The 144179-nt window shown below is 36.5% G+C and overlaps 2 protein-coding genes across 5 annotated transcripts; one reads left to right on the top strand and one right to left on the bottom strand.

Annotated features, from left to right (window-relative positions):
* Positions 1 to 26436: 26436 nt before the first annotated feature.
* On the top strand, positions 26437 to 69817 carry DECR1 (2,4-dienoyl-CoA reductase 1). Of its 3 annotated transcripts, XR_010021770.1 has the most exons (12): positions 26437 to 26947; positions 38600 to 38802; positions 39931 to 39988; positions 40116 to 40202; positions 41170 to 41317; positions 58386 to 58485; positions 62447 to 62519; positions 64599 to 64745; positions 65190 to 65252; positions 65350 to 65444; positions 65550 to 65577; positions 68638 to 69817. XR_010021770.1 is itself a non-coding variant. In XM_063079468.1 (11 exons), exons 1-10 carry the CDS (start codon positions 26879 to 26881, stop codon positions 65407 to 65409), a joined length of 1008 nt encoding a protein of 335 aa, XP_062935538.1. In that variant the 5' UTR covers positions 26437 to 26878; the 3' UTR covers positions 65410 to 65444; positions 68638 to 69817. The 3 variants fall into 3 exon arrangements, 2 of the variants coding, with proteins under 2 accessions (XP_062935538.1, XP_062935537.1); XM_063079468.1 differs by lacking the exon at positions 65550 to 65577; XM_063079467.1 differs by lacking the exons at positions 65550 to 65577; positions 68638 to 69817 and having other exon boundaries at positions 65350 to 65523.
* Positions 69818 to 72179: 2362 nt separating this feature from the next.
* Positions 72180 to 95818, bottom strand: CALB1 (calbindin 1). Of its 2 annotated transcripts, XM_063079969.1 has the most exons (11): positions 95740 to 95818; positions 95153 to 95229; positions 91232 to 91306; positions 81446 to 81529; positions 81288 to 81344; positions 78031 to 78108; positions 76031 to 76086; positions 75900 to 75939; positions 75738 to 75791; positions 72636 to 72707; positions 72180 to 72293 (listed from the first exon to the last, which is right to left on the bottom strand). In XM_063079969.1, exons 1-11 carry the CDS (start codon positions 95816 to 95818, stop codon positions 72180 to 72182), a joined length of 786 nt encoding a protein of 261 aa, XP_062936039.1. The 2 variants fall into 2 exon arrangements, with proteins under 2 accessions (XP_062936039.1, XP_062936040.1); XM_063079970.1 differs by lacking the exon at positions 91232 to 91306.
* Between the last annotated feature and the right edge of the window lie 48361 nt (positions 95819 to 144179).

Below are 144179 nucleotides of genomic sequence, written 5' to 3' on the forward strand. Positions count from 1 at the left end.
ACTAAAATACTCATTAGTTATGTAGTTCTGTGCATTTGCAATTTCTTAAATTGCAGTTGTTCCTTTGTATGGGTCCTAATGATGGTGATAATAGTGAAGAAAGATAAATATTTCACCCCAAAGTGAATTAATTATTTTTACTCTTTTTCAAGTTCAAATTAACTTTTCTACTTCATAATGTTACACTGTCATCTAATCACGTGCTAAATACTCGACAGTCTACCTTTCCTTTCCATTTCCACCAATCCCAAACAGATTCAAGCAAGTTCTTCTCTTCACACTCCAGTAGCCTCCTAATTCATCACCACCCACCTCCCACACGAATCCATTCTACATCCTGCACACTGCCAAGTAAACACCTGAGAGCACACTTCTGATCTTGTAATTTCTGGTTTTCAAAAGTATTCTGTAATAGGAAAAAAAATCACTTTACCAGTCTCTATCAACACAGATGCAAAAATCCTGAACACAAGATTAGCAAATTGAATCGAGTAGTTTTAGAAAAAGAATAATCATGAGTAAGCGTGGTTATTGCAGAAACAGAAGGTTGGGTTAACATGGGTGCGGGGGAATCAATGAATTTCACCAGAATATTAAAAAAAAAAAGAAAGAAAAATTGTATGATCATCTTGATACTTGAAGGAAAAGCATTCGATAAAATTCAACACCAATTTATAGTGAAAACTTGCTGCAAAGTAGGAATAGAGAGAACATCTTTGATCTGATAAAGGACATCTTTGAAAAAACTATAGCTTATGTTATACTTAAAGTAAATTATTGAATATTTCTCCCTGACAGCAGGAATGAAACAAGGACTTATTTACTCTTACCACTAATTTTTAACATGGTATTGTATGCTCTATCCAATGCAAAAAAGGAGAAAAAGAAGGAAAAGACATACAAATTGGAAAGGAAGAAATAACACTGTAATGGCACAATTCACAAATGACAAAATTATAGTCTGAAAGAATCTTTTGGAAAACTATTTGAACTAACAAGTGAATTTAATAAGGCCACAGGATAAAATGTCTAGATATAGAATTTAATTGTATACCTTTATACGAGAAAATAAATAGAAATTGATATATATATATAAAATAATTATAATAGCACCCAAAATGATCTAGTAATAAATCTATCAAAAGATATGATACACAACATTATTGACAGAAATTTTTTAAAGTCCTAAGTAAATGCATGTATAATATACTATGTTATGGATTGTTAAGATGTCATTTCAAAATTTATCTGTAGATTCAACACAACTTCAATAATGCCCTAGATTTTTTTAGTGGAAATCAATAAGATTTTTAAATCTGTATGGAAATGCAAACAGCTAGAATAGCCAAGGCAATTTTGAAGAACAAAGCTGGAGTACTTACACTACCAAATATCATGGTCTATTATAAAGTTACAGTTACTAAGTCAGTGTTCTATTGGCACAAGGATAAAAAATAGGCAAACGAGTCAGAATAGACAGACCTAAGGAAGATCCACACATATAAGGTAATTTTATTTTTTGAAGGTGATTGTTATAGATTGAATGTCCCCCAAAACTCATCGAAGCTTAATCCCCACTGTAACTGTTGAGGATGGGAAATCCTATTATGATAATTGAAAAGTGGGGCCTTGAAGAGGTGATTAGATTGTGAGGACCAAGTCATAGTGAATGGATTAACCCATTTGGTGGTTTAATGGTGGTCACATGCATGGTTCTGATGGCTTTAAAAGGAGAGCACATGAGAAGCTCTCTCTCTCTGCTCAAGCCATCCACCATGTAATACCCTGTGTTGCTGTGTAGACTCACTACCAACAAGGCCTTCACCAGATGTGTTCCCTGGGCTTTGGACTTCTTAGCCTCCAAAACTGTAAGCAATAAATATAATTTCATAAATTACCCAGTTTCAGGTATTTATGTTATAAGCAATAGAAATGGACTGATACAGTGATTCAACAAAACAGTGGAAGAAGGTGTTTCTCTCCCCTCTCTCCCAATAAACGATACTGGGGATATGGGTTAACACTACACAAGAAATAAAGACTGATCCCCTACATCACACAGATACAAAAAATCAATTCCAGATGAGTCATAGATCTAAATATGAATGTAAGATAATAAATATTTCAGAAGAAAACAAGATCAAGAAACAGACAAATCAATCTTAACCAGGACACGAAAAAATATTCCCTGGACCCTAGAATTCCTAAATGTCACTCATGTGGTAGACCCTCAACAATTTGTAGAAATTTTCTTCCACACTCTGGGGTATATATATATCTCACCAAGTCCTCCAACATGCTTGCCAATCCTTGCTCATCCAATCTGATTAGCACAATACCATCAATATAGTAGACCAGTGTGATGTTCTGAGGGATGTCCATATAGTTCAGGTCTTTCAGAACTATATTACAACGGAGGTTAAGAGAGACCCCATAAATATTTTCTATTATTTGTTCCAACTGAGTGTGAACACTTTCTGATTCTACTTTCTGGTACGGTTGGGAAAGAACACATTGTTCATATCAATCACCTCAAACCAGTTACCTGAAGTCATGTTGCTCCTCTTGTAAAGATTTCACACCTGGTACAGCAGCTCTAATTGGGGTTATTATTTGGTTAAACTGCAGTAGTCTGTTTATTCTCCAGGAACTGTTGGGCTTTTGTAAGGCAAATATGGTATATTAAATGGACATATAATGGAAACCAAAAGTGGCACTAACATCTACCATTCCCCTACATGCAATTTCAGAAGCTTCCTGTTGGTTTTTCCCACATTGATAGCTCTTCCCCCATATGCCAAGGAGGAAACATGGGCAAACAACCAAGTGTGTTCATTTGTATTTGTCCATTTCTGTTGCTTATGACAAAATACATGGAGCTAGGTAATTTGTAAGAAGATGAAATTTATCACTTATAGTTTCAGACGCTAGGAAGTCCGAAGTCCAGGGACCACTTATGGTGACGGCCTTCTTTGGTAGTGGCTTTACAGCAATTCAGGGGTCTCACATGGTAGAAAATGACAGAGCAGAGAGACTGACTCTTCATGCTCCCCTTTTAATGCCCTCAGAATCACGCTCTTGACCACCATTATTAATCCATTCACTATGCCATGGTCCTGCAATCTAATCACCTCTTCAAGGCCCCACCTTTCAATTACATAATAGGATTTCCCACCCTCTTAACACTGTCACAGTGAGGGTCAAGTTTTGAGGGGACACTCAGTCCAAGGCACCAATCCAATTATATATTTGGGAACCGGGGAAATGACCACCAGATAGATCTATGTGCTCAGTGAACCCACTGTATGCCAGACCTGGGCAAGGATCCCATTAATTATCTCACTCTATATCTCTACTCTAACTGCGGGCCATAGTAATATTTTAGGTTTCTTGAGTATCAATAATGATTGTATGCAACAATCCTCAAAATGTTAGGGCATTCCCTTTTCTCAGTGTATGATTTCCGAAGTGAATGGCCATAGGTCACTTAGGAGAAGGACTGGGAGTGGAGTGGAGGTGGGGGATATATATACCACATAGTCTATATATTCTTGTCATGATGTTGCAGCGTCCTTCGTCTTGGCAACCCTGCCTCTCCTTCAGTCAGTGGGTCTGGATTGGTAAAATGGCTCAAGTCAGGAAATTGGGTAAGGGGCTGTGACTTTTTATTGAGGCTGCTTCTCTAAGCCTTGTGCCATCTATCCCTGATATCTCCTCGTTGTATAGATTGAGCATACCCTGTTGGCTAGCTTCTATCTTTCTCCCAAGGGATGCTATGTTTTATTAACCATCCTTAAAGCTCTCTCTCGGTCAAGAGCTCTGGCTGCCACTCCAATCTTGTCATTCTTTAGGATAATTGTATCTTTCTGATGGTTAAGTGTCATCACCTGGCCTCTATTATTTCAGGATTCTATTATTGCTATTGCTATCTGTGAACTCAATTCTATGGCAGTATTTTTTTATCAGCTATGACCTGTGTAGGAGAGCTATGACTGAGCTTCTCAGTGATTCTGGTGCCACTCTCACCAGAGAATTTCTTGTGACTTTAATAAATGGAACATCTGAATAGAACTTTGAGATCTGGTGGGGTTTCCAGCCATGCCTGGTATAGCTACTCTAGTATGTCTACTTCACTGAGCATTTTGATCTGCGCTTCCACCATCTGCCACTTTAATTCTGGCATTGCTACTTCTCTTACTGTGGGCCACCACTTCTTCTCAAGCTTCTAAGAGCCATATAAAAACATGACAGCAATGTTCCTCACTATCTTTGCCAGGATTTAAAATCCTCTCTTCCTGGAGAATGCTCCCAAATTGATAAACTCTCTCTCATTTAAATTTATTTTCCATTCACCTCTTGTTGAACATCCTCAGAGTATAGTCCCATAAGTACTGCTGTTCTTGCTGTTACATGCTGTTTAGGTCCCACAGCTCCTTTGGGGTAAAGTTCACTTCCTTCTCTTATCAGGTCCAGTCCTTCCTAGGTGGGTTATGCTATAACTTTGCCCTATTTACTGTCTGGTTGCCAGGAGGAAACCTGGTTGGCAGTGGTAGACTGATAAGGGAAAACTGAAACCCTTGTGATTTCTATCTGTTGCTTGGCAACGACACAGTTCTATCTGATCATCAGAGCCCAAAAAAATTGAAAAGAGGAGGAACAATGCAAATTGGGTTAAGATTAGTCACAAATTGTTCTGCTTATTGCCCCATGGTCCCTGCCTCATGTAACTTTCTAGGATCTCTTCTCTCTTCTGGTCTGTGATAAACAAACCTTCCTAGATCTTTAGGGTCTTCATAAAACCTTTCTTCTACATCTTGCCTTAAGTGAAACATAGCTCTTACCTTAGACCACAGCTTCCCTTAACAGGTTCTAGGAAAGTTTGCTCTAATACCTCTCCCAGTGATATCCACCATATCTATGGGCCTTAAACCTTCACTTTCACTTTAACATATTACTCTTCCCTACCTTGCAAAACCTCTCCTGGGTCAGGGTCATTTCCTGTGACTACCCACCCTCTAGACCACCTATTTACTATTACCTATCACAGGTATGTCAGTTGCCCATTGTCATCTCTGTGAGAATTATTTGCTCTATCCCAACTCCTGCCATTATTCTCAAGTGACTGTAAGACACACTGGAAAACCCATTCTACACACTAGGCTCACATTTCTTTGACTTTCTCAGCTCCTATGACTGTCATCTCTACTCCACATACGCTACCCTCTTGGATGGCCCCACTTTAGGTCTTCACATCACCAGAAACTCCTCCACCATTATTAACTCACTATCTGACTGGAGCTGCCTGGTCTTGCAGCTCCCTTACATGCTTACTCTCATTATACCTGCCATATAGCCTCATCCAGGTCTCCGGTCACTTGATCCCTCCACTTTTCTGAGGTTGTCAGTCTCATTCTATCCTCCCTTGTATCCAGGCTGGACACCAAGATCTATAGTTTGATTACTTTCACTCCCAGCTCAGCTCTCAGTACGGAGCTGTAGCACTAAGAACTACATTTACTCTCAGATCTCTCAGCTTTGACCCTCAGCTCTGTAGCTTAGTTGTCTGTGAGTCCTAACAAACCCCCAACCACCAGTCCTACAACAACCTTCTCTACGGAGGCTCTTGGGTAAAATCTGTTTATCTTTGAAAATATGGAGCCAATGCAAATCCATAAACTCTAATATCAGTTCAACTGCAGAACACTGTTCATCAGTACCTTTTCCTGCTTTTTAAGAAAATCCATTATCTATACCTGTGAAGAGCTATTTTACACCATTGCCAAACCCCCCAAATTTGATAATTTCCTGCCTTCCTTCAAAGAATATGGCATCATATCCTACGAAGGAAATTCCTTACAATATCTTACCGTACTCTGCTTCTATTTCTATAACAAAACAAGTTTCTTTTCTTTTAAAATCTATACCCACACCTCATTCTTGCCTTCTTTTCTCTGGCTTCAAGATATAATTTGACCCTTCCATTCAGGACCATTTTCTTCATTTGTGCTTAAACCCATCTCCACTCATTTCCCTGAGGGTTTATTTATCAGTTCCCCCTTTCTCCTGCATGTCTTAAATTTCTCTTTTTGGTTCCTTCACCTTATCTTAAAAACATTTAGAAGACTATCTTGTCCTTCCCCCAAATTCCATTAACCCTGCCATTAATTTCTAACTAATGCTAAGCTAAAGTATAGGTTTCATAGAGCTAGGATTTAATAGTTCCAAGATTACACAATGGGTAACAATCGAAGGTCTCAATGGGTAACAATCCTTTCATCTATAACTGGACTTAAATAATAGCTACCTGGCAGTATTGCAATATTATGGTCAGGACTGAATGAGATACTACACTGTACATGGTAAGTGCTAAATAAATGTTAGTTTCCTTTCCTTCCTCTCTAGTTCCTTGAGGGTGGAGGTGGTGTCTAATTCATTTTTGTGTTCCTACTGTCTAAAATCACTTTTGTATCTCTAATATTTACCATAGTGATGGACACATAGCAGACATATAAGTGTTTGTTGAACCATTAAAACTTTTTGCCCCGCTTTCCAACCTTTACTTATGTTGGAACTATGAAGGTTGGTGGAGTATGGGAGAATAGGAGCATGTCAAGAACAAGTGTTGCCTCAAGGTGAATTTTTATGCTTCTGAAGATAGTAAAGAACAATGAGTTCTACTTTCATATTGTTTTAGTCCATTTTGTGTTGCTATAGCAGAATTACCTGAGATTGGGTAATTTATAAAGAACAGAGGTTTATTTGGCTTATGATTCTGGGACAGCTGCATCTGGCACGGGCCTCAGGCTGCTTCTACTCATGGTGGAAAAGTGGCAGTGGCCTGTGGGTACAAGCAGATCACATGGCGAGAGGAAGCAAGAGAGAGAGAGAAGGTGCCAGGGTCCTATAAACAACAAGCTCTCTTGGGATCTAATCCAGTGAGAACTCACTCATTAATCCCCCCTCCCCCAGGGAGAGCATTAATCCATTCATGAGGGATCCGCACCCATGACTCAATCAGTTTCCAACACTGCCACATTGGAGATCAAATTTCCACATGAGTTTTGGAGGAGACAACACATCCAAACTCCATCACATATCCTGACCCTAATTCTATTTTACTGCAATGATCTTGCTATAATAATTGTTTATTTTGCTAGGATAAGTAATTTAACTTCTATGTATTTTACTTGTTGCATCTTTATATGGTAATAAACAGTATTTATAAGGTTAATCTGTGCATAATTAGTAAAATTAATTGAATCATCAGTGGAGTATTTGAATCAAATTTTCTGTTTGACTGTAATTTACTTTTTTAATTGAAAGATAAAAGAATGTAAGACCCAGAATTGCAGAGTATAAAGCTTGGCTTTACAGCATGAGAACAAATAAATCTATGTAATGGGATCATGGGTAAGCCTCCCTTGCAGATGTCATTCAAGAAGTTAATTAACGATTGCAAAACACTTTGAGAATCTGAAGCTTAACAATCATTTAAAAAGTGTAAATTAGGTGCAGTATTCAAACACCAGAGATATATAAGAGCCAATATATTTTTAAAGAAGACATATTTATCAGTTATTTTATCTTAGCAGCATTTCACAATGACCTCCTTAGTATCGTACCAGGTGGCCTATAATAATTCTGCCAAATCTAGCTTGTTTGTAAAATCACAGATTTTAGAACTACAAGTGATATTAGAAATAATTTACACCAATGCTCTAATTTTATGGATTAGGAAAATAAAGCTGATAAAACTTTATCTACCCAGTAGCAGAAAGCCAATTTGTAGCAGAATGGTGACAGGAACAAAATAATCAGGCTGTCTGCTTTTCAGTGCAGCTCTCTTCAGATCCCTTCAGCCCCAGACTTAAGCAAGTCCTTGAATCACTTACTCTTGAGCGGTTCCTGTGGTGTGCAGCCTGAAGAGTGAATGCTGGGTCAAAAACCAGAGGGAGGAATGATACCACCTGTAGCTTCCTTTTCTCTGACTCAGACTTTCACCCTTAAGGCTGTCACTGCACCTCCCACCAGAAATAAGAATGACTCTCCTTTTCAAGTGGGCCTTACTGATATTCTTCACTAGTGTGACAAAAACCAGTAAAAAAAAAATTTCTCAGCTTCTTTATTCCCTCTCAAAGACAATGCTAAACAACCTTGGTTATTTCCGGAACAGGTGATGCTTCATTATTCTAGCAGTCCAGGAGGGTGTAACTATGGGGCTTTAGGCATGGGCGCCAAGGGGTTTGCCCACAGCTCATTGCTGGGGAAATAGTTAAAAACAAAATCTCTTGGTACCCTGAAAAACCTCTCCACAAAAATAGAAGAGAAGGGAAACAATTTTGTTACTGAATAAGTATTAAACTAGAACCATGGGCAACCTGCTAAAGAGATAGCAAAGACAGAAAGAAATCTCACCCTTTACATAAGCAAGCAGATATAACCATCTCATACGTGTTCTCAAGATAAACAATAACTAGTCCTCAAGTAAGAGGACTTGACAGCACCATTTGTTACGCGCAGGTCATCCTAAATTCACTTGGTAATTGGGATGACAATTTATGTTAGCTAATTGGCTGGATCCAAAGGAAAAATAAACTTTTCATATTTTTATGACAATGGTAGGTTAGCAACTTCATGCCAGGTGGACAGCTGAAGTTAGGCTCCTACCATCCCACAGAAACTAGGAGATAAAGCACTCTTCCACTGATGATTCCAATTCAAAGGGATGGCTCTTGGGTCCTTAGAAGGACATTTCTAGGCTGTGAGGCTGGAAAGAGGCTTCATTAGCCTTAAAAAAAAAAAAACTATATATATATATATATATATATATGTATATATATATATGTATATGTATATATACATCTCAAAGAGACAAAGGGAGCATTTACAATGACATGTTTTAGAAAGTAAATGCTCTAAGAGAAGAATAAAGACTCTTATTCTTAATTTGTATTTGCCCTTTAACTGCCAAGTTGGATGGCTCTAACCTCTTCAGTCTCTTCCCCTGGGGCACAAGCTGTGAGCCTTAATTTCATTCAAACACAACTTTGTAAACTTATTTGGGTCACTGCATGTCAGGTTTTTGTAAAACTCTCTTGCAAAACTACTAAACAGCACTGTAGTGGATTGAATTATGTCCCCCCAAAATTTGCTGAAGCTTGAATTGTCTCCCAAGTTTTATGTATTAGAAACTTAGCCCCCACTGTGACTGTTAAGAGGGTGAGAAATCCTATTATGGTAATTGAAAGGTGGAGCCCTGAAGGGGTGGTTGGATTGTAGGACCTGCAGTAGTGAATGGATTAAAAATGGCGGTCAGGGGTGTGGTTCTGAGGGCTTTAAAAGAAGAAGAGAGTCTGTGTGTGTGTCTCTCTCTCTCTCTTTGCTCTCTCTGCTTCCATCATCTTGCAGTGTGAGAGCCCCGAGTCACTGTCACCACCACCAGATGGACTTTGGACTTCCCAGCCTCAGAAACTGTAAGCAATAAATTTCGTTTTTCTTTGTAATTACCCAGTTCCGTGTATTTTGTTATAAGCAACACAAAACGGACTAATATAAGCACTAAGTGTAATTTCTAGACAACAATGCTTTCAGTAAGGCATCTTGTAGGTTCCCCCCCCCCCCCCCGCGGGGGTAGTTTATTTTCTGAGTAATAATCTTGTTGAACTTGCTGAATAGTTAAAGTCTGTGATTCCATCCGAAAAGAAACGTTATTACATAGTGATGCCAAGGGTTCCCCTCTAATTCCCGGTTAACAACTGCCCAATCTTTATGTGCATGATAATAGTGGGTGTTTACTGGCTGTTTTGCATGTGTCAGGCCCTATTCTAACTGTTTTAAACATATATATATTTTCTCATTTAAACCCGAGTAGGACCTTATGAGGTCAGCACCCTTGATACCTGCATTTCACTGGTAGGGAAATCAAATAGAGAAAGTCCATAACTTGCTAAACATTGCACATCTAGCAAGATGTGTAGCTGGGCTTGAACCCTAGCAGTCTGACTCCTAAGTCTCCACACCATTAGCAAAGGGCAAAATACAGTGGCTGAGAGCCTGGGCCCTAGAGCCAGACAGGGCTGAGCTCGGATTCATCTCCATTAAATATTAGCTGGACAGTTTGCCGAACTGTTTTGTGCCTCAGTTTCTCAAATGCTAGTAATAATAGTATAAACCTCATAAGTGCTTGTGAGGATTAGTGAAATGTGTGCTGAGCACAGTCTGGCACACAGTAAAAATTTCAGAAATGTTAGCTTTCATGAGTAGTAAATATATCCCCGAGCACTGAAGTCAGCCCCCATGGTTCCTGCCTAATCAAAATAACTCATTACATTTGGAATGGCCTTTTTCTTTCCTGTGCCTAGTCTGTTCCTTAGTAGTTCCTATCAATGCTACAGATTCTCTTCTAAATTATTTTTGTGGTACCACTTTTAAAAAATGGCAAGTCTCAGTACTTATTCATTCAACAAATGTTTGTTGAGGGCTCACTATGTGATAGGCATTGTGCTGAATATGGGAAATAGAAGGATGGTAAATAAAACAGACATGCACCGTCCCTCCCCCAGCCTCTATGCAATATATAAGAGAGAGATGCAATTGCGATTGTAATAGGAGCTACAAAAGGGAAATTCAGTGCTCTATGAAAATGTACAGCAAAGGCAGAGGTGGATTTACCTGAAACTAGAAAACTCGCACAATTATTCCAAGGCCTCAGGGCCATTTGCTTTTCAGCAAAATTTGCAAAAGTAAGATTTCTTAACAGCAGTGGTTAAAATAATTGTCTATTTTTACTTGTACTTCTGTTCATCAAATTTCTCTCATGTTGGATGATGTTGGAGTGTTAACTAGTAGTTTTGGGATCTGCTAAGTTGAATTGGGAATAGGTTTGACCTAGATTAACTGGGAAATATTTGTGTGGTTTGTTGTCATTTTAGTAAAGAGTTAAGTCAAAGTTAGTTGTCTTTTTGTAGGACTGTCTTCCAGAAATATAATTTCTGCCCACCCTGCAACGTGTATATGCTTGGCCAGAAGTGATATTGAAATATAGATGTGTCTTGTGGTTCCTTGCCCTTGGAAGAATATGGGAATTAGCGGAGAAGCAGAATTTGAATTGTTGAAAGTGTGTGGAGCCAGAAGCTAGTATTAAATTACATAAAATTGTTAGCAGAGGATGTGGTTTCATGGATGCATAGTCAAAATGAAAGTTTGCTCCTATCATGAATATTTAACAATGCAGTATTTACTATTATGAATGCACCACAATATTTTGTGTGTAATGAGAATCACACACAATAGAATTTATCAGAATTTCTGTCTTTGCAGGATACAAATATGTAGCAGTCCTACAAACAGGAAGCCTGTGTGTGTGTGAGGCCATATGGTTTGGCACCCAAACTCCTTATTCTCTCTATAAAAAATGTGTTTTCAAAATCTTTGATATAGAAAGAGGTAATCAAAGAGCATGCAGCCAAAAAATGTAGGAAAAAATTATAGATAGAGGTGTGTTAGGCATTTAAGTAATTTAAAGTATTACCTTATTTTTCTAAATGGTGTGGAATTTATGGTGAAGTTTTTGAAATTTGTAATTTGTTACGATTTTTAAAAATTCTAAATTAATATTCACTTTTTACAGCTATGTTTGTATTCTTTTTCTTAAATAGGGCTCCCCAAAATGTATAATCTTTGGATATCACCAAACTTGGTTGCACCCATAGTAGGAACACCTGAACTAGTAGATGCTATGGGTCAGATGTGTCCCTCAAAAGTTTATGTACTGGTGTCGGAGTGCTCTCTCGGTCAGCCAGGCCCAGGCTCCGGATTTCCCTGGCCGTGGCCACCGAGTGATCCCCAGCAGACTCCCTATCCCCCCCAGGCAGGACCAGATAAGTTGCCCTCTGCGGGGCGTAAGCTGAAGAAGGATCCCGGAAGGTGGGTGAGTGCATCGCCCACCTATGCAGCCCGCAAAGGAACACACAGACACAGAGGGGGTTCCGTGTATTGTCTTTTAAGCACTTGTATTTATATCTAAGCAAGGGGGGATTTCCACACAGAGAGGCAATCACTGGAAAGGTCACATGTGCATGTGCCTTACTTTCTTATGCTTAGCCTACTGATCATGCACTGATCACAAGCGTGGAAAAGCGCAACTACCAATAAAAATTTTTGCAGAACTAAAAATGATACTCCCCCTTTGCTTCCTCTAGGTGCCTTCTTGTGTGGACCATGCGGGTGGGGAACTTAAACAGCTGCCATTTGGTGTGGCCTCCTTTCACCCTAGCAATTGCTATAGCAAGTGGAGTGGTTGCAGCCCAAAATACTGGAAACTTAATCCCCACAGCAACAGTGATAAGAAGGTAGGAAATCCTATTCCGGTATTTGAAAGGTGATGCCTTTGAGAGGTGATTGGGTCATGTGGATTGCGCACTCATGAATGGATTGATTCATTCATGAAGTAATGGGTATGATTACTCCATGTAATGGGATGGCATTATAAGGAGGAAGAGTTAGCTTTCTCTTGCTCATGCCATTTTCTCTCATGATGTGATACTCTGAGTCACTGGAGAGAGTCACCACCCAGGAGAAGGCCCACACTAGATGTGTTCCTTGGACTTTGGACTTCTCAGCCTCCAAAACTGTGAGAAATAAATTTCATTGCTTTATAAATTACCAAGTTTCAGGTATTCTGTTATAAGTAACAGAAGCAGACTAGTATAGTGGAGAAGTCAAGGTAACTTTCCCTGAGAAAATAACATCAAAGCTGACTGCCGATTATGAGGGCTGGAGGCAGCCATACTATGATGACGGTGTGGAGGAGGGAGGGCGGGGCTGTGTGTGTGAGTAGCAGCCATGCAGGAGTGTAGGAGTCTGCCAGACACTAAGGCTCAATCATTAGACAGGGCAGCAAAAGTAATGGAATGTTTTTAGGCTCTTTGATTTCATGACAAATTAAAAATATTTAATTTAAGTAGTTTTTTCTGTCTACATTCAAGACAGCTATAGTGGGTATGAATTTTCAACCACATATTCAGGGGTAAAGTTTGTATCACCTTATTTTATTTAAATCCCATTCCCAGCCCCCAGCTATCCCTCTATGATTGTGAGAATTGTGGGAATGTCAACCTTAGACATCTTTAGTGTCCTGTTTCCCTCCTTTCCTCTGAGGATCAGGAGAAGGGCCCTATGTCTTACATGGGCCTTTGGGGAGGCCTCCCTGGTTTTCTGTCCACAGTAGTTACATTTTTTTCAGCTGGCTGGTTCCCTTGAAGTCCTAATACTCTGCTTCAATATCAAGCTTGAGAAACCAACAGTAATGCTGTGTGCCCAGTGTCCAGCCTGACTAAATGTATTATTCAGCGATTCCATCATGACAGGTGGTAGAGTGTGGGTCTACCTAAAACTTTTGCAACATCCTTTTCTTCCCATGTATAGTGTAGTGGTTGTGGTAGGCAGAATCCTAAGATGGCCAATGTGGCAAAGATAAATCATATGAATTTTTTTTGGCAGCTGGCCAGTACGGGGATTAGAACCCTTGACCTTGGTGTTATCAGCACCACATTAACCAAGTGAGCCAACCAGCCAGCCCTGAATGAATTTTGCAGATATAAGTAAGGTCCCAAGTCAGTTGACTTTTAATTAATCAAAAGGAGATTAAGATTATTCTGGGCAGGCCTCACTTAATCAGATGATTGTCCTTAAAAGAGGAAATGGGCCCTCCCTGAGGTGAGAGATTCTCCTTGCTGGCTTGATGTAGTAAGTAGTCATGTTGAGGAAGCCCACATGGAAAATACCACAATTGACCTCTAGAAGCTGAAGGAGGTCTACAGCCAACAACCAGCGAAAACCTGGGGCTCTCAGTCATATGGTCACAAGGAAATGAATTCTGCCAACAACCTGAATGAGCTTGGGAGCAGATTCTTCTCCAGTTGAGCCTCCAGATGAAAACACAACCCAGCCCACACCTTGATTTCAGTCTCGTGAGACCCTGAGCAGAGGATCCAGCTAAGCTATGCTCGGACTCCTGAGTCATAGAAACTGTGAGATAATAAATATGTAGTCTTTAAGACACAAATGCTATAACTTCTTTGTAAAAACAAGATGGACCCCACTCAAAATTTGGTTTGGATATCAAGAATGATGATTCACACATATACCAAAAGAATATGAAAAGATCTATTATTTACATATTGAGGCTCTTTGGGAAGATGAGCAGGCCTTCTAAGCTGGTCCAAAAAATGATTTGAGAGAGCAAGTGCTATGGGCTGACTTATGTCCCCCGCGTCCCCCAATTCATATGTTGAAGTAACCCTTAGTACCTTAAAATGTGACTCTATTTGGAGATAGGGTCTTTAAGGAGGAAATTTCAGTTAAACGAGGTCACCGAGAGTGAACTCTAATCCAACCTGACTGGTGTCTTCATAAGAAGAGGCAATCTGGACACAGAAAGGTACAGCAGAAGACTGTGTGAAGACACAGGGAGAAGATGGTCATCATCAAGTCAAGGCAAGAAGCCTCAGAACAAACCAACCTCTAGCCTCCAGAATTGTGAGAAAATAAATTTCTGTTATTTAAGCCACCCAATCTGTGGGACTTTATTATGGTATCCTAGGAAATTAACACAGCAAGGGAAAAAGAGTGGCTTGTGGTTTTTATTGTGGTTAGGGAATGGGGCCGAACTAAGGGTTCCCATTACGTGAGAAAGGGCTTGGCTGCCAGTGCCAAAGAAGGGAGTGTCTGGGCTTTCTTACCAGCCTGCCCAGATGTGGGACACAGGGGAAGAGAAAGGGGAAAGGCTTAAAAAAAGGCTTAAAAGCTATCAGCAGTTGAACGTCTAAAAAGCGAGTCAGTGCTGACCCAGTTAGTTCAGTTGGTTAGAGTGTGGTGCTGATAACACCTTTGGGTCCAGGGTTCCATCCCTGAACTGGCCAGCTGCCAAAAAAATAAAAGTATATAAATAATGGATTCAGACTTTTATTACAGCTAAGTTTGTGGTAAACACTTACCACTTCAGAGCCCCATTGCTGTGGTCTGAATTGTGTCCCCCAAAGTCCATTTATTAGGAGCTTAACCCCAACTATGACAGTGTCAAGAGGGTGGGAAATCCTATTAGGGTAATTGAAAGGTGGGGCCTTGAAGAGGTGATTAGATTGTGAGGAACATGTCCTAGTAAATGGATTAATAAGGTGGTGGTTTAATGATGGTCATGGGAGTGGTTCTGAGGGCTTTAAAAGGAGAGTGCATGAGAAGCTCTCTCTCTCTGCTTCTGTCATTTATGCCATGTGATACCCTGCATTCCTGTAGAGTTACTGCCAAGAAATGGCCCTCACCAGATATGTTCCCTGGACTTTGGACTTCCCAGCCTCCCAAACTGTAAGAAATAAATTCTATTTCTTTATATGTTACTCAGTTTCAGGTATTTTGTTACAGGCAACAGAAACAGACTAACATAGCCATCTACTTCCACCTGTTAGTGCCTGCATCTCTTTTCCTGAAGTCTTTCTCTGAAGCAAGCCCTGATGCCATTCTTACAAGCCAGAAGTACTGGGAGCCAACACTCTCCCCACAGCAGCCCTCAACCTTGGCAAGTGAGTTGCTATGCAAATACCCCAGTGTGTTAGTCAGTTTTCTGTCACTTATAACAGAATACCAGAAACTGGGTAATTTATAAAGAAACAAATTTATTTCTCACAATTTCAGAGACTGGAAAGTCCATAGTCCAGGGATCACATCTGGTGAGGGCCTTCTTCTGGGTGGGAACTCTCCATAGAGTCCTGTGGCGACTGGGGTGTCACATGTTGAGTAGGGCATCAGCTCTTTCATGGGCTCTCCTTATAAAGTCACTAGTGTACACCCATCATAACCCATTAAAACATTAACCCATTCCTCCATGAATTAATCCATTCATGAGGGCATAGTGATCATGATCCAATTACCTCTTAAAGGCCTTACCTTTCAAATACATCTTAACACAGTTACAATGGGGATCAAGTTTTAAACACATGGACTTTTGGGGAACACGTTTAACTGATAGCTGCCAGCTTCCTCATCCCTCAAATGGGATTTCTCTGAGGCAGATTTTTTTCCATCTTCTCCCAGAGTTTCCCCTGTGGCATGAAGCTCTAGTTGCCTTTAGTGTTAGCCAGCTGGATGACCTAATCTGTATTGCCCATCTTCCCTTCCCTACTGGTGTTTACTAAAGTTCACAAATGAGTCACTTGCATGTGGTCTGCTTCAGGGGAAATCAAACTGAGACAATGAGTTAATACTGTGAGGGCACTCTCAAGGCCTGGAGGCCACCAGGGATATGCCTACAGTTGAACCAGTTGGGTTTATTAGTTTTTGCAGTGAGGGAGGACACACACCATGGATAATTATGGGATGTCTCAGTAAGAGGGTTTTAGCATCCCTATAGGATTTGGGTTTGGGTTGGATTATTTGGGGGAGGATCTAACGAAGTGGGGGTTCACCCTATATTGGATGCTGTCAGAAAGTGCAAGCAAGTCTATGAATGAGAGTCTCAATACATCTTATGTATAGCGAGGGTGGGGGAGACTAGAATGAGGTTAAAGTTGTAATCGATAAAGAATCACTCATTTTGCCTGATAGATGGTATGTTTGGTATTTTGTGGGTGACACTGTGAAGTTGTTTTTGCTTAGACAAAATTGTGAAGTTGACTTGCTTTGCCTTACCATATTATGCTTGCAGAGTAACCTTGTCCAAGGTTGGTATTCTGTGAGATGGTTTATGCCTAGTAGGTTAATACAGCCTACCTATGAGTCCAGGCCAGATTCTGAATGTCAGGGGCTGCTTTTTATTTTTCTTTCTCAGCATTTGAAAGTGCCAGGTACATAGCAAACTCTCAATGTCAGCTACTAAATGCCAAAGCATGGGGCTTCATGAGCATCCTCTTTGATCTTCACAATAATCCTGAGTTAGGTATGAATATTTGCATTTTATGTGTGGGGAGGGAAATGTGATCGGAGCCAATATTACACTAAGCTGGAGAATGACGGACTACTCTAAAGTTCTGTTTGCTTTTTCTTTTTTGAATTTCTATTATTTATTTATTAATTACAAATATTCATGAGATACAAAGCTAATTGTCGCCCCTCCTGCCCATGATCTGAGGGTCAGATTCATTCTGGGGGCATACCTATTACCAGAAATTACTTTTGTACCCTTTGTCCCCTTCCAATTATCCCCCCATCTCCATCCTGCTCCTCCTCTCCCCTCCATATGCCTCAAAGAACTTGAAAAACAACAACAATCCAAACCGAAAGGCAGTAGATGGAAAGAAATAAAGATCAGAGCAGAGCTAAATGAAATAGAGACCCCCCAAAATAGAAAAGATCAACAAAACTAAAAGTTGGTTTTTCGAGAATATAAACAAACTAGACACACCATTAGCTAGATTAACAAAAAAAAAAAAAAAAAGGAGAGAGAAGACCCAAATAACAAAAATTAAAAATGAAAAGGGAGACATTACAAATGATACCACAGAAATACAAAGAATCATTAGAGGCTATTATAAACAACTGTATGACAACAAATTTGAAAATCCAGAAGATATGAATAAGTTTCTAGACACATAAATTACCAAGGCTGAACCAAGAAGAGATAGAAAACCTGAACAGACCAATAACAAGCAAGGAGATTGAAGTGGTAATTAGAAATCTTCCAACAACAAAAAGTCCAGGTCCAGATGGCTTTACAGCTGAATTCTGTCAAACTTTTAAAGAGGAGTTAATACCAATTCTCATGAAACTGTTCCAAACAATTGAAACAGACACTACTCTCCCAAACTCATTCTGTGAGGCCAACATAACTCTTATACCAAAACCAGATAAAGACACAACAAAAACAAAAGATTATAGGCCAATATCCTTGATGAACCTAGATGCTAAAATCCTCAACAAAATATTAGCAATTAGAATATGGCAACATATTAAAAAATTATACACTATGATCAAGTGGGATTCATCCCAGGGATGCAAGGATGGTTCAACATATGAAAGTCAATAAATGTGACACATCGCATCAGCAAGCTTAAGGACAAAGACCATATGATTATCTCAATAGATGCTGAAAAAGCATTTGACAAAATTCAACTTTCCTTCATGATAAAGACTCTCAACAAATTAGGTATAGAAGGAAAATATCTTAACAATAAAAGCCATTTATGACAAGCCCACCACCAGCATCATTCTGAATGGGGAAAAACTGAAGGCCTTCCCCTTAAGGACAGGAACAAGACAAGGATGTCCACTCTCACCATTTCTATTCAATATAGTACTGGAGGTACTAGCTAGAGCAATCAGGCAACAGAAAGAAATAAAGGGAACCCAGATTAGAAAAGATGAAGTCAAACTTTCCCTATTTGCAGGTGACATGATACTCTATATAGAAAAACCTAAAGACTCTATCAGTAAACTCCTAGAGCTGGTTAATAACTTCAGCAACGTTGCAGGATACAAAATAAATGCCCCCAAATCAGTAGCATTTATATACTCAAATAATGAATTAACAGAAAGAGAAATAAAGTAAGCCCATTTACAATTGTCACTAAAAAATTACAATACCTAGGGATCAATTTAACCAAGGAGGTAAACACCTCTACAATGAGAATTACAAACCACTTCTGAAAGAAATTAAAGAAGACACAAAAAGATGGAAAGATATTCCATGCTCTTGGATTGGAAGAATTAACATTGTGAAAATATCTATACTACCGAAAGCAATCTACAGATTGAATGTAATCCCCATCAAAATACCAATGACATTCTTCACAGAAATGGAAAAAACAATCTTACCTTTCATATGGAAAAACAAGAGACCCTGAATAGCCAAAGCAATCCTCAGCAAACAAACAAACAAACAAACAAACAAACAAACAAACAAACAAACATAAAAAAAGCCAGAGGCATAACTCTGCCTGACTTCAAATTATACTGCAAAGCCCTTGTAACCAAAGCAAGTATAGCACTGGTATAAAAATAGACATCCTGACCAGTGGAGTAGAGTAGAGAACCCAGAAATCACTCTTCAGGCTTATAGCCATCTGATATTGGACAAAGGCAACAAAAATCCACATTGGGAAAAGTTTGCCTCTTCAACAAGTGGTGCTGGGAAAACTGGATATCCATATGCAGAAGAATGAAACTAGACATGCATCTCTCACCACATACTAAAATCAACTCGAAGTGTTTTAAAGACCTAGGTATAAGACCCGAAACTGTAAAATTACTAAGGGAAAATATAGGAGAAACACATCAGCAGTTAGGTCAGGGCACAGGCTTTAAGAACACGTGCCCGAAAGCATAAGCAGCAAAAGAAAAAATAAACAAATAGGACTATATCAAACTAAAAACCTTCTTGAAAGAAGAGTCAAGGAGGACCCTGCATTTCTTGGTCTGAGACCTTTGTAATTACACTGGGCCCACCCGGCTAATCAGAATCATCTCCCTTTCTGGAGAACCTGACGTGATCACATCTGCAAAGTCGCTTTTGTCAAGCAAGGGAACACGGCGCCAGGGCTGCTGTGGATGCAGACAGGATCCTGGAGGCCGGGGCCGTGCTGAAGGTGGCCAGCTCCCGTATTCATGATTCGAGGCTTCAGGCCGGCATAAAAGAAGATTCCTGGGAGCGCCCGAGCCGCGCCATGGGACCGAGCAAGCAGCCCGAGGCGGCGGGAACCGAGAACGGGGAAGGGGACAAACCAGAGGCAGAGAGTGAGCGCCCGACCTGGCACAGCCCTGTGAGTGACCCCTGGCCCGGCCCTGCTAGGGGGGCTGACGCCCACCCGGCTTCCGCCTGCATCACCAGGCTACTCACCATCCTGGGGTTGCCTCCATTTTCTCAGGTGGTGGCAACTCCGGCCCGGCTCGGCTCCTCACTGAGCCTTCCCACTTGCTTGCCCCGGCGCGGGGCTTCCCGGGGCCTGCGGGCAGGCCTCCCCTCCCACTCCCTCCCCGGTTCTCTGTCGGGGCTGGTGGCGTGGGGCGTCCCCGGCCAGTGTCAGGAGGGCAAGGAAGTACGGGCGGGCCAACTGTCACTCCACCACACCCTGGACTCCGCCCCCGGTAAACTTCCTGTTACTGGGAGGCAGATACCTTCTCTGCTGCCACCAGTTCGGAAAAATGCCTAACCAATTTCTGGTTGGGAATAGTGTGGTAGGAGAGTTCCCAAGTCCGCTTAAACCTGCCGGAGAGCTGTCTTCAGGCAGGCACCGGACTCGGTCGGTGCCGGGGGGATACAAAGGTGAACCGTGTGCTGCAGGCTCCTCCCCTGAGGAGCTCACGCTCTGGTGTGGGAGATAAGACAAGTACACAAATAACCGCGATACCAGGAGGAAGGTGATAAGTCCCGAGAAATATCTACACAGTGCTACAAAGGCACCCAGAGCGACCGGTCATCTGTGCCTAGCAGAAACCTGGTAGACTTCCTGGGCGAGGCGGTGCCGAGCAGGGTCTTGAAGGCCCAGCTGATAGACGAGGGGTGCAGAAGACACGTCCCAGCCCAGCCCAGTGCACACAGAGCGGGCAGACGTGTGGCCAGGGAGGCGGAGACTCGAAAGAAACCACACACCCTGTGGGTTCGCCACTGCACGATCCAACAGCCCGGGCCAGAGCACACAGAACAGGAAGAAGTCCTGCACAGGAAGTGAAAGCTCAACAGAGATCACACACCCTGTGGTACGTGATCCACCAGCCCAGCAGAGTCCAAGCTGACCAGAAAGGTGGCTCCCCGGAGAGGCCCAAGACCCGAGGCAACCATACACACAAGGCACTAAAGGCCAACTGAGCAGTCACGGAGGTAGCCATACCTAATTGGCAACCACAGCAGCATCTTAGTTAGTCAATACTCTCAAACCGGTGGACGGTGAAACCCCCTGCCACAATGAATAAACATCAAAAAAAAGATACCAGAAATACAAAAAATCAAGAAAGTACACCACCAAAAGTTAATAAATCTCAAACTCTAGATCCTATAGAACAAGAAGCCCTTGAAATGACTGAGAAGGAATTTTGAGTGATAATTCTAAGGAAACTGAGTGAGATACAAGAAAATTCAGCTAGACATCATGATGAAATGAGGAAAAGTATACAGGACCTGAAAGAGGAAATGTACAAGGAAATCAATGTCCTGAAAAAAAATGTAGCAGAACTTGCGGAACTGAAGAAGTTATTCAGCGAAATAAAAAACACAGTGGAGACTTTAACCAGCAGGCTTGTCGAAGTTGAAGAGAGAACCTCTGAACTTGAAGATGGGCTGTTTGAAATAACACAAGCAGACAAAGAGAAAGAAAAAAGAATCAAGGACATTGAAGAAAATCTGAGAGAGATATCAGACAACCTCAAGCGCTCAAATATCCGAGTCATGGGTATTCCAGAAGGGGAGGAAAATGGAGATTTCATTGAAAACATATTCAACAAAATAGTGGCAGAAAACTTCCCAGGTAAAGGAAAAATCACAGATCTTCAGATCCGGGAAGCTCAACAATCTCCAAACGTATTCAACCCAAAAAGGCCTTCTCCAAGACATGTTATATAGTCAAATTGGCAAAACTCAGAGACAAAGAGAGAATCTTAAAAGCTGCAAGAGAGAAGCGTCCAATCACCTATAAAGGAGCCCCAATCAGGCTAACATCAGACTTCTCATCACAAACCCTAAAAGCTAGAAAGGAATGGGATGATATATTCAAAATACTAAAAGACAAAGATTGCCAGCCAAGAATACTGTACCCTGCAAGGCTATCCTTCTGAAATGAAGGGCAAATAGTATATTTCTCAGACAAACAAAAACTGCGGGAGTTCACTACCACACGACCACCCTTACAAGAAATCCTCAAGGGAGTACTGGGTTTGGTTCCTGAAAAATAACTACCATTGCCATAAAAACCCAAGAAAAATCAAAACCCACTAGTATAATAAAAATGGCATTCATGAAGAGAAAACAATCAAACAAAAACGCTATCTACAACCTAAGGAACCAACAAACACAGAAACCAAACAGTAAATCAGAAAGCAAGGAACAAAAGACACCTAAGACAACCAAACAACCAATAAAATGCTAGGAATAAATCAACACCTTTCAATAACAACTCTTAATGTAAAAGGCTTAAATTCCCCAATCAAAAGACACAGTCTGGCTGACTGGATCAGAAAGGAGGACCCAACTATATGCTGCCTACAAGAGACCCACCTCACCCATAAAGATTCACATAGACTAAGAGTGAAAGGATGGAAAAAGATTTACCATGCAAACAGAAAAGAAAAACGAGCTGGAGTAGCTATTCTTATATCTGACAAAATAGACTTTAAACTAAAAACCATAAAAAGAGACAATGAGGGACACTACTTAATGATAAAAGGACTGATCCATCAAGAAGACATAACAATCATAAATATGTACGCACCCAATGTTGGAGCAGCCAGATTTATAAAACAAACTCTATTAGACCTAAAGAAGGAAATAGACACTAATACCATAATAGCAGGGGACGTGAACACCCCACTGTCAATATTAGACAGATCATCTAGGCAAAGAATCAGCAGAGAAACACAAGATCTAAACAAGACTCTAGACCAATTGGAATTGGCAGATATCTACAGAACATTCCAGCCAACAACCTCAGAATATTCATTCTTCTCATCAGCACATGGATCATTCTCCAGGATAGATCACATATCAGGTCACAAATCAAGTCTCAATAAATTCAAAAAAATTGGAATTATCCCATGTATTTTCTCAGACCACAGTGGATTAAAACTAGAAATTAATGACAAATGAAACTCTGGAAACTATATAAACACATGGAAATTAAACAGCATTCTACTTAATGACATATGGGTCCAAGAAGAAATCAAGCAGGAAATCAAAAAATTTATTGAAACTAATGAAAATAATGATACATCATACCAAAACCTGTGGGATACTGCAAAAGCAGTATTAAGGGGGAAATTTATTGCATTAAATGCTCACCTCAGAACAATGGAAAGATGGCAAATGAACAACCTAACACTTCACCTTAAAGAACTAGAAAAACAGGAACAATCCAAACCTAAAGTTAGTAGACGGAAAGAAATCATTAAGATCACAGCAGAACTGAATGAAATTGAAACCCAGAAAACAATTCAAAAGATCAATGAGTCAAAAAGTTAGTTTTTTGAAAAGATAAATAAAATTGACAAACCATTAGCATGGCTAACAAAAAAAAGAAGAGAGAAGACTCAAATAACAAAAATTAGAAATGAAAAAGGCGATATTACAACTGATTCATCTGAAATACAAGGAATCATTCGAGACTACTATGAACAACTATATGCCAACAAATTTGAAAATCTGGAGGAAATGGATAAATTTCTGGACACACACAAGCTCCCACAACTGAACCATGAAGACGTAGAAAATTTGAACAGACCAATAACAATAAAGGAGATTGAAGCTGTTATCAGAAGGCTGCCAACAAAGAAAAGCCCAGGACCAGATGGATTCACAGCAGAATTTTACCAAACATTCAAAGAGGAATTGACACCGATTCTTTACAAACTATTCCAGAAGATTGAAACAGACGCAAATCTCCCAAACTCATTCTATGAAGCAAACACCATCCTGATACCAAAACCAGGTAAAGATATAACCAAAAAAGAAAACTACAGCCTGATATCCTTGATGAATATAGATGCAAAAATCCTCACTAAAATACTAGCAAACAGAATACAGCAACACATAAGTAAAATTATTCACCACGATCAAGTGGGATTCATCCCAGGGATGCAAGGTTGGTTCAACATATGCAAATCAATAAATGTGATACACCATATTAATAAAGTCAAACACAAGGACATATGATCATCTCTATAGATGCTGAAAAAGCATTTGATAAAGTTCAGCACTCATTCATGACAAAGACCCTCTGTAAGTTAGGTATAGAGGGAAAGTATCTCAACATAATTAATGCCATATATGACAAACCCATTGCCAATATCATCCTGAATGGGGAAAAGCTGAAAGCTTTTCCTTTAAGAACAGTAACTAGACAAGGATGCCCACTCTCACCAATCCTATTCAACATAGTGTTGGAAGTACTAGCCAGAGCAATCAGAGAAGAGAAGGAAATAAAGGGCATCCAGATTGGAAAAGATGAAGTCAAACTCCCTGTTTGCAGATGACATGATCCTATATATCGAACAGCCTAAAACCTCTACAGAAAATCTCTTGGAATTGATAAATGATTTCAGCACAGTAGCAGGATACAAAATCAACACACAAAAATCAGTAGCATTTCTTTTCTCCAATAGTGAACATGCAGAATGAGAAATCAAGAAAGCCTGCTCATTTACAATAGCCACCAAAAAAATAAAATACTTAGGAATAGAGTTAACCAAGGAGGTGAAAAAATCTCTGTAATGAGAACTACAAACCACTGCTGAGAGAAATTAGAGAGGATACAAGAAGATGGAAAGATATCCCATGCTCTTGGATTGGAAGAATCAACATAGTGAAAATGTCCATACTACCCAAAGTGATATACAAATTCAATGCAATCCCCATCAAAATTCCAAAGACATTTTTCTCAGAAATGGAAAAACTATCCAGACATTTATATGGAATAATAAAAGACCATGCGTAGCCAAAGCAATGCTGAGCAAAAAAAATAAAGCTGGAGGCATAGCACTACCTGACTTTAAGCTATACTACAAAGCTATAATAACCAAAACAGTATGGTACTGGCATAAAAACAGACACACTGATCAATGGAATAGAATAGAGAATCCAGAAATCAACCCACACACTTACTGCCATCTGATCTTTGACAAAGGCACCAAGCCTATTCACTGGGGAAGGGACTGCCTCTTCAGCAAATGGTGCTGGGATAACTGGATATCCATATGCAGGAGAATGAAACTAGATCCATACCTCTCACCGTATACTAAAATCAACTCCAAATGGATTAAGGATTTAAATATACACCCTGAAACAATAAAACTTCTTAAAGAAAACATAGGAGAAACACTTCAGGAAATAGGACTGGGCACAGACTTCATGAATACGACCCCAAAAGCACGGGCAACCAAAGGAAAAATAAACAAATGGGATTATATGAAACTAAAAAGCTTCTGCACAGCAAAAGAAACAATTAACAGAGTTAAAAGACAACCAACAGAGTGGGAGAAAATATTTGCCAAATATACATCTGACAAAGGATTAGTATCCAGAATATATAAGGAACTCAAACAACTTTACAAGAAGAAAACAAGCAACCCAATTAAAAAATGGGCAAAAGAGCTAAGTAGGCAGTTCTCTAAGGAAGATATACAAATGGCCAACAGACATATGAAAAAATGCTCAACATCACTCAGTATCCGGGAAATGCAAATCAAAACCACATTGAGATACCATCTAACCCCAGTTAGGATGGCTAAAATCCAAAAGACTCTGAATGATATATGCTGGCGAGGTTGCGGAGAAAAAGGAACTCTCATCCATTGTTGGTGGGACTGCAAAATGGTGCAGCCTCTATGGAAAATGGTATGGAGGTTCCTCAAACAATTGCAGATAGATCTACCATACGACCCAGCTATCCCACTGTTGGGAATATACCCAGAGGAATGGAAATCATCAAGTCGAAGGTATACCTGTTCCCCAATGTTTATCGCAGCACTTTTTACAATAGCCAAGAGTTGGAACCAGCCCAAATGCCCATCATCTGATAGAGTGGATACGGAAAATGTGGTACATCTACACAATGGAATACTACTCAGCTATAAAAACAAATGAAATACTGTCATTTGCAACAACATGGATGGACCTTGAGAGAATTATATTAAGTGAAACAAGTCAGGCACAGAAAGAGAAATACCACATGTTCTCACTTATTGGTGGGAGCTAAAAATTAATATATAAACACACACACACACACACACACACACACACACACACACACACAACCCGGGGGGGGGGGTGGTGGTGGTGGAAGAAGATATAACAACCACAATTACTTGAAGTTGATACTACAAGCAAACAGAAAGGACATTGTTGCGGGGAGGGGGGAGGGAGGAGGGACGGAGGTTTTGGTGATGGGCAACAATAATCAGCCACAATGTATATCGACATAATAAAATAAAATAAAATAAAATAAAAAAAACAAAACTAAAAACCTTCTGCACAGCAAAAGAAAGAATCAACGGAGTGAAAAGACAACCTACAGAGTGGGAGAATATTCTTGCTAAATATGCATCTGACAAGGGACTAATATCCAGAATATACATAGAACTCAAGCAATTATACTGCGTTTGCTCTTAACGTGAATGTTAAACCCTTTGAGAGAAAAGCCAGGGCCGTAGGTCAGAGCCGCGCTGCATCTCCGCGATAGGGGGCAGTGTGTCCTGCCAAGTGTCACAGCCGCCCTAAGCTGCCCTTGTCATTCGCTTTCAGAGCCTTCTTAGGAAAAGTGAGGCCGTGTTTCAAACCCGAGATATAATTATGATCATATGTGATTAAGCGTCACACCGTCCACAAACTTCAGGAATAAATATCAATTGCTGAGAAGGGTATTAGCTCTCGTGGGGCAGCGTGTGTATTGCTGCAATCTGGAAAGCCTTGTGTGGCGCAGGAATTCGTCCACTCGCACACGGACACCCAAACCTCCATTCTCCGCCCTACAGCACACTCTGACCGACACGGAGAAAGAGCAAGAAAAAGCGTCGGAGAGGCGGGGCGAGGCGGCGCCCTCCGGCCGAGCCTGAGGGTCAAGGGGCGCGGGGCGTCAGGGCCAGGCAGCTGCCGGCCCCAGGCCAGCCCGCGCGCGCCGCTCCGGAGCTTGACTCTAACCGGCCCGCCCCCTGCGCCCGCGGCATTCTGGCCTGAGCTCGGAGGCCTAGCATGGCGCTGCTGGCCCGGGTTTTCTTTGCTCGGGGCTCCCGCTTGCCTCGTGGCTTCGGTTCTCGGCGGGTAAGGCGGCGCTGGAGGGTCCGAGGGCCCGGCTTCCTCCCCGTGAGCACCCTGCCCGTGCATGCGTCCGGGGCGGCCCCCGGGGGCGTGCGAGGAGCGGGGGCTGCGGGCCTATTCCTATCTCGGGTGAAGGCTCGGTGTGGGTAGGGAAAGGGAGGGCACGTGGTTTTCCCAGTGTTCACATTCCTGCAAGTTTCCAAGTTGGGTGGAAAGAGGTGGAAAAGGGCAGGAAAAGATGCGGCACCCGCAGGCCCGTGAGCAGGAGTGGGAGAGGAGCCGGGGGGTGGGGCAGTGGGCCCACGAGGGCGCATTGGCCTTACCTGAAGTGCTTTTTTACCAGGCAAATCTGTGTGTTGGTTATGCAGTTAAACCTTAATACAAACAAGTTCGCATGAAACTAAAACAAAAACTAAACCTCAGCTGTCTGTAGACTCCCCTTCGTGGAGGTAAAGCTGGGAGAGGTGGCCTCCACCTCTGTCTCCTCCACGCTGCTGTTTTGTTTTGTCAACATCTCTCCGTTAGACCAATAATCGGAATAAAATATGCAAGTGAGTTCAGCCGGAAAGGGAAGAAGGAGAAAGAAAAACAAAAAGAACAGTAATATCAAAGGCAGGTCGTCCCCCCAACTACATTTTAAAATATTAATAAACTGAAAGCAGGTTCTTTAGCCCGGTAGAAAAATTAATCTGCCAACTGTGAAAAAATTGTTTTCGGTTTGACAGAATGGGCAGCCATGGTGTCCTTTTTTAAAAAAAATAAGGGCAGCAGTAGTTCCAAAGGTGAACACAAAGAACTGGTGTGGTAATTCTCACAAGTAAGAGAACTTTCTTTTAAAGTGGGATATGTTCATGGCCGAGTTTTGTTGGTACTGTTTTCTCCTCCTGTAAAGACTAGGTTATAGGTGATGGGGGGTGGGGGGGAGAGAAGACTATATATTTTTTCTGATTTCTTCTCAACTTTCTCATTTGAAACCTGCAGCAGCTCTATGAGGTAGAAAAGTCTTCAGAGATTTTTTTTTTTTAAACACAAATCATTAGGATTGTAATAATGTCATACAAACCATATCCCAGCTCTTCTGTCACCGTTAGACAATACAGTTTGAGAGAGAAAAAACGAACTTGTTTAAAACTTAATTGTAATCTGACAATTGTGAAATTCCCTTGCTTAAGAAAAATGGAAATTTTGAGGATGTGGGGTATGGAGGTAAGAGAGACACCTGTAAGTGTGATTTGTCCCCTTCCTTGCTCATGGAGGCTGTTGTTTGAATTCCTGAGAGGAAAAGTCTTAACATCTGTGCAGTGGGAGGTTGTTCCAAGGGACTGTCATATTTTTGTGGGCAAATACAAGTTGTTACAATTAAAACCTCTGTTGTGAATATTTTTGTTACCAGGAACCAAGAGAAATATTTCATTTGTGGTAGAACCAATTTGTGAAGTGTTATATTAAATTGTGCTGTTAGATAGTAGGCCTCAGTTCAACTCAAACATTTAGTGAGAACTGGCTTGTGCTTGGCCCTGTGTCTATTGAGGACTAAAATGGACTGGACTTGAAGGTTTGAATGTGTGGTGTGAGATGAAGCCCAGTTTTGTTTAATTCCCCTGAGAATGCCAGTCTCTAAGAGAGGGCATTTAAGGTGGGATCTGGAGGAAGGAGAGAAGTAAGGGATGCCAATCTTGATATGTCAGTGGGCTCTGGGACTCCTAAACTGGATTATACCATAACTAAGTTGCAGAGGTGGGGGTGAGAATGTTCATTCTGTCTTGGAGTATTAGGGAAGGCATCAGAGCTCTCAGAGCTGTGTTTGAATGATGGATGTTGGGTGGTGGTGGGGAGCAATTTTTGTGAAGATAGCGAGGTAGGGAACAGTTTGGGGAACCCTGAGGACTTTGTTTTCCTGAGTGGAAATTTCAAGGGAGATGAGGCAGGGGAGGAGAGAGGGGCAGGAGCCAGGTCATGGCAACTTGGTGTGCTATATGAAGCTAAGGAATTTGGACTTTATGTAGCTAGCAGGAGCCATTGGAGGATCCTGAGAAGTAACATGATCATGCTTTCAGTTTTCTGGAGAGCAACGTTTTGGATGGGTTGGGGTGAGCAGAGCCTGAAGGCTGGAGACCAATTAAGAGATGATATACAGTAGGCCTCAGTATTTGTGAATGATGTGATGTATGGGCCTTTGAAATCAGGCAGTGAGTAGAAAGGAAGGATACTGCAGAGGTAAAATGCATGGGACTTGGAGATGGGTGGGATATACCAGGTGAAGAGAAGGAGGGTGTGAGGGAGTCATGGGAGGGGGAGCCTGTGTGGGTGACGGTGGCCTCAAAGCTCAAGTATGCATGTGAAGAAATTTCAAAACAATGTTCCTCTCAAAAGTGCAAAGCTAATTTTATAATATTAAAAAAAAATCTAGATCTTAGTTTATTCCCCAAAGGTCACTAGAAACACCAAAAAAGAGTAGGGAAATTCTAAAGTTAGCTAGGATTTCCTTTGGCTCATATTAGGAGGCACTCTATTGATGTTTGGCAACACCTATTTTTTTTAAAAAAAATGCCATGTAGAAAATGCAGTCTCAACTGTTTTATGATCTTCCTAAATTGATGAATCACTCTGAGGTCAAAATGCCTAGGTAAATATAAGTCTAGAATTAGGACATAGCTGAACTTTAATCCCTTCCAGTCTGGGAAACCCCCACACTGCATTTTGTCATAACAGCAGTGTTAGAACTGTAGGCTTTCACCATTACTGGACTGATGAGACAATGTTGCCATTACCTTTAGCCCGGATGTACACTCTATGCTTCAAAACTGTATTTTCTAATGCGGCTTAGATATCTCCATCTGAATATTCCAAAGGCATCCCAGGGGGGCATTTCTAATACAGAATTCTTTATCCTTAATCTTCCAGTTTGGGTCTTCTCATGTCACCCCAGTAGTTTCAGTCATGGCATCACACCACATGCAGCCACTTAAACTAGAAAACTCAGTCATCTTCAGGTCTCCTTCCCTAACCACTCCTAGCCCGGTTGTCTTCTGGATTCAGGCTAATTTACATGTGAAATATGTGTGGAATGTGTTGTTGTCTCCTTTTTATTTCTGCTTCCCTCAGTATCTCTAACCTAGAGTGCCTCCTGTCTGACAGGTCTCTTTCTGTAACCTTTCTAGAACACCAAAGCAAAGCAGAAGTAACAGACATTGAAGTGGAAAAAGCTTGAGAATGACCCTTATCGTTTTAGTAAGTGGGAGACCCGTTTACCTGCTTTTAGCGAAATAAGTCAACGTGTGAGGACGTTGGGCTTGAGGCAAGGAGAAATCATTGGACCAGGCAATTTTAGGTACAGTGGTAATTCATTACATCCTCACTTTCTGGGACCTTCAGACTTGCAAGTAATTGTATTTGCTAACTTTCTACCAATTCTAATGGTAGCACCTTGGTCTAAGCCATCATTGTTTCTTTGCTGGCCCTCTATACAAATGTCCTAACTAGTCTCCCTGCTTGCACCCTTACCTCCTACACTCCATTCTCAGCACGGCAGCCAGAACGATCCTCTAAAAGCTTAAGGCACATCATATCAAAACTTTGCAGATGTTTCCCAGTCAACTCAGAGAAAAAGCCTAAGTCCATGTAGTGGCTGATTCAGCCTGCATGATCCAGTCCCCTTTACCTCGCTGCCCTCTCCTCCTGTCTCTGTCTCCCTCCCTCCCTCCTGCTGCAGCCACACTGGCCTCCTGACAGTTCCTCCATGCTCTGGGCAGCCTCCCTTCTTGGCGCCTTTGTTCTTATTCTTCCCTTTGCCTGAAACCATGTCACTCATCCCTCACGTCCTTTGGTTCTTTGCTCAAATGTCCCCTTCTAAGTGAGGCTTTTGCTGACTACTCTATTTGAAGTAGCAATGTTCTACCTCTGTTTTGTGCCATATTTTTCCCCACAGTACGTATCAACTTTTAATATAGTTCACATATTTTACTTAATTTCACTACATATGTCACTTAATTTGTTTATTCCCTCATCCCCCCAAAGGTAATCTTGCTTAGGGTAAAATATTGTGTCTATTTTATTCACTGCTGTATTGCCATTGCCTAGATCAGTGCCTATGTCTGTGGCATAGTAGATGCTCAATAAACACTTGCTAAAAATAAATGAGTGAGTGAACTCTATACCTGATCATAATGTCATGTTTATCTGTAATACGTTTTCATTTAAGCAAATTTCTAAATCAAAACAAACCCTTTCAAGAGCAGACATTCTAATTTTTGGTTCAAAGAAGATAGTTATGTTAGTTTTGGCTAACTTGATGGGGGAACAGTAAGAGATGACTCAAATGAGAGCCAGGTGAAAGTGAAGACCCCAGTTGAAAATTTTAAATTGCCTCCTAATTTATCTCTCTGATTTCATCTCCCCTTTTTATGTCGTGTTGGGGAAGCATCTGTTTGGTCTATATCTTATTGCAGACATATAAGAACTGTAATAAAAGTGGGAAGTATACCCGTAGCACAGAGCATCTACTTTTTCAAGGACTCATGTTCACTGCTATAAAATGTATCATTACTCAAAAATGTAATTTCTGTCTTGCTACTGGCAACTGCATAATTCAGCCTAGCCTTTGAAGCTTGGAATCCAGCTAAGTACTTTCTTTTATATTTGCTCAGCCTTACCTTCAAGTTGCTGTGGCAACGAGATTTGTGCTCTGCGGAAGCTCAATATCAGTGGCCTCTGTGCGGTGCCCTGCTTTAAGTTAAGGAGCAGGGAGAGGTGCTCAGATAATCCACACAGGCACAGAGCATAAGCTTACCACAGCCAGTTGCAAGACATGGGTGTGGTAGAGTTTGGACACTTCAGCTATTTTTTTTTTTGGTTATGAATATTCATGAGATACAAAGCTGATTGTCACCCCTCATGCCCAAGATGTGAAGGCCAGATTCATACTGGCAGCATACTCATTACCACAAATTGCATTTGTACCCCATGTCCCCCACTTCAGCTATTTTGGCCAATTGGGGTAGGATGATTATTTATTCTGCAGGACTATCCTTTTTGTCTCTAGAACATATAGTTGAACGTGCCACCTAGCTGCCCCTGGTATTTCCAGATGCCTCCAGCTAAAAACCACATGCACTATGCTGAAGTGGCAGTGGTTTGGGCATTGAGAGAATGCATACACGGCACAGACACGTGCCTTCTAGCAACTGGACAGGATAAATTGGGAAGTAGTTATGGAAGGCTGACTATGTGCAAGAAATACATGAGGTGCTTTGAGAATGCAAAGATGAACATTTCTCAAACTCATTCTTTGAAAAATAGAGCAGTTCAGTGTTTACTAAACTGATGTTTTTAGGTGACAGTTAAGGCCCAGACTACAAAGCTCTTATTATGTGAATTTGAGTTGGAGTAAATTTTATCTAAAAAAATGTTTATTTGACCTAAACCAACAGGTAGTTAGAAACTCCAAAAAAATAGATAGGGATGTATTTCATTGTCTTTATAAATATAGCTCACACTTAAGTGTTGAATATAGAGTACTTACACTTCAAGTAAAGCCTATGTCCTTATCATGAAACTGATTCTATGCCTTTTTCCTTTTTGCTATTACATTCTTTTCCTCTGCACTCTTCCTGTATTGTGTGCTTGAATATATGATTCAATTTTGTCTTAACTATGAACATGTTGAACATCCAAGCAGTACAAAAGGATACACAGTGACATCATAAGTCCCTCTCCCAAGAGATTACTACGACAAAGTTTCTTGTAGATCCTTCCAACAATTTTTGTGCATATATCAACATGCATATGAAGACATCCTCATTTAAAAAAGCACACCAATGGGAGGATATTATATGTATTTATCTACTTTGAGTTCCTAACACATAATGCCTCATATTGTTGGATTCAACAAATGTTTGTTGAGTGATTGAATAAACAGTATATCTGTTGCAATGTTTACTTTTAGCACTAAGTTCTAGTTCCTTCTTTTAGTAGAAAATAGATCCATATAACAATGTTTTATTATATGGATGTGCCTTCATTCACTGGATATGTCTTCTATGGAAATGCATTTGGATGTTTTGTGGTCTTTTCTACTGCAAACAGTACTTTAATGAACATCTTTGGCTATGATGAGTCCCTTGCATTTCAATATCAATTTTTGGATAGGCTTGTCAACTTTTGCAAAAAGGCAATTGGGATTTTGATAGAGATTTCATTGAATCTGCAGATCAATTGGGGGAGTACTGCCCTCTTAACAGAATTAAGTTTTCCAATCCATGACACATCTTTTCATTTATGTAGGTCTTCTTCAATTTCTTAATGATGTTTTATAGTTTTCTATTTACAAGTCTTACACTTCTTTTGTTAAATTTATTGATATTCCATTCTTTTTAATGTGATCATAATAGAATTGTTTGCTTAATTTCATTTTCATCTTAATGCATATCTTTGAAAGCTTTCTCTCCCCCATTCCAAATGAGTGAGTATATCTGTTGGATAAATTTCTAAATGTGGAGTTGCTGGGTCAAAGGGTATTTATATTTAACATTTTGATAAATGTGTTGCCAAATTGGCCTCCAAAGAAGTTGCCACAATTCATATCAACAGATTATGAGTGATTTTAATAAGTTATTTCTTGTAGTATATTTGAGGGGTCTTCAAAAAGTTCATGGGAAGATCCATATTATCTTTTAATTTCATTTTTTTTCATGAGCTTTTTGAAGTACTCTCATATTACCAAATTTTGAAGCTTACCAGTCTGGTAAGAAAAAAAATGATATCTCCCTTTGTTTAAATATGCTATTCAGTTAAAAATATGGTTGTGTATATGTTGTTTATGTGGACTACCTTTTTAAGACCTTTGCCCAGTTTTTCTGTTTGCAAGTGACTCTATACTCATGTACCCGTAGATCTGGGTACTTTTTTGGGGGGTGTAACCTAACTTTAAGGATGCCGTAATTTATGGTCATTGGAAATGATTTTTAATTTTTTAAAACAAGTGTCAAAGAGCTGGATTTGATTTATATCATACATTCACATAAGACTCTACATGTCTCCCATGCACTTTTGTGTGGAATTGGACCCTGGCCAACCAGTTTTATATCCAATGAAATAAGCATTTCCTGGATGCCTAACTGGTGCCAGAAACCCTATTATAGTGATGAATAAGGCAGTATTCCTGCCTTACTGAGTGCTCACAATCTAGTGTGGAAGCTTAGAGCTTGGTGGAGAAAGGGATTTATTTGCTCGTTTCTTACAGATACGTCTGTTAAAAAGTGTCAGCAGAAGTGTTGACACTTTTGCTTGATTTTGAAGACTGATTTTGCTAGGTTGAGAAAGCAAGTGGGTAGTTCTGGCTGAAGCAAAGGCCAGAAGGTGAAAGTGCTTGGCAAGTTTTGTGAATGCTTGGGGTTAGTAAGTGTAGAGTTTACCCCTATGTGGTGGAACAGGTAGGACATGGGGCTAGGAAGGTAAGTTGAGGCCATATTGTCCAGTGGCTTGAATCCTATGCTCAAGAATTTGATTTTTGTCTTTTTGACTCTGGAAGGCATCAGTTTTTGAAGGGTGAGATTTTAATGTGGAGGCCCAATCAGTGGTGATGATGATGATAAAATAGCTATGCTAAGGGTTATTTAAATATTAACTCATTCAGCCTCATAACTTTCATATGAGTCTACTATATAATTTACACATTTGAAACTGGATTTTCTTAATAATGTACTTATCACATTAAACAATTATTTTTTACAGAAATTTGTTTTACATGAAACTTCAGAAACTTATCTATGGTGCAAAACAAAAACATAAACAAAAACCTTTGATTTTCCTTTTTTTTGTATTGGTTTTCTGGGTTTTATTTAAACTAGGAGTCATATACTCACATGCCTCAGGTCCTTGAAGGCCCTGAAAATGAAAGAGGCCATCAAGTGGAAAGGGCTCACTTTTCCTGTGTGAGTGGGGGTGTGCAGAGCTCAGGTCTTGTCCCACGGGGGCAGTTAGGGTTGTACTTAACTGTGTAGGAAGGTGGACCCAAGTATTGGTAGAGCTTCTGATTTTTTATGTGAATTCTCCTAATTAAATGTTGGCTCAAATTTTCAAAACAATGGGCAGACCTAACCAAACATATATGGCCTAAGATTAACAATCTACCTCTATTTTAAATATTTACTGTAGACATTTTAGACTAGCCAAAATAGTTAAGCAATTTAGGTATGATCTCATTGGTAACAGTCCTTATTCTCTAGGGAAGGGACAGAGTCAAGACTCTTTCTGAATTGCCACTTTGAAGATCAGAAGTACAGTCACTTCTCATTAGTTTAGATGCTGTAATTTAGGAGTACATGGAGGAAGATACTGCTTATATGATATGAGAGAGTGATGAGTATGGAGGGGGAGGTAGGTGATGGCTAATATTTTGGGAGGAGATTTAAAGCTTCTAACACTGAAAAATAAATTTGTATTGCCAAAATTGGAAGGCTTTAGAAAGTTTTAAGAATTTTAGGTCACTGAAGATCTTCAGAAAAATCAGTCTTGATATGAAAGGTGTTATTTCCATTTTTGAAAACAACTTATTTCTAAACAACTTATTTATAGAAAAACTACAAAGCAAGATTTTCTTTTAAAAGCCTATTTTGTATTCACTTTTTACAATTTAAAAGAAATGGCCAAAATGCTATTTCAGGTTATTCAGGATAATTTTTTGTAGAAACGGGATGGAATACAGTATCATCCTGTGTGGTCTGGTAATTTCTCTGGGTCTTAATGCTGAAATGAACAACTAACTTTTAGGCAGAGATGGCTTGAATTTATATTCCCATATGTGCTGTGAATTGTCAGAGGGTAATATTAAAATAGCATATTGATTTCTTCAGTTTTGTTTTGGTGGGGAAGTGGAGTCATAAGATCAAGTATTGATCAAATCAACTGAGATAAAATGAGTAAAATTGTGCTATGTAATAACTTGTTATGTTAGATGTTTATCCGGAATTGTTATTATCAAATGTGATATTTTTACCTTTATAGTTTTTCTTCTACAGTTAGGAGGTTGAGAAAATGCTTTAAAATAAATTTTAAAAGTTTGTATGCAAATATCTTAATGGTTTATCATAAAACCCACATCAAAACCCCTATACAAATGAATACTAAATAAATAAAAATTCATAAGAGAGCTTTAGGAAAACTGGAATACATTTTTTCCTTATTATTAGGTAATGACACATTTACCAGCCTACTCACACAAATTTCTTGGTCCATCATCTTAATGTAATAGTTCTGGAGGTGGGTGGCAGCCTTAAGTAAAACTGCCTTTTATGTAGAAAAAGATTATTGTAGGTTGCTTGGATTATCATGCTCTGGCAAAAGAATGCAAAAAGAAAATGCTTTGTCAACATGAAGCTAAAAGAAATGTGATGACTGGCTTTGAGCATAATCAGATTTGCAAATTTATCCTCACCAATTATGTTATACATGTTCTCCAATTTTGTCTTTCAATAACATTTTTTTTCCTGGTTATAAAATGAAATTATACATATTGGGTAGATTTTGAAAATACTAAAAAACAAGCAAACAAAAACAAATAATTATTCAGAATCCCATCACTTAGAGATAATTGTGTAAAGTAATGGGTGGAAATCAGAGAGATCTTTGATTTGAGTCAATTTTTTACTACTTATTAGAGGTTGAGTATCTCTTATCTGAAATGCTTGGGACCAGAAATGTTTTAGATTTCAGATTTTTTTTGGAGTTTGGAATATTTGTAGATACATAATGAGATATCTTAGAGATGGGAATCAAGTTTAAACATAAAGTTCATTTATGTTCATTTATATATATATATGTGTGTGTGTATATATATATACACACACATAACTTATTATGTATTTATTCACCTTATACAGATAGCTTGAGGGCAACTTCATATAATATTTTAAATAATTTTTTGTATGAAACAAAGTTTGTGTACATTGAACCATCAGAAAGCACGGGTGTTACTATCTTAATGGTGTCGCCCATGTGGACAATCTGGTTGTTTGGCATCACCATCATTCCTATCTCTGAATTTATATGCTACCAAATAAGCAATCATTTTCTTACACTTACTCACACGTAAGTACTCAACAGTAAAAATATGAGATATGATTAATATAGTGAAAAAATAATGTGTTCAGGGTAACTAAGCAGCACAGTAGCATCACCAGAACACCTGCATCAGCTGTTACACAACAGCAACAGCAAGCAACAGCAGGCTGAATAAACTGTGTGTTGTGTGCCTGCGTTTTGACTGTGGCCCTCACACTGAGGTCAGGTGTGGACTTTTCCACTTGTGGTATCATGTCAGTACTCAGAAAGTTTTGGATTTTGGAGCATTTCAGATTTTGGATTTTCAGATCAGGGATGCTCAGCCTGTATTATTTGTCTTTAAAAATAAATTACTTCACTTTTCTGTGCTTCAATTTCCTCATCTATAAAACGGGAGTAACAATAGAATTTACCCTGTAGGGCAGTTGTGAAGGAAGTCTCTAGGAGACCTTGACATGTGGTGAATATTGCATGTACTACTTACTGTTATTTATTTCTAGTCTTTTTTCTAAGTATATATTTTTGATTGTAGATAAGAACATGCTATGTATTTGTTTCCTTTTTTTACTTACTGTCATTTAAGTATTTTCTTGTGCTATTTCCAGTTGATGAACAGCCTTATGCTAAATCATTGACTGTATCAAAGAATATTTTTAACCTCTCTGAGCCCTTCGTGTACAATGGAGTAAAAATAATACATATTTCATGTGGTCGTTGTGAAGACTAGATAGTTTGATATCTAATGCTGGCACATGGTGATCACTGAATCAGCAGTAGTGCCTATTGTTTGTTATTATGTTCAACACTTGTTTGCTTTTTAATTAAATGTGAGAGCATGGCAGTGATTTTCACAAGTAATATGAGTATAAGCTGTAAAATATATAATAGGGCAATGCAATTTTCTTTTTTAGTTCAAAATGAATTTATTTTCCCCCATTTTAAATATGACAGAAGTATTTTATCCGTTTTTAATTTATTGGCCGGAAGACAACATGGGAAGTGGCATTTGATTTAATTAACCTCATGAGGAATTTTTTATAATTTTTTTCAGTGCTTCAAAGATGGAATGTGGTTTTTACCCACATTATTTCTGTAAAAAGACAAAAATGCCTTATATTAGTTTTTAAAAATTTAGATGTAAGCAAAATACTTGCGAATAACAATGCTAGCATTTATAGAGTGCCTGCTGTGTGCTACACACTGCTCTAGGTATTTTTCTTGTATTAACTCATGTAATCCTTACAGTGTCCTATGAAGAAGGTTCTTTCATGTTTCCATTTTATAGATGAAGGAACTGAGGCACAGAGAAGTTAAAAAAACTCGATGAAGTTTAATTTAGATTAAATTAATTTAATTTAGGGGGAAAATTCCATCCTATATAGTCCAGTTTTAGAGCTCATGCTTTTTAAAGAATTTCACTGTTACTTAACATTCAGAAAGCAAAAGAATAAGTGATTCAGTACAATACCAATACGTTTACAGTGAGTTTGTGTTAATCCAAGAATGTGATAATATTACATTCAAGAGTAAGTTTTAAAAATTTCATCTCTTTTGTGGAAATGTGTGCAATTTTTATTTCATTTTTTTCCCTTTTAGTTTTTCAGTTATGGAACAAAAATATTATATCAAAACACTGAAGCTTTACGGTCTAAATTCTTTCCACCCCTCCAAAAAGCAATGCTACCACCCAATAGTTTTCAAGGAAAAGTGGCGTTCATTACCGGGGGAGGTACTGGCCTTGGAAAAGGAATGACAACTCTTCTGTCCAGCCTGGGTGCTCAGTGTGTGATAGCTAGCCGGTAAGCCAGTCTCAGCCTGTTACTTGGCAAGCAAGAGTCTGTTGAAGAAACTGTTCTGTGCCACAATATTGAAAACACTGTTTGCCGGAGTTGTTTGATTTGTATCTTAATCTTATATAAAATATTCCTATAGATTACTTAAATAAATCTCCTTGGAAAAAGACAGTTATAATTTGAGATGATGGAAATAATGAAATTTATGGAACTGATATGAAGTTTACATTTCTCAAATTCAGTGATATAATATTTTTTTTTCTGTACATGAAGATGAAAAGTTTTACATTGAGGTTGCTTTGTTTTTGGTGGGAGTGATTATGGTTACTACATCATAACTGATAATTAACCTTGTACCAAGATAATGAATGTAATCATTCCATTTTCTATAAGATGGACAGATATTTCAGAACATCTATTGTGATAAATATAGGAAAGGAAGACCATATGGAAGGAATGTCTTCTTATTTAGGCCTATCCTGGTACCCTGTAACTACATAAGTCTGGAGCTTTGAAGACTGGTGAAAAAAACCGACCCCTTCTTCCAATTTTGAATGGTGTGAAATTTTAGGTAGGCCAGGTAGTCATCTGAACCACAGTCACTGTGTCATTCACAAAGGCAGATTGGCCAGAACGTTTTTTTAAAAAATTTTATTTTGTAATGTTTTTAAGAGTTTTAAAATATGATTTTGATTTTAATACTACAAAATTTATATTCATGGTTTATTTTTTGTGTTTCTTTCAACAACATGAGATTCTGACTGCATATGGGTTATCCAAACCCTATTAACATTATATCATGAATGTATTTTCTTTATAAAGCTGGAGTTGGCAAGAGAACAGATACAATGATTATAATTAAGGAAATAATTTAAATCTATAAGTAGATAATGCTAAAGTAACTGAGTTAAATGTGAATAATTCAATAAATTAGTATCAGATATGTAAATATTCTTTTAGAAAATGAACTTATTTAAATTGATTTCTGTGTAGATATAACTTTTGTACTGTCTCAGAAATGCTTTTCTTTAAGCTGTGGATTCTGTGTGTTCTTTAACTTATGGAAATAAAAAGATAAAATGTAATAAGAAGTTATTTCAGAACTCATGCAAAGCACCATGTCTTTATTTCTAGGAAGATTGATGTTTTGAAGGCTACCGCAGAACAAATTTCTTCTCAAACTGGAAATGAGGTACATTAAAAAGCAGTGATTTAATTTACATTTGGGAATGATAACATGCTTAAATAATTTTATTCATGTTTTTGGTTTAGGAAATCTGGAAAGTGTAGGATTCTTTTTTCTCTTTGTTATTTTGCAGGTTCATGCGATTCATTGTGATGTGAGGGATCCTGATATGGTTAAAAACACTGTGTCGGAACTGATCAAAGTCGCAGGGCATCCTGATGTAAGTGCAATTGTGATGAGGCCAAAGTATGAGGTGTTTGATATTGATAACATCAAGATCACCTAGATGCACAGAGGAAATAAAATATTGATGTGAGCGAGTGCTATGTTGAGAAGCACCTATTTTCTGTCCCTAGGAAAATGCCATCTCTGCTTAAAGCAGGGAACAGTTTAGGTGGACTGCTACACTGCTTCCTTTCAGGAGTACTTAAAAAAATGCATCTGTAATCAGAACAAACTTGATTTCACTTCATTTAATAAGGTTATATAATAACAAGAGCTGTAATCCAAGAGCACAATATGTAGTTTAAATGATTTATGCTCTTTGCTTTTCCTAATAACTTTTGATTATCTCTCACATCGATGAGAGCAATACAAACAAGAAAAACTGCAAGAAATTCCAAATTTCTCCTTGTAAGACCAGAGATGTGCACGGGTATTTTGCTGTTATTTGGTTCATTTACTGGAGAAAAGCCATTTCTTCCAATAGTCTCAAACACAGTAATTTTCTGTGTTAAAAATATATTCAGACAGACCAATAATATTGAATCTGCTGTGGAACTAAACAAAATCTTTATTGATAGTGAATAAACAGGTCAGCAACCAAGAGTTTCATCGGGTAAGTTAAACTAAAATGACATCAGAAATTAAAAGGCATTTTTTTGAGATTCCTTGAAATAAAGTTTAGTCACATAGTAGATGCTTAATCTGTATTTATTAATGATAGAATCTGTGCTAATTTTAAGACAGGAATTAAGATTCTGAAATTTGGTAAATAACACAGGAGATTTCACAGATTCCAAAAACATAAAACTGAGTTAAATCTCATGGTATTGTTTCGTAGCTGACTGTGACCATCATCTTTATTGTATTATTTGGATTAATAAGTTTCAGAAATAAAAGCACTGGAGGGAAGAAGTTCTTCCTCATCTAAAAGTTTCTGTTAACTTGCCTTATTTATTTATTAGATCGTGATAAACAATGCAGCAGGGAATTTTATTTCTCCCTCTGAAAGACTTTCTCCTAATGCTTGGAAGACCATAACTGACATAGTTCTAAATGGCACGGCCTTTGTGACACTAGAAATTGGAAAACAACTAATTAAAGCACAGAAAGGTATGCTTATTTATTTTTCACATATTTATTGGCCCCTATTGTGTACAGGTTCTGTGCTAAGCCCTGGGATGCTTATAAAAGTGAATGAGACGTTCTACAGTTGTACAACTCGCAATGTAATGGAAAAGAAAGATACTTAAATAATTACCATATGTTATGATATGAGCTATAGTAAATAAATGTTTCAAATGCATTGGAAATCCAGAGACACGAATGACTACTCTCCCTCAGGTCAGTGATCAGACTGAGGACCAAGATGTAATTTGAACTGAATTTTCAAAGATCTAGAGGTGGAGAAAGGGGAGGGAAAGGAACTGTGAATGTCCAGTGATAGAGGCTTGGTGGAGATGGAGAGCAGTAGGGCTTAGGGAATGATGAGAAATTTGACATGGTTAGAGATGAGGGGAGAGGGGAAGGAAATGATTTGGGGGAGGTGGGTTGGGGTGTAATTGGGAAAGATCTCAATACCAAAATAGGGAGTTTGATGTTAATTCTGAAAGAAATGGGAAGCTATTTCCTTGTGGATTTTCATTGAAGGTGTCTCATGAAGAAGGTGACTTGATTGAAAATGAAGCTGGCAACAATGTAGGGTATGGAAAAGATTGAGGGGACCTATTAAGGAGGGTTTGATTAATTTTTTTTTTTTTTTTTTTTTTTTGCACGTGGATAGATAGCATGGGAGGTAAGGTAGGAGACATTTAGAAGATAAGTTTGACAGGCCTTACTGATAAGATGAGAGTTTTTAGCTGGAGTGAACAGTTTGGATGATGATGATATCAACGAGGTTCAGAACACTGGGGTTGAGAATAGATTTAGAGGGAAGTTGCTGGGAGAATATTTTTGTTAGTACAATGAACACATTTCTTTATAAAAATTTGTGTGTATGAATGGTAAACATATATATAATGTCTATGTGTATATATATATATGTCTAGAACCAGCATATATTTATTTCCTTAGATACTTACTGATAACTTTTGTGTACCAGGCCCTGTGCTGCATGTCCAAAACACAGAGGTGGACAAGACTCTATTCCTGAATAGGTTGGGGTTGGGTCTTGAAGGACGGGGGCATCTTCTCAGAGAAGGTAGAGAGTTTTCTGAACAAGGACAAAGAGAAAGGATGTAGGAATAGGCAGAGGTACGCTAGAGAGGACTAGCTTTTTTTTTTTTTTTTGCGGGATGGCTAATAACTTCCACCCTTTCTCCATGTACTCATTGAAATTGAAATCATCCCTGGTCTCTCATTTCCAGTACAGCAAAGTGGATAATTTATATTTGGAGTTTGGGTGATACATTTTGATTTTATTTATTTATTTTCAGGAAGGAAGATCAATAGATTGGGAAGAGAGACAGGGAACCCTGATCTCCCCTGCCCCCTGGCTCATGTTTCAGTTTCTTTCTCTTTCTGCCTCTGTCAGCTCTACATTTTTGGTTCTCTGTTTCTCTCTTCATCTCTGTCTCTTTCATCACTTTGTCTCTCTCTGCTTCATTGTCTCTTTTATTTCTTTCCTCGCCTGTTTCTGTGATCCTTGATTTCTGTCTGACTCTCCCTTCTTTTCTCATTATTGTCTTTCATTTTAACATAGACTTTGATTTATTTTTACTTATCATATTGGATTAAAATTCCATGGGCTTCATTAAAAATAGGTAAGACTTTTTAAAAGATAGAAGCCAGTTTTTATTCTTCCAAGATTCCTGTCAGTTATTGATGCTGTTACCTGACGGAGTTTGGAGAACTTGGACCACTGGGCTGAAGAGAGTACAGTATAAAGGATCTATTCTGGTATTGGATGAACAGTCAAGGAACTCAGGTGCTAATGGTCTCTCAAGTGTGTCAGTGTGGGGAAACCTGGAAGTCACTTCAGGGGACAGCAATCTATGATAATCTATGATCATAAATATGTTAGGTGATCTATCATCAGGAAGTCAATCAAGGTAAGCCATCTGGGAAATCAGACTAGAGAAGGTAAGGGCACCAGCAACTGGAAGATAGAAGCTCACTTCCTGGGGGCAGGAATTGGTGATGATGTGCATCGGGAGGGGACAGCAGATGACTGAGGATCAAGAGCACTATGGCCTTAGCAGGGACAGAGAAACTAGAATTAAAGGGACTGACAACATTAATGCAAAATGCACAATTGTGAACAAATAAAGGATTTAGGAAACTTCTAAAGACATTAGCCCAATGAACTCTTATAGCTACAAAGGTCAATAAATAACTGGCTGATCCTTGTTGGGAAGGATATTGAAAATATCGTACTGAGGTCCATTTATCACTAGAATTCATGTATAAAAATGAAAAAGATTAATACACAGTATGGAAAAGAGTACCTAATTTTATTAAAGAATTGAGACAATTTACAATTAGGAAAGACTGAGACAGACTAATATGGGGTTTTTAGAGTATTCACAAAGGATATGAATAGGATAAATATTTATTTTTCCGCCAAATCCTAGATCACTAGAAAAAAGAGGTACCTCTTAAAACTCACAAGAGGTGATGTTAGGACATTAATAATTGCTTTAGTCAGTTTGAGTTGCTATAACAAATTACCATATACTGGTGGTGTAAACAACAAACATTTATTTCTCACAGTTCTGGAGGTCAGAAGTCTGAGATCAGGGTGCCAGTATGGCCAGGAATTTGGTGGGGGGCCCCCTTCCTGGTTATGTCTTCACATGGCCTTTTCTTGGTGTGTGCATACAGAGAGAACTTATAGCTCTTCCTCTTTCTGTGTGGCCATTAATCCTATCATGGGGGCTCCACCCTCATGATTTAATCCAGCCCTAACTACCTCCCAAAAGTCACACTTCCAAATACGATCATATTGGGTGTTAGGATTTCAACATGTATTTTGGGGAGACACATTCAGTCCATAGCAATATACTTTATATCACTATATAATTTACAAAGTGCTTTCACATATAGTATGAAAATGGTATGAAATCCAAAAGTATTATAAGCCTAAATATAGATTGAAGAAAAAAGTAAATCAGTGCATAATATAGCTTTATGTATCATGTTTAGTGTGCTAAAATTGAGGTAAAATTTACATATAGTGAAATGCACAGGTATTATATGTGTACAAATTGATGTTTTGATAAACTTATACACTTTCGCAACCATTTCCCCAGTCAAGACAGAACATTTCCGTGGCCCTCAAAATTTTTCCCTTGCCACCTCCACAGTTCTCACTATATTTTAAATTGTTAGCCCATTTTTATTGGGTTGTCTTATTGATTTGTAGAAAATTTTTATATAATCTGAACTGATTACCTTTCTGATAGTATGTATTTAGAATATTTCTTTCCCCTTTGTGTTTTGCCTTTTCATTTTCTTCACAGTGTCTTTTAATAAGCAGAAGAAATTTTAGATTTGGATAAATCTGCCAAACTATTTTCCAAATTGGCTGTATAATTTTGAATTCCCAATAGCAATTCATAAGTTCCAGTTGCTCCACATCCTTGCCAATACTTGCTGTTCTTAGTCTTTTTAAATTTTAGTCCCTCTTGGGTTGTGTAGTGGTTTCTCATCTGTGAGAACTTACATTTTCCTAATGACTAACAATGCCCAGCATCTTTTCATGTGCTTATTCCTTATTCGTATGTATTCTTCCATAAAATGTCTTTTCAAATCTTTTGTTCGTTTTAAAAATTGTTTTGTCTTCCTGGTTTTGAATTGAAAGAGTTACTGTTATTTATTCTGGGTAGAAGTCCTTTATCAGATGTATGTTTTGCAAATGTTTTTCACAGTTTGTGACTTGTTTTTTCATGTCCTTAATAATGTCTTCTGGGGAGAATAGCTTTTTAGTTTTGATGTTGTCCAACCTATGCAATAGGCTCATGCTTCTTGAGCCTTATTAAGAAGTCTTTGCCTAACTCAAGGTCACAAGTAATTTCCCTTTTCTTTTCTTTTGGAAGTTTCATAGTTTCTGCTCCTAATATTTAGGTCTGCGATCCATTTTGAGTTAACATACTTTTATGGTATGAGGTAATGGTTTAGTTAAGTTTTTTGCATATAGCTGTCTATCCTTTCCTCATTAAATTACCTCGTTACTTTTGTCTAAAATCATTTTATATATGTGTGTATATATTGATCTATACGTTTATCATTATTTTGATTACTTATATTTGTAATATATACACATAGTATGTGTTTTATATGTCATACATTGAATACTTTAGCTTTATATTAACTTGAAATGAAGTAGTGTGTGTCCTCCAACTTTATTGGTTTTAAAAATTGTTTTGGATGTTCTGTGTGCTTTTCATTTTCATATAAATTTTAGAATTAACTTGATAATTTCTACCAAAAAACCTATTGAGATTTTGACCAGGGTTGTGTTAAATTTGTAGATTACAATGGAGAGAACTGACATTTTAACAATGTTAAGTCTTCCAATTCATTAACATGCTATGTTTCTCCATTTATTTAGATCTTCTTTAATTTCTATTGCCAATGCTTTACTATTTTCAGGTTATAGGTCTTGCACATGTTTTGTTAATTTTCTCCCCAAGTATTTTATATTTTGGTGCTATTGCGAATGCTTTTGTTTTCTTAATTTTATTTTCCAAGTGTTTTCTGGTAGTGTTTAGAAATACAATGGTATTTTGTGTCTTGATCTTTTTCTAGGAGCTTGCTAAGCTCACTTGATAGTTCTTACAGCTTTTTTGTTAAATTCTTTTGGATTTTCTGCATTGATGATAATGCTATTTATGGACCATCAAGTATCTGAAATATAAGTTATGACCCATAAGTAAAATGGATTATAAAAGCCAGAGCCCTGATATCACTTATTGTAATTAAACTTGCAAATATTAATTGTTTAAGTGGGAAAAATCTTTGCTTGATAGGTAATGTTCTTTTATAAAGGGTTATTCTTTTCTAAAGGGTGTTATAAAGGTAATATCCTTTTATAAAGGGTTATTTTATTTTTTATTTTTATAGTTACATAGTCCTCCTTTGAATAACTTTTAGAGCTGTTGGGAAAAATAGGAAAATATCAGGGCTCCTCAGATGTTCAGAATCTTGCCGAGCACTGGCTGTAAATATCCTCAGGTGTTCCTTGTTACTACTTAATGTAAATTGTGTATGGGCACCCAGGTGTCCAGGGTTGTGGACTTATGTATAAAAGACTAACAGCTCTGATCCACAGTGCTTCTCAGAACTCTCAGAGAGGCCAGTAGGATAGTTGCTTCTAGATCTGAATAAAACCCATTCATTTTTCTGTACCCATGACTCCCAGAACCTTTTTTTTTTTTTTATTACCTAGCTCACAGACCTGCGTGTGGAGGGTTTGTAACCCAATCTGTGCAAGAACATTGATAATTTTAGACTTTTATCTGTGTTCTTATTAAAAAATGGCTGAGAGTCAGGTTTCCTCTATGCCCCCATCAAAAAGAGAAGTTTCTTTTCTCTCCATGATTTTCAGTAAGATTAATTGCCAGTAATAATAGAAGAGTTAAAGCTGCAAACAATAGCTCACTTAGCTCAATTGTGTGTTTAGAAAGTACAAGGAGTTCAATATTGTGTAATGTATAATGCCTGGAGAGGCAGAAGATGAGGCTAAGGGACCCGGAATTTATCCTCTGGAGATGGGTGGCTGATGGGGAGAGCCCAGTGGAGGGAGGTGTTACAGATGGAGAAAAAACCAGTGAAGGGATGGTCTACTGTCAGGAACTGTGAATCAGAAACACAGGTGGAGGGGCTTACTCTGGATATTGAAAGAGTTATGTTGAGAGCCCAGGTGAAATCTATAGATGCAACTTTCGAGTGGCATTCACCCACAGTTTGTAACAGTGGAGAAGGCAATGTGGTATTGAGGAGAGTGGGTGTCTTGAGAGAATATGGTGACTAGGAATTGAGTGATTAATTCATGTAATAGTCTAGGCTGTAAATAGGCAAATTAGAATAGGAGGGAATTACAAGCCTAAAGAAAGTAGGAGATAAAACACCTAGAATTTACAATGAAGTATAAAAGAGCACATATGGTATGAGGGTATGAGAGAACTGGAAGGACAGAGTCCAGACAGTGAGGCACTATATTCAGTATTTTGGAATGTGACAGAGATCAGGTTGAGGCTCAATTGTGGTAGCAGTGAGGGTCAGTGGAGATGGGGAGATTATGGAGGTGTAAGATTTATATTTTCCACCTAGATATTTAAATCTACCAGATGATGGCAGAAGATGGGTTTGAGCTGTGGACACAGGTGTATTAGTAGGTTTGAGGACAGGAGTCAGATTTCAAAGAAAGTGGCAATTTAGTTGGGAAGTCAAGGATAACATCAATTGAAGTTACAGATGGTGATTAAAAAGCTGGATATTACCACTTTCTAAGTAGGGCTTTTCGCATGAGGGCAGAAGAGTAATAGGTAGAATCAACAGCAACAATTAATGAACAGGTAATCCTTAGACTCTAATGATATTTGCTGGACACTCCCTATATTACAGATGATAAATCTAGGGCCCAGAGCAGGGATGAGACTTGCCCAAGGTCACATAGCTATACAGCTAGTAAATAGTGGAATTGGTTATGAGCCCAGGTGTCTTTATACTGTACTAGTCCCACTCTGTCGGTCATTGGAACTAAAATTGTTAATTCTTTTAATTTCCCCTTTTTTTAAAAAAAATTTGTTTTTATTATTTCTATTAATTTTCATAATTTATATTGAAACAAGATTTTAGAGCTTTTGTGTCTTCTGAAATTCAGTCATAATCTTGCACACATTTTATCATATTTAATAGTGTGATTTTTAATGTTTCTTTTTTACTGTTTTTTCCATTATGAAATAATGAAGGATTGGCTAGCGTAATTTTTATTTCATTTATTGCTCCCTTTCTCCGTTTTCTTGACCTCACTAAGTGACTTAAGTTTATTTCTATTGTCTGCACTGGGCTGTTAGAAACTTGCCTTTTACAAACCTCTTCCATGGACAATTATTCTAATTGAAGTAGTTGGCCTTCCTACAAAAAGAAAAATGTATATGTGACTAACCTGGGAATCTGGGAATTTTTTACTTTGAGCTTTTAGCACCATTGTTCATTTTTTGAAGTCCAGCTACTAATTGTTTCACTTTGCACTGCTCATCCTATTGGAACAGTGCGATTTCAAATTTTTACCTGCCATTTACAGTCAGGGAAAATTAAAAGCAGCAGGATCTCATTCTAAGCAGTGGGCTATTTAAATTTGCTAGGCTGAGAATATAAAACCTAAAAGGAGAAAGAGAAGAGGACAGTAATTTCCATTTTTGGCATCTAAATTACGTTAAAATGGATTAACCCTTCTACACCTGGGGAAATATTTCTGTTAAATCTTAATTGGAAGATAGTGTGCTTTCCATTGGAGCATTGGCTTTGTGTAAGTAATTGTCACTTTTAAAGTGGTTTTTATAATTTTGCTGTAATAGTGAAGCAGTTAGCGTCTGTTGTCAGCGTTCTGTAATGCAGCCTCCTAGTGTTCTACATCCCTTATTCAGAGTAAGATTTTGGAAGCAAAGTAATTTTCAAGTATTTGAAGGTTGTGTTTGACATATAAAAGGAGTAACCAGAATGACTAACATAACCATCCTTATTTCTCATATCAAATGTTCCTCCTGCCCCCTCCTCCACTCCTATGTTCTCCAGAATGTGCCAAGTTTTGTTTCTACCCTGGAAAATGCTGAGGGAAAAAGAAACTAAGTATGTGGAGGAGAGAAAAACTTGTCTGAATATTTCTCAAAACACTTTCCTTGAGGTCCTTCAAATTAAAATTTCTTAACGTATGTGTTGTTTTGTAAAATATATAAATGCATTTTGATCCTTTTGCAAACATTAAACTTTTTAGAGTATTGTCTTATCCAGCATTGTGACTGAATAAGAAATAGAAAAAGCACTGGATTTCTTAGGAGCTAAAGATTACCATTTTAAGCTTTCATTCATTCACTTAATTTATTAAGAAGCTGCTATGTCCCAAACATTGCTGATTACTATATGTACAGTGTGTCACTTTATACTATAGCTTTGTCTAGTGAGTTATTTTAAAAAGAAATTTAGAAAACAAAAAAAGTGTTTTCTGTTTATCTACATGTTCACTATTTCTGATATTGATCATTTTCTGATATCAGTCATTTTTTTTTAACAACCTGAGTTTCTGTCTAATATCATTTTCATTTAGCCCAAAGAGCTTTCTTTAACATTTATTGTAGTGCAGTTCTGCTGGCAGATAATTCTCACACCCTTTGTTTATCCGAAACTATCACCTTCACTATTTTTTCTTTCTTTTTTTTTTTTTTAAAGATGACCGGTAAGGGGATCTTAACCCTTGACTTGGTGTTGTCAGGACCACGCTCTCCCAAGTGAGCTAACTGGCCATCCCCTAGATAGGGATCCGAACCCGTGGCCTTGGTGTTATCAGCACCACACTCTCCCAAGTGAGCCATAGGCCGGCCCCTCACCTTTACTGTTGAAGGATATTTTTATTGGGTATGGGATTCAGAGTTGACAACTTTTTTTCTTTCAGCACCTTGAAAAATCTCATTTTATTATTTTCTAGCTTACATTGTTTCTAATGAGAAGTCAGTGAAAATTTTTATCTGTGTACTCTCATTTATGTTGCTTACTTTTTCCTCTGCTACTAAGATTTTCCTCTTTATCACTGGTTTTGAGTGATTTACTATGATATGCCTTGGTGTGGGTGTTTCTTTCGTCTGCTGCTTGGGATTTGATTAGCTCTTTGGATCTGTAAGTTATAGTTTTTACCATATTTGGAATTTTTTCAGTCTTCATTTCTCCAGGTAGTTTTTCTTCTGGGATTCTAATTGTACATATGTTAGAATGCTAGATACTGTTCCACAGGTCACTGAGGATCTGTTCTTTTTTTTCTTTCTTTAACTATTTTCACCTCTGTCATTCATTTTGTATAGTTTATATTACTGTGTCTTCAAATTCATGGATCTTTTCTTCTGCAGCTAAGCTCATTCATTTAATTTTTTATTTCAGATGTTATGTTTTTCTGCTTTAGAAGTTATATTTGTTTTATTTTTGTATTTTTTATTCTCATTATATTCATCTTTTCCTTAAAATCTTTTAACATATTTATAATAGCATTTTAAAGGTTTTTGTCTGCTAATTGTATCTTCTCTGTCATTTCTGGGACTCTTTCCATCAACTGGCTTCCTTCCTGGTGATGTTTCTGTGTCTTCTTTATGTGTTGTAATTTTTGATTGCGTGCCTTGAATGTTATGTTGTTGGGTGTGTTTGTGTGTTTTAAATTTTCCATTGAGGTTTCAAGATGGCGGCGGCTGCGGCGGCTGGCGCGGAGTAGCTGAGGTGGAAAAGGTGGCCACTGGGCCTCAGGCAGCCGGGAAACTTGTGGACCTTCCTCTGGCCATCTCTTAAGGGAGGACTGCTGCTGCTGACCGGTCGTGGGGGGTGACCGCCACTTTGCCCCCGGCAGGAGAGGCTGCCTCATTTACAGGCAACAGCTTTGAAGTGTGGAGCAGGAAAAGAACTGTTTCTTAGCTGCAAAAGCGAGTCTTGAAACAGGGAACACGGCGCCAGGGCTGCTGTGGATGCAGCCAGGATCCCGGAGGCTGGGGCCGCACTGAAGGCGGCCAGCTGCCCTATTCAGGATTCGAGGTTTCAGGCCGGCATTAAAGAAGATTCCTGGGAGCGCCCGAGCGGCGCCGCGACTGAACAGCCCGAGGTGGCAGCGCCGAGAACACGGAAGGCAACAAACCAGAGACAGAGCGAGCGCCCGACCTGGCACAGCACTGTGAGTGATCCCTGGCACAGCTCTGTTCGGGGGGTGGATGCCCACGCGGCTCCCGCCTGCACCACCAGGCCACTCACTGCCCCGGTGCTGCCTCCATTTTCCCAGGTGCGGGCAGCTCCGCCCTGCTCGGCCATCACTGAGCCCATTTGCCTGGCCTGGTGCGGGGCTTTCCGGACCCTGCGGGCCGGCCTCCTCTCCCACTCCCTCCGCGGTTCTCTGGCGGGGCTGGGGGTGTGGGGCGTCCCGACCAGTGTTGGGAGGGCTAGGAAGTACGGGCGGGCCGACTGTCAATCCACCACACCCTGGACTCCGGCCCCGGTAAACTTCCTGTTACTGGGAGGCAGATACCATCTCTGCGACCACCAGTTTGGAAAAAAGCCTAACGAATTTCTGGCTGGGAATAGTGTGGTAGGAGAGTTCCCAGGTTCGCTTGAACCTGCCGGAGACCAGGCTGCAGGCGGGCACTAGACTCGGTTTATACCGGGGGGATACAAAGGTGAACAAGACCTGAGAAAGATCTACACAGTGCTACAAAGGCACCCAGAGAGACCGGTCGTCTGTGCCTAGCAGAAACCTGGTAGACTTCTTGGGCGAGGCGGTGCTCAGCAGGGTCTTGAAGGCCCAGCTGATAGACGAGGGGTGCAGAAGACACGCCCCAGCCCAGCACAGTGTGCACAGAGGGGGGAGACGTGCGGCCAGGGAGGTGGAGACTCGACAGAAACCACACACCCGGTGGGGTCGCCACTGCACGATCTAACAGCCTGGGCCAGAGCACACAGAACGGGGAGAAGTCCTGTACAGAAAGTGAAAGCTCAACAGAGATCACACACCCTGTGGTACGTGATCCACCAGCCCAGCAGAGTACAAGCTGACCAGAAAGGTGGATCCCCGGAGAAGCCCAAGACCCGAGGCAACCACACACACAAGACACTAGAGGCCAACGGAGCAGTCACGGCAGGAGCCATACCAAATTGGCAACCACAGCAACATCCTAGTTAGTCATTAGTCTCAAACCGGTGGACTGTGAAACCCCCTGCCACAATGAATAAACACCAAAAAAAAGACACCAGAAATACAAAAAATCAAGAAAGTACACCACCAAAAGTTAATAAATCTCATACTCTAGATCCTATAGAACAAGAAGCCCTTGAAATAACTGACAAGGAATTTCGAGTGATAATCCTAAGGAAACTGAATGAGATACAAGAAAACTCAGCTAGACATAATGATGAAATGAGGAAAAGTATACAGGATCTGAAAGAGGAAATATACAAGGAAATCAATGTCCTGAAAAAAAATGTAGCAGAACTTGCTGAACTGAAGAAGTTATTCAGCGAAATAAAAAACACAACGGAGAGTTTAACCATCAGGCTTGTCGAAGTTGAAGAGAGAACCTCTGAACTTGAAGATGGGCTGTTTGAAATAACACAAGCAGACAAAAAGAAAGAAAAAAGAATCAAGGACATGGAAGAAAATCTGAGAGAGATATCAGACAACCTCAAGCGCTCAAATATCCGAGTCATGGGTATTCCAGAAGGGGAGGAAAATGGAGACTCCATTGAAAACATATTCAACAAAATAGTGGCAGAAAACTTCCCAGGTATAGGAAAAATCACAGATCTTCAGATCCAGGAAGCTCAACGATCTCCAAACGTATTCAACCCAAAAAGGCCTTCTCCAAGACATGTCATAGTCAAATTGGCAAAACTCAGAGACAAAGAGAGAATCTTAAAAGCTGCAAGAGAGAAGCATCAAATCACCTATAAGGGAGCCCCAATCAGGTTAACATCAGACTTTTCATCACAAACCCTAAAAGCGAGAAAGGAATGGGATGATATTTTCAAAATACTAAAAGACAAAGATTGCCAGCCAAGAATACTCTACCCTGCAAGGCTATCCTTCCGAAATGAGGGGCAAATAGTATATTTCTCAGACAAACAAAAACTGCGGGAGTTCACTACCACAAGACCACCCTTACAAGAAATCCTCAAGGGAGTACTGGGTTTGGTTCCTGAAAAATAACTACCACTGCCATAAAAACCTAAGAAAAATCTAAACCCGGTAGTACAATAAAAATGGCATTCATGAAGAGAAAACAAGCTAACAAAAACACTATCTACAACCTAAGGAACCAACAAACAAAGAAACCAAACAGTAAATCAGAAAGCAAGGAACAAAAGACACCTAAGACAACCAAACAACCAATAAAATGCTAGGAATAAATCAACACCTTTCAATAACAACTCTTAATGTTAAAGGCTTAAATTCCCCAGTTAAAAGACACAGACTGGCTGACTGGATCAAAAAGCAGGACCCAACTATATGCTGCCTACAAGAGACCCACCTCACCCATAAAGATTCACACAGACTAAGAGTGAAAGGATGGAAAAAGATTTACCATGCAAACAGAAAAGAAAAACGAGCTGGAGTAGCTATTCTTATATCTGACAAAATAGACTTTAAACTAAAAACCATAAAAAGAGACAATGAGGGACACTACTTAATGATAAAAGGACTGATCCATCAAGAAGACATAACAATCATAAATATGTACGCACCCAATGTTGGAGCAGCCAGATTTATAAAACAAACTCTATTAGACCTAAAGAAGGAAATAGACACTAATACCATAATAGCAGGGGACCTGAACACTCCACTGTCAATATTAGACAGATCATCTAGGCAAAGAATCAGTAGAGAAACACAAGATCTAAACAAGACTCTAGACCAATTGGAATTGGCAGATATCTACAGAACATTCCACCCAACAACCTCAGAATATTCATTCTTCTCATCAGCACATGGATCATTCTCCAGGATAGATCACATATTAGGTCACAAATCAAGTCTCAATAAATTCAAAAAAATTGGAATTATCCCATGTATCTTCTCAGACCACAATGGATTAAAACTAGAAATTAATAGCAAACAAAACTCTGGAAACTATACAAACACATGGAAATTAAACAGCATTCTACTTAATGACATATGGGTCCAAGAAGAAATCAAGCGGGAAATCAAAAAGTTTCTTGAAACTAATGAAAACAATGATACATCATACCAAAACCTGTGGGATACTGCAAAAGCAGTATTGAGGGGAAAATTTATTGCATTAAATGCTCACTTCAGAAGAATGGAAAGATGGCAAGTGAACAACCTAACACTTCACCTTAAAGAACTAGAAAAACAAGAACAATCCAATCCTAAAGTTAGCAGACGGAAAGAAATCATTAAGATCAGAGCAGAACTGAATGAAATTGAAAACCAAAAAACAATTCAAAAGATCAACGAATCAAAAAGTTGGTTTTTTGAAAAGATAAATAAAATTGACAAACCATTAGCATGGCTAACAAAAAAAAGAAGAGAGAAGACTCAAATAACAAAAATTAGAAATGAAAAAGGCGATATTACAACTGATTCATCTGAAATACAAGGAATCATTCGAGACTACTATAAACAACTATACGCCAACAAATTTGAAAATCTGGAGGAAATGGATAAATTTCTGGACACACACAAGCTCCCAAAACTGAACCGTGAAGACGTAGAAAATTTGAACAGACCAATAACAATAAAGGAGATTGAAGCTGTTATCAGAAGGCTCCCAACAAAGAAAAGCCCAGGACCAGATGGATTCACAGCAGAATTTTACCAAACATTCAAAGAGGAATTGACACCGATTCTTTACAAACTATTCCAAAAGATTGAAACGGACGCAAATCTCCCAAACTCATTCTATGAAGCAAACATCATCCTGATACCAAAACCAGGTAAAGATATAACCAAAAAAGAAAACTACAGGCCGATATCCTTGATGAATATAGATGCAAAAATCCTCACTAAAATACTAGCAAACAGAATACAGCAACACATACGAAAAATTATTCATCACGATCAAGTGGGATTCATCCCAGGGATGCAAGGTTGGTTCAACATACGCAAATCAATAAATGTGATACACCATATTAATAAAGTCAAACACAAGGACCATATGATCATCTCTATAGATGCTGAAAAAGCATTTGATAAAGTTCAGCACTCATTCATGACAAAGACCCTCTATAAGTTAGGTATAGAGGGAAAGTATCTCAACATAATTAAAGCCATATATGACAAACCCACTGCCAATATCATCCTGAATGGGGAAAAGCTGAAAGCTTTTCCTTTAAGAACAGGCACTAGACAAGGATGCCCACTCTCACCACTCCTATTCAACATAGTGTTGGAAGTACTAGCCAGAGCAATCAGAGAAGAGAAGGAAATAAAGGGCATCCAGATTGGAAAAGATGAAGTCAAACTGTCCCTGTTTGCAGATGACATGATCCTATATATCGAACAGCCTAAAACCTCTCCAAAAAGCTGTTGGAATTGATAAATGATTTCAGCACAGTAGCAGGATACAAAATCAACACACAAAAATCAGTAGCATTTCTTTTCTCCAATAGTGAACATGCAGAAGGAGAAATCAAGAAAGCCTGCCCATTTACAATAGCCACCAAAAAAATAAAATACTTAGGAATTGAGTTAACCAAGGAGGTGAAAAATCTCTATAATGAGAACTACAAACCACTGCTGAGAGAAATTAGAGAGGATACAAGAAGATGGAAAGATATTCCATGCTCTTGGATTGGAAGAATCAACATAGTGAAAATGTCCATACTACCCAAAGTGATATACAAATTCAATGCAATCCCCATCAAAATTCCAAAGACATTTTTCTCAGAAATGGAAAAAACTATTCAGACATTTATATGGAACAATAAAAGACCACGAATAGCCAAAGCAATGCTCAGCAAAAAAAATAAAGCTGGAGGCATAACACTACCTGACTTTAAGCTATACTACAAAGCTATAATAACCAAAACAGTATGGTACTGGCATAAAAACAGACACACTGATCAATGGAATAGAATAGAGAATCCAGAAATCAACCCACACACTTACTGCCATCTGATCTTTGACAAAGGCACCAAGCCTATTCACTGGGGAAGGGACTGCCTCTTCAGCAAGTGGTGCTGGGATAACTGGTTATCGATATGCAGGAGAATGAAACTAGATCCATACTTCTCACCGTATACTAAAATCAACTCAAAATGGATTAAGGATTTAAATATACACCCTGAGACAATAAAACTTCTTAAAGAAAACATAGGGGAAACAGTTCAGGAAATAGGACTGGGCACAGACTTCATGAATACGACCCCAAAAGCACGGGCAACCAAAGGAAAAATAAACAAATGGGATTATATCAAACTAAAAAGCTTCTGCACAGCAAAAGAAACAATTAACAGAGTTAAAAGACAACCAACAGAGTGGGAGAAAATATTTGCAAAATATACATCTGACAAAGGATTAATATCCAGAATATATAAGGAACTCAAACAACTTTACAAGAAGAAAACAAGCAACCCAATTAAAAAATGGGCAAAAGAGCTAAGTAGGCATTTCTCTAAGGAAGATATACAAATGGCCAACAGACATATGAAAAAATGCTCAACATCACTCAGCATCCGGGAAATGTAAATCAAAACCACATTGAGATACCATCTAACCCCAGTTAGGATGGCTAAAATCCAAAAGACTATGAACGATAAATGCTGGCGAGGCTGCGGAGAAAAAGGAACTCTCATACATTGTTGGTGGGACTGCAAAATGGTGCAGCCTCTATGGAAAATGGTATGGAGGTTCCTTAAACAATTGCAAATAGATCTACCATACGACCCAGCCATCCCACTGTTGGGAATATACCCAGAGGAATGGAAATCATCAAGTCGAAGGTATACCTGTTCCCCAATGTTCATCGCAGCACTCTTTACAATAGCCAAGAGTTGGAACCAGCCCAAATGCCCATCATCAGATGAGTGGATACGGAAAATGTGGTACATCTACACAATGGAATACTACTCAGCTATAAAAACGAATGAAATACTGCCATTTGCAACAACATGGATGGACCTTGAGAGAATTATATTAAGTGAAACAAGTCAGGCACAGAAAGAGAAATACCACATGTTCTCACTTATTGGAGGGAGCTAAAAATTAATATATAAATTCACACACACACATACACACACACACACACAAACCGGGGGGGGGGGGAGAAGATATAACAACCACAATTATTTGAAGTTGATACAACAAACAAACAGAAAGGACATTGTTGGGGGGGAGGGGGGGAGGGGGGGAGGGAGAAGGGAGGGAGGTTTTGGTGATGGGGAGCATAAATCAGCTACAATGTATATCGACAAAATAAAATTAAAAATAAATAAATAAATAAATAAATAAATTTTCCATTGAGGCATGTTGAGCTTTATTTTGGTAAGCAGTTAAGTTACTTGTGGATTAGATTAATCATTTTAGGCTCATTTTAAAGCTTTATTTGGGCAAGTCTGGAGTAGTCTTTATTTGAGGGCTAATTTAACCCTTCTACTAAGGCATGGTCATTCTGAGCTCTCTACTCAAAGCCCTGAATGTTCAATGAAGTTGCTTAGAACTTACATGTCTCCCAGCCCTATGTGAGCTCTTTGAATTGTTCAGCTTATAGCTGCCTGATAGTTGTTCTCTGCCTGGCCTTGTAGAATCTCACTCTTAACGTGTGCAGCTCAAGAATACTCTCTGCAGATTTATGGAGCTCTATCTCTGCATACTTTCCTCCTTGGAGAAGCTCTTACAAATTTCAGTTTTCTCAGCCTCCCCAAACTCTGATCTCTGTTTCCTTGACTCAGTACAGATGCCATTTTCTACTTGGATTCCTTCTACTTATGCCAGTTTCAGGCAAAAATCTGTGGTGATCTTAGGGCTCATTTCATTTATTTTTCTTTTCTCAGGGATCACTCATTCTGAGACTGCTGTGAAGTATCTGAAAATAGTTGGAGCATATATTTTATATAGTTATCTTGATGTTTGCAGGAGAAAGGCAAATCCATTATGGCTGGGGGCAGAAGTCCCTGCTAATTTAGTTTTAATTCTGATTTATTTGTATTTAACTGGTGCTTAGTTAATGGGAATACTGTCCAGCTGATTATGCAGGGTGTTATAGGGGCATGCCTCTGAGATTTGGCCTTCGTATTTATGTATTTGGTATAGTATTCCAAATAAGTGAAGCCTGGGCTATCCTAAATGACAGCAAGATTAGTAAGAAAGACAGAATTTTTCTTAGATTACTCTCTCATTAATGTAGGGCTACTGAAGTTTTAAAAAATGTTTTAGTTGTTATACCCTCTTGAATCAGATTCCATTCTTATAAATCATATTTTCCTGATATGAATTGATATAGCTGTGTTGTTAATTAACTGTATCCTTTCAAAATTCCAGGAGCAGCCTTTCTTGCTATTACAACTATCTATGCTGAGTCTGGATCAGGTTTTGTGGTACCAAGTGCCTCTGCCAAAGCAGGGGTGGACGCCATGAGCAAGTGAGTTAATCCTGTCACTGAAAATAAATAATGTACTTTGGTAGCTCATGGAACTAAGTTACTGCTTTCTGGTTTCCTTTCAGAGAAAAGTAAAACAAAGACTAATTTGGATTCACCAGGAGACAGACATTCTGAATAAGTCCTGTTTGTCTATAGCAGCACTGTCCTATAGAACTTCCCACATTGATGGAAATGTTCTGTCAATCTGCACTATCCATTAGCCACATGTAGGCATTGAACCCTTGAAGTGTGGCTGCTATGACTGAGAAAGTAAAATTTTAAGATGTAAAACTAAAATTAACTAGCCACACATGGCTAGTGGCTACTTATTAGACACCACAGGACTATGGCCTTTTTTGCTCTCCCATGTATTTTTACCAGTGCCATCCCTAACCTCTCATAAACACATCTTCATCCTTTTATTGTACCTAACATAGACTGTGAGCACCTGGCCAAGTCTGTGGCCTTTTCTCAGCAGAGTATGATTGCTTTTTGAAACTGTTCCCCATTGGCCTTTTCCCTTGTCTTTGTTGTAATGGAGGTTCTCATCACTGCTTGTCTGGCTTACTGTAATAATCTATAATGTATTTTTCTGCTACTGGTCTCTTCCCCCTTTATTTTTTATTCATATTCCCACCAGAATTATTTTTCTAAAAATATATATCTGCTTATGATACTCCTAGCTACAAACCTTAGATTGTTTCCTGTTCTTTGAAATAAAATCCAAAACTCAGTAAATATTCTAAACAGACTTGTTCCTGACCTTTGTTTATTAATTAATTTATCACATGCCCTTTGTGTATCTGGCACTATGCCAGGTACCAGGGATATGACAGTGATAGATATAGAACAGTCCTCACCCTCAACTGAGCTTAAATTCTTGTACTCTTCCATCCATTATTTCAGTGCTTTAATTTCCTTAGAACTCTTCTATGTCTCCTTAAATGTGCCACACATTTTTGTACGTCTATGCCCGGGTTATGTTGCTGTTGGAATTTGCTGTGATATTTTGCCTGCTTTCAAGCTTAACATCATCTCACCTCCTCTGGGATGTTTTCTCTCGTTTCTCTACACAGAATTAATCATTCCCTATTCTCTGTGCCTCACATCTTTGTTTAATCTAATCTAGTAAGAGGACAAACACACTAATAAACAGATTCTAAATGAAGGTAGTAGAAACACAGAGAAGGGCATGGTAAGCTTTTTAACATAGCATTACAGCTATCTGACTTTCCTGCTAGCGTGAGTTCTGTGCGAGAAGGGGCCATATGTCTGTATCCTCATTACCCAGAAGGATCTGGCACAAAGCTGGTGCTCAGTGCTTTTTGAACTGCATTATTGTTCTCTTTCTTCCAGTAGTGCTAAAGTACCTTTTAACATTTAAATTAACAATGCACATTCGTTTAAGATAGAGAAAAGCATTACTTTATTCAGAAGTTGACTATTAGTCTGAATAGAGATAATTACCTTTTTAAATGTCAAATAGTATTGGAAATAAAGGATCGGAATTTGACTGTGAGTATTTCGTCAACATTCGTACAACATCAATATTTGTTTTTTTGGGACCTTTGAATCTTGTTAGAGGTTTCAGTTTCACGTCCTTTAAGGGCTATAATTCTGTGCTGCTTTTCATAATAAATATGTGTGTTCCTTTACAGCCCACGTTCCCATCAACCCTCTTCTCATACTTTATAGTCCACGGTCATACTAAATACTGCCTTGTAGGTTCCTAAATACTGCATGGTGTTTGTGCCTGTTTCCTTTGCTTATACTGACCCATATGCCTGGGCTGTCTTCCCTTCTCCATCCGATTTTCTGTAATTTCTCATTTCCTTCTCCTTCCCCCCCGCCTCTTGCAGCAAACTCCTAATCCTCCAAGTGTCAGCTCAAATATCACCACCTTGAGGAAGCCTTCCTGTCACTCCCAGTAGACTTAGGTGCTTCTTTCTTCAAGCAGCCATGGCACACATTATAGTTTACAGTATAGTAACTAGTTCATTATACAATCAAAGGGACCTCTCTTGAGAGCAGAGACTTTATTTCTTTGAGGCTAAACACTGCTTATAGGGTGTTGGTATGTGGTGAGCACACCATAAACATATGTGGAATGAACTACAATAGTGGCTAATATGTATTGAGTATATTGTGCTTAGCATCTTAACATGCAGAGCTAACCGTATGAGGTGGATTCCTTGTCATATTACAAGCTCTTCAGTATATAAGCTAGCTTAATGAGAGCTGATAGATCTTGCTAGCAAAGGAATAAATTTATCTGGCACACCTCTGAGCGAAAGTAGGGTGGCGTTTCCTCTAGGCAGGTTTTTTCAAAAGATAACTCAGCTTTTCATAGACTCTGCTCAGTTCAGTTATTCTGTTAAGACATGAAGTTACTACTTCTCAAGCAATTTAGAGTATGTGTACCCCAAATACATGCCCAGGGTAGGTGTGGTTATGAACTTTGTCAAAGTTCACTCAGAGGAGCAATTTTTATGTATGATTTGCCTGAAAGAGATGCAGCCCACCTATTTTTCCAAAATGCATCTGTGGATTAAGTCAGATTAACCAGCTGTACTTTGATCACATGTCCCCTGTTCCTTAGAACTGGTTTTACTGAATTGGCCTTTGAAGTGATACTGTCAGTCTATATTGATGGATATTTTACAGTTTCATAAAATTTACCCCATTTTATCTATTGCAAAGCTTCATTGTCTTAAGGACATTATTATATTACTCAGTTTTCCTTTTATGAGTCTTCTAGGAAGACATGTTTATCTGGTTTTTGTATTAGAAGCAATTGTGCTTTTCCTGAGTAATTAGCTTGCTCTTTCCTTATGGGCACTGTGAATTGTATAACTGATTAGGCTTACCTTTTTTTCATAGGGTCATGGAAAGAGTAGATACAAATTTGTGATCTGCCTATGGTAATTATATGGAACTTCACAATACATTTAAATATTAGCTTCATTTCTGGCTCCTTCATATTTCCTTATCCTAGTTTCTTCCCTTCCCTTCCTCCCTTCCAATGATCTTATCTTCCTTATTTGTGTTATTTGTGTTCTTTTAAGCTACTTGAAGCCATTTTTGAAACTAGATTAAATATATATGCACACAAATATACATACAAATATAAATTCCTAAAATAAGTTTAGATAAAAACAGTTAGACCTATCTATCAACTAGGCTTTTAAAAGAGGTTGCTTCAAGTTTCCATGTTTGCTATTAGTCTTATATTTTGCTTCAGGACATTTAGCAAGATTTTGTTAGATTCCTATTTCCTTTCAAGCTCAGTTCAATAATTTTATTAAAGTCTCATTAAACATGGATGTGGTTAATATTTTAAATCTATGTAATCCATCTCTTACTCAATTAAAACATTTGTGATGTTGAAGACATTGTAATCCAATGCACAAGGTTATAAGTAAAGTAATAGTAAATTTTGTAAATACAGGACTGAACTCCAGAAAATGTGAAGGGAGGTCATGAAGCTCTCACATTTGAATGAATACCTACTCTATCAATATACATATAAATGTATATTGATATCGGATTTCTTGTTCTAAATTGTATAAATGGTAGGTAGTATAGCATAGTGATTAAGGACACTAAAATGTACATGGTAGGTGGTACAGTAGAGTGAGTAAGGGCACAAACTCTGGAGCTAGACCACTGAAGTAGACAGATTAGCCATATGATGTAGAGAAAATGATTTAACCTCTCCTTGTCTCAGTTACCTTATTTATAACATAGCGAATAATAATACTACCTGTCTGTTGGGGTTATACTCTTTTGTAAGTAGTAAGCATGCAGTGGGTCCTGTTAGTGTTTTTAACTTATGGTATAATATTTTAGAATATATGAGGGTACTTCAAAAAGTTCATGGAAAAATAGAATTAAAAGATAATATGAATCTTTCCATGAACTTTTTGAAAACCCCTCATATGTTGTTGATTTTAATTTTTAGGTCTCTTGCAGCTGAATGGGGCAAATATGGAATGCGATTCAATGTGATTCAACCAGGGCCTATAAAAACCAAAGTAAGTCGTAGTTTGCTTATTATCATATTGTGAACGATTAAAGAATAAAACAATGATAGATGTGTTCTGGTTGTGGTGTGAAGTACTTTCCAGGGATGCCTGGGTTTGGAGCCCTTGTTATAGGGAAGAGGCTTTTGCCATTATCCAATATAAGAAATGAAGGCAGGGATATAGTCGTTATGCAATTTCTTGATAAAGTGTATTTCAGCATCTTAATTTCCTGGGTCTTTTATGCCATCAGTTTTGGAATTTTGTTTGATTTGCTTCAATAATCTGTAACTGTCCTGTATTCATTATTTTTCACCATGTTTTAAAGATTCTTACTTTGACTAACATCCTTTTATTTTAAATCATAAAAATGTAAGTATATTTTTAGTTTAAGAGATGCTCTAGAAATTTATCATACAGGCTTGATTTTGCTATAGGTAGCGTTTTCTTTGACTCATGCTTGTGCTTTTTCACTTTCAACAGTCAGTTATTCATGTCATCTAACTCCCACGTTTCTCTGATGAAAAATCCTTCTGATGGTATGCATTTTACCTATAATTAATAATTCTTACAGATACTCATCGCAACTCCTAATTATCACTCATTCTGTTACCAGCGTTGCTCACAATGTCCGAAGAGTCTCTGTTTACTCACATTACCCCAAATAACTTCACTCTCACACTTTTTGTTTTCATGTAAAGCAAGAATTTATGACCCCAACCAGGATGTAGCTTTGAAAGCCCAGCCAAAGTTTCATAACTTGTTTCAGTTGTAAAAACACATTGGAAAATAATACTGAGGAACTGCTTAGGTTGTTGGCAGCTTTGGAGTATTAAATATTAACATGTAAATGGCCATATTAGTTTATGTAGCAGTTTAAAGGGTGGAAAATAGAAAAATTACCTGAGTAAAACTAGATCGAATGTCTTATTTATCTGACACTTCAATAATAAAAAGTCTAATAAAATTAGTGGAAAAATAACTCAAAAGCATTAAAAAACACATGATTCAGGGTGGCCCTCTCCTAAGCACTATCTGAGAAGAACTCTAGTCATTGAAGCTTCTTCCTAGGGCCTCAATATATAGGAAAGATCACCCACGTTTTATTTATTTATTTAAGATATATGTATTGAGTGCCCACTGTGTGCAAAGGTACTGAGAAAGATACAAAAACATTTGTGAGAAAGTGCTTGCCATCAAGGAGCTTATTGTCTAGAACTATAGAAATGAGTTGTACCCAAATAATAAGTTTTTAGTTTGAAACAGATTGGAAAAGAAACTGAAATATAGAAATCCCCTACAAACACTCATAGAACCAATACTGGGACCACATGCTACCCTTTGTCTCTGCCCAGAGGGAACTGGAGGGCTCACAAGTAGCCTCCTGGGTGTTTGCTCTGTCTCATTCCTGTGTTATTGCACAAAACTGTTACCTAGACTTCAAGGCACCAGTACAGAAAAACCCAGTCATTTTTATTAATCAGTTCATATCCATCCTCATGGTCTCTTCCTTCACATCACTAACACAAAGCAGAAATTGTTTGGTCAATTTAGTTATGGTTTTTCTCTCTCTAGTATCTACTTGAATTTAATATTTCTAAATACTTGTTTTCTTCCTTTCCTATTATTTTAGGAAGAAAGGAGAAGAAAAGGAACTTCCTCTGAAATATTTCCTATTTGAGTCACTTTTCTGTGTTTACTAAATTAAATGACAGGAGTGCCACTACCCCCACCACACTAAGCTTGGACATATTGCAGAGTATTTTATATGTATTTTCTCATCTGCTGCTTATAACAGTTTTGGGAGGTAGTTAAGATAGATATCCTGATTTTAAAGAGAAGAAAGTAAGGTAAAAAGGTTATGTTTTCCAGTGGTTTTGTTTTTGTTTTTAGGCCAAAGTTAGGTAACATGGTATATTTTGGGCTACAGTGAATGTGAAAGAATTTCTTGAGATTCTGTTATTTATAAGGCCTATGGTATGGACAGACTACTGTGGTAGCATTCCATTTTATGATAATTTGTTTCTTAAGTAGGAAAGGGGTTGAATTAAACAAAACAACCACAACCTAATTGCTTTCTTAATTTCTAAGGGTGCCTTTAGCCGTCTTGACCCAACTGGAACATTTGAGAAAGAAATGATTGACAGAATTCCCTGTGGTCGTCTAGGGACTGTGGAAGAACTTGCAAATCTTGCTGCTTTCCTTTGTAGTGATTATGCTTCTTGGATTAATGGAGCAGTAAGCAGTGATGTGTCTCTTGACTTTTGCGGGGGGGGGGGAGTTTGGGGTGGGGAGGTCTGTTGTGGAACCAATCCTGGTGATACTGAATGTAAATATGATTTCAAATATTTACTCAGCTGTAAATACTGTCAAAATATTATATTTATATGTAATTTAGCCTATGAAATTTACTCATTGATTAATTAATGTTATTCTGGTAGACATGCCTTTAAGATGATTTTTAAAACTGTAGAATTTGAACTTGAGAAGATGGTGGAAAGAGGATTCTAACTAGATAGAGTAAATTAATTTAGATTTAATCATCAGTTTTTATCTTAAAATTTGAGCTTTCATTGGAAGTGCCAAGGAGACATTCCATCCAATTAGTATGGGAAAATGGCTGCTGGTTCAGAAATTTTAAAGGAGTTAGTTTCAAAATTTTTAATATATATATTTTTTCAGGTCATAAGATTTGATGGTGGAGAAGAAGTGTTTATTTCAGGTGAATTCAATAGCCTGAGGAAGGTAATGCCATTTTGTGTATATAATGTTAGCAGCTAGGATACCAAGCTTTAAAATCACACAAGAAACACATTAAATTGACATTTTCTTTTTGTGTTAGGTCACCAAGGAAGAATGGGACATAATGGAGGGACTCATCAGGAAGACAAAAGGATCTTAAGACCCCTCTGGCCTTCATCTTGGTTACAGAATAAAGTCAGGGAATAGAAATAATACAAACTATCTATAATATTTTGAGTATTTTCAAGTCTAATAAATTGTTAATTAACAAACATTCATTGAGTGTGTATTATGTTCCAGGCCAGTGGCAGCCATTGTATATTCAAAGGTAAATAAGATGGGACATTGTGTCTTCAAAAGATCTTCAAAAAATAGAAAAGAGGGAAAGTGGGTGATGGCTTTGATAGAGGTAAAAAGTGCTTGGAAGTACAAAGAAGGGAACAGATATTTGTGACCTGGAAAATCAAGAGAAACTTAATGGCTGAAGTAGCATCTGAGTTACATATATACTATACCTCTAATGATGGGGCAAAAGGAAGAAATTAAAGGATATACACTAAATTTAATGGATTCTGCCTTTCCAGTATATTTCCTTTTCATTGGATTTGTGAATTATCTTCAGATAGCTCAATATTATCTCAACCTTTAAAGTTTTCCCAGGACCTATTTTATAGCCAGGTATTTTATTAGATACTAAATAATCTACAGCCCTTGCCCTCATGAAACTCATTATCTAGCAGGATAGACAGACCTATAAATAATTATTTATGATACATTGTGATAAATATTATTCCAGCACCATTAAAGTGTGGAGGAGGAAATAACATTGTCTCCAGAGTTTAGAGAAAGTGACACCAAGGAGAAAGCATTCAATCTCAGCTTTGAAAGAATAGATTTCTATGGGAGAGAAGATGAACAAAGCTTATAAAATATTTTTGTGTGTAATTTAATTTTATATTTGGTTTGACTAATTTGTTATCCTGAGAAGCAAATAATAAGAAAGCCACAGTCGCAAGTCAGCAGAGCTATAATTTCGAGCCTATATTTTTTAAAAGTCTATTTTGCTTTCATAGGAATCACTTGTAACATGCTCTCTAGACTCTCTCCATTGTCCAAATTGCCAGGAGAGAAAACCAGCTTTCCTCTTACCTCATCGGAATAGATTTACAAAGGAATTTAGTTTTTCTGTTTGAATGTATATGCTATAAGCACTATATGGAAACCCCTATTACATTGATAGTTGTGTACATTTTTACATTTTTTACATTTAATTGTGTACATACAGGGTAACATTACAGATTCGGAATAAGTGGCCTTGACATTGCCAATTATACCAGCTTTTAATTGACATTCCCAATTATACTGAGCTATTCATGATGTTACACTTTTTTCTGCACTCTTGCAATGCAGATACCCAGTTTTCATTTTACCTTTAGCATTAACTCTCATTTTCTTCTCACACATACATATCTTTCTTCTTTAAATTATCAATACTTCTCATAGTGTAAGAAAAAAAGTACCAGTAGTTGTATGACCTTGTATAAGTTTCATCACTTATTTTCTTCATCTGCAACATATAGTATCATGACATCTGCTTCATGGGGTTGTTATGAGGATTAAGTGAGATGAAATAGGTAAACACTGTGCAATATGTAAAATACACAAATGAAAGATGGGCCTTCCTGTCTTTTCCTACCCTTTCACTTTTAAGACATGGTTATCGTAGAAAATGAGAGAATACAAAAGAATAAGAAAAAGATAAAAAATTCACTAACCTCCTGAAGAAAACTTCTGTTAGTACTTTGGTGTATTTATCTGCAGCCTTTTGTTCTTTTAGTTAATTTCTTTTTTTTATGAAAGTAATTTGTGCATATAATTTATACAGAGTCTACCGCAGTCCCTGCACCATAGCTCACTTCCCGTAGCAATTGTCCTTAACTCTTAACTGTTTCTTTGTCTTCTGGTATATACTTCTATTTTTAAAAGCAACATACTTTATTTTGCTATTTCTTGGTTTTTTTCCAATTTTATAAACTTTGTTGACTTTCTCCCCTGAATGATGAAGGTTTAGCATTCTTAATCCATTTCCATACTGACCTTCCACATCCCACCTCTCACCAAACTCATACTCTTCCCCTCCACTAATTCTACATAACCATATACCTATTTTTAGTTAAATTGATATTCAGGATTGACATTTTTATAGCTTTGTTTTTTTTCCCCAATGTTTTCTCAAAATCCCTCTTTTTTTTTAATAGTTCAGATTGTATGATAAATCATCCTGGCTATTATGAACATGATTTTTAGTATACTATTGTTTATATGTATCATAATTTATTTAATTCTTTATTTTTAGAATTAGGATTTTTTTCAGTGTCATAAAAGTGTGGTGAACATGTTTGTGCATAAAACATTTTTAGAATCCTTATGATGGAGTCCTAGAAGTAGTAGTATTAATCAAAGGTTATGAAGCTCTTGAAGGCCCTTGATATACGTTTCTAAGTTGTTATTCCAAAAATTTTTATGAGTTTAAACCCCGCTGAGTAGTGTATAACAATGCCAATTTCAAAAAACACCTGCCAACAATTAAAACTATTTACCAATTCTATAAGTAATAAATGATAGCTCCTTTAAAAATATCTTTAACTACTAATGAGATTGAATACTTTTCTACACTTGTGAATTTTCTTGTTTGTACTTTTTTTTACAAATGAAATTCATTAGTTTAAAAAAGTATTGTCTGTTGGTGTCTCAATAGGATATTATACAATTTTGATTTGCATGAATTTGAATATAGTTTTTTCTTCTGTAAGGCATCTCTTAGAGTTTGCTTCATTATTGTATGTTATTACTGATGATGGGTGAGGAAGCAAAGCTTGCAAGCATGATAGAGGGAACCAGAAAAGAGAGATCATGAGGCTATCGACTATTAGACATTTCTTCCTGAGTCTGAAGAGAAACATTGTTGATGGATAATCACTATACTCTGTAACAGACCACCTTCGGGCTGTAACCACATCAATATTTCACCTTCAGAATTATTACTTTGTCATTCTACCCAGACTTTGTCTATTCTGTAAGAGTCCTGCTTCTATTGGCACAAATGGAAGAGTTAATACTCAATAAATTAAAGTGAGGATTATCGGTAACAGTATCACTCATCTTACAAATAATATGTGAAAACACCTCCGAAATGTTTTTATATGTTTTATATGTTTATATGTTTATACATTTAGATATCTTTTTTTTGTGTGAAATGACTTCACATTCCTTACACATTTTTCTATTGGGTTATATTTTTAAAAATTGCTTTTTAGGAGTAATTTAATGGAACTTTAGAGCTGAAGAGCCTTAGAAGATACTAATTCTCGGTCCTTTCCTTTTACAGCTGAGGAAAGTGTGATGCAGCTTGCCCCAGGTCACACAGTAAAGCTCACGTCTCTCACCAGTTTGGATGTTTCTTGCGATTATAACTTAGATCAAGAGACAATAACGGTCCTAATGAGATACAGTTATATTGCAAAAGCCTTTAAAAGGGAAAAAGCTTATTAATCTTTTTAACTTTTTAATTCAAGTATGACTTCTAACAGTGCCCAAATCATGAATTATCATAAAACGAGTACATTTGTGTAACCACTACCCAGGTCAAGAAATAGAATACACCAGGCATCCAGAAGCCTCCCTCCTTGTCACCCATTATAACTTCCTTTTTCCTCGCTAAAACTAACCACTATCTTGATTTCTAACTCAGTATGTTAAGCTGCTTTTGAAATTTATGTGAATGGAATCACAATATGTAGTCTTCTGTTTCTGGCTTTTTTTTTTTTTTTTTCTGTGTAGCAATTGCTTATGCATTCTCACTGTTATATAATACTCCATTGAATATATGGTATATATGAATATACCACAATTTGTTAATTCTGCTGTTGGTGGGCATTTGGGTTGTTTCTAGTTTGAGGCTGTGCCAAATACAGTGCTGCTGTGAACATTCTTGTTCTTTTGGTGAAAATAATTATATACATCTTTCTCTGTTAGGTTGATAATACCTAGAAGCAAAATTGCTGGGTTATAGGGTGTGCATATGTTCAAATTTAGTAAATACTGCCAAAGAGCTTTCCGAAATGTTCACAGTTTAACTTCTCACCAAGCAGTGTGTGAGAATTTCCACTGTGCGCATCTTCCCCAAAGTTATCATTTTAAATGTCTTCACTTTTAGCCTTTCTGATGAGTGTATGATGGTATCTCATTTGTTTTAATTTGCATTTCTCCTTATTGCTAATAAAGTTGATTACTTTTTAAATGTTTTATATGTTTATATGTTTATACATTTAGATACCTTTTTATTTGTGAAATGACTGTTCAAATTCCTTACACATTTTTCTATTGGGTTATATTTTTTAAAATTGCTTTTTCGGAGTAATGTTTATGTATTCTAGATATGGGCCTGTGTCAGTTATGTGTGTTGCAAACATCTCCTCCTACCCTGAAATTTGATTTTTCGCTCTTAATAGTGTCTTTTTGTGAACAGAAGTTCTTAATAGTATTCAGTTTTTCAATCTGTTTCTTTATACTTGGTTGATAAGAAATATTTTTATGCATGAAGTATTGAAAATATTCTCTTATGTTGTTGTCTGTATAACTTTCACATTTAGATTTGTAATAAACTTGGGATGAATTTTGTTTGTGGTGTGAAGCAGGCATTGTACTGGCAATCTTACATTTGCTCTTACAGATTCATTTCTTTTCATTTTTCACCTGTTCTCTGCCCCAGGAAGAAGACCTGTCACCTATATGTAAGTGTAACTGGTTCAGCTGAGGTATAAGAATTTCTTTGCCTAGCAGTGCTCAGGAATTAAAGACCACCGTGATAGTTCTGGTGCTAGATTTGTGACTATTATTACTACCAGCCGTCCAAGAAGTCTCTTTGGAAATACTCCCATCATATTTTGTGGTGGTGTCTTTTTCTTTTTCCATGCTGTTATTGTAAGAATACCAAACCTGGTGTAGTTTTGGTATATATTTTGTAGTGAACAGCTATTTTTGTACAGACGAAAAATTCTGTATGTTCCTCCTATTCCTTTGGAGATCTTCCGTGAAGGAATACTTGACTGAGTCAGTTGGGCAAAAATCTTTGGATTTTTTGAGATTTCTTAATTTCTAAATCTTAATATGAGACACCCCATAATTCAGTGAGGCATCTAATAATTCACTGAGTCAAGTTTACATTCATTTAGATTCCTTAAGCCATAATAATTTGAGTATCTTATATTTTCATCTGGATTGATCATGGAATACATGTCAACCAACATTTTGAAAAAGAAACAAATACAACAGATTAAGGTTATTTTCTTCTTTATTTATTCTTAGTAGTTAAATTCAGTCTAATGTCAGTGCTTCCATTTACACGCTAGAGGCAAAGCCAATCTACCACTTACTTACATCATTTGATAAATGTTAATTTTATGGCAGATCTCTTTTCTGGTCATTCTTGAGGGAAAGAGATAGGTTGTATCTTTTGTTATTTTTATAAAATGAGGAAATAAGTGTTGAATTTATAGAATGAGGACATTCACACTGACCTGAAGCCATCATTACTCTTTGGTAGTGACTTTATAAATTTCACACAGATAAATCTCTCATAGCTCCCTGCTTCACAATCAATGAATCAGTTAATACTCACCAACCATTATGTATTAACTATAACCAGTATAGGATATTGTAGCTACAAATATGTGAAACCATGACTTGGATGTGGATCAAAGAATGTTATAGAATCTCCCTTGCTAGATAAGATAAATGACTACATATGCATTTCTCTTCAGTCGTTATTTTTTTGACTCATTTAAAACTATATGCAGATAGAAATAGAACTGTTTTAAGTGCTGATCTCAATATGAAATATAGAATTCACAGAATACACAAAAGTATTGATGATATAATATTCTATAATCAGGATGCTGTGAATTTTACATTAAAATTCAATTATGTCGTAAAAAATAGAGTTGTTATAGCTAGAAAAAAATATTTTCAGAGGCAGCAGATACCGTTGGTGGAAATGAACAGTTCTACATAGACAGAAAATCCAGGAAGTATGCAAACTAGACACCAGGATACTCAGTATATTAAATTTAATCAGAGATTACACAGAATATGACATAAAACAGCAGTATACTAGACTAATTATAATCTGCCACATGTGAAAACAGTTTAGAAAATGGATTAAGGTCATACTCTTTGACAGTAGGCTTGTTGGGAATACAGGCATAGAATCAGACGGATTTTTGTGTCATCTGGTGCTACCTTCCTTTGTCACCAAGTCAACTTGAACCGGTAATTTGGTATGGATTCAAGCAGTAGACAGGATGTTGATTAGTAAACTAAATCTCCTCTAGTGAGGCTGTTAGTTTCATAAAGCCACAATTAACTATTTATTGGTATTTTGGTGAGTATTTTAGATGCAAAAGCACAATTCTCCTAATAGTTGAAAATATAACTTAGAAATACCTTGTGGGACAGTCCTCTGATTGTCTAAAGTAAGAATGTTTGGCTGTTGTGTTTAATTATTCAGTGACAAATGTGTGTTTACATATCAGAGACTAGAACTTTAGAGATTAATACTGGTGTAATTTTTAGGGAAATCATGTCCAACTGTATTTATAAAAGCAAGAATATGTTAGGTTACTCTTTTTTTTTTAATTGGGGGTACTAACTGGCCTAAGCACAGACTTTCTCCTTTTCAATCATATAGTTACAAAAACTGTACATTACAAACAGTATAGAAACTAGCTGAAAAGAATGAGCCACACATCCTGGATAATTATCTATATGCAGTTAAATTTACAGATATAAAAGAAAATACAGCCTACTCCTTTATAGTGCACAGTTATGTTTTAGATACAATGTATCACTAGCAAGTGGTAGTGGCCAACTCTAGTTGTCCCCAGCACAGAGAATAAGAGCAAGATCCGTTCGGTACAGCTTCCCTCCATCCGACAAAGCCATTATGCTCTTCTTGTATGTTGGAATATTATTAATATCCAGGTCCTGCATAGAACATAGGTTGCATTGTTATCCAGTTAATTATGGAAGTTAATTAACCACTGTCAAGTGATAAAATGTGTGATGAAAACTGCTTGTTACATCAATCCATTAAGAAAAGAGCTGGATTAAACTCTTACACAAATGTGAATAATCACGAGGTTGTTTTTAAAATCTATTTATCACAGTTTTACAGATTTAGGACAGAACAAAATTGAGTTAAGAATTGAAATCTATTTCTGCTCCTCTATAAATTTTTAAAATAGATTTCCAAAATGGATGTGGGGTTGCTTCTGGATGGATCCGTAAAGTCTGCTTAAGAAGTAAGTGGCATGGTAACTAAATTACCTGTTTATTCTTCTCACACAGATCCTTCAGTAAAGCATCCAGTTCATTTTCATCTATGTATCCATTGCCATCCTGGGGAAGGAGAAATAAAACAGTATACAACCAACTCCATCCACAGTAGTGAGGAATGAAGTAAAATGGAAAGAATTGGAATCTTCAGGAAATCTTCCAACTTGGCCGATATTCTAACCTGTTATGTCAGGCCCTCAAAATTTTTAGCTGCTCCAAAGTCGCAAAATAGATATGAATTGCCTCTCATTCAACACCTTACATTTGTAAAATACCTCGAACTTTTCAAAGTACCTTCACATTTACTATTTCATTTTATGTTAAGGATATTGCCTCCTGTTGAAGTAAGTAAGCAGTTCATAACATGTTCAAGTGAAGACACTGAGGCCTGGGAAGCAATGTGGCTGGATGTCCTACAGGCAGTGGCAGAGTTGTACTAGAGCCCACAGGCCCAGGAGTAGAGAAATTAGCAGAAGCAAAGGACATGAACTAGTGATATCACAAACATCCTTTGCTCACACACCTTATATTACCATCTACTATGTGGAAGGATTCTGCTGGATATTTTCATTTAGCTTAACCCTCATTCAACCCTGCAAAGTGGGTATTGTAATTATCTCTTGCTTACAAATGAAAAAATTGAGGCTCAGAGGAGTTTGGTATCTTGTTTAAAGCCTCAGCAAATAAATCATAGTGTGGGATTTGTATCAAGGTTTGTGCAATCTGGGACATACCATAATACATTTTCTATGAAAAGAGTGAATTGGTTATATAATTTTAACGACCCATGTTTATTTTAATATAACCTTGAGTTTGAGGGTTTTTACCCCTTAGTGTTTTCCAAATTCTTCTCAAGAATTAGATTATAGATAGGAACACAATTTTAAGGCATCCAAATTGTAAAGAAAGAAGTTAAATTGTCCCTATTTGCAGCTAATATGACGTGTGTGTATGTGTGTGTGTGTGTGGAGAGAGAGAGAGAGAGAGAGAAATCCTAAATACTCCACAAAAATCTGTTAAAGAGTTAATAAATTCAGTAAAATTGCGGGATACAAAATCAACATTTGAACATCAGTGATGTTTGTGGTACAGTAATAATACACTATCTGAAAAGGTGTTTAGAAAATCTCAATTACAATAGCATCAAAAAGAATAAAATAATTAGGAATAAACATAACTAAGGAAGTGAAAAACTTATACACTGAAAACTACAAAGTATTAATGAAAGAAAGAAGACACAAGCAAATAGAAAGACATCCTGTGTTGATGGATTGGAAAGCTTAATATTGTTAAGAGGTCCATACTACTCAAAGAAATCTACAGATTCAATGCAATTCCTTTCAAAATCCTAATGGCATTTTTTACAGAAGTAGAAAATACTAAAATTCACTTAGAACCACAAAAGACCCCAAATAACAAAAACAATCTTGAGAAAGAAGAATAAAGCAGGAGGCATCACACTTCATGATTTGAAAATATATCACAAGGGCCGACCCCGTGGCTCACTCAGGAGAGTGCGGTGCTGGGAGTGCAGCAGTGCTCCTGCCGTGGGTTTGGATCTTATATAGGGATGGCCGGTGCGCTCACTGGCTGAGCGCAGGAGGGTTGCGATCCCCTTACCGATCACAAAAAAGAACAAAAAAAAAAAAAAAAGGAAAATATATCACAAAGCTATAGTAGTTAAAACAGTATGTACTGGCATACAGACAGACTAACAGAACAGAAGATAAAACCCCAAATTAGTCCCCACATATATGGTCAACTGATCTTTGACAAGGGTGACAACATGTAATAGGGCAAGGATAGTCTCTTCAGAAAATGGTGTTGGGAAAACTGGATATCCACATGCAAAATAATGACATTGGACTCTTATCTTACTCCATATAAAAAGAAAATCAACTCAAAATGGATTAAAGACTTAAATGTAAGATCTGAAACTGTAAAAACTCCTAGATGAAAACATGGGTAAAAACTTTTTGACATTGGTCTTGGTAATAATTTCACGGAGATAAAATTGTAAGCACAGGTAACAAAAGCAAAAATAGAAAAGTGGGGACTACAAACTAAGAAACTTCTGCACAGCAAAGGAAACAACAGAGTGAAAAGCAACATACAGAATGGAAGAAAATATCTGCAAACCAAATATCACATAAAGGGTTAATTTCCAAAATATAAGGAACTACTTCAACTCAAAAGCAAAAAGTCTAACAATTTGATTTAAAAATGGGCTAAAGACTTGAATATTTGACATTTCTCCAAATAAGACATACAAATGGCCAACAAGTATATGAAAAGATGTTCAACATCACTAACAATCAGAGAAATGGAAATTTAATTCAAAATTCAAACCACAATGAGATATCACCTCACACTTGTTAGGATGCTATTACCCAAAAGATGAAAGACAGCAAGTGTTGGTGAGGATGTGGAGAAATTGGAACCCTTGAACACTTGGTGGGAATGCAAAATGGTGCAGTCACTATGGATAATGGAGATTATGGAGATTCCTCAAAAAATTAAAAACGGAACTACATATGATCCAGCAATCCCACTTCTGGGGTATCAAAAAGATTTGAAATCAAGATCTGAAAGAGATATTAGCACTCCAATGTTCATTGCAGCATTATTCACAATAGCCAAGACACAGAAACAACTTAAATTTCCACTGATCGATTAAGAAATTGTAATATATATATGAATATTATTCAGCCTTAGAAAAAAGGAAATCCTGCAACATGTGACAACATGGATGAACTTTGAGAGTGTTATGCTAAGTGAAATAAGCTAGTCACAGGAGGACAAATACTAGATGATTCCACTCATATTATGTGCCGAAAATACTCAATGCTCAAAGAGAGCAATGGTCATTGCCAAAGCTGAGGAAGGGGGAAATGAGGAGTTACTAGTCAATGGGCATAAAGTCTCAATTATGCAAGATGAATCAGTTCTAAAGATTTGCTGTACAACATTGTCTCTATAGTTAACAATACTGTATTTTATGCTTAAAAAATTGTTGAGGGTAGATCTCATCTTAAGTGTTCTCACCACAATTAAAAGTAAAAAAAAAAAAAAAAAAAAAAAAAAAAGTTTTACCTGATCGTATAACTCAAAAGCTTTATTGAACTCTTTTCCACACATTTTGACTCCCTAGAAGACAGAAAGCAAAGGTTAAAATGCTATTACTATATTGCAGATGTCTTCCTTGACAAATCTTCCACATTCTTTAGAAGGAAAATATTAAGGTAGAAAAAATACCTGAAATTTAAGAAGAAAATTTTCCTGCACTGGTAGTAACCTTGTGAGGAAAAGAAGTTATATAAATAGATTAGATATTTTGGACAAGGATCAGCTTATTATAATAACACTTTTATAGTTTCTAAACTCACCTGGCCATCTCAGTTAATTCCAGCTTCCCATCGTTATTTGAATCAAATAGTTTCAGCTGAAAGACAGAATGTTATTATTCTTGCCATTGAAGAATGATTTATTGAATGAAGGAGATAAACATATTGAATGCAGGAGACAAAGCTGTTTGAGTTATCAAGTGCTTATATATACAGTAACATTTTAGAAACTAGCAATTTTTAAACTTTCAGTGAAAATTTTCAATTCTGTAACGTGTCAATTACCAAAGTTTAACAGAACAATATAAAATAATTAAACAGTAATAGTAGTCCTGGCAACTAGGCTCCCAGAATTCTGTCATTTTTTCTTGCAAGTATGTTTGTATGTGTACTAAGATGTGGGAGGGATAAAGTTTGGAACCTCTACAAACAATGGTATAAAAATAATTACTTAATTTGTTTCATCCTTTTGAAGCACGAAAGAATACAAACAAAAGCAATAGACAGATACCATGAAAAAATCCTTAGGTTTTTAAAAAGAACTTTATATTTTTAATTGAAACTTATTGGTTGTACATATTTATGGGGTATAAAGTTATATTTCAATACACAGTGTACACAATGTGTAAGGATCAAATCAGAGTAGTTAGCAAATTCATCACCACAAAAATTTATCATTTATTTGTGATGAGAACATTTGAGCTCTTCTCTTTTATGTCCATTAACCAGCTTCTCACAATCCCCCCAAATTCTCCCCTTCCCAGCCTCTAGTAACCACAATTAACAAATAGAATTTTTGAGAAATTCTGAATTGTTTGGTTTTACATTGTGTACTAGATTCTCAATAAAGCTCCCTAACCCTCCAGAGCACTTACATATACAGTACACCAAGACACATACAGACAGAAACACACTCAGACTTGTATTTGGGAAGCATTCATATTTTTAGAAAGTAGCAACTATAAGTAAGTATTGCTGTAATATGTTATATAGAAGTGGTATATGTGAATTATATTAAAATATATAAAATATATATACTAAATGAATATTAAATATGTGAAAAAGCATTACTTTTGTTGTGAAGAAAGGAATGTGATCAAGGTTATAATGGATATAGGTTTAGTTAATGGAGGTCTTTTTAAGGAGGAAAGGAAGGATATTCTACATTTTGAGATCTTCTAAGATTCTTTTGTAGAAGGCAGATGTTTTTCATGGTTCTATACTGACAGCATTTTATAATCCATGGACCACAAATTTTAAAATTGTCACACTGTCTACCAAGATACAGGACAACTAGATCACATAGTTTAGTGCCCATTGGGAGATGTTTCTCCACATACATATTTAAATTTTAATTAGTTCTTGATTAATTTGTTTCCTGGATTTGAACTGGTTTATGACATTTAATCAGACATGATGGACCAATCCAACAGGGGAAACTCCCATCTGAGTGGCTTTTGAAAGCCTGCTTCAAATTTCTACCTGGAAAAAAAGTCTTCAAATAGACATCCCTTAAGATTGAAACAAAATAGAAAATTGATAAATGTAGGTTATTGTCAATCTCTTAAAAATTGTTCAGAGTTTTAGATCTGCTCATTTGTTTGCTAATGCTATTGTAATGGAAATGAAATGAGGAATTTAAGATGACCACGAAAACTTTTTTGTTGTTTCGAAACTGAAGATTATTCTCACTTTATAATAAATTTTACTGTTTAGTGTATAAGGCAATCAGTAATAAAGTTCTAATATTTTCTTTCCAGGTAAAAAGCTAAGAGAAGTAAATCTCAGCTACATCAAATATAACCAAACCCTTTATAAGACTATTTCTTAGGCTAATTAAAAAGTGTAACTCCATCAATCTAATATAATAAAGCAGCTTTTACAATATGCATCTATGTTTTATGGGTTATTTATTTAAATCCGTGGGGTAAAAATTCACAGTACCTTCACAGCACTTAAAGCATGTGTAGTCTTGGGAATTAGCAAGAATACAGTAATATTTCATGAGCTCTTGGCTACAATCTTTTCAAGATCAGTCTTACCATTAGGTCTGTATACTCCGCTAATTTTGTGTCATCAACAGTCTTGTTTGCTTTTTCTAGCAAGTCCTTTAGAAAGTTCTGTTAAGACAAAAACACTCAGATAAATTTCATCAATAATGTCAAGTCTGCTTCCATTTCAGCATGCCCTGAAACAGAACATACCACAAATGCAAAGAAAGTCTCTTTTTGACAATAGAGCCAGGTGAGGAGAGAACCTTAGAAGAAAGACTAAATCATGATTTTCTTGGCATTCTAGCAATGAAACTATCTTTGATGGGTACAATATCTGCTCTTTACTGTGATCTGTTGTAGCCTGTGCTTTATGCCTTTATTATTTCAATTAAAGGAGAATCTGCTTCATTTATTGTGTAGAAATCTGAATAAAAACTTTTAAAACCAGCCAGCCCAATGGATGTATTTCTACTTACTGATATCTTCACCAGTACTCATGTGACTTTTCTGCAAGAAACATAAGAGCCTTTCTCTATACCTTTGCAACATGTGTGAAAAATTATCAGTAAACCAGATGGAGAGCTACCTCTAATTGAAAACGCATTTTCTGCCCCTGTAGGCTGTATTTACATATCAGTTTATAGTTAGTATGAAGCTTGTTTCTCTAGAGAGAGCCAGTTCATGTTTTGGCTTGGTGCCATCCAAAACACTGGTTAAAATGCTTTAGCTGACTATTCAAACTAAAACAGTCAGCCACAGATGATGTCATCTAATCTTTGAAGAATATATGAATCATATTAAAATAGAAATTAATGTGGGAAGGATAAAAAATGATTATTAACTTGACAGTTGGAGCTTAGAAGTGATTTTTTTTAACAGACATAAATCAAATAAAAGCTTTTCAAAAGCTTGCCATATAAATGACAGTGGAAGTACTTAAGTGTATAATAGTCTTTTATTTTGTCTACTGCTGTTCATTTGCAACTCCTTTATCATCTCTGTTAATGAATTAATGCAATTATGGAAAACTGAGCAGATACTGTGCCCAGATATTACTGAAGAATTAGGTTTCTTTGGTTCAGCAGTGGTTTTTCTCCCTTCCAAATGTACCAGTTCTTCTGGACTTCTTTGACTTCACTCTTTTCAAAGAAGGAGACCTTTTTCTTGGTTTGATAAAATTTTTTCACTTCAAACATTCCACTTCAAATTCAAAGTTAAGCATGGAAAATTCAAAGTTATCTGTTGGGGGTGAATTTTATTTTTGAGCCTTATGAGGCTTTTGTCAGAGATTAATTGGGTTAAAAAGCCTCATCAGGGACTAAAATGATGGTCACAAAAATAGCCTTAGAGAAACCTTGGGACATGGAGATTCAAAGTCATGTCTGAGAGCAAGCAATGTTTTACTCCATTATGGATTTTAAAATTAGCTTTCTTGAAAGATCCATTAAAAAAGAATGCCAACTTATCTTCAAAATTCCTCAGGGAGGAGGACTTCTATTTAGAATCTCTTTCTGAGAATAAAAATTAGAACAAAGAAGGATACTTTTAGAATGTTTTGAGGTCAGTATTTGAAATGAGCTAAGGTTTTCATTATGAACTTGAAATGATTTTTAAAAGAATTTTTTTGGTTTAATAGAATGAAACACAATAGCTTAACTGTCACCTTGTGGGCTCTAGGTTGCTGAGCTGCAAGTTTGTAAAAGACACTGTTTTCAGTTACTTTACATTAAAAATGTTTACGTTTTCAAGAGGTTGCAGTTTAATATGTTTTAGTAATTTTGCAATAGTGCAAATGTCTCAGTTCCATCTCTAAAACTGACTGTTATTCAAACCATGTTAAACTACAACTAGAAAATTGTATTTGATATTCATATTTCCCGACATGGCACCAGAAGAAATGAAAGCTCTCAAAGAATGAGGCTTGAAAGCGTATGGTGCTGTGGGAAAAAATCATTACTAGCATTATCAGATACTCTAGGTCCAAATGTAGGTTCTCTTCCTAGGCCGGTGTGTAATCTTGAAAAACTATTTAACCTCTCCCAACTTCACTCTCTCTGTTTGTATATTGGGAATGATAATACCTGCTTGCACATATTCTATGAGGATTAAATGTTAACATATATTCCAAGCACCTAGTACTCTGCCTGTCACATAATGGGTGCTCAATAAATACTAACTTGCTTCTCTTCTGGTCACTATATTCTGAAGGTACAGAAACTAAGGTCTTTTGGACTGAAATGTCTTGGGGCTGATTTCAGGAAATAAGATGAAAGATACTTTTTTGTGAGGGTACTTCAAAAAGTTCGTCCATGAACTTTCTGAAGTACCCTCATATTTCTGAAAGTTAATTGAGTTCATGAATGACATAATTTATTATGCCTTTCATTTTACAAAATCTTTTATGTGCAACATCATACTTGAGCTTCACAATAAATCCAAGAGAAAGGCATTATTACCCCCATTTTAAAGATGCAAAATTCAGACAGAATGATGCAGACATTTGCTCGGAGGTAAGACTTGATTTTAGATCTCTTTGCCTTTCCCTTCATAGCCTCCTCCTCCTACTCCACCTCCGTACCTCTGTGTGATATGAATTAATAACTTCATTTTCAAAGTTGCAGTTTTTCATGAGTTTAATTATATTCGGATTTTGTTGCTATTGCTGTTGTTGAGAGTGGGTTGTATGGAATGTCTAAGGACCTTGAGACGAGTCTGGGTTTAAACATTGCAGCCCCGTGTGTTATTTCTGTGTGGCTTTCAATACATCACTTAACTTCTCTCAACCCTTGTCCTCATTGGGGTAATTCTAACCTCATAGAACACAGGCAAAGATTAAATAGGATAATGTGTGTAAAGTAGTTGGCATACAATAGGGGTCCAATAATTTTTTCTTTGTCTTCCATTTGAAAGAGAAATCTATTTATATAGATATTTAATTTGTAAAATAAAATTTTAAATTTCAATGAGAAGGGATAGCTTATTGGACTTGTAAATAGTTCTACCTATCCACCTTCCTATCTCTCTATCTCTCGATATCTGTTTCTCTATCATCTATCTTACATAATAGTTTGTATACACCACAGAAAACGCTAATTTCTTGCATTGCTGAACAGAATTTTAAGAAGCCCTCGATGCTTCTTTTTTGATCTGGTGCTTCATTAACCATGTGAAAGAGTGGGTGAAAATGAGCCATTGCTCAGCATCAGTTTCTTTTGTGGGAGGTTTTTTAAAAAGCTGTGAAGCCCTTAGCAGTTCATAATTGTATTTGGAAGGAAAAACCCTTCCACAAGTTTTTATTTGCTTACCTTAAGCTCCTCAGTTTCTATGAAGCCACTGTGATCAGTATCATATTTTCTCCATGTCTGTAAGTAATTTGGGGAAAGGAAAACCAAACACGTTAAAAAAAAGAAGCCAACCATTTTTCTTCTCTCAGCACTTTCTTAAAGTAACAGCTTTCTTATACCTTCATGAATTCCTCACAGGACTTCAGCTGCTGGCATCGGAAGAGCAGCAGGAAATTCTCTTCTGTGGGTAATACATGAGCCAACTGGAAAAGATTTAAAAGAGAGAAACGTTGTAAGGAGCTTGAACACAAGTCTCTGCCATCATCTGCTGCTTAGTTTTCTTCAACTGTTCCCTAGGAGCAATTTTATGGCCTAGAAAAGTAGGAAAAACATTAGAGTTGAATTTCCTTTCTGGTTCTTTGTCCCTACATAGTGCCATCGTATTTTCCAATGCTTGTGTGCCCTTAAGTGCTTGGTTCTCCTGTGAGATGGTTGAAGCAGGTGTGTGCTCAGATAGGACTAGTCTGACTGCATCTCATCAGCTGAGCACACAAGCAGATTCATCATGGTGGCTTGAACCTTCATGTGTTCTGTGCCACAGGTCAGGTTTTGCTCCTCTCAGGATGCACAGAACAGCACACATGGGGGCCATAAATTTCATGCGAAAGGAAAGAAACTGTGAGAAACATGAATGCAGGGGAAAGGAAGGAAGAAAAAAAATGCATTCCTAAATCTGAGGAGAAAGCCTACAATGAGATGCAAGGAAAGATAAGCTGAAGACAATTGTAAGGAAGAGAGGTGGTGAAGACAATTCACCATGAACAGAGGGGAAGGGCCGGCCCCGTGGCTCACTCGGGAGAGTGCGGCGCTAGTAGCACCAAGGCCGCAGGTTCGGATCCTACATAGGGATGGCTGGTGCGCTAGCTGGCTGAGCGTGGAGCAGACCACACCGTGCCAAGGGTTACGACCCCCTTACCAGTCAGAAAAAAAAAAAAAAACAGTGGGGAAACTGAACAGTAACCAGAAAAGCCAGTTCTCAAATTGTTGGTTTCTGCTAAAAGGACATCCACTGCTTGAATCCAGAGCTTGGATTCTCTACTGCATGATTTTGTGACATTTCCCTTTAAATCTCATTTTGCAACTTTAATACTCCTCTTTTTTGGAGGAAAAAAGGCTCCAGGTCCCATTTTAAAGCCACTACAATCTATCTATTGCATGCAGAGAAGGAAAGAGCTGGATTGATGGTCCCACGGCAGACGTGAGCTCTATTTCTGGCTCAGCTTCTAATTAGCTGTGGTCCCCAGCAATTCCCTCAGCCATTTCTGGACCTCAGTGTCCTCATCACTAAAATAAGGAGTTGAAATAGAAACCAATATCTCCTAAATGTATTCAGTTCAAAACACCTTCTGCTGGAATCGTTGCGTCTTCACCATTAAAGAATAAACCTACAAATACTACATTTTGTCCGATTTCCTGAAGTCGATGAATTCCTTGAAGTGCAAGCATGGACCCTCATCCCTGGTTTCGAGACCAAGAACCTATAATCTAGGCCGACCTTAAGGTCAGCATAAGTTTTAAAAGTTCTAACAAATTATAGGAAAGACTATCACACATATTTAAAAAAAATTATCCTTTTAGGTTCAATAAAAAATTTAAAATTAAATATAAAATGTATCATTCTACTTTATGTGCAAGCAATCTCATCCTCTTATGCCTACAATATATCATTTAATTTATCTTGGTTTTAGATCTTTGAAATAATATCTTAAATTAAAAGTAGTTTATAGGCACAACAGGTGGGGGTAGACAAAGGGAAAGGTAGACATCTTATTAGGGTGTTTAGTGTGACCCAGTCAGAAATTGTTTGCTTATTTATTTGAAACAAATGTCACTAGTGTGGGTAGGTAATAATATATCGAAAAGATGAAAATAGGAATTTAGGATTTGTTGGTAATTTTAAAAATGTAATCAGCTTCAGGTTCAAAAACAGATTGACATCATTGCAGTGTGTGTCTGAGCATGTGTGCGTGTGTGTGTGTGTGTGTGTGTGTGTGTGTTATACGGGTCTCTTATTAACTCAGGACACACTTTGAATTCCTTTGAATTATTGAATCATAAAATTCTATACCTCAGAAATAATGTAATTCATTTTAATTCAAAGCCCAAGATTTTCAGTTGAGGATGCCAAGATCCAAAGAAGTTGAATGACTTGACCTGGTGAGTGGCGGACTTTGAAAATCACTTTAATTTGATGATTATTAGTAACTTATGTTAGCAATATGCTTATTGAAGACAATAATAGAATAGATGTGTTGCTTCTTCACTCTTAGACAGCAAATAATGCATTTGTTGGTGATTTTTAAGTGTGACGACGAGATAGTCTGGATATGATAAGCTATGTTTCCACACATTAAAGACTAGAGCAGCATCTTCTTTATAAAGACCTCTTTCCTTTTCATTCATAAGTGGGCTGCAAGTGGAAAGTAGGTATAAATGATTTGCATTATTAAAGTAGCTAGATATCTGTAAGTCAGGTCCAGAGAGTGGTTTCTACCCAGAGCAGAGGGGGCGAGAAAAGGGAGGGGCAATGGCAGTGGGTGGGCTGGGCAGGGAGAAGGTCGCTGGTGGAGGGAGAAGCAACCATGCCCCTGACGTCTTTTATGGAGCCCTGTAGTCTGTAGTACCACTTTCCTCAAGGGCCTCTGGAGAATGTTTCTTTGAGGACTTCAAAGGAGGTGGGTAGGGAAGAAAGAATGACCCAGGAAATGGGGAGGGAACAAAGTTGGAAGAAAATAAAACACACATGTCTCAAAGAGGGAGAAACTATATCAGAGACAGACATTTTAAGGATTAGATTGACCAGTAGAGCTGGATGGTAAGTATACATTTTGGGGGGTTCCGTGTGATACTGATGTCTCACCAAGTAATATCGTGGTTGCATATTAACATAAGCATTCATTTAGGAAACAGGAAATAGCCAATACCAACTTTTCCTTTTAGTTACTGGTATGCAACTTGTCAGATACTACTTAAGTTTTTGGTGGACCTCCACCTAGACCATTCATTTCAAAAGGGCAGAAAATATTTCTTATCTGCCCTAATATCCCCTAATATCCAATGTGGTGCCCATCATGTTATGTGCCTCAAAGAAATGCTGTGGATTGGTTGTTAATTTTCAATAGATACTTAACATGATTTATAATGAGTACTTTTTACTATCTTCATTGTAATTTTCTATATTGCTTGAGTTTTTATAATTGTAAAATTAAATATAATTAAACATTTTGTAATTGCACAAAAGCAGTAATTTTTCTTAAAAAATTGTACTTCTAACAATAATCAGCCACAATGTATATCGACAAAATAAAATTTAAAAAAATATATATATATATATAAAAAATTGTACTTCTCCAAATCTACTGAATACATGAAAACAGAAAAAAAAAAATAAAAGAATGAGCTAGCAAGTAATGACTAAATGTAAAATTAGGGGAAATTAAACTATTTTGTTTCATAAATTAAAGTTCATATAACTCACATAAAGTTCAGAGGTCTAGAATGTCAAATATAGAGATGGTAAAATTGTTCTTATGTCTAGTGTTAATGTATATTCTTTGCCCATGCCATTTTGGTCTTTAATTTTTTAAAAATGTAGATTATATCTATGTGTAACATAGTCAATCTGTATTAATTTCACTGAACTGTTAATGTTCCACTCAACACAGTACACAAAGTCATCCTATTTTACAAACATTAGAAATGAGTCCTAAACATGTAAATGATTATTATAAGACAAACTAGCCATTAAAAAATGCAATGGATATGTGTGCATAGAATGTGGCTTTTATGAGCATAAAGAAATCTTTTTTAAGGTGCTTTTCACAATGTGGTGGTCCTGTGTTGTCTGTTGGTCCTTCTGTCCATGCATATGGGTCAACATTCAAATCTCAGAACTGGACACAGTAATTCTCCAGCTGTAGCACAGGAGACCATGTCTGTATCATGCCAAAGGTCTTTTACAGAAGGTGTTAAGTAGGACTGCTTTATTCTCAGATTTCCTATGTCATTGCTGTGCATGAAAATACCCAATACTGTCTCTTACAAGATTACTGGTGATTTATTTGTCCTTGGGCTGCCTGCTTGCTCTTTTATGAACTCGCAAAACGTTTTTATGGGTTGGAGAAGAGAGTATAGAGTGTCATGGGCATGAGTGGAGGGCAGATACCTGTGGACACAAACAGAAAACCTCAGAGTCTCACTTATTGGTTACTTGTCACTGAGGATGTGGAAGCAAAACTTTCCACTTGCCTGTCTCTCCTGAAAGTCTATAGGACAGGGTCTGTGTCCTATTAACTGGTTCTTTGCCCAGCAACTGCAAAAATGTATGTAAATATTTTATTGAAGCAATGAATGAAGGCAATAAAGTGGAAGTAGAGTTCCTGTGGAGATTATTCAAATAACTTACTACTGAGCTGTGGCTAGGTTTGTGGTGGACATTGTGAAATGCTGCCCAGAGCTCCCTTTACGTACTGGGAGTGTTGTTGTGGCCCCAGATGTGAGGTCCTTCTGAGGAATTACCAGGGCTGAAGAGAACTGTGTCCCCAAGGAGGCTGCATCCTCTGACTGATCCACATGGGCATAGAAAGGCCCAACCCTCTCACTCAAAACTTGGGACATCTCTGAAAGGTCACTCCAGTTTCAGAGCTCACTGTCAGTTCAGCTGAGGTCTCTGTACGTCTGTCTAGTCCTATTCTCTTTACTTCCCTTCCATGATCCCAAGAGGACTTCCTAATAACTTCCTTCATTCCACTCAGATTTGCTTCCCAGGGAACTCAACTCATAACAGGGGTCTTTACATTCCACTGATATTCCTATCCTCATGTGGAGCTCTTGCCTTATGTTTGGAGTAAGTTGTAATCTCTTGCTATGGCTCATCTGGCTACTAAATACGAGGTACTCTGCTGGCAGCTGGGGATTCACAGTTTCCTCTAGTAAGAACCTTACAGGATAATTTCAAGTATTTTTTTCCTGACAGTTTCAAAGCAGTAGATAGACACAGCAATAAAGCTAAATAACTAGGTGCAAGGAGAGTACACATGAAGAACAACTTCACTAGACATATAAATGACTGAGATACTTGTTTTAACACGCACCTATGCATAATTCCTAACCTTCAAAAACAATCATGATGTATGTTAACCCTCTTGAGCACGTATTAGCCAAGCATTCACTTTTTTCATTTGAGAACCAGAGAAACATTTTTCCTAGCTAATGAGGAGTCCAGGAAAAGTGGAAGGCAAATAATCTTCTCCTAAATTTAAAGCTATTTGAGTTTAATAATTTGAATTAAGAAATTATATAAGAAGTTGGGAAAAAAGGCTGGGCATTCAGAAAAATGGTATAGACTTTCCAGTAAGTTATTTTCATATTTAATAATTATAATACATACATTTATGGAGTTTTTAGAGTGTGCAGGGTTGATCTGTTTGTTTGATATGTACTATCTCATTTGATGCTGATAAACATAACGATGTTAGGAAATTAGTACACTGTCACCCCTGTTCACAACCGAGGAAACAGAGGGTCAGAGAGGATAAGTGGGCTGCTCTCACGCAGCTTGCAGTTTGAGCCAGACTTGAAACCAGACATTCTGACTTTCTTGATTTTGAGACCCTTGTCCCTTATCTTCATCAGTCTTCATTAAAATCCTCTATCAGAAAGTTTTCCTAATCTATCATTAAAAAATCCAGAGCAAAATTTTAAATTGCATTTGATTGTCAGTCATTTTTTCTGATTCTGAGGTGGAAAAAGTAGTCTGCTGTGAAGAACTGCATTCACCATGGCAAACTCACATGCTCACATCCTACTGTGGAAGAAAAGAGGGAAAGGCTAGAGAAGCACCTGCTTCCCTGGGAGGGTTGTAACAGTATTTGGATTAAAATAGCTTTTAGATCTACTTTTTCAGTGGATGCACTGACCTGGACAGATACAAACAACAAGACTGGAGAGGATGGTAGGTTCCACACATTGCCCAAGGGATCAGGTGAAAAGCTAGATTTGACATCCGGTTAAGGGAACTATCTATGCTTCATGTGAGCACCAGAGAAGAAAGTTCCATTACCTGCTATGTCATTCAGTCTTCCTTTTGTATTATTTTAATCAGCCTTTTGCAATAGAGCTGTTAGTCTGAATAAATTTAGAACATTTTTTGAGTGTCATGGTATTTGTTAAATTATCTCAGAATTTCAGTGCTCCTGTTTTAAGTTTGTATTAACAATGTCTTTATTACTGAACTGTATTTGTATGAATTTTAAAATCTATTTAAAGATATGAAATCACAAAGTTCATAAAGAAGCATATCTCCATACGACCCTCCTTTTTACATGTTTCTAGGTAGCAAATGCAAGTTGTTGGAATCCGTCAACCTCATCAGATCAGGACTTTGAAAATGAACCATTATATTTTCCAGTCTTTTGAACAACACGTTTTAGAGACAAATCAACTTGGCTTATTCCATCAGAGAAGCAGATTCCTGCATGCATATCAATTAGTTTACCTTGATTAGTTTAATGAATCCATGAGTACAACTATTAAGTAGGCATATCATATAGGCAAACACAACCTCTTTTCCCTCTGAACACCAAAGTTATGGTGTACTTGATGTAAGTAGATTATTATAAATTTTGGGAAACATAGGGTTTTGCAGTACTTTATAGCTGGCTGATATTTGTGTATTTATGTTCCATGTTATACATAGGATTTCTAAGCAAGCAATATCGTATGTCAAGTTGGAAAAGAAAAGATGAAGTTCGCTTAATACAACTTTCTGGTGAGACTAGAGGGTATAATATAAGTTCAGTCACTCCTCACACTCCCTTTCTCCATTTCCTACATGTAACCTGTAACTTTAAATTTCTTTTTTCCAATGATTTTCAGACCTCTTTTCTTCACTTCTATTTAACCACCATAGACTGAATCAACATGCACATACACTACTAAAGCAATCTTCTCCCTGTCCTCTCGTTCTCTAATTCTCTTCTTTCCAATTACGCCTCCCTACTTCCATCCTCCTATGTCTTGGTTGACAACTCAAGAAAATCAAAGGAGTTCTGGAATCAGAGTCAGAGCGGGGTCCTTATGTAGGTTTTGTCATTCTCTGATAGTGGGATCTTGGACGCGTCATTCCACCTTTCTGGGCTTCAGGGTCTCCATCCTTAAAATGAGGAATTTTGGCTAGTTCTTCCCCAGGGTCCCATCTATCAAAATGCTACATATCTTGGAACACTAAAACCTTTTAATCAATCTCTACATGTCTCACTTCTCACTCTTTAAACTCTTTCTGCTTCAGCGAAAAGTTCTGCCCAAATCATGTTTCAACTGATTTGGCCAAATAACTTTTCTATACTTTGTGCATCCCTATTCAACCTGTCTAAACTTAAAGCCTTGCCATAAGTAATCAACCAACTGAAGCTTGAAAATCTTTCCTTTTAATGCAGAAATCACACAGATCATAGATTATGAAAAGATTAGGCAGAGTAGCTTAGGGAAACATGGCTGGGTTCTGACTGTTTCACCATTTATTTCCTCTTTTTCTTTGACCTTAGGCAAACTTTATTGAAGCTTCAGATTCCCCAAGTTTAGAATAGATCCTTATTTTATATGTAGACTTTTGTTGTTGTTGTTATGAGGAACAAGTGAAATAACATATGAGTATTTGAAAACACTTTATATAAATGGTGTAATGTCATAGAAATGTAAATTATTTTTATTATTTTGCCATAAAATTTTCCTAGTTCTTTGTTTAGTCTTTATTACCTTCTCCATCCTCTACCATTACCTATATTTCTCTATCTTTCCTCACACAGAAAACTTTTTCTTTCCTGTAACAGTTTCTTATCACAATCTTCTGGGGGAAATTTCTTTCATTAACGTCAAAGACAATGCATCTGCTACATGACCCCTAACCTCTGACCTCAAATAATAAGTCAAATGATTAGACTAATTCATAGATAGCAAAGCCTAAATTCAAAACATGTTCATCCATTTGTCCTTTTAAAAATGTAAAACCCATGTGAATTAGATTCATGATTTTTATTGTACAATCTAGTACCACTGAAGAAATAAAATAGAATAAATAGTTGAACCCATTGGAGTTTTTCAAGGTAAAATATATGGCATTTAAGATGACAATATTTCCACTACTAGAATTATAAAATAGCCAATCTACTGGTGTCTGAAATAGCCAATCTGCTGGTATCATATTTTTGAACTAGTTTTGAATAATTAGATTTACTTCAGCTCATTAATGTTCATTTTAAAGGTTTTTTTTTTTATCCTTGATGATTTCATGTCTTGATTAGTTGGCCTCTATGTCAATTTGTAAGTCCCATCACTATTAATTTATCTATTTATATAGTAATGAGTTACACATAGGCAAAAAGAAAGTGTATACTCCAGGGAAGAATTTTAATTGCAAAGATAATAATAGTATGTCCTCCCTTAAATCTATCTGTAGTAGCTGTTTAAAAATAAATATATTTCACATTAGCATCACAAATGTCCTATAAGATCAATTATTTAAAAACCAGGTTAATTCTCTGAATCAAAAGTAAATTATGACTAAGTGTTGTTGAGAGCCAGAATGCTTCACAATCTAATACACTGAGAACACTATAGGAAGAATATAATTATGCTTGTGATTTGGCATATTTTAAAGTATGACATTATTTTTTTCTGGACAAAACCTTCTATTCAATTTCCCTAATAAGATGCAGAGATAAAGAAAGAAGCTAAGGCACCAGAGTTCAGAAAAGTAGAAGTAAGGGAAGCAAAAGTTCTTTTACAAATCTGGGAATGCAGAATTGATGCATAATAGAAATTTTGCTTTCTTGATTCACAGACAAAAATAAGTTGTCCTAAATGAAAAAAGTCATTTTCAAAAAATAAGATTCAACACCCACAGTTTTAACTTGTAGAGACTCTAAAGAAATACATACCTATAATAGGCTATAAAATATTCACTCACTTTGGTTAAGTTCTTGTGTTTTTACTAAGCTCAGCTGTCCATCTAAAACAGAATTTCAGAATTCTGCCATTCGCAACAATGTGTGTGAGCTTGGAGAAACTTATGTTTAGTGAAATAAGCAAAGCACAGAGGGATAAATACTGCACGTCCTCATTCATAAGTGGGAGCTAAAAGAGAAAGAAGGGAGGAAAGAAAGACCACAGTGGTGCATTGGACTTGCAGAGGCAGAGAGCATACCTAGGGTTGCAAAGTGGGGTGGGGGAAGGAGGGAGGGAGAGGAAGGTAGGGGGTTAATTATGTGGGGGACACAGGGTATAATTGCAATTTGTGATAGTGGGCATGCTGCCAGTATTGATCTGGCCATCACGTCTTGGGCACAAGTGGTGATGGTCAGCTTTATACTCCTTGAATATTCATAACCAATAAAAAAAAAATAGAATTTCAGAAACCAAGATGTAGCTTCTCACCAAGACATCAATCATCATAGGGACTGCAAACATTTCATTTTATATTTTAACAGAAAAGTCTACACTATTAAATGATAAGAAATAACAATGAACCATGTACTTGGACACTTTATTGAAGTGAGGCTGGGTGATGTAATGTGATGGCTACTCATCCAGATGTTGGGGACTTGTTGCTTTACCTACACCTGTGCCAGCAAATAGCTGCATGACCGGAGGCAAATCATTTAATTTCTCCAGGGTCTCCATTTCGTAATGTATTAAATTTAGGCCCTGGATTAGGCAAACTCTTAGGTCTCTTTTATTTCTAAACATTTATTTTTTCATTTTATGTTTCTGAACAGAAGATAACATATCACTTAGGTAAAATAAGTCTCTCTGAATGGATCTTGCTATATCATGCTTGACTTGAATACAACTTCAACATTGAAGCTCATTTATTAAAAGTAAATCAGAAGAATGCATAAGTTTCTTACCTCTACAATTCCTATTTTTCCATCATCTCTCTGCCCATACTGATCCACAAAAGTTTTCATCTCAGGTGATAACTCCTAAAATTATATAAAAGCAGGTAAGCAGTTTGTAGAAAAACACCCAATTATTATGGTGTTAAAATTGGAACGAATTATGCATACCGATTAACTATTCTCATGAAAATTAAAGACGTAACTGATATAGTGTATTTACTGGTTTTAAATGACAGAGTTATAATTATGGTTAGCATTTCTGAATCAATCACTATGATTTATCTTCTGTTAATTTTGAGAATATGCTATTCTTTGAAAATGTAGTCAGAATCATTCAATTCATAGCCTTCAGTGAATTTAATATAATAATCACTGTTAATATGTTTTAAACATTGCTCGCTTCAGTAAAGATTATTTTATATTGCTGCACAATCTTGTCCTATAACATTTTCCTTACTCTAACGTGTTTTATCCATGGAAGATAGTAATACGTGTTCTCAGTTTGCACAAACAAAAAAAGTAAACGTTGAAGGGTAATTCACTTTGTAAGCAAGGGAAGTTCCCAGCACAGAAGAGGCACTCATTCATTAACCAAATTTAAAAATTAGATATCAGGAAAAAAGTGTCAATTAAAAAATGACTCGATGAGTTTGTACTTTCACAAGAGACAGACAATATTGATGACCTTATTTTAGGCCACTGATTATATATTTAAGATCTTTGCCTCCAAGAGTATCTTAGGGAGCAGTTTTCTAGTGTTGCCTTGTTTCCACTTGTTCCAACATGATGTTTTCTGCCCCATGTATTTTAGTGAAATAAACATGCTGAACAGTGACAAAGTGAATGCTTTCTTCTCATTGGGCTTGTTTTTTTTCCCAACCTGTTCTATTGCTTATATAATCTCTCTACATATTGACAGATTAGAAGGCTAGGAACTATAAACTAGTGATCTGAACATAAAACTAGTATTCAGGAAGTTTAATTTTTACCCTTGGGTCTCCAACGTAGCCCATTTAAAATAGCCCTGTTGCGTTAACGGAAGCCTATTTAAAATAGGTCAGTCCTTTCTAATGTCCTATTCTATGTCCTTGGAAAAGCAAATTGAAATCTCAATTTTCATTTTCATCGTAACTAACAAGATGATGGTATTATCTACCACACAAGTTTGCTCTAGTAATAGATAAGTTAATATAATTTAAGGCTATATTGAGGCTGACTATCATTACTACTACTATTTATAAAATCTTTTTGGAACCAATGTAAATACTCATATCTTTAGTAGAACTAATATAACAAATAGTAACAAAGCAAATTAATTATATTGTAGCATTAAAAAAAACCTCTTCTACTATAAATAAATTGTAATTTACATTTATTAAATCTTGTTGCAGGAACAATTGCAAGAAAATGAAAATGTCCATCCAAGACAATAGTGGGAATATCAGTCTATACTTTTTACACATATTTTAAAGCAAACAAAATGCAAATCATTTATTTTTAAATCTTAAAGATGTATATACCACTAATTTTACTAGCAGATTTGACATTTAGTTTGTGAAATTTCTGGGTGGAAATTATGTCAAAATATATTTTTTGAGTAGTGCTAAATGTGTAATCATTATCATAATCAATTAAAGATTTATAAAAATGAATGCAAATTTAAAGACTATACAGTATGATTAGTGTAAAAGGATAGTTTATGAAAATATATTGGGTTGTTTTATTTTATTACTGTTATGTTCACTTAGTGAAATTTTTGAAATTTCACATTAATATGACAAGCCAAACAATGTTTCTATTAATGCAATAAAATCTGTTATGCTATGGCCAGAAATGCAAGGATGATTGGTTTATAAGGTCAATCTTTGTATTCTAAAAAAAAAAAGGAAGAAATACGTAAAGGTAGGTTTACTTCAGTGGGATCGGTAGCATAGTGAAACATGTGTCTAGTATATGAACCTCTTAATCTAGATCTGTATTTAGATTTAATTATTTATTTAGTTTTAACTATCCAAAGCCTATATATATAATCCAGAAAAATACTCAAGAATCAAGGTATTAAGCAACTTGATGTAATCCTATACTCGTGCTCAAATTTAGTATTATTGGATTATAATCTAATAACTGGAGCTTCAGATATTCCAAAATTGGAGCCTAAGCAATAGAAAAAAATAATTAAGCTCTAAACTTTTAAAAACTCCAACATGAAGGCATTGTTTACAAAAAGGTACAAGTATTAAAATGGGAGGAGAAAAAGAAATTTGAAAAAATGTGAGAAGTTCATGAATATTTGAATTTCCAGGATAAAAATAAATCTCGGTATTAAAATTACTTCTGGGAAAAATTAAACATAATTATATAGCTGCTGGAAGCATCTTCCAAGTTTTTAATTCTGAATTTTATGGAAAGTAAGGCTTTTCCAACCAGATATTTTAAATACACATTTTTTATTATGACAGAGAATTGCTTTTATTTTATTAGCCAAGAATACATAGAACTTTAATGAGAATATTACATGAATTTATTTACATGGTACTATATAAGATAGAGGGAGGGTGGAGATCACATAAAACGTTCTTTATTTTATTAGATCTCATTCTATTATACTTTTAGATTTATATTATATTAAATCTGAGTAAAACAATCCCTAGAGCACAATCTGGTTTAAAATCAATTTGGTCAATGATTTTAGCAACTGATAGTTCTGTAATGCATTGTAATACATTTAGAGCCCTCTGGGATTCTTTTGAATATGTTGCACAGACATGTGTCTTACACAATTTTTGATTTAGATGAACCCAAAGCTAATTCTATTGGTAAATTTTATATATATCACTCAATAGTAGAGGTGGTGATCTGCAATACAATATATACAGATGATGTGTGTATCATTCATAATGTAAAATCTCTTTCTAACTGTAGTCAAGAAGGCCCAAGATCTTTAACATCTAATTAGTCCAATCCAACACTGCCTTCTGAAAGACAGTCTTATATAAATCCCAATAGATTAGTAAAATTCTTAATTTGTTTTCCTATACACTAACATTACATCTACCTTTAGAATCTGGGTATACTTTATTTTTATGCTGACAACATCTTTTCTCAACAGGTTAAATTAAGCCCAAAGGAAGTCATTTACAATTAAAGAATTGTCATTTGTTTAACTAATGGCTTAAATCACAAACATAGCTTATTTTCAAAACACTGTTAATTTCTTTCCACTAGAGTGTCACTTTGCCTTTTTAACAATACATGAAATTCTTAAAGTTGTTTTACTTTTCATTCCTCTAACTTTTGGTTTTCCTCCCTTCAACAGAAATGAAGACTTTTTCTTGCTAAATCCTGCTCACTATTATGTTGCAAGTTGGCCAATTCTCCCCCAGAGAGGAGAATCAAGACAGAATGTTTTTTCATCTACCCAACTACATCAACGTCCCCAAAATTATAACTGGCAATAGAATAAGAGATCCATAATCTGCAGATCTGTTTCCTGACCACCAAGGGGCAGAAATGTATTTCTACCCCCTTACTTCTCATACAGTAAAAGAGAAGTTAAAAATTACCTAACCAAACTCAGTGGTAGAGGTGGTGATCTGCTAAAGGATTTCACGCACCCACACTTTGCTTTTAGGAGCTATTAAAGCAAGTGCAAGTATAGAATGTATATTTTTAAAGCTCCGATTTCAGACTGTAAGGTTTTTCTCTTTAGGGAATCTCTCTCTCTCTCTCTCTCTCTCTCCCTCCCCCCCCTTCCTCCAACCCCCCTTAATCTATGCAATTTGGAAAGATGTTCCTTTTTGCCCTTCTCAGTTAATAAACATTTACATTCCCCGGAAAGCATTTGATCCAGCTGGCTCTTTATGAAAACACAAGAATGTTTACATTTGTAGGGCTGGAGTTCTTTTTCCTCCTTCCCAAACTTGAACCTACCAATCCAGCTTTCTTTCGCGCCTGCTGGAGCTCCAGGATCAAGTTCTGCAGCTCCTTTCCTTCCAGGTAGCCACTTCCTGCAAAGACAGACAGAGAAGCACCCAGGTGTCAGATATGTCACTCGGAGCGCTTCCCCGTCCACTTTCCACATCAGCTATCTTTCTGGCGACCTGAGAGGCTCTCTCTTGCCTCGACATTGATGAACCAGCAAAGGGTACAGAAGCCGCAGCGCTCCCTTTTCGGGGTGTCAAACTTTAGATCCACTAAAGGAGGATGGATGATTGGGGTGCTGAGCCCAGCCATAGAAACTTTGTGGGGAGGGAAGGGCCCCCCATCCCTGCTCTCTCTCTCTCCTTCTACCATTCCTGGAAAGACAAAAGTTTAAGGTTCGGGGATTACCGGGAAGCAATATAAACTTTCAGGTTGATGGTTCGCAGCCAGTCGGAGAGATAAGATTAGGCAGAGCAAGGAAGAAGTAAAGAACAGAGAGAAAGAATAAAGGGATCAGGAGGCTCAGGGGAGTTCAAAGGGTGGGAAGGAGCGTGGAAACGGGTCTTGAAACAGTTAAAAAGAGAGAAGATAATCACCATCAGCGTCGAAATGAAGCCAGATCTCGAAAAACTGTGAGGCTGTGATCAGGGATGATTGCAGGTGGGATTCTGCCATGGTGCCGCGGGGCGCGTGTCTGCGCGTGTGAGTGTGTCCGTGCGGGAGTGCGGTGCGTGCGTGCGAGCTGCGGCTGCGGAGCAAGAGCTGGGCGCGGGCGCTGCCGGGCGCTGTCCTCGGTGCTGCGCAGCGCGGCGGTCCTCCCGAGTGCTCTCCCCACACCCCGCACCCCGTCCTCGGTATTTATCCTGACGGCTCCAAGCCGGGCCACGCCTCCTCCTGCCTCCCGTTCCTCGCTCCCCGCCTCTTGCTCTCACCAACCTGCTTCCCCTCCCTTCCTGTTTTCTCCTCTCCTCCCGGGAAAGCTGGCTGGAGCAGGAGTTCTGGAGTGTAGGAAGCAGCAGGTGGTTGAAGATCCTTTGCTGGGAGATTGGATGCTGCCAACAGAGACTCATTCCCCCCACAGTCTCCTAATCCAGGAAATCTTATTGCTGAATATTATAGTAAAACAACAAACTTGGAAAGGGTATGCTTTTCATATGGAAGGAGAAAACTAACGAAGAATAGAACCACATAAATAAATGATGGTCGTGTTTGTGTATGATTTCTCCAGGACTTTCTGGTATCTGTTTGAACAAAATTGGGTGAAATCTTGGCAATAATTAGATTGATTTGATTAATGTATATAATAAATTCACTGATATCAACAATCACTCTATTTTGTGCTAGTGAAGACCATCATGTGAATGTTTCTTAAGGTAGTTTATATAAACTAGCCTTGCCAGCATGAGAAAGTATGAAAAAGCAGAATTATGATTTTTTAAAATCTTGAAGTAGAATTATAAATTGGAAAGTGATAGAATTAAAGTACAAAAGCTTAAAATGTTAGAGAAGAAAATAATCTTAGAAATACTTTAATTTACTACTTCCGAGGTTAGAAAGAGTGAATAACCTAAAACAAATAGGAAGGATCTGACCCAAATTTATACCTAGGTGAACCCGGTCACAGCCCCATTCGGTGGCCTTAACACACGTACCTCTCTTTCTTTCTATATCAAATAATATCTGCTACAGAATTTTTCAAAAACTGCAAGTCACCATCAGAATTGAAAAAAACCACCTACTAAATACCTGTTATATTGTTTTATACAATAAATGACACATTTAGATTATTATTTACATAAATACTTCTAAAGTATTTGGTTTTGAATCTTTTGAGATGTTGAGGGCCACTGAAAATGTATTCTGTATGTGATTACAAGGGTATAAAAGCAAAATGAAGAAACAAGAGAAAACCCAAACATTGTCCATATAAACTTGGAGCAAATTAAGGTGAATTCACCAAGCTTTATATTTTTAACCCTGTGTAATTGAGTATGAGAACTTTCAAATTCATGTTTCTGAGAATATGGCTCTCTATACTAGTGGATTTGTGAAACTTTTTATGAGCCTCTTTTTCAGAAACCCATCATTTTGGAGCTGGCTTATTTCAATAATCTTCTTGATGGCATCTTAACGTCTACAGTACTTTGCAGTTTATAAGTTATTTTCACTTCAGTTACCTCAGCTGATTTCTCATATTTAGCCTCTGAGGTTGGCATGCAGAGCAATACTATTATTTTTATTTTACACAAGAGGTAAACTAGAATTTGATAAAAAAAAATATTTTATTTTTGACTGAATAGGGATTCATTAAATGTCCAGATAACTGTATCTTCAATCATCCAATGGACATTTATTAGCACCTATTATGTCAAGCACTCTGTTAGACACTGGAAATAATGAAATAAGAGACATGGTGCCTGACATCTTGAGGCTTAGACTTACAGGGGTACAGTCAACTGAACACATATGACAGTACATATTTACATAATGGAAGTATGCACAAGCTATTTCATGTGCATAAAACTTCTAATTTTTCTACGTGTGGGAGTTGAAGCTTAAGTTATCTAAGTTACTGCTTCACAGAGAAAACTTTCTTTCATGGCAGGCAGTTTGGGTTATAAGGAGAAATCATCTTGAGAATGAAAGATGAATAGCTTTTGTAAGTTTTTATATTTTAACCTTGTGTAATTGAGTATGGGAACTCCCAGACTCATGTTTCTGAGAATATGGCTCTCTATACTATACCACTAATTCCTAGAAAACAAATTCTAAAAAAGATCCTGTTTGTCACCGTATTAGTGGCCCAGATCTTTGTATGAAAAATATGGTATGTGAATGTGGAGGCCAATGCTAGAGGATAAACTTTGAAAAGAGGGTGAGAAAGCAGTGACTATAGAATGACTTGAAGAAGGACTCTGACCCTTTCTAGTCCTGACAGAGATAGCAATGTCTCAATTTTGGGTACAGTTCTGAGATGAAGAAAAATGCCAGAAAAAAATATAAAGGATCATAGACTGAACAAATGGATGAAACTAATATTGCTGTTATTTTTATAATTGCAATTTAAAAATATTTTTTTACAGTTACAACCTTATAATTATAATGAAAAAGAGAACATTTCTGTTATTTTTTAAAATTACTAATTTCTTTCCTGACAAAAGATTACACATTGTGGTATAAATTCCTAAATATTTCCACCACAGCTTTTGTTTTGGTTTGTTTTTTAGAATTTCATCTTAAATTACAAAAGTATTACAATACAATTTTTAAAAGTTAAAAACATCCACACACAAAAAATCAATCTTTCTCATTTCACTTTCCTGAAGCTATGGCAACTTCAGAATTTCCATGTAGGAATTTAAGTGTTGTGACTTGATCGGGGATGGGGAGATGGGGTGGAAAAGAACAGAAGACTTTCTTGGAGCTGTGCTGAAATAGCAAGCACACTCTTTTTTGCTTCTTTTTGTTTATGTGGAGTGGCTTTTGACGGAACTAATGTAGAATACAGAGATTTAAATCTTTCTTTTAAATCACCTCTTAGTGCTGCCACTACCCTAAGGTAATCAATATTAAAAGTTTCATGATTATACAAACATACAAATACACATGTATGGGTTTTTTCTTGTTATTTGGTTTTACAGAAAAGGGCCTATATTCTGTATATTACCCTCTAACTTTTTATTATCAGTTCAAGGGCATCCCTCCAGTATTATTATCAACATCTAATTCATACTGTCTACAGTTACAAAAACAATATTTTATTTTATTGATTAACCATAATTATAAACATCCAAGTTATATTTAGTATTTTACTGTGACAAATTCTGCTACAACAAACACCCTTTGCGTTTATCATAGATACATGTGTTTCTCACTAAAACAGGACAGTGTCCCCAAAGTAGTATTGTTAGTACGAAAGTATGCATATTTTAGATTTTAATAGACATTTCCATGTTATCTCGTCCAGTTTGTAGCAATTCATACTCAAAGGTACTAAGTCTGTGGCTGACTTATCCTCATTAGCTATGAATGTATTAGACTTTGTGCTAAACTATTGGGTAAAAAATAGGTTATTTTTTTCATCAATTTATATTTACCATTCTTAAAATTTACCTTTTAGTTTTCTAAGGTAGAATTTTTATTCTTTAGATTTTTTTTTAAATAGCAGAAATGTGATTTTCTAAAAAAAGTTTTTCCTTGAAACTGATAATGGTCCCAGACTGTTACCTGAAATCAACATCTCTTTTCAGACTCATATTTTGGGCCATTTCTAGATTAAATTTTACTTTATGTTACCAGCAAAAAAAAATGTATGTTTCATCTAAGATTTGAAGTAACATGAGAAATATGTCTTCCTTCTGCCCTCAAATCATTAACTAAGGTAAAAAGGATTTTACTTCTTAAATGCTTGGGAATCCTCTCATTTGTAGGATTCTGAAAGATCTACAAATGCTTTTAACAATAAGATTTCTCTATAAGATTGGAGTTTCTAAAAACAGCATTACAAACAAAGCATTTTTTATGACTTGCTTTACAGGCCTCATTACCCAACATTGAGGTGAATAGGTTCATGATCCAATATTGTCATAAAAGTAGAGGCAATTTATATGTTAAAAAAAATCTCTGAGGTAATTAACTGCATTTCTCATTTCATGTTGCTGAATTACCCCATCTCCATTCATATTCAAGGCTACTGCAGTTCCAATTCAGCATGCAAATTTTAGGACTCAGAACTTCCCAGGTTTAATAAATGCTGAAGAACACTCCCCAAAATATTTTCCTAGGAGTTCAATTGCACGAGGGAATATAATGAACACTGTCTTAGCATCCTTGTCCCTCACAGGGGTGTGTCCTTAATAGATGAATTACTCCTTCTGGGGGGAGTTCCCTGCTTTACCTACCTGTGTTCTCTGAAAAATCCCTCCTCAGCATCATCTTGCCATTTGATGCAATTTTCCCAAGGATTGGAAGATTTGCGTAGGTTTAGTCAGAGAACTCTTTCCTCTGGGCTGGCTGGGTAGCATGGGCAATAATTATACTTCAATCTGGGTACCATAAGTTTTAGAAAAAGAACTGACCAAATGTAGCTCATATAGGGGACAGTAGAAAGTCTTGTAAACAACAATATATGGCAAATCGTGGAATGAAATAAAAAAGTTGTCTTGGAAAAACTGCCTGAAAGTATTTGCAAGGCTTACATAACAAGATGGAGAAGACTTTATAAGAAAGCACCAGAAGTGGCTTTTCGTGCCATTTAAATAGACTTCTCAGATTTGAGCTCTTCTACAAAGATAGGCACTACTGTGAGTGGTGCAATTCTCCCACATAAACACTCATTCACTCACTCAAAAATATTTATTGGCCACAGAATATGAAGGTACTTCAAAAAGTTAGTGGAAAAATTAAATGATAATTTTTAATTCAAAGGGTACTACGAATCTTTCTATGAACTTATTAAAGACCCCTCATATTATTCAGAGGGCTACAATGGTGAATAAGACGGAGAGTTTCTGTCCTCATGGGCCTATAGTTTAAGCAGAGAAGAATGTAGGAGTGGAGGCTGGCTGGTTGTGGAGGGGATACATGCACTGGGGGTGTTCTGACTCTATAACTTTTGTGACCCCTCCCACCTCTTTAATTCTATCATTTTGTGACTGTATTTGCTCTGGTGTTTGTGTGTGTGTGTGTGTGTGTGTGTGGTGTGTGTGTGATAACTAGTATGGATTTGCAAAACTTAAGGAGTACAGACTGTGGCCTTGAGCAAAAATGATTTTCTTGGTGACTAACTGGCACATTTAGAATAATTCTGAAGTCCCTGGCCTCATGAAATTCATTATCTAACTTCCTGAATTACAAAAACTAGTAAACACTGCTACAAATATTTTAATTTACATTAACTGTATTATTACTTTTTCAAAAATATAGAACTTCCTGATTTATAAAGAGAAAGAGTTATAAGAATGGGAGGTTGATTTTATCAAATTTTTTAAGTGGCTATCTACAGTCCTTAGGCTTCTGCAATTGTTACCAATTTTCATCAGTTCTAAACTCCATATTTCTTTTTTTTTCCATTTTAATACCTCTGAAATGTGATACATCTTAGAGTTAGTGTTCTATGATTGGCGAGTTGATAGATGATAATTGTATCTGAAACCAATCGTATTTAAACTTATAGAAATTTGTTAATTCCCCTCAAAATATTTTGGTAGGTACCTATTGACATGAAGAATAGAATTTAAATCCCTAAGCCTAGAATCCAAAGACCTATATAATATTTTTTCCGCTTTATTTGCAAATATATCCCAGTAATATCCTACTCTTCAGCCAAAAAAGAAAATCATATTTTGAGTACGATTTTGCTCATGTTATTCTCTTTTTTGGGAAACTTGCTTTTCTTCCTCCTTCAGCATTCCCCTGTTGGAGTACTACTTGTCAGCAGCCTTGCCCGAGTATAGATCTTGCCAGGTAGTTCCCTTTTGGTCTCCAACCAAGAGATAATAGTTCTGTCTGTGGAATGATTTCAAGTAGCTTACTGCTCTCTATCTTCCCTGTCTGGCTTCTCAACAGAACTTCACAGTTATTTATAAAGTGGTTTTAAGGACCCAACTAAAAGGAACTATATTCAAGACCTATACAAAGGGTCTTCAAAAAGGTCATGGAAAGATTTGTATTACCTTTCAATTATATTTTTCCATGACCTTTTTGAAGTACTCTTGTATTTGGCTAATAACATGTGGGAAATTTATCACATCTTGATTTTAATCTAAATTAATACCTGACTAGAAGAAAGCCATTACATGTTAATGTCTTTGAATTTATAATTGTACTTTTTTTTTTCCAATAGACTTTTGTAACATTTAAAAATGTACAAGAGGCATGTCTGGTGTAAAGCCCTCATCGATACAGGCAGTAAATTAAAAAATTAGCCTTTTAAAAAATGTAATAGGAATTGATAATGGGTAACTAATTAATAAATGAAACAAATATGTACTGTTCAACAGTTTCAAAGTCTTTAACAAAGTCTGGCTTCTTTCTAGACTCCGGTCTTTCCAGCACACTTGTCCTCTTGTATTCTGTGCCCCACCTGTACTGAATGTTTTTCAGTTCTTCAAGATTCTCTTTTAACTCCAGGACATCTGCTCATGCACTTTCCTCTTCCTGGAGCATCTTCACACACTCTCTTAGCTGTACTAACTCCTGATCACCATTTGGGACTACAGTTAAATATCATTCTTTCAAGAATTCTTTTTAAAAATTTTCTGCTACATACCCGGAAAGCATCCTTTGTAATTTTGCCAGCACAGCATTCACTGTTCTAGCTTTTTCTATTTCTTTTTCCCACCAGGTTATAAGTTCTGTGAGACAGGGACAAATTTTATCTTTTCCTTCATTATTTTATAAGTGCCTGGCACATAGTATCTGAGCAATAAATATTTTAAAAAATGAATTTTTAAGTACAGGCAAAGATGTATAGTAGTTAGATTTAAGGAACTTTCACTGAGGATCTGAACCTTCAATGCATTGTGTATTTCTTATACCCCCAAATGACTATAAAATCCTCTCCTTCACCCCAGTAGCCTCTTTAACTTCAGCCATTTTGGCCAGTCAGTTCCTGGACTACTGTAGTAGCCTCTTAGCTGGTTTCCTGCCTCTTCTCTGGATGCCTTATCTAATTCATTCTTTTTATTTTTTTTAAGCAGTTTTATAGAGGTATACTTACCATACAACAAATTGCACATACTTAAAATGTACAATTAGAGAAGTTTTGATGAATTAATTACTCTTGTGAAACCATAACCATAATCAAATAGAGCATATATCTACCACTCTCAAAATTTCCCATGCCCCTTTATGACTCCCCTCACCTCCCACTACTCCTGGCCTCCTCTTCCCCCACCACAGGCATCTATGGATCTGCGGCATACTATAGGTTGTTTGCATTTTCTAGGGTTTTATGTAAATGATATCATATAATATGCACTTTTTTGGTCTGGCTTCTTTCATTCAGTATAATCATTTTGAGATTAATTCATGTTGTTATTGTATTAGTAGCTCATTTTTAACATTTGCTGAATAGTATTCCATTGTGTGGATATACCACATTTGTTTAATCATTCACATGGTGATATTCATATGGTTTGTTTTCAGTTTGGGGCCATCACAAAGCTGCTATAGGATATCCATGAACAAGTCTTTGTATAGACATACGCTTTCATTTATTCTGAGAAAACACCTAGGTGTGAAAAGGCTGAATCGTACTGAAGGCATATGTTTAAATTTTTAAGAAACTTCCAAATTGTTTTCTAAAATGGTTGTGACATTTTACATTCCCAGCAGCACTCTATGAAATATTCAGCTCCTTCATATTCTTGCCAGCACTTGGTAGAGTCATCTTTTTATTTTAGGTATTATACTATGTGTGTAGTGACATCTCATTATGATTTTAATTTACATTTTCCTACTGACTAATGATATTGATCATCTTTTCATGTGCTTATTTTCCATTTTTATATCTTCTTTGGCAAAGCATTGGTTAAAGCCTTTTATAAATTGGGTTGTTTGTCTTACTGAGTTTGAGGTTTTATTTTTTTAACATGGATCTGGATATAAGTTCTTTATTGGATAAATAATTTGCAAATATTTTCCTTCAATTTGTAGCTTGTCTTTTTGTTCTCTTAACACTGTCTTTTGAAGATAAGAACTTTTAAATTTTGATGAAATTCTCTTTATCAATTTTTCTTTTATAAATCATATTTTTGGTGTACCTAAGAAATCTTTGCCTAATGAAAGGTTATAAAGATTCTGTATTATACTTTCTTCTAGAAGTTTTATAGTTTCAGGTTTTACATTTAAGTCCGTGATCCATTTTGAGTTAATTTTATATCTGACATGAAGTTTGTCTCAAAAGTCATTTTTTGGTTTATGGATATCTAAATGTTGGAAAGATAATCCTTTCTCCACAGGTTACTTGATTTTTAAAAATTTTTTGACAGTTTGCTCTCTTTTAGCACCTTAAAAATGTTACCAAACTATCTTCTTGCTTTGTTTCTGATGAGAAATCTGCTTTATATTTGTTTGTCTGTATGTAAAGTGTGTTTATTTTTCCTAATTGCTTTTAACATTTCTTAGTGTCACTGGTTTTGAGAAATTTGGTGATGATGTGCTTTAGTATACTTTGTTTTATGTTTCTTCTACTTAGGCTTCATTTTCCTTCTTGAATTTGAAGGCTTGATTTTTCATAAAATTTAGGATATTTTCAAACATTATTTCTTCATCCCTCCTCACTGCCATCCTTTTGTGAACTCTGATTACACATATATGAGGTTGACTGAAGTTGTCCCACAGTTCACTAATGCTCTTTTAATTTTTAAAATTCTTTTTTTCTCTGTGTGTTTCATTTTGGAAAGTTTCTATTGCTGTTTGCAAGTTCACTATTTTCTCCTGCAATCTCTAATCTGATGTTAACCTCATCCAGTATATTTTTCATCTCAGACATTGTAGTTTTCATCTCTAGTAGTTCAAACTGGATCTTTTTATACATGCATATCTATCTTCAATGTCTCTACTTACAAATTTGAACATATGGAATACAATTATACCTGGTTTTTTTTTTATTTATTTTTTATTTTTTATTTATTTATTTATTTTTTAATTTTCTTTTGTCGATATACATTGTGGCTGATTATTGCTCCCCATCACCAAAACCTCCCTCCCTTCTCCCTCCCCCCCTGCCCCCCAACAATGTCCATTCTGTTTGCTTGTCGTATCAACTTCAAATAATTGTGGTTGTTATATCTTCTTCCCCCCCCCCCCCCCCGGTTTGTGTGTGTGTGTGTATGTGTGTGTGTGAATTTATATATTAATTTTTAGCTCCCACCAATAAGTCAATTATACCTGTTTTAATGTCCTTGTCTGCTAATTCTAATATCTGTTTCAGTTCTTGGTCAATTTTGATAAATGAATTTATCTCCTCTGTGTGAGTCATATTTGCATGGTTCTTTGCATGCCTTGTGATTTTTTATTGGAGCCCAGACATTGTACCTTTTAACTTGTTGCATATTTTTATACTCCCATATACATGTTTTGAACATTGTTGTGGGACACAGTTAATATCACTGAAAACAGTTTGATCTGTTTGGGTCCTGCTTTAAAGATCTGTCAGGGGAGGCCAGAACAGTGTTCACTTTAAGGCTAATTATTCCCCACTACTAGGATAAGATCTTCCTGTGTACTCTCCCCAATCTCCCATCAACTCTGAGGTTTGCTCGACTGCCTGGTGAGAACAGACACTACTCCCAGCCATGTGAGAGCATTGAGTATACCTTCTTCTTTCCTTTCTGGTGGTTTCTTCCCTTCGCTGAAGATTCTAGGAGGACCTTCTTTAGATTTCCAGAGTTCTCTATGTGTGCAGCTATCTCCTCTCTTGTAGTCTGTTTTGTGAACTTGAGCTACCTCGTTCTCCTCAGGCTTGGCGTTGTCTCTTCAACTCAGAAGGTGGCTGTCTTCCACCTGGATTTCTTCTCCATACAACAAGAACTGGAACCTTCTCAAGGCAGTAAGCTAAGGCAATGACTGAGCTCACCTCATTTATTTCTGTCTCTCAGGTATCCCTGATTTTTGTTGATTGATGTCTAGTATATTAAAACTGTTCTTCTATATATTCTGCACAGTTTTTCTGTTTTTTTACAGGTGTGTGTTTGTGTGTGTGTGTGTATGTGTATGTAAATTTGGCTCTAGAGCTGGCTGGTTAGCTCACTTAATTAATGCATGGTGCAATTAATACCGAGGTCAAGGGTTTGGGTTTCCATACTGGCCAGCGATCTAAAAAATTGTTTTAAAAAAATCTGACTTTTGTTGTTCCATCTTGGTCAGAAGGGAAAATCCTCTAATTCATCATTTGCAATGCTGCCAGTGTGCTCTTTCTAAAGGGCAAATGTGACTATGTTCTTTCCATTCAATGGCTTCCCGTTGCATGGAATATAAAACCCACTGTGATTTCACTTTGTTCTCCTTCATCAGTTTTCTCAGTGTTCTTTTTTTCTTTCCCCAATTTTTCAGCTGTACTGAATTATTTGCTTTTCCCCAAATATTCTATGCTTTGAATCTTTTTGTCTGCCATTTCCTCTCCCCCTAATCTTCCAGCATTAAGAATCCCTATCTCTTAAGCTTTTCTTGACCTTTTCTTTTGTTGCTCAGAATTAGTCATTCCTTTATTTGTTCTTCCACTAGCCTTCTACCTACTTTTATTATAAAAGTTATAATTACTGGACTGTACCTCTCCCTTGTCTATTAGTTCATGAAGACAGAGACTGTGTCATCTTAATGTTTTGTCTCTTTATTGTTAAACATTGTGCCTGGAATGTAATGAGTGTTTAACAAGTTTATGAATAAATTAACAGAGATTTGGAATGGTGAGATTAGCAAATCATATATCAAAGGCTTCAAGGAATGATATGCCTTTATTGCAGTTGTTTTGAACCATGGGAGCACATTAGCATCACCCAGAAAACTTTAAAAAAATTCCTGATGCCCAGAGCCCAGGAATATTAAATCAGAATATCAAAGAGTGGGCCCCAGACACGAATATATATATATTTATTTTTGGCCACAAAACAAGTTTTAATACATTTAAAAAGACTAAAATCATAGAAAACATATTCTCTGACCACAATAACAGAAGAGAATTTAAAAATTAACAAATACGTGGAAATTAAATATTACTCTCCTAAATAAACAATGGGTAAAAAGAAAAATCACAGGGAAATTAGAGAGTATATTGAAATAAAAATCAAAGTGCAACATATAAAAATTTATAAGATGCAGGGCTTGTGCAGTGCTTAGAGGAAAATTTATACTTGTAAACACATATTAAAAATAAGAAAAATCTCAAATCATTAATGTAAACTTCTACCTTAAGAAAATAGAAAAAGAAGAGCAAACTAAACCAAAAGCAAACATAAATAGGGAATAACAAAGATTACAACAGAAATAAAGGAAATAGAGAACTAAAAAACAATAGAGAAAATCAACAAAACCAAAAGTTGATTCTTCAAAAATATCAACAAAATTTGCAAACCTTTATCTAGACCAAGAAAAAAGAGAGTGGCTGTGATGGGCCACCTGTGCAAAGTGATATTTTCTGCATGCTCTCTTGCCTGCTTCTGGGTGGAGGGTGCTGCCCTCAGCTCCTGCCTTGGACCCCAGATGTTGATCTCTTGATGAATATATTTTAAAGCCACCTAGGTGATACAAATGTACAAACAAGGTTGAGGAATACTGCTTATTTAATATTTCTTAATGGCTTCATTGAAGTAGACTGCAAAGTTCACCCATTCTAAGTGTATAATTTATTGATTTTTAATAAATTTATGGAATGTAAAATCACCACCAAAATACAATTTTAGAAGGTTTTCTTCATCCTCAAATTTATCTTAAGTCTGCTTGTTGTAAATCTCTACTTATGCTCCTCCAACAACAGGCATTCACTGCTTTGCTATTGTCTCCATAAACTTCAATTTTCTATATATTTTATATAAATGGAATCATAGAATATGTAATCTTTTGCATCTGGCTTCTAACGTTTTAAGGTTCACCCATGTTTTAGCATGTATCAATATTTCCTTTCTTTTTATTGCTGAATAGTATTCCATTGTATGGGTGTAGCACATTTTGTTTATTCATTTACCAGTTAGTAGATATTTGGATTGTTTTTGGTTATTGGTTATTATAAATAATGTAGCTATGAGCATTCACATAGAAGACTGTGGGCATGTTTTAATTTCTCTTGGGTAGATTCTTAGGAAAGGAATTGCTAAACCAAATGATGTTTAGATTTCACTTTTTAAAAAATTTTTCAAACTTTTTTCCCAAAGTGGCTGTATCATTTAGAGTCCTATTAGAAATGCTCAAAGGTTTTAATTTCTCCACATTCTTACCAGCAGTTGTTATTTTCTGTCTTTTTGAACATAGCCAGTATATTTGGTGTGTAGTAGAATCTCACTGTGGCTCTAACTTACTTTTCTCTTATGATTAATGATTTTCAGCACCTCCCATGTTTTTATTAGTTAGGCATTATGTCTACTTAGGTGAAATGTCTATTAAAGACTTTGTTCTTTTGTAAATTGGGTTGTTTAGCTTCTTGTTGAGTATTAAGAGTTATTTATTTATATGGTATATAAGTCTTTTGTCAGTTAGATGATATGCAAATATTGCATTCCCACTGTGGCTTGTTTTATTATTTTGTTAATGGTGTCTTTTAAAGTGCAAAAGTTTTAAGTTTTAATAAAATTTAATTTATCATTTTTTTCTTTTTATGGCTTAAGTTTTGGTGTTGTATCTAACAGATCTTTGCTTAACTCCATGTCATAAAAATTTTATCTTTCAGTTCTTACATTCTAATTTGTACATTTAGGTCTATAATTAATTTTGAGTTAATTTTTGTGAATGGTGTGAGGTACCAGTTTAAGATTACCCACTTATTAATTTGCATCTGGATAACAAAATTTCCTAGCATTATTTTGTTTGCTTCCTACCTATTTGCCTCACCTCCTTTGTTGAAAATCAAGTGATCATAAATATAAGGATTTATTTCTGGACACTCATTTCTGCTCTACTGATATTAATGCCTATCCTTATACTGATACTATGCTGATTACTTTTTTTGAATTCTTTTTAAAAATTAATTTATTATTATTATTATTATTTTATATTCTAAGATGCTATTGCAGAGCAGTTGTGGGGAGGGGGAAAAAGGAAAGTGGAGGGAGATAGTGTAGAAGGAAGAGGAATGGGGGGTGTGGTTGAGGTCCATGGCACCCCCTTCATTCATGCAGAGGAGCCCAGGGGACTTCTGGAAGTGGCTCAGTCATGGCTGGCCTGGATGCAGACTTTTGGGGGCATGGCTGAGGGCCTCAGTCCTCCCACCGTGGCTTGGGAACCCTGGGGGGATTCTGGTCCTTCTACATTTTATAGGTGTTCTTTGGTGGTGTTAGACCTTTACTAGTTAATATTAGAACTTTGTCTCTGATCTGTGGGTTTTGTTTTTCTTTCAGTTCTGTATTGGGTTATTTGCTATTTCCACCACTTAAACTCTGTACTGGAACTAATTTGTTGTCCTTTGCTTACTTCTAAATTGGGGGAACTTCCTGTACTTGAGCCCTGTGGTTGAGCTAAATTGCTGCTTTGCTGCTGATTCTCTGAGGGAGGCTTTTTGTGCAGCTCAGGTTTAAATTGTTGATCTCGTAAGCACTTCCAGGTCTTGTGAGGTCTGATACACCTGGATTGTGTGGAAACTCTGGTCTGAGCCAGAGTCTTTTCAGCAAACTGCACCCTCTGCAGTTCTATATTCCTGACCAGTCTCCACTGAGTGGGCCTGTGCTGATGGAGGGCAGATCAGCTGTCCATGCTGTGCCCCAGTGTTCCACCAGTGTGTCTGTCTCCCCCAACCCCCTACTCCAAACACTTCCCATGGGATGGGCCATGTGCTGATCCCTTGTGATAATTCTCTGGCCTCTGAATGGCTACTCTTTTCAGTTGTCTGTGGCCTCTCACTCATATGTGGGTCCATGGGATCCCTATTAGTGGTCTTGCTGGCCTGGGGGCCACCCAGCCCCTTTTCTCTCCTGCAGCCTCCAAGTAACTTCATATGAAGGGCACCGCTGTGGATTTTGCCAGCTCTTGCTCTGTGTGCTCCGCCTGAAGTGGTCAAGGCTTGAAACAGTTGGAGCGTTCCTTTCTTTCTCTCATCGAGTGTTTTTCCTGCCTTCATGAACTCTGTAGGTCTCTCTTCCTCTTCCCCTGAGCTCTAGTGGCCCCTGCTTGGCTGTCGTTGCTTTTTAATAATTGTAAATTGGTTGATTGTGAGAGAGGCTGATGCTGGGTACCATCTATTCTGCCATCTTAATCGGAAGTCTGTGCTGATTACTTCTGACTTTATTGTAAATTTTGATATTGGATAGTATAAATTTAGCAATGATTTTCTTTTCTTTTTTTCAAAATTGCTTTAGAATTTATAGGTTTTTTGCATTTCCATAAAATTTTGATTTAGGTTCAATTTCTACAGAAAAGCCTGCCATAATCTGACAGGGATCGTACTGAATCTATAGATAAATTTCAGAGAGAACTGCCATCCTAGCAGTATTGAATCTCTTAAGATGTGATCATGGACTCTCTTTATTTATTTAGATCTTCTTTAATTTCTCTTAGGACCGTTTTGCAGTTTTCAGTATATAACTCACATTCTTTTGTTAAATTTATTTAGAAATATATTATTCATTTTTTTGCTGTTACAAATGAAATCATTTCTAATTTCAATTTCAGGTTGTTCATTCGGAGTTTGTGGAAATACAATTGAGTTTTGTATGTTGAACTTGTATTCTATGACCTTGTAAAACTCATTCATTAGTCTAGGAGATTTTCAGTGTGTGAATTCCTTAGGGCTTTCTATGTAGTGGATCATTTCACTTGCAAATACAGGCACTTTTACTATTTCATTTACAATCTGAATTTCTTTATTTCTTTTCCTCCTCTTCCTCCAGCCTCTCCTCCCCCTCTTCCTCTTCCTCTCCTTTTTCTCACCCCTTTCCCCTCATTGCTCCCTTTAGAATCCTCCAAGGAATTTGAATAGAAGTGGTGAGGGGGCCTCTTTGCCTTGTTTCTGTTTATAGAAGGAAAACAGTTGGTATTCCTCCATTAAGTATGATATTAGATATAATTTTATTCATAGATATCCTTTATCAGTTTAGGTAGGTTTTTTTCTATTATCAATTTAAGATTTTTTAAAATCATGAACTGGTGTTAAATTTTGTCATATACTTTCTTGTGTGTCAATTGAGATGACACACACAGACACACAAATTACATATATGGTTCTTTGTCCTTTATTTTGTTAGTATGGTGTACTATATTGAATGATTTTTGAATATTAAACCAAGCTTGCAATCATAGGATTGAACTCAGTTGGTCATGTTGTTTAATCTTTTAATGTATTGCTGAGTTCAGTTTATTAATATTTTAATTTTTAAAATTAAAAATTATGTCAGTGTCGGCCGGCGCCATCTTGTAATGGCGATTACGGTGTAACGTGGGCAGCTCCCCACATCTTTGATATTTTTTGTTGTTTGCATCTATGTTCATAGGAGATATTGGTCTGTAGTTTTTTTTTCTTAAGATATCCTTGTCTGGCTTAGGTATCAGGGTAAAATAGCCTTATAGGATGAATAGGAAAATGTTTTATACTGTATTCATAAACACTTTGTGAAGGATTGGTATTATTTCTTATTTAAATATTTGATAGAATTTATCAGTAAGGTCATCTAGGATTGGTCATTTCTTTCTGGGAGAAATTTAAAGCACTTATTATATTTCGGTACTTGTTATAGGCCCATTCAGATTTAATGCTTTTGTAAATGCTTTTGTAAATTGTGTGTTTGTAGAAATTTGTCCATTTCATCTAAGTTATCCAATTTCTTGGCATAAAATTATTCACAGTAGTCTATTATATTGTTTTTAATTTAGGTAAGGATGATTTTGGTAATTTGGAACTTCTCTATTATTTTCTGGGTTAGTCTAGCTAAGGGTTTCTCAATTTTGTTGATATTTTCAGAAGACTGACTTTGCAATTTATTGATTATTCTCTATTGGTTTTCCAACTTCAAGTTAATTTATTTTAGGTTTAATCTTTACTACTTTAATATCTTTCAGCAGTGATTTGTAGTTCTCATTGTAGAGGTATTTTATCTCCTTGGTTAAACTAATTCCTAGGTATTTCATTTTTATGGTGATTATTATAAATGGGCTTGATTTCTTGATTTGTTTTTCTGCTAGTTTGTTATCGGAGTATTAAAATGCTACTGATTTTTTTGTGTTGATTTTGTATACCTCAACTTTACTGACGTTGTTTACCAGTTCTAAGACGTTTTTTAATTGAGTCTTTAGGTTTTTCTCTGTATAGGATCATGTCATCTGCAAAGAGGGACAGTTTGACTTTGTCTTTTCCAATCTAGATGCCCTTTATTTCTTTCACTTGCCTGATTGCTCTGGCTAGTACTTCCAGTACTATGTTAAACAAGATTGGTGACAGTGGGCATCCTTGTCTTGTTCCTGTTCTCAAGATGATACCCATTTAGGATGATATTGGCAGTGGGTTTGTTATAGATGGTTTTTATTTTGTTGAGATACTTTACTTCTATACCTTATTTGCTGAGAGTCGTTATAATTAAGCGATGTTGAATTTTGTCAAATGCTTTTTCTTCATCTATTAAGATAATCATATAATTTTTGTCCTTAATTTTGTAGATGTGGTGTACCACATTTATTGACTTGTGTATGTTGAGCCATCCATGCATCCCTGCGATATGTCCCCCTTGATCATTTATGTATGCTTAATGGAATTGTTAATATGGTTGCATTTACATATATCATTTTGCTATTTATTTTCTGTCTGTCCCATGTCTTTTCCATTTCTTGCTTCCTTCACTATTGCTTTCTTTTGTCTTAAAAGACAAAATAAATATTTTTTGCATACCTTTTTAATGTCTCTGTTGATTTTTAAATATTGACTCACTTTTGATGTAGGTATTATAATATGTATTTTAACCTCTCATGTACTCCAGTATAATTCTCCAGAATTTTGCTTCAAAATTTCTTTTTTCTTCCTCCTCATGTGTCTGTGTATGTGTGTGCATTTTATATAATTATATTTTTATTATAGTTATTGTTACATAACTTTATTATTATATAATGTGTATTAGATATTATTATATAATATATGATTTATAAATTTTATAAGTCTTGGAAAAGTGTTACAATTATTACAATATACAATCTTCTTTCTTTTTCTTTTTAACATATTTTTTATTTGTTATTTTTGGACATAAAACAAGTCTTAATATATTTAAAAAACCAAGATCATAGAAAATATGTACTCTGACCACAGTAACAGAAAGAAATTTAGAAAATTCACAAATGTGTGAAAATTAAACAATAATCTCCTAAATAAACAATAGGCAAAAAGAAAAATCACAGGGAAATTAGAGAATACTTGGAGATAAAAATAGACCTTCTCTTCTTTATCTGGTCTCCACTGATGACGCTCTTTGTGTCAATGCAGTTGACTGGTAGGCCACCTGCATGGTGGCTGTAGCTACTGTTGTGGCATCCAGCCACTTTTGTGGCAGCTGTGGCTATGGAAGTCGCTGTGGTGGGCCACCCATGTAGAAATGGTATTTTCAGTGTGCTCCTTGCCTGGTTTCAGGTGGGGTGGGGTGGTCTATGGCTCCTGCCTCAGGACTCCAGGTGTGCTCTGGTTGTGGGCAAAGGGGCTACAATCTTATTCTTTTAAAGAAGCTAAGGGAAAAAATAAGAAAATATATTTATAGAGTTTTTATATTTGCCCATATATTTACCATTTTTTTCACTTCTCATATTTTCCTTTGGATTTGAATTACTATCTAGGGTCACTTCCTTTCAATCTGAAGGACTTCCTTTATTATTTTTAGTAATACAGGCCATGTATCAACAACAACTCTCAGGCTTTGTTTGTCTTGGGATGTTTTAATTTCACCTTATTTTTGAAGAAGATATTTGCTGGACATAGAATTCTTGATTAATAACTTTAAAAAAAAAAACCCTTTGAGTATGTTATTCCATTGCCTTATGGCTGCCATAGTTTCCGGTGAGAAGTCAGCAGCTAATTGGATTGCTTTTTTTTCACTGTACATGGTGAGCAATCTTCTACTCACTACATTCAAGATTTTCTTTGTCTTTATTTATTTATTTATTTTTATCAGTTTGACTATGATGTGTTTAGGTGTAGAAACTTTATCCTATTTAGAGTTCATTGTGCTTCTTGGATCTGTAGATTAATACTCTTTATTAAGCTTTTGACTTTTCAGTTATTCTTTAAATTTTTTTTTATACTTCTTTCTTTCTTTGTTCTTTTTGTGGGACTCTCCTTACATGTGCTTGGTCTGCTTGTTTTCATTCCAAAGGCCTTTGAAGGTCTGTTCACCTTTCCACAAACTTTTTTCTCTCCACTCTTCTGCTAGATTATATCTAGTCCTATCATCAAGTCATTGATTCTTCCTTCTGCCATCTCAAAATTGCTGTTGAGCCTTTCAAGTAAATTTTTCACCTCAGTTATTGTAATTTTCAAATCTGGATTTCCATTTCATTCTTTTCTTTTTAAAAATAATTTTTATCTCTCTGTCTAGTTTTTTTAATGTTTATTTATCTATCAATTTATTTAATATATTGAAGGTGTACACCATATTTTGATATACATATACTTGTACATAATGAAATTATTACTACAGTCAAAAAAATTAATATATCAATCCCACACTGTTACATTTTGTGTATGTGTGTGTGGTAAGAGCACCTGAAATCTACTCTCAGTAAATTTCCTATGTACAATACAATATTATTAAATATAGACCTCATGCTGTACATTAGATATAGACTTATTCATTCTACACAACTGTAACTTTGGACCGTTTGCCAAATTCCACCCCCCACCACATCATTTTACTCTCTGTTTCTATGTATCCAATGTTTTTAGATCCCACACATAAGTAATATCATGCAGCATTGTCTTTTCTGTGTCTGGCATATTTCAATTAGCATAGTGGCCTTTAGGTTCATTCATGCTGTTTCAGATGGCAGTATCTCTTTTTTTTAAGGCTGAATATATATATGTGTGTGTGTGTGTGTGTGTGTGTGTGTGTGTGTGTGTGTGTGTGTGTGTGTGTGTGTGTGTGTGTGTGTGTGTGTATGTGTAAATTAATTTCTTTGTCTATTCATGCATCAATGGACAATTAGGTTGTTTCCCAATTAGGTTGCTATTGTGATTAATGCTGCAATAAACATGGTAGTGCAGATATCCCTGTGTGATACCAACTGAAGTTAGCCATATATTCTTGAGTTTATTTCTGAGCCTTCTATTCTGTCTCATTCATTTCTGTGTCTGTTTTTATGCCAGTACTATACTGTACTGACTACTATAGCTTTGTCATATAACTTGAAATCAGGACATGTGATGCTTCCAACTTTCTTCTTTTTTCTCAAGATTGCTTTGGGTAACCAGAGTCTTTTGTGGTTCCATAAGAATTTTAGTATTGTTTTTAATATTTCTGTGCAAAATGCCATTGAAAATTTGATACGGATTTTGCTGAATCTGTATATTACTTTGAGTAGTATAGATATTTTAATAATATTAATTCTTCCAATTCATAAACCTGGGATATCTTTTTATTTACATTTGTGCCTTCTTTAATTTCTTTTATCAGTGTTTTACAGTTTTCAGTATCTCTCTCAGATCTCTCTCCTTCTTGATGTAATTTATTTCTAAGTATTTCATTCGTTTTGATGCTACCATAAATGGGATTGCTTTTTTGATTTCTTTTTCAGTTACATCATTATTGGTGTAAAGAAATGCAACTGATTTTTGTATACTGATTTTGTATCGTGAGACTTTTTTGGGGGGAATTTATTTAGTTTTTAATTTTTAATTTTTAATTGAAACTTATTTGTTGTACATATTTATGGAGTACAGAGATATATTTTAGTACATGTATATAATATATAATGTATATATGCAACTTTACTAAATTGATTTAGTTATAACTTTTTTTTTCTTTTTGTAGTCTTTAGGGTTTTCTACATATAGGATAATCTCATCTGCAAACAGGAATAAGTTTTTCTGATTTGGATGTCTTTACTTTTTCTAGACTGATCATTCTTGCTACTACCTTCAGTACTATATGGAGTAGACGTGGTGAGAATGGGTATCCCTTCCTTGTGCCAGATCTTAGATGAAAAGCTTTCCATTTTTCCCCATTGAGTATGATGTTAGCTGCGAGTTTTTTATAAACGGCCTTTATTGTGTTGTTTCCTTCTGTACATATATTGTTGAGAGTTTCTATCATGAACAGTGCTGAACTTTGTCAAATGTCTTTTCTGTATCTATTGAGATGATTATGTGGTTTTTACCTTTCATTTAGTTAATGCACTTTACCACACCGGTTGATTTTCATATGTTAAACCAATTTTGCATTCCAGGGATAAATCCCACTTGGGCATGGTGTATAATCTTTTTGATGTGTCGCTGAATTTAGTTTTCAAGTATTTTATTGAGGATTTTTTGCATCTATGTTCATCAGATATATTGGTCTATAGTTTTCTTCTCTTGTGATAGCGTTGTCTGATTTTTTTCATGGTAATGCTGGTATCATAGAATGAGTTAAAATGCATTTCTTTGCTTCTATTTTCTGAAAGAGATTGTAGATAATTGATATAATTTCTTCCTTGAATATTTCATAGAATTCACCAGTGAACTCATCTGGGTCTGATGCTTTCTGTTTTGGAAGGTTATTGATTATTGATTCAATTTCTTTAATAGATATATGTTGTCTACTTTTTCTTGTGTGTGTTTTGGCAAATTATGTCTTTCAAGGAATTGGTCCATTTCATCTAGGTTACAAATTTGTGGGCAGATACTTGTTCATAGTACTCTTTTATTATTGTTTTAATGTCCATAGGATCCGTAGTGATTTTCCCTCTTTCATTTCTGATATTAGTAATTTGTGTTCTCTTTCTTTGCTTCTTAGGTAACCTGGTTAGGCTTATTGATTTTATTAATCTTTTCAAAGAACCAGCTTTTGATTTTGTTTGATTTTCTCTACTGATTTCCTATTTTTAATTTCATTGATTTCTGTTCTAATTCTTGTTTTTTCTTTTATCTTTCTTACTTTAGATTTAACTTATTCTTCTTTTTCTAGTTATATAAGGTAAAAACTTAAATTACTGGTTTTAGATTTTTCTCTTTTTCTAATATATATGTTCAATGCTATAAATGGTCCACTAAGCAGTGCTTTCACTGCACCCCACAAATTTTGATAAGTTGTGTTTTCATTTTTATTTAGTTCAAAATATTTTAAAATTTCTCTTGAGATTCCTTCTTTGACCTATGTGTTATTAAAAGTGTGTTATTTAATCTTCACATATTTTGGAATTTTCTTCCTGTTATTAATTTATAATTTAATTCCACTGTGCTCTCAGAGCAGAATTTTATGATTTCTAGTCTTTTAAATTTGTTAAGATGTGTTTTATGGCCCAGAATGTGTTCTATCTTTGTGAATATTTTGTGTAAGCTTGAGAAGAATGTGAATTCTCCTGTTGTTGGATGAAGTTGTTTATGGATGTTTCTTATATCCACTTGATTGGTAATCTGGTTGAATTCAACTATGCCCTTACTGATTTTCTGCCTGCTGGATCTGTCCATTTCTGATAAAGGGTTTTTAAAGTCTCCTACTATAATAACAGATTCATTTATTTTTCCTTGCAGTTTCATCAGTTTTTGCCTCACATAGTTTGATGCTGTGTTGTTAGGCACATACATATGAAGAACTGTTATGTTATCTTGGAGAATGACCCCTTTATCACTGTATATTGCCCTTCTTTATCCCTGATAACTTTCCTTACTTTGAAGTCTGCTCTGTCTGAAATTAATATAGCTACTCATGTTTTCCTTTCTTTCTGCTTTCTTTTGATTAGTGTTAACATATTTTTCTCCATACACTTACTTTTAATCTACATGCATTTTTATTTTTAGAGCAGTTTTCTTCTATTCAACATTTAGTTGAATCTTATTTTGATGCACTTCAACAATGTGTCTTTTAATTGGTGCATTTAGACCATTGATGTTAAAGTGATTATTGATATATCTACCATATTTGTATTGCTTTCTATTTGTTGTCCTTGTTTCTTGTTCCTACTTTTGTCTTCCACTCTTTTTCTGCTTTTTGTAGGTTTAATTGAGCATTTTATATGTTTACTTTTTCTCTTCTTTCTTAGAATATCAGTTATACTTCTGTTTTCCTACTTTATTTAGGTTGCTCTAAAGTTTGCAATATACATTTATAACTAATCCAACCAAGCTCCCTTCAAATAATGCTATAGGGCTTCAAAAATAGTGTTAAATACTTTATAATAACAAAATAATCCTAATTTCCCCTTTTACCCCTTGATTCATTGCTGTAGTTCATTTTACATATATAAGCATGCACAAGCATATGTTAGTATATAATATAAATCAGCATAAATAATCGAATATATTGTTGCTATTATTATTTTGAACAAACTGTTGTGTCAATAATAAGAAAAATAATTTTTTTATTTTACCTTTACTTATTCCTTCTTCAATCCTCTTCTTTTCTTTATACAGATCAGTTTCTAGCCTATATCATTTTCCTTCTCTCTAAAGAACTTCTTTTAACATGTTATTTGCAAGGCAAGGTCTACTTGTGTTTTTGTTCTCTAAACACTTTTAAATATTTCATACCACTCTCTTCTTGCTTGCCTGGCTTCTGAGGAAAAGTTGAATGTAATTCTTATCAGTGTTCCTCTACAGGTAAAGTATTTTTTCTCTTTGTGGAACTTTCAGGATTTTAAAAATTATCTTTGATTTTGTGTAGTTTGAAAATGATGTATGTAGGGGTGTGTGTGTGTGTGTGTGTGTCTGGTCACTTATCCTAATTGATTTTCTCTAAACTTTCTGAATCTGTGGTTTGGTGTTTGAAATTACTTTAGAGACAATTCTCAGCTACTATTGCTTCAAATATTTCTTCTATTCCTTTCTCTCTTTATTTTCTTTCGATATAATTGTAAATATGTTACATTTTTTTGTAGTTGTCTCATAGTCCTTGAATATTTTATTTTATTTTTTGTTTATTTTTAGTCCATTCTCTTTGCTTTTCAGTTTTCAAAATTTCTACTGATATGTCCTCAGGCTCAGAGATTCTTTCCTCAGTCATGTTTAGTCTATTAATAAGCCTGTGAAAAGCTTTCTTTATTTCTTTTACAGTGTTTTTGATCTATAGCATTTCTTTTCGTTCCTTCTTAGGCTTTCCATCTTTCTGCTTACATTACCCATCTGTTCTTACAAGCTGTCTACTTTATCCATTAGAGTCTTTATCATATCAATTACTGTTTTAAATTTCTGGTTTGGTAATTTCAACATCCCTGTCATGCCTGATTCTGATGCTTTCTCTGTCTTTTTAAATTCTGTTTTTCACCTTTTGGTATGCCTTGTAATTTTTTCTTGATGGCTGGACATGATGTGCTGGGTTAAAAGAACTGCTATAAATAGGCCCTTATTAATGTGGTGGTAAGGTGTGGGGAGGGAAGCATTCTATAGTCCTACGATTAGGTCTCAGTCTTTTAGTGGGCCTGTGCATCTGGACTGTGAACCTCAAAAATATTTCTCAGTTTTTTCTCCTCTTTTAGGTTGGACAGGTTGATTAAAATGGGCTGTAGTTAGGTATCTTCCTTCTCTGATGTGGAAAGGTAGAGGGGGCTAAAGTTGTGTATTTCCCTTCCCCAAGGTCAGTTAGGGTCTGGTAACATACTAGCTTGTTAATCTAGGGTTAACAGGTTTCTCTTGAGGGTGTGTTTTGCTAATAAGAACAGTGTGCTCTGGCATATTTCAAAATGGTTCTTCTTCCCTTTCCCCTGCCAGAAGAAAGAGGAAATTTTTGTTAGATATTTACTATGAGATCCTGGGAGCTCTAGGAGGTAAACCTCACAATATTGCAGGTGGCTCCCTCCATGATTGTGTGCCTCTAAAGTCTTTAACCCTCAGACGTGTGTGCACTGAGCCTCCAGCAATTTGTCAATTACAGTTTAGGTTTTCCTACCATGGTGCTGGTTCCCACAGACATTTCTGCTTGTGATTCTCTGCTTCAGTAAGCTTGTGATTTTCTCTATTTGCTTGTCTCTGCCTCCAATCTTGAGAACAGCAGTTGCCCTGTGACCCTATGGATCCAATAAGAGTTGCTGATTTTTCATTCTGTTCAGCTTTTTACTTGTTAGGGTAAAGTGGCAACTTCCAAACTCCTTATGTGAAGAACCAGAAAAACCACGATTAGGATTTTGAAAAGGAGGAAAACTTGAGTTTTCCTTTGTTCTGTGGATGTTTTCAGTAGCTCTAACCAAGTTCCCTTCAGTAATACTTAAATGTGTAGGTCCACGAGCACACTATGCTCCCTCTTGCCTCTATGTTTTTGTACATGCTGCCTCCTCTACCACCAACAATAACACTGTCATCACTATATCCACCATCACTACATCAACCACACCCATTACATAATTCTCAAATGGTGCACTTGCTAGTCAAATAAAGTTTCAAGGCAAGTTTCCTAGTGGCCTCTTCCAATCAGATCCTTCTATATAAAATTGATGCCATTGCATACTGTTTTATTTTATGAACATACTTTTGGCTTACATGTTAATGGGTATTTAATCCTGGCTTTCTTTTATTTTTTCCATAGAACCTTGTAATACAAAAAGGGTTTATATGTGTGTCAATAGGAGAAAATGAAAAAAATAAAGTGCTCACCTTTTATTGCCACTTTTTATGCTAACAGAAAATCCATCTGTCTTCATGATTTCTAACTTTTTAAAATAAGGATGACAGTCTGTAAATGTAGGCATGAAGTTGTTATGCTAACTAACCCTTTCTGGACATGAGACAGTGATCAGAATCCAAAAAATGTTTTGTATATTTTTCTAGTTTCAATTTCCTTTTGTCTAGTGCTTTATACAGATAAAGAGAAAGAGTGGATTCTGAATGCACTTATTTCTTCTCTACCTAGTGGCAGAGAAGATGTAGGTTGAGGTTGAATATGTGGAAAGAGAGATAGGACAGCATCTGTGATTAGGGTTCATACAAATTTCAAAACTGAACTTATCTTTTTCTGAGTGGTTGAAAAGTTTTTAAAAAATTTGACATCTTTTAATGTTATCCTATCATGAATCAAATGATAACAGATATTCCTGACTAGGCAACATGGAAAATCACAGTCTTCATGGTTAAGAAGACCTTATTTAAAACCTTGATTTTGCTACTTGGCTAATTTTGTGACCTCAGACACGAGTAGTTCTAAAATCTGTAAAATGGTGATATCTATCTCATGATATTGTAAGGATTAAAAAGGAAACCATATGTAAAGTGCCTGGCAGAGTGTTAGCTAGGTTCAGTAGTTAGTGATTAATGTAGTTACAATAAACATCTATTAAGATTAGCATATTAAAGTACTCAATTTAGATTCAAGATTCTTATCTTAAGATTCATCTAATCCTGATTCATTACAATTGACTGAGGAAACATTCCCATGCCCTTGAAGGTAGCAGAATTCCATGGCTATTTTACTGGTGCATGATTATTGGATGGTTATTGTTAATTTCCATTCATGGGTCATAATTCATTAACTAAAGGTGCTTTTTTGAATGACCTTTTGACTTCTATATTGCAAACAATGCCAGCATGACATAAAGTAAGGGTTATTGATCATGATAAGAGCCCTTTGTACTTTTGAGATACTTCATGATTACCGAGGCTGAGCGCCGTCTCAATGGCTCTTAGTATGTACCCTTCCAATTATCCATGACACAAAATCAAGAACTTTGTTGGGAAAAATGCTTTCATGGGATAGGAAAAAAAGGAGTATTTTAAGACCTTCACAAAAATGAAGGCAAGAGGAGATAATCAGTAACAAACAAAACAAAACAAAAACAAAGAAAATCTACCTGACACCACCAAACACATTTTTTTCCAGCACCTCTGTGTATGTGTCTTCTGGAAACAAAGCATTAAGAATCTTTGCTGGAGATCAGGGAAGATTTGAAACTTGGATTCTTCTTTATTTTGTTTCATGGGATAATAACTCTTTGGTATCCTCAGGGCTGAATAAGATTCAAATGTTTTACATTATACCATTAATTCTTCTAGGAAAATGCTACTTTTATTTTTATTTTTTTCCCTTTAAACATCAGGTATGTGTTCAGGGAAAACAGTGATGAGCACTGTACAAATTTCTTGTTAGATAGATGGAAAGTGATGAGAATGTGCTTAGAGGTATGGAAATGCAAATTAACTAAAGTACCAATAACCATAATGTTAATGATAATGAGCATTGTTTAAACATTATTTGAAGACAAGTAGAGCTTTATCTACAAATATTGTGCAAGCATATGTAGTTAGAGCCATTTTTTACTTTATGAAATATATTTATGCTGATGAAGTTGGACTTAAACTGAAAATTTAAAATTTTCCACCCCATCCCCTTTATAATTGGTCATGCTTTTCCACAGAAGGTAATAAAACTGAGAAGCAAATACTTGTCTGGAATTTGTTAATAAAGTTTTCATTCAACAACAATTTCTCAACAATCACTATGGGCCCTCCACTGTATATAAGATGAGGATGTGATACTAAATCAGGTGCTCTCTGTTTCTGAGGGGTTGATCCTTTAGTTAGACACTCAGAGAAGTAAACAAGGAATTTTAACATAATGTCATACGTGGTATAAAAAGATAATGTACAGTACTACAGGGAAACACATGGGGTTGTTAAATCAGTCAACTGGAGCAGGGAAAGAATCCTGGATGAGGTGGCATCTAAGCACAAGAAGGAATTATGTAGGCAAAAATGAATCGAGATTGGATTTGGGTGATTGCGATGATTATGGATGCAGTGTTGATGGTGGTGGTGTTGGTGTAGGTAGAGGAAGCAGCATGTATAAGAACACAGACAAGAGGGAGTATCGTGTGCTTGTGGACCTGCACATCTTACATATCACTGAAGGGTTTAACGTAGGGGAAAGCAGAGATATTGATGGTAAGATATGAGGCTGGAGAGATAGGCATAGGCCAAAATATGAATAAATCGATAGCCTATGGAAAGAGAATTGCTGTTTAGTTGTGTACTGGTATATTTAGTGCTCTCAATAAAATGCTCTGTTTTATAGTACTTGCCCATTTCTGTGGTGTAAATACTCCCACCATAGCTGATTTCATGCTGCCAATGGTTTAACAACTGGTTTGCAAAATTCCTGCGTATTTAACAATTGGCTTTTGAGAGTCCTTATGAGCTGGTTCCATCCATCATAGAACTAACTTCTAGAGACTAGATTATCATTGGTTATCTGATACTGGGATAGAACCTGTGGAGAGGTCGGAAGGTAATGAATTAAAAAAACCCTTCCTTTTGTAAGTTGTAACTGAACCTTTCCTCCCCAACTCCAACGCATACCTTTATGCTCAAAAAATCAGCAGCTCATTTTACTATGTGACACTGTCAGTCCTGTGAGGGCAGAACTTAGAATCTTAGAATTTAAAGCCATCTTTGAAATTGTCCAGCACAACTCCTCTAGAGCTCGGAAACTGAAGCTCATGTTGCAACTAATAGTTGCAGAGTCAAGTGTATAGCCTGTGTGTCTTTTCCAGCTTTTCTCAGCTAACCATTAGGCATCCTCAGGATCCCCCTAATCCTACAACTTCTCCACACTATCAGTCACTAAACTTTAGTTCTTAACTTCTCTTCTAAATATTTATGATTCAACTGGGCTGCAATATCATACTTTACTAGTCTCAGACTTATAGAGTTCCCTTATTTCAACATTTTAGATGTCATTCCAGTTGTTTCTTCACTATAGGTAAGGTTTGGTCTCTAGATATTTTTAAGTTTTTTATCTTTTAGTTGTTAGAAGCTTCAGTATGATATGTTTGGGTTTGAATTACTTTGGATTTATCATGTGTGTGGTTTTGTTTAGCTTTTGAAGCTGTAGGTGTATGTCTTTTGACAAATTTGGGAAATTTTCAATCAGTATTTCTTTCATTGTTTTTTCAGGCCTACGTCTTTCTCCTCTTCTGGGACTCCAATGGCATGAACATTAAATCTTTTGTTATAGTCTGACAAGTCCTTGAAACTCTGTTTAACTTTTTTCTATTTTCTCTCCATTTCTTAGTTTTGAGCAATTTTTGTTATTCTGTCATCAAGTTTACTGATTCTCTCCTCTGTCCTCTCCATTTTGATAATATCAAGCCCATTACTGAGATTTCTTTTAAATAAAAAATTTTTTCAGCTGTAAAATTTTATTTGATTATATTTTATACCTTCTATTTCTTTTCTAAAACTTCCTATTTTTCATTTACAAAGTGTGCTTATAATTGCTGATTGAATTACTTTTGTGATGGCTATTTTAAAATCTTTGTCGGATAATTCCACTGTCTGTGTCATCTTAGTGTTGGTATCTGTTGGTAGTCTTTTCTCATTCAAGTTGCAATTTTCCTGATTCTTGGTATGATGAGAGATTTTTTATTGTATCCTGCACACTTTGGGTATTATGTGATGAGACTATGGATCTTACTTAAATTTTATGATATAGTAGGCTTCTTCTGACACCATGCTTATGGCCAAAGAGGGATACAGCCTCATTACTGTCTTGGGGGACGGGGTGGAAGTCCATGTCTCCACCCCATCTCACTGAAACCCTAGACTATGGCTAGAATGTCTCATTATTGCTGGATGTGGGTGGGAATTCAAGCTCCCCACTAGGCTGCACTGATACTGCTCTGGTTGGGAAGGGAGTAGAGGTTGTTTACTGCTCCTATGTGGCATCCACTGATACCGTGGGAGAAGGTGGTTACTGTCAGGCAGGGATGAAGTCTTGCAAAATCCCTCCCCACCTTCTCTGATTCCACCTCAGTAGTCCAGCGGGGGGAGCAGTTTGTTACAGCCAGGTGAGGGTGGATGTCTATATTCCTCACTTGGCTTTTGCTGGCAGGGTGGGGTGCGGGCCACCTGTTTTCTCTGTGACTCTTAAATGGAGTAAATTTTTTGTTTTGTTAGGGTGCCACTTTTTTTGGTCCTTGGCTAAAGAGAGTTGGCTATTCTTGTTTTTTTATTGGCATTTTTGGGTTGTTGGTTTCTTCTCAGCACTTAAAATGTCCTACACAATCAGTTGCATGTCTTTACCTTTTTAAAAAAAGTTATCTTAGAAGGCCAATGGATAGAAAATTTAAGAATTTTAATTTCAAAATTTGAGAAAAAGACCAAAGTAAGAACTGACCAGAAATAGAATCTTGGTAGATGGGATATTCTATATCATTGGTTGTGGAAGATGAAATTCAAGAATCCGAAAAGGGATTGGACTAACTGACATTTAAGGTCACCTCCAACTCTGAAGTTCTATGATATTCTCAAATCAGCAGCTTCAGAAAGTCTTTCCCAGTGAAGAGGGTTGTGGCATTGGGCACCACAACTTGAACATCATTGTATAATCCTTCCATCATGTGGTGTCTTCTTATCTACGCAATCAATGTAAGCATAGCAGAAGGAGAATGTGGGGTGGGAGGGGATGTGAAGAGAAGAACAATCTCCATAGACACAAAAAACATATATTTAAGTAGCTTGGAAGAACCCACGAGACTGAGCTATGTTTTCAGCATGTTTATACTGTGTTCAGCATGCTAAGAACTCCATGATCAGTTATAAGTAAAAATATTTCTAATATTTAGCCAAAATAATTTTTGTATATCCTGGAAGATCCTCAGGAAAAAGAAGGCATTGGCCTTTACATAAAGTAAATGTGTTTGTGAATTTATAACAAAAGTATTTGGAGTTCTTTAAGAACATTTGGATCTCAACTAATATGTAAATTTTTGTCTACATGTATTTAATACAATTTTATTATGCACTTGTCCATACCTGACAGGCTACAGTTATCCCTTGAGAAAATACTCATTTCAGCAATCTATTTTGGGGCTAGAGGGAGTCTTAATAAATCGTAGCAGCCTTGAAATGAGTTTTGGAAATTCTGAATTGTGTAATTGCAAATGCTTTTATTGTGGAGACAGGTCAATTGTGTGTGATTTAAAAGCCAATGCATTATATGATGGGCATCTCAATAAAGTGTTATGTGGAAAAAAAACATAAACTAAAGTACACAGCCTGAAAAGGTTAGCAAGTTCATCACTTGTCCTCTATGAACTCAAAATAGGCCTATGTTGCCATAGGGGTTGATAAGGAAGCTAGTCAGCATAATTAGAATTTGCTACTGCAAACTTGTTACTCAACTGTGGAATTATCCCAAAGAGATTTATTCCCATGTCATCATTTATGCATATTTTCAGTTAGCCACACTGGGGACTTGAACAACACTGAAGACTAATTTGGAATTTGTTCCCAAGTGTCATTTTCATTAACATTAGTGGGTGATAGGTGTAAACAGTGAAGGAAAATTATTTCCCTTTGCAGTTTGCAAAATGAGAGAAATGGTAGAACAACTGAAATATGTTTTGTTATTTTAAAAAATTTCATGAGAAATATCCCTGTAGGGTTTTTTGTTTGTTTGTTAATGTCTAGAAGAATAGATTTTCCAACATTCCTTTCTATTCTAACTGTGAACCTTATGTAATTTTTATTACCAATGTTTTATGCAGGCAAAGATTGAGTGACTAGAAGCCACAGTTGGGATAGAACTGTTATTCGCTAATGAGTCCTAAAAATATAAAATTTAGGATTTAGTGAGAGAGGATTGACATGTGATATGATAAGAATTAGAATAAAGAGGATTTATCTACCAATCTGTAGATAAATCTGTATACACACACATAAATGTGTATTTATGTATAAAAATTTTTGTGTATATCCACATACAATCCATGTATGTACATATAACCATATACTACATACATTTATGCATCTGTGTATATATATTTATGTATATATTAAACTTTTACCCAAAGTTTTCTTCCTGTTAACTTCTCACTTTTGTACTGAAAGCACTATTTTCTTACCTTACTATTTATTGTAATAATATATGTATTATTAATGTCTTACATCTTAAAATACTTTTAGGTTTTTCCTTCTAAAGTTTGCCATAAAACGAATGCATAGTTTTGATTTTTTTTCTCTATGATGTATATTCCTATTTTCATTGCTGTGAATTTTACCTAAAAAGCCTATATTACGTGAATCTCTTGAAAGCATCTTCAATTATCTTTATTCCAAATAACAGCATGAACTCAAATTTATATTAGGTGAATCTGATTGCTAACTCTTCTAGGGACCCGTTCATCAGATTGGAGACAAAACTAACTCCTTTGCCTCAGTTTTAAGGTTTAGTTTCAAAACTTGATGTTGTACAAATTTGGGATTTGTACTTCTTTCAAATATCTGTAAATTTGAGCTCAAAGTGTTTTATTGTTTTTTTTGTTTTTGTGAAAACTCCCAAATCCAAACAAGCGACTGGCTGTATAGTCAGGCCTCTGAAGAAAAAAGGATCTGAAAGTGATGTAAAAAGAGTATTATCTGTGTCAAGAGAAAAGGGTGAAAACAGAAAGTTAGCTCCAATATATTCTAGAGTGGTACAGCATTGTGATTTGAGTTTTTATTAACTCTGCTATCCATGTTCCCAAAGGTGCAAGTACCACAAGTACCACATATTTATTTAGCCAGTCAACAGTAAAAAGGGTGCTTTTGAAGGTGGAAAAATTTACTCCTGACTCATGAATTCTAATTTTGGTGATTCCAAAATTCATGGTACGGTCTTTTTTTTTTTTTAGATTTATTTATTTATTTTTATTATTACACAATGTAAACATTTTTTGTTGCCTTTTACTGGTTTTGCACTAACCACCTCTCCCTCTCCCCCTTTCCCAACTCTGGTGGCCTCAGTTCCATTCTTTCCTTTTGAAAGTTCAAGGAATTATTGTGTTTATTGTATCTTTCTTTCTTTCATTCCTTTTTTTTTTTCAGCTCCCACTTACAAGTGAGGACATGCAGTATTTCTCTTTCTGTATCTGGCTTATTTCACTTAACGTAATTTTCTCTAAGTTTGTCCATGTTGCTGTGAAAGGCAGAATTTCATTCCTTTTCCTGGTATAGTGTCCCATTATGTAAATATACCACATTTTCCTTATCCAGTTGTCTGTTAATGGACATTTAGGCTGATTACAACTCTTACCTATTGTACATAGAGCTGCAATAAACATGGAGTGCAGGTATCCCTTCAACGTGATGATTTCTATTCCTTTGGGATACACCTTGTAGTGGGATTGCTGGATCATAGGGCAGTTCCATCTGTAGTTGTCTGAGGAAACTTCATACTGTTCTCCATAATGACTGCACCAATTTACAGTCCCACTGACAGTGCAGGAGGATCCCCTTTCCCTGCATTCTCTCCAGCATTTGTTATTCTCTGTTTTCTTGATGATGACTAATCAACTGGCATGAAATGATATCCAATGTGGTTTTGATTTGCATTTTCCTGATGCTTTGTGAGGCTGAGCATTTTTTGATGTCTCTTGGCCATTTGTATATCTTCCTTTGAGAAATGCCCATTCAGCTCTTTTGCCCATTTTTTAATTGGGTTGTTTTGTTACTGTTAAGTTTGAGTTCCTTGTATAATCTGGATATTAATCTCTAGTTGAATGAGAAGTTTGAAAATACTTTTTCCCATTCTGTGGGTTGTCTTTTTGCTCTGTTAACTGCTTCTTTTGCTGTGCAGAAGCACCTTAGTTTGATATAATTCCATTTATTTTTTATTTGTTGCCTGTGCTTTTGGGGTCTTGTTCATAAAGTCTTTGCACAGTCCTACTTCCTGAAGTGTTTCCCCTATGTTTTCTTTTAGGGGTTTTATAGTTTCAGGTCTTATATTTAAGTCTATAATCCATTTTGAGTTGATTTTGGTATATAGCAAGAGGTACAGGCCTAGTTTCATTCTACATATAGATGACCAGTTTTCCCAACACCATTTAATGAAAAGGCAGTCCTTTCCCCAATGTACGCTCCTGTTGCCCTCGTCAAGTATCACTGAGCTGTAAGAATGTAGGTTGATTTCTGGATTCTCTATTCTGTTCCATTGGTCTGAGTGTTTGTTTTTATGCCAGTACCATGCTCTTTTGGTTGCTATAGCTTTGTGGTATAATTTGAAGTCAAGTAGGGTAATGCCTCCAACTTTGTTTATTTTCTCTCAGGATTGCTTTGGCTATTTGGGGCCTTTTGTTATGCCATATGAATGACAGGATCATTTTCTTTATTTCTGTGAAGAATGTCATTGGTATTTTGATGAGGATTGCATTGAATCTGTAGATTGCTTTGGGTAGTATGGACATTTTCACAATGTTAATTCTTCCAATCCAAGAGCATGGAATGTCTTTCCATCTTTTTGTGTCCTCTTTAATTTCTTTCAGTAGTGATTTGCAATTCTCATTGTAGGGATCTTTCACCTCCTTGGCTGAATCGATTCCTGGGTATGTTATTTTTTGGTGGCTATTATAAATGGGCTGGCTTTCTTGGTTTCTTTTTCTGTTAGTTCATTATTGGAGTATAAGAATGCTACTAATTTTTTTGTGTAGATTTTTTATCCTGCAACCTTACTGAGATCATTTTTCAGCTCTAAGAGTTTTTTGGTAGAGTCTTTAGGTTTTCCTATGTATAAGATCATGTCATCTGCAAACAATAACAGTTTGACTTTGTCTTTTCCTATCTGAATGCCCTTTATTTCTTTCTCTTGCCTGATTGCTCTGGCTAGTACTTCCAATACTATGTTAAAGAGGACTGGTGAGAGTAGGCATCCTTGTCTTGTTCCCATTCTGAAAGTTGATGATATTGGCAGTTGGTTTGTCATGTACAGCTTTTATTGTGTTGAGATAGTTTCCTTCTATACCTAATTTTCTGAGTGTCCTTATCATGAAGGGATATTATGTTTTGCAAATGCTTTTTCTGTGTCTATTGAGATAATCATGTGTTGTCTTTGAATTGTTCAAGTGGTGTATCACCTATATTGACTTGCATATGTTGAACCATCCTTGCATCCCTGGGATGAATTCTACTTGATCAGAGTGTATAATGTTTTTTTACATGTTTATGTATTCTTATTGCTAGTATTTTGTTGAGGATTTTTTGTGTCTATGTTCATCAGAGATATTGGTCTGTAGTTTTATTTTTTTGTTTTGTATCTTTGTCTCATTTTGGAATTAGGGTGATGCTGCCTTCATAGAATGAGTTTGTGAGAATGGCCTGCGTTTCAATTTAGTTTGAAGAGCATTGATATTAATTCCTTTTTAAAGGATTGATAGAATTCAGCAGTAAAGCCATCTAGTCCTGGACTTTTGTTTGTTGGGAGACTGCTGATTATTGCTATTATCTCATTGCTTATTATTGGTCTGCTCAGGTTTTCTATTTCTTCCTAGTTCTGTTGAGATAGTCTGTACTGTCCAAAAATTTATCCACTTCCTCCAGTTTTTCAAATTTGTTGGTGTATAGCTATTTGTGCTTGTCTCTAATGATTTTTTGTATTTCTGCGGTATTGGTTGTAATGTCTCCTTTTTCATTTCTGAGTTTTTAAAATTTGGGTCTTATCTCTTTCATTTTTAGTTAACTTAGCTGATGGCTTGCCTATTTTGTTTATCTTCTCAAAAACCCAACTTTTTGTTTCATTAATCTTTTGTAGTGTTTTTTGGGGTTGCATTTCATTTAGCTCTACTCTGATCTTATTTCTTTCCATCTTCTCATTTGGGGATTTTGTTGTTCTTGTTTTTCTAATTCTTTGCAGTGTAAAGTTAGGTTCTTTATTTGAATTCCTTCTATTCTTTTGATGTAAGCGTTTATTGCAATAATTTTCCCTCTTAGTACTGCTTTAGAAATATCTCACAGGTTTTGATATGATTGTCTTTAAATTTGTGTCTTTGATATGAGGTGTCTGAAAAATTTTAAATTCCAAGAAATTTTTTGATTTCCTGTTTAATTTTTTCTTGGTGCAATAGGTGGTTCAGGAGCTCATTGTTTAATTTCCATGTGTTTGTGTAATTTCCAGAGTTTCACTTGTTATTGATTCCTAGTTTTAATCTATTGTGGTCTTAAGATCCTTGAAATGATTTCAGTTTTTGAAAATTTGTTGAGACCTGATTTGTGATCCAAGATGTGGCCTATTCTTCAGAATATTCCATGTGCTTATGAGAAGAATGCATATTCTGTGATTGTTGAATGAAATGTTAGGTAGATGTCTGCCAAGGCCAATTTGTCTAAAGTGTAGTCTAAATCCTGTGTTTCTCAGTTGATTAGTTGCCTAGATGATCTGTCCAGTGGCAAGAGAAGGGTGTTCAGGTCCTCAGCAATTATTGTATTGGTGTCTCTCTCTTTATTTAGGTCTAATATTGTTTGCTTTATATGTCTGGGTGCTACAATATTGGGTGCATATATATTTATGATTGTTATTTATTCTTGCTTGATAGATCATGTTATCCTTATATAGTGGCCTTTTTTCCCCCCTTTCTATGGTTTTGGTTTAAAGCCTATTTTATCTAAAGTCTATTTTATAAGGATAGTTACTCCTGATCTTTTTTGGTTTCCATTTGTGTGGTATATCTTTTTCCATCCCTTCATCATTAGTTTGTGTATGTCTTTATAGGTGAAGTGAGTCTCTTGAAGATAGCTTATAGTTGGGTCTAGCTTTTTAATCCAATCCATCAGTCTGTGTCTGTTGAGTGGGGAGTTTAATCTATTTACATTTAGGGTTGTTGTTGAAGGTATTGTCTTACTCCCGGCATTTTATCAGTTTTCATTTGGATATTTTAAATATATTTTCTTCCTTTCCTCCCTTTTTATTATTTGTCTTTAATGTTTCTTTTTTCTTTTCTTTTTTTTTTTTGAGGTGGTAAGATTTAGTTTCTTTTTCTTTCTTATTTGCATTTTAGTTCTACTACTATATTTTGTTTTCTCTTGTGTATTCATGGTAGTAATTATTGTTTTTTGGATTCCAGATGCAAGAATCCACTGAAAATTTCTTGAAGGGCTCATCATGTGGTGGTAAACTCCCACAGTTTTTTAAAAAATTAAGTAATTAATTAACTTTTTTTTTTTTTTTTACAATATACGATGTTGCAGTGCAGTGGGAGGAGGGGAGATGTTGGAAGGGGGTAGGGAAATGGAGGCAGGGATGGGAGGAACTGGCTCATGGCTGGCTGGCCTGGTTGCAGAGGGGGGGAGGACTAGGGAGCCTGGGAGGTTTCTGGCAGCAGCACAGTTGTTGCTGTGGTGAATGCAAACATTGGGTGGGGGAGGTGGCTGAGGCTCTCAGCTCCCCTCACTCTGGCTCTTTGGCCTGGGGGACTTCTGCAGAGGCTTGGTTGTCACTGGGCTGGATACAGACATCAGCAGGGGGGCATGTCTGAGGCCTTCAGCCACTCCTCCATCTCAGGAGTCCACAGGGCTTCTGTGGAGACTCGGTCATCACTGGGCTGAATGCAGACATTGGGGGTGTGTGTGGCTGAGGTTCTTGGGCCCCCCTCATCCCTGCTTAGAAGCCCAGGGGGCTTCCAGCTCTTCTGGGTTTTATAGGTGTTCTTTGGTGGTGGTAGACCTTTACTGATTAATATCAGAACTTTGCCTCTGATCTGTGGATTTTTTGTGTTTTCTTTCACTTCTGTGTTAGATTATTAGCTACCACCACCACATAAACTCTGCATTGGAACTAATTTGTAATCCTTTGCTTACTTCTAAAATGGAGGAACTTCCTGTGGGTACCATCACTTGAGGCCTGTGGTTGAGCTAAATTGTAGCTTTGCTGCTGATTCTCTGGGGAAAGCTTTTTGTGCAGCTCAGGTTTTAATTGTTCACATTGTTAGCACTTCTGTGTCTTATGAGGTCTGATATACCTGAGTTATGTGGAAACTGTGGTCTGGGCTTGAGTGTTTTCAGCACCTACATCCCCTGCAGTTCTATATTCCAGACAAGTCTCCACTGAGTGGGCCTGTGCTGATTGGAGGGCACGTTAGCTGTCCATGCTGTGCCCCAGTGTTCCCCCAGTGGGCCAATCTCCCCTACTCTGTGTACTCCAAACACTTCCCATGGGGGTGGGCCATGCACCAGTCCCTTGAGATAATTCACCAGCCTTTGAGTGGCTTCTTTTTTCAGTTGTCTGTGGCCTCTCACTGTTATGTGGTCCACAGAAATTCTGTCAATGGTTTTGTTGACCTGGGGGCCACCTAGTCCTTCCTGTCCCCTGTAGTCTCCAAGCAACTTTACACAAAGGGCACAGCCATGTATTTTGCCAGCTCTTGCTCTGTGTGCTCACCAGGGCCAGGCTTGAAGTAGTCAGGGTTTGAAATGGTTGGACCAGTCCCTTCTTTCTCTCATCATGGCGTTTTCTCACCTTCATGAACTCTGTAGGTCTCTCCTCCTCTTCCTTTGAGGACCCAGTTTGGCAGTCTTTGCTTTTTATAGCTGTAAATTGCTTGACTGTGGGAGAGAGTGATGCTGGAGACCATCTATTCTGCCATCTTGATTCCTCCCCCCGCCCCACCAGTTTTTGTATCACTTGTGAGGGATAGCCTTGCTGGGTACAGTATTCTTGGCTGGAAGTTTCTTTCTTTTATTATTTTGAATATATCATCCCATTTTCTCCTGGCCTATATATTTTTTTGTTGTTGTTGAGAAGTCTGCTGTTAGTCCACTAGGTGACTTGACTCTTTTCTCTTGTTGCTTTTAGAGTTCTCTCTTTGTCTTTGAGTTTGACAGTTTGACTATAATGTATCTCAGAGAGGATCCTTTTGGACTGAATCTGTTTGAAGATCTTTGAGCCTCCTGGATCTGAAAGTCCATGTCTCCCTATACCTGGGAAGTTTTTGGTTATTATTTCATTGAAAAAGTTTTCCGTGCCTTTTCCTTTCTCTTCCCCTTCTGGAACACCCATGATTCAAATGTTTGTGCACTTAAGGTGTCTGCTAGCTTTCTTAGATTTTCTTTATTTTTTAAAAATTCATTTTTCCTTTTTTTGTGTCTGCCTGGGTTATTTAGAAAAGACTGTCTTCAAGATCAGAAATTCTCTTTTGCTTGCTCTAGCCTGCTGAGTGAGGTCCCAGTTGTGTCTTTTAATTTGGTGAATGAATATTTCAGTTCTGTGAGATTTGCTACATTCTTTAATTTTAGAAAGATATTAACCTCTTTGTAAGTTTTCTCCTTCATTACCTGTATTTTTTCTCATTTAATTATGTTGTCTAACAGTGTCTTCTCATATTTCATTGAGTTTTTTTTTTTTAAGATTGTAGCTCAGAATTCCTTTTCAGACATTCAAGCATTTCCTGTACTATAGGGTCTAGTATATGAGAATTACTGTACTCTTTTATGGTGTCATGTTTTTCCTACTTTTTGTATTTCTAGTATCTCTATATTGATGTCTAGTCATCTGGTAGAGCAGTTGCTTCCTTTATTACTCTGGAGTGGGCTTTGAGGAGAGAGACTTCCTCTTCTCTTTCCTGTCTCCACTGGTGACTCTCCTTGTGTCAATGTAGCTGTGGGTGACAGGCTGCCTGCACAGTGGCTGTGGCTGCTACGGTGGTGGTGAGCTGCCCTTGTGGGAGCATTGTCTGTGGTGGTGACTGTGGTAGACCATCTGCATGGAAATGGAGTTTTCAGCATGGTCCTCCCTTCTGCTGAGCAGTGGGGGCTGCCCTCAACTCCTGCCTAGGATGTGCTTCTACCTTCTGTCAGGTGGTGGGGGCTACCCTTGGCTCCTGCCCATGTTTTGGCTTCAGCAGTTATTTAATCCAGGTATATCTTTTTGTTGCCTATTAATTGAAGAGATAGGAATGGCCTATCTTTAATGTGTTAATATAAACTAAGGCTTTTTTGATTTATAGGAATAGATGTCTTTGAACAGTAACTGAATCCTTCCAGGAGACAGAAAATCTATTATCTACATAAAGCCCATTTTTGTTCTTTTTTTAACCTTTCTCAATCTTATTCCAGCATTTACTGACCTTCATTTAAAAATTAATTTTTCTTTGTAAATAGAATTTAAGCCTCTTTCCTCCTATTTGAACTCTGCTGGAGAAAAGAAATGCATAGATTTCATTTTTTTCCTCAGAAAAATTGGAGTGCCTCTTTCTATTGATTAGAAAAGATTAAATGATTGAAAGTATTACTAATCTGTGCTGATATTTCATTATTATGGTGCGGTTTAGAGCGAAGGATGTTTATGTCAACAATTCACACTAAACAATGGTGTAGAAAAATATTTTTAGAACAGCATCTTTGATTTTTACTTATGTTTATTTATATATCTTCTAATCTACAAAATATGGCAATTTTCATAGTCCTCATCATTGTTAGTGTAAATTAGCAAGAGAATTTCTCTAATCTGTAATTTCTTATTAATGGGAAAAAATTGAGATTACATTACTTAATGAGAACTAGGCAGAGTTCTGCAGCCAGTGGGAAACTAGAATACTACAGAACAGCATGCTTTTATTGAAAGAGTTAAAAACAAACTAAGATATTGGGAATAGTCAGGGTAATGGAAAGATTGTTTCCTAAAAGAAGTTGCAGTAACTCCTTTATGCCACTAGGGTATTAATAGTGCTGGAAAGAAGCAAGTGATTGGAATCCCGGAAGAGTTTTAATCCCAGGAGAGAATCAGGCAGGTTAAGCCAGTCATTCTACCTTCTCTCCTTTTCTTCCATCAAGTTACAGTGACTTTAAAGCAAGATAACAGATATTTTTATTTTTTAAAAACTCTTCAGAGGGAGAGATTTTATTTAGAATATCATAATTTCTCCCAAATACCTAAATTTGTTCAATTTTGCTCTTATTCTGTCCTTAGCAAAAATAGAGATAGCAATAAAATGCTCATTGCCTAGCATCCTTGCCTGCTAAGGAAACTGAGTCAGGCAAAGCAGTTCTTCCCAGGCTACTCTGAATTTGAATCAGCTACCTGATCCTGACAGTACAGTGTCATTCTCTTGATATTTTGTTATTTTTTGTCATTGTAGAGAATTAAGAAGATTGTTTAACCAAGTGCATGGAAGAGGTAAATTAATATTTCCGTATCTTAGATTCCAGTCTGAGCTCTGTTGCTACTCTGTTGCCATGATCTCCACCTACTAGTACTACTTTCTTAAATATAGTTATTCATATGTAACATTCAAATGGGTCTAAAGATAAAATAAATTCATGTTGCCGAAAACATCTATACTTTACCAACTGGTTTGAACCGTGCGGAGGCAGCATGGCGAAGAGAGAAGAGCCTTGGTTTGGGGTCAGAAACCCGGGTTTAAAACTTGAATTCAACATTTATCAGTTTTGTGACTCTGGAAAAAATTACTTCATTTCTCTTATGTCTGTTTTCTCATTTGTAATGCAAAGATAGTAAGACTTATCTAAGCTGAAAGATTTAAATGGGAACATGTGTGTGTTCTCCTCGGTGTTTTCTTGCTTCTTCATCCTAATTAACTAACTTAACATTTTACTGCCTCTCCACAATACCTTTCAATGCACCCAACCTAACAACTTTACCCTGAATGATTAGACAGAGTTAACCAAAGCCAGAGAAATTTGACAGTGAAAATTTACTCAAGCACCCTATTGCTTTTGTTTTTAAAATCAAATAACTGTTTAACCTATTTTTTCCATCAAATTGGCTGCTTTTGTCACTATTTAATCAGAATGATAGATGAGTACTTTGGTTATTTGGTAGACATAGGCGTTAAGAATATTGCTTATGAAACTTGCATGGTAATTTAGGTGGTATCCACAAATTAGTTTACTAAATAGAGGTAAACAATCAACAAAGAATTTGTTCATACAAGTAAATTGCATCATGCAAAATGAATTCAAAGTCCTGTATCTTCCAAATAAAATTATTTTACTCAGTATTTCTGCTCTTGGAGAACCTGCATAGATACACTTTTAAATAAACATTCCTTATATTTGTCACACAAATCCCTTTTACTAGCTTACCTGGATGAAACCTGAGATTGATTTAAAGGATGATTATATAACTAGGAACTTTCAAAGACTATGTACATTATTTACACAGCAGATAGTGCTGTTTATACCAGCTACTGCACTTGAAGTGGTAAATATATGTTTGGAACATAAAAAGCTTTTACACTGCTAGGAATAGAACATTTATTTACAAGATTTACTTGGTTCGCTGATTGATTTGATTTTATAGGATTACATTGTATCTAAGCTAACATGCAGTGTGTTAGAGGTACACTTTGTATATGAAAAAATATTCTGCATGTCTTTTTGTGGTATTAGTAAAATTTTAGTATAAGTGAAAATATGACAGTACTTTCTTGTTTGAACAGAGTGACAACAAAAATATATTCACTTGGCGTAAGCATGTTCTTTTCATTCAAGCTAATGGGTATTCTTTGAAAGAAGAAACAAACCCAACATCTTTTGATCAATCTACTGAAAACTCAGATTCCTTTGATCTTTCCAGAGGCCTCTTTGTGTAGCTAGAAAATGTAAGTGAGCAAATGAGTTGCTGTGCCCAAGCTAGTTGAAATGCCTAACACTGAAACCAGTCATTCTTTTATCTACAAAATATTAGTTTTATTTTATCTTCTGTTGGTTTTTGTTCATCATTTACCTTCAAAAATGAAAGAAAAAATATTATTTTTTTCTATTGTATGCATAGTCTCTTTGCTAAGAATTTCAAATATATTGTAGCTATAAATATTTTGTTAGTAGTTATTGTTTCTCAAAATCATTAAAACTCAGCTATATTGTGGATCCAATATAAAAAGTATGCTTTGCTTCAAATCACAACGGTATTCACAAGCTCTAAAAAATAATCTCCTATTTTATGGCTGCTCATGGAAGATTTAAAAATTTTAAGTACATGATTTATACTAGTGATATTATTGGAAAAAAAATTAGGAATAAAAATGTGAGTCAAAACAACCCTTTGAAAAATATTAAAATCTGGCATTTCTTATTTATTTTTGTTTCAAAATAGAAGATATTTTCCTGGTTATACAAATCATGGTAAAAATTAAAAAACAGAGAAAATTTAAAGTTCCCCTATAATCCTACTTTATAAAGCTATTTACTGTTAATATTTTAAGGGATTTATGTCCACCCTTTAAAATTATACATATATATGTATATGTATATATGAATATAATCACAGTGGTACATAATGAATATGATGTATATTTGATGTAAAGGTATTTGTGGACTGCTTACCATGTTAACACAAAAGAGTGCTTCACCTTTTTGAGAACTTATTTAATATTTTTCCACAGAGAACATTCCATTTAATGTTCTTTGGTATTATGTTTCACTAAACATCTTTGTACCTACACCTTTGCCTTATTATTTCTTCAAATATTTTCTCATAAACAAATTGCTGAATCAAATGGTATGTAAGTTTGAAAAACATTGAGATGGCTCTCCTGAAAGATGGTTTCAAACTACATTTCCATCCAAAATATATCACTGTTTATTTTCTTACATTCTTGCTAGCACCTTGCATCTTAAAACTTTTTAAAACTTTGCCAATTTAATAATTAGAAAGACAATAGAATCTTAATATTTTTAAGTTCTAAAATTATTAACTAATGAGAAGTTTTTTATATTGTTATTCATTTTTCTTATTCTGTAAATTGCTTGCTTTTAATCTCTGCCTATTTTCCTTTAGGGTATTATATAAATATATTATGACTATAATATAATAAACTGAATATATAATAGAATAATATGTAATATATTATACTAAGGAATATAATATTAGGATGCTATATGCTACGTGTTTGTTGCATATATTGTGATGATTTTGTTTGTCTTTTAATTTTGTTCATAGCGTTGTCCTATAAAAAGTTTTAAATTAATATATAGTTATGTCACCTTATGGCTTCTGAATTTCTTATCACCTCAGAAAGATCTCTTTGCCTTTTTTCTTCAATATTAAGATGATATTCTCCCTTATTTTATTATAATAATTTTATCTTAAAAAGCATTTAAATATTAATATATCTGAATTGTGTGAGGCATACAAAAACAATTTTTTCAAAGTATTCATCCAGCTGTGCCAAAATTATCTGTTACACTTATTTATCCTTTATTCTCACTGATTTGAAATACCACATTTATAATACAAAAGTTTTTATATATTTATGGATCCATATCTTATTATGTCTTTTTCATGTATCTGTCTTTTTCTGTGTCAATGACATATTGTTTTAATCACTGTCACTTTTTTTTTCCCCCCTGACTGGTAAGGGGATCACAACCCTCGGCACGGTGAGCGCACCGGCCATCCCTATATAAGATCCGAACCCGCGGCCTCAGCGCTACCAGCGCTGCACTCTCCCGAGTGAGCCATGAGACTGGCCCCACTGTCACTTTTTATAATTCTTGCTGTCCAGTAGAACAAATTCCCCCTTATTTTCTTTTTCTAAAATTTCTTGGTCATTCTCATGAATTTATTCTTCTTCATGAAATTAATAATTTGATAAGTTTTATACCTCCCATTAGTTCTATAGGGAATTTAATTAGAAGTGCTTTAAATTTATAAACTATGTTGGAGAAAACTGACATCGTTACAATATAGAATTTACCGATCTAAGAATCTGGCATATCATACACTTCATTTAGAAAGTCTTTTTATGTCTTCCGTAAACTTTTTAAGTTTTCTTCACAGAGTTTTTATATAGTTCCTTTTAGGTTTATCTCTAGGAATAATATAGTTTTTATTTTAATAGGACTGTGAATGGAACTGTTCCATTCAAACATCTAAATGATTATTGCTAATGTTTAGGATTTACTGATTTTTTTCTTAACAGGCTGAATTGATTCACTTTATTTTTCTTGTATAAAAACCCAAAGTCAGTAGCCACAGCTGGAACCTGGGTCCCTTGCACAGTCTCTGGTGTGGGTCTTTACCAGATGGTCAGTGAATTCCTGATAAGGAGACTTGGTGAACATGATCTCCTTTCAGAGGCTGGGGTCAGATAGCAGTAGGTCTTGGAGATGGCATCAAAGGTGGCCTTGTTGAAGTTGCCTGGGGTGGCAGTGCAGCTCCTGGCTGAATTGTAGCTATGTCAATACCAGCCATCAGCCGCAGCTGCTTGGGATACAGGGGCCGAGATGCTGCCAGTGCCTCTGGGGGTGGGAGTGAGATGCAGCAGCACAGAGCTGCAGTGGGTTGTCGCCTTGCAAGGGATAGTGTGGAGCTAACAGATCTTGTTCCTTTAGTAGCCTCTCTACAAGGGGACAATGGAGAGCTTAGCCAGGGTGATAGCTCCTTGCATGGTGGTGGCTACCTCCTTGGAGCACTTAACACCCAGGCCGACTTGGCCATGGTAGTCCCCTATGGCAACGAATGCCTTGAACTTGCACCAGCATAATCTTCAAAACCTCACCCTTGAGGGATGCCCCCAGGAAAGTCACTGATCTGAGACTCCTTGACGGACAAGTAGAAGATCTGAGACTCCTTGACGGACAAGTAGAAGAGATAGATCTCCTCCAGGGACTTGACCTTCATGTGCTTGACCAGGCCACCCAGCTTGGTGATGGAGACCCACTCCTAGTCCTTGGCCTTGCCTCCATGAGCTCCCTGACCTGGGCCTCAGCCCATCCCACGCTGCAACCCTGATGCCGGTGTCACAGCTGAAGTCTCCACTGGAAGCCTCCCTGCCTCTGGGCCCTGCCACTACCCTGTGTCATCTGCCACTTGGAGTTTTCTCTGAGAGAAAGCAGGATTTACTGAATTTTGTGTATTAAATTGTAATTTAGTCACGTATTTTGTTATTGTTCTCAGAGTTCTTCATTTGTTTCTTTTGCTTTTGGGTGGTAGGTAATATCATTTACAAATCATGGTAATGTGCTTGCTTGCTTTCCTAGGTTTACCCCTCTTTCTTTTTCTTGACTCATTGTAATGACTGGAAACTTCAGAACAATGTCAAGTCATGGAAGTGACAGCAAATATCTTTGTTTTACCCCTGACTTTAATAGAAATGCCTCTAATTTTTTCACCATTAAGAATGATAATACTTTTTTCTGTTGTCTGAATCACATTAAGGAAGTTTTACTAATAATATAGGTATAGATAAGTTACATTTAATGTCTTTTTATGATCTATAGAAATAAATATATGGTTTTAATCTTTTGATCTGTCAATATAACAAATTAAAGTATTTTTTAAAAAATTTTACTTTTCAATATACATTGTGGTTGATTTTCATGCCCCTTTATCCATTCCTCTCCACCCCCCCCCCCACACATCATATCTGTTCACTTGACTTAAATAGTTCAAGGAATTTTTGTGGTTATTCTGTCTTCTTCCCCCCCGCCACCCCCCCTCTTGATTTAACAAATTAAAGTATTGAAGTTACTAAATTGAGTTATCTTGTTTTCCTGGAATAAAGTCAACTTGGTCATGCTGTCATATGTTTTTGATATAATGCTGGATTTGATTTTCTAATATTTTAATTAGGATATTTTTATTGTACTCAAATGAGATTGCTTTGTAATTAGTGTGTGGGTGGGTGCATGCTCACAGGTGGGCATACAAATTAATTTTTAGGATAAGGTTATACTAGTTTCATAAAATTAGCAGCGAAAACTTCCTTCTTATTCTCTGTAATGGTTTAAATAACGTAGAAGTTATCTGTTCTTTGAATTTTTATGGAAGCCATCTTGGTCTGGTGCTGTATGGGAAGGGTAGATCTTTGATGCTAGTCTCTGCTAAGTTATTATATTAAGCTTGCTATTTGTTTCTCAAGTCCCCTATTTTCCTATTTTATGTCTGCTTATCAAATTCCGAGAGAGGTTTACTAAAATTTCCAGTTATGATTGGGGTTTTCTTTCTTGCACTGATAATAATTTTTCTTTATAAATTTTGACTAATTGTTGGGAGCAGAAGGGTTATCTCAGCTTAGTTTCCAGGATTCAAGGGCAAGTCATTTCTAAAAAGTGTAGGTAGGGGAGAAGGGAATTGGGACACAGAAAGTAGGGAAGCCACAAAAGGATGTGTTAGCAAGCAACTTACCATTGTGAGCAACTGGAGCTTAATTCCTCTGGGAAACGGCAGAAAGCCAGTGTAGAAAACACACTTCAGAGTTATCCTGTCCAAAGAATGAGAGAGCTGGTACATTTATCGACCCCCTCTTGTCAGCAGGTGTTGGAGGCATTAATCCTCCAGCATTTCTGGCCTGCTGCATCTGCAATCAGCATGGGCTCTGGCAGAGAAAGACAGTATTTTCTTTTTTTTAAATTTAGGTGCTGCAAGTTGGAAGTCAGGCCCATAAAGAGCATCTGCTACCAGTGTTCATAACTGTTGTAGGTTTGTGATGCTTTGTACCTATAATTCATTCATCCATTTATTGAACAAATGTTTGCTTTCACACAAGAATGATCCTTTGACATATTATACATAGTTCTAGGATCATATTTTTTTTCTGGAAAATTTTCTCAAGTTCTGATTCATAGACTTGGTTTTCAGAGCAATAGTCTTTCTGCTAATCACTGCTTCTATTCATTTATCTATTTTGTCAATCATTATTCCAATTACTAAAATGTATTTGTTTTGATAGCGGTTTTCCCTTAAAAATACAATATCATTTTTAAAAATCTCATTGAGAATTCTAATTAGAATTTTCAAAAAGTTTTCTCCATTTTCAAAATTAACAGGAGTTGTAGATGTTTTCAGGAGGCAGAGCTCCATTTTATTTTGTGCGATGCACATACCAACTGGCTCCTGGGTGCAAATGCTGTGGCCACACCCAGAAGGATTTCAAGAAACCCACTAAAACCCATTTTGGTTGGAAAAGATGCTCTCTTGACTTTATGATTTTTTTTTTCAGCCTCGTTTACCAGCTAGGGGAATCATTACTCCCATACAAAATGTTCCCAATTTACCTCCTGTAACTAAGCCCTGTGCTTGTGAGCTTGAGCTGACTTCCTAGGTTTGGTCAAATTTTTATTATTCCTTGCTAATATTTTTTAGAATTGTCATATGAGTGGGGACTTTCTTAGCTTTAGCATGGTTAAAAGAATATTAGGTTCTTTTTATTTGTTTTGGTGAATATTTTTGAGGTGTTTATATCCTATGGCCACTTTTACAAGTTACCTAGCTTTGGCCTTTACAATTACCAAGAATGGATGGCATGGACATTTATTCAATAGAAAAGAAAAGAGGAAGGAAACTTACTGTTACTGAGTTCCTACTAGGTTCCAGGAACTGCTAGATTCTTTGAATTCCTCTAAAATTCTGTTAGGTAGTCATTGAGAGGTAGGAACTGTTATTAACTTTGACAAAGAAAGAAACAAGCTCTAAATGTCCAAGAACCTTGTTCTATGTCATGTAGCTAATTAGTGGCAGAACTTGGGTAGAACACAGGTCTGTCTGGCTCCTTAATTCATATTTCTTTTTCAATATTCCAGTGCTTTTTCTAATGAAGTTATTAAACAGCCATAATTCTTTACTACATATTTAATGAGAACCTGGCCAAGTAATTACTAATGACTTACTTGAAAGTTATTATTTTTTTTAATAAGACTTGGTTAAACACTGATTAAATTCTTTCTTTGATTCCAGCTCCTAGAACAATAATCATTTTAAACTAATTGGGTGTTACAAATTATTTTTAAAAAATTTATGAAAACTATAAGCTCTGTCCTTAGAAAAATTTACTTACAAAATTTTGTGCACAGCTTCAGGGACTTCATGAATCTCTCTGATGTCTGTCAGTGGACCCCAGGATAAAGTCTTGACATAGAAGAAAGGGATTACCACATTTGATCAGTTCTTTTTGTATGACACTATGTCTTTCTTGAGACTGAACATTTAATAAAACATAAGGTTCTCTCTGAATTTAAGAGAAGATATTCTTGGATACTGGTAGCTAACAGGAAATGTAACTTTCCAAGACCTCTCTTTTTATTTACTGTCCAATACGCTCTGTCTTCCTGAGAAGAATAGTTAATATACATGTAATATATTTTATTACCTATGTTTCTCACTCCTTACCTGTAAGTTCTCCAAGCTAAATTACCTGGCCTTTCCTTAGGTTTTTATCTCTGGGGCCATACTGGTCCTGGATGTTTACATGTCAAATTACAGTTGAGTTTGATGACCCCATGATAGTTCATTATAATTCAGTAATTTATTTGGAGAATTTTAGGGGGCCAAATTGATTTCTTATGGGATGGAAAAGTCTGATATTCTCTGTGCATGAATCTGGGTTTGTGAAACTAGTGGGTAGGACTTATAATGAAAGCTCTCTTCAGGCTGTGTTTGTGTGTGATAAAGAAAAATTATTATTGTTGGTTTTAACAGGAGAAGAATAGTATGTTGATCTTTATTTTACCCATTTGTAAGTCATGTTGTATCAGCCATGATTGAAATATTGTTCTTTATTAAAACTCCTTTAACACAATGAAATATTTCAGTGTCTACTG

The sequence above is a fragment of the Cynocephalus volans genome, chromosome 15 (assembly GCF_027409185.1).
Source record: "Cynocephalus volans isolate mCynVol1 chromosome 15, mCynVol1.pri, whole genome shotgun sequence".
NCBI lineage: Eukaryota > Metazoa > Chordata > Mammalia > Dermoptera > Cynocephalidae > Cynocephalus > Cynocephalus volans.

Bases quoted from the DNA above. Each gene is read 5' to 3' on its own strand.
- CALB1 (XM_063079969.1), bottom strand. From the start codon at position 95,818: ATGGCAGAATCCCACCTGCAATCATCCCTGATCACAGCCTCACAGTTT. The intron at 91,307-95,152 runs GTAGGTTCAAGT...ATATAATTTTAG, and splicing joins CGCGAAAGAAAGCTGGATTG to GAGTTATCACCTGAGATGAA. The intron at 78,109-81,287 runs GTAAGCAAATAA...TTGTCTTAACAG, and splicing joins TAGAAACTGAGGAGCTTAAG to AACTTTCTAAAGGACTTGCT.
- DECR1 (XM_063079468.1), top strand. From the start codon at position 26,879: ATGGCGCTGCTGGCCCGGGTTTTCTTTGCTCGGGGCTCCCGCTTGCCT. The intron at 38,803-39,930 runs GTAAGCCAGTCT...CTTTATTTCTAG, and splicing joins CAGTGTGTGATAGCTAGCCG to GAAGATTGATGTTTTGAAGG. The intron at 40,203-41,169 runs GTAAGTGCAATT...TTTATTTATTAG, and splicing joins AAGTCGCAGGGCATCCTGAT to ATCGTGATAAACAATGCAGC.